Source organism: Pristis pectinata, chromosome 5, assembly GCF_009764475.1.
Source record: "Pristis pectinata isolate sPriPec2 chromosome 5, sPriPec2.1.pri, whole genome shotgun sequence".
NCBI lineage: Eukaryota > Metazoa > Chordata > Chondrichthyes > Rhinopristiformes > Pristidae > Pristis > Pristis pectinata.
The window spans coordinates 92,664,667-92,808,845 of record NC_067409.1 but is presented as its reverse complement, the minus strand read 5'-3'; the positions used below and the strand labels follow the sequence as shown (position 1 = coordinate 92,808,845).

The 144,179-nt window shown below is 39.2% G+C and overlaps 3 protein-coding genes across 6 annotated transcripts in view; all 3 read left to right on the top strand.

Moving 5' to 3' along the window:
• LOC127570311 (regulation of nuclear pre-mRNA domain-containing protein 1B-like) overlaps nucleotides 1–42,359 on the top strand; it is a 63,650-nt gene extending 21,291 nt beyond the window's left edge. The window contains exons 3-8 of one of the 4 annotated variants that reach the window (XR_007956331.1): nucleotides 596–702; nucleotides 801–898; nucleotides 10,381–10,507; nucleotides 10,621–10,796; nucleotides 38,847–41,021; nucleotides 42,239–42,359. Coding sequence is in view for 2 of the 4 variants with exons in the window: in XM_052015738.1 (XP_051871698.1) it covers nucleotides 596–702; nucleotides 801–898; nucleotides 10,381–10,507; nucleotides 10,621–10,796; nucleotides 10,938–11,096 (667 nt within the window). In the remaining 2 variants the exon portion in view is untranslated. Of the gene's footprint in view, nucleotides 1–595; nucleotides 703–800; nucleotides 899–10,380; nucleotides 10,508–10,620; nucleotides 10,797–10,937; nucleotides 11,295–38,846; nucleotides 41,156–42,238 lie in introns of those variants that run through there. The other 3 variants (XR_007956332.1, XM_052015740.1, XM_052015738.1) reach the window with 3 other exon arrangements.
• A 27,839-nt stretch (nucleotides 42,360–70,198) lies between these two features.
• slc6a19a.1 (solute carrier family 6 member 19a, tandem duplicate 1) lies at nucleotides 70,199–103,842 on the top strand. The gene is made up of 12 exons (XM_052015733.1): nucleotides 70,199–70,459; nucleotides 86,704–86,844; nucleotides 88,563–88,700; nucleotides 88,911–89,092; nucleotides 89,488–89,598; nucleotides 90,492–90,604; nucleotides 90,709–90,837; nucleotides 92,347–92,503; nucleotides 93,266–93,470; nucleotides 96,343–96,502; nucleotides 99,456–99,618; nucleotides 101,020–103,842. Exons 1-12 carry the CDS (start codon nucleotides 70,243–70,245, stop codon nucleotides 101,227–101,229), a joined length of 1,926 nt encoding a protein of 641 aa, XP_051871693.1. The 5' UTR covers nucleotides 70,199–70,242; the 3' UTR covers nucleotides 101,230–103,842.
• A 2,804-nt stretch (nucleotides 103,843–106,646) lies between these two features.
• On the top strand, nucleotides 106,647–140,095 carry LOC127570992 (sodium-dependent neutral amino acid transporter B(0)AT3-like). Its single transcript, XM_052016964.1, has 12 exons — nucleotides 106,647–106,818; nucleotides 108,320–108,460; nucleotides 109,752–109,889; nucleotides 114,338–114,522; nucleotides 116,888–116,998; nucleotides 119,105–119,217; nucleotides 122,059–122,187; nucleotides 123,231–123,387; nucleotides 135,859–136,063; nucleotides 136,543–136,702; nucleotides 138,215–138,377; nucleotides 139,839–140,095. Exons 1-12 carry the CDS (start codon nucleotides 106,647–106,649, stop codon nucleotides 140,019–140,021), a joined length of 1,857 nt encoding a protein of 618 aa, XP_051872924.1. The 3' UTR covers nucleotides 140,022–140,095.
• Nucleotides 140,096–144,179: the final 4,084 nt, after the last annotated feature.

Below are 144,179 nucleotides of genomic sequence, written 5' to 3'. Positions count from 1 at the left end.
AATCATTTTTATGTATTGTACATATCTTAATCCTTAGTGCAGGCGATCCCTGCATTATGGCTGATCAGGTAATGGAAATTTGCTCCTACAGAATTCACAAATCACTACCCAACAATTTAAGATACGGAATAAAATTCAGTCTCAAAGAATTTATATGTTAAAAAAATTAATAAATGAACACTTTTTTTTCAACTCACTTTTCTTGACGCGGGCACAGATGACACAGCTTCTCGTTTTGGAAAATTATGATACAGACTGGTTTTTAGAAACACAAACCCACTTCCACCCCGTAATCCAAGGGTCACCTGTATTTTAACTTATGTGTTCTGAATAAACTAATCATTGACATTTTACTATGTTTTCTAATGAAAGCAAAGGAAAATTTTGCTTAATTTAAAATGCTGTGTCTATAAACCTTTTAAACGTGTGATCTTTCCACCATTGACATGACACTATGAGTGTGAGAGTTCCAAATTTGGTCATATCTATTGAAATGGACATGTTGAAGGCCAAAGTATCTTGGTTAACTGGACATAGATATGTGTCCTTGGGATTAAGTTTACTCTAATTCATCATTTCTTTTCTTGCTTGACAGTGAGTCTGATGAAAATTGCAAGAAGCACTTGGAAAGAGTATTAGCAATTTGGCAAGAGAGGATGGTTTATGAGAACAATTTCATTGACCAACTTAAGCAGATTCTTTGTACGTATAAATACATTGCACTTTTACCCAGCAAGATCAACCATGTTTTATTAACTTACTGTTGATTAAATTTAAATTTTCTTTTGCTACCTATTAAGCAACAGATAAAAAGGCCAAGAAACGTACCTTTGATCAAATACAGGAGGAAGAAGATGATGACTATCTTTCTAACAGTACACCTAAAGAACCACCAGAGGTAATACCAGGCATTTTAAGAAAAGAATAAAGTATCCATTATACAAATTACATATAGTTATGCATCCTTGATTTAAAAAAAAGTCCAAAAGTAGGTTTCATCTAAACTCAGGAGAGTTCAAATTAAATGCTATAGTAATTCCTGAATGGCTAAACCAATTTAAATTGAAATAGTTCAGTTGTTACTTTGGAGGTTTTATTGTTTTGAGTTTGTTTCACTGCAACCTGTGGATGCTGGTGAAGGTGCTTTTTGTGTCATTGCAGGATGACTGCCTCGCAGGAGAGGATTGCCAGTTGTGATGTCATGACTAGAGGTTTGTCACAAAATAACTTACAGGTCATTATCAGGAAATTCTGTGTCCAATTTACAATAGTACACAGGCTCAATAAGTAAACTAACTAATATTTATCTGCTGACTAAACGTTTGGGAGATTTTCATTTGAAGGGTGTACTTCTGTATGGCTTAGTTAGACTACAGCTTAGTTACAATTCTAGTAACCTCATTACAGAAAAGATGGGTTTTCACTGCAGAGGATGTAAGAGATTTATGAGGAAGCAGCAAGATTGGAAGTTGTTTAACTATTGGGAAAGATTGGATAGTCTGCAGTTGTTTTCTGTAAGACAAAGGAAACTAAGGGGAATTGTACAAAAGTGAGGGACCTAGCTAGAGTATATAGAGATGATCAATTTTCCTTAGCTGAGGGGCCAAAGACCCAGGGCATAGATTTAATGTAATTGGTAAAATGATTAGAGGGGGGGATTAAGACAAATATTTTCAACCAGAATGATGCAGAGGTCTGGAACTCACTGTGTGAATGAGAGTGTACTTGAAAAGCTGTAATGTGGAGGGTTTTGGACTAAGTTCAGGAAACAGGATGAGGTTAGGTGGCCAAGTGGCACAGGCACAGTAGCTGAATGGCTTCCTGTGTGGTTAAAAAAAGTTGTGATACCTTTAATTTACATACCTACCCTCTTGCCCTTAATAGCACTTACAAAGCGACAGAGATAATAAAGATGACTTGACAGAAGACTGAACTGATTTGCTTTCAAGTATATTTTATGAGTACGGATATCAAAATGAAAGCAACTGTTCTTATTTAAAATTCGAACATTTTTTAGCAGTCTTGAACACTAGTGAAATAAGGTCCCAAAAAGTGGCATCACAAAGAGTTTAAATAATTTAGCCCAAATATAAAATAGAATTGTGTCTGGGATGAGGAGAAGTATTAGACTGCATAGGACTTTTAAATTACTTCATTCAAGAAGCATTGTTCATATTCCTGTAGAGTATTGATCTTTTATGTTGATTTTTTAAAATTTGAATTAGAATACATTCCCAAGATATCCAAATAATTCTAGCTTCACATTCGTCATCAGTATTCAGTAACACCTGGTGATGTGAGAAGGCAAACACCATTTAGCTTGTGAACTGTAAGCACTGACAGAATAAGACTGGAGTGACACCAGATTTGGAGAAGCCTGAAACTTATTTCTAAGACTAACATGGATGGAGTATGGCTAAATGGAGAGCAACCAGTGGCAGCAGAATTGTTGCAGTAGGTGTTGAAATAAATAACCGGCAGAGTTAAAAGATAGTTCCAGGGTATAGACTGGTTAAGTTTTGATGAATTAAAAAAATCTGTTAGAGCTGAAGTCTACGTTGCAGACATTACAGAGCATGGACAGTGTAGGTCCCCTAATCATCTGATCCAGCAATCACACCCTTTAAGTGAGATAGGAGCTTGGATTTGGGTGCTACCCTGGATAAGTCAGGCAAGTATGAAGACCCAGGATATAATGTTGCAAGAATCTCAGCCTTTCCCCTTGTGCAACAGGTGTGACACGCTTTCTGCCTGGCATCTGATTTCTGACTTCTGCATTGCAATGCACAGGCAAGTGCAGAAATCAGAGGTGACCTGCAAGGAGTATCTTCGTGGGCCTGTCAAAGTTAAGAACATTTAGGTCCATAGTGGTAGAAGACAATTAAGTTGGAGGATAGGTATTATTCTCTGCACTTGTAATGGAAAGTTGAGATGAAATCAATGAGATTCCAACTTGGACCATGGACGATAACCTTGGGATTGTCACCTGTGTCACTTGTAAGCATTTGAACCAAAGTGCATGAACCAATGGTTTAAATAGAGACAAATGAGTTTCATCTAATAGCTTTCATAGTGAAGTGGTTGTATGCTGATCAAGGTGGGAAATTAAATATTCCAGGGTACTTGTTTAAAAATTGCAGACAAGATAAAAAAATGTGTTTAGGGAGAGGAATTGTGGGGCAAAGTGATGGTGGTAAATAAGAATGATCTTAGCACTAAGTAGGAAGTGGGGATGAGAAAAATCAATTGGTTGGAATAGTTTACAGGCTCCCTAACAGCAGAATTACAATTTGCAGAGAAAACTAATCAATAAAGCGGAGCCAATAATTATAACGGACTTTAATCTTCATACAAAACTGGGAAAATCAAATTGATGAAAGTAGCTTGGAGGATCAGTTTGTTGTTCATTTGAAGCAATTTTCTGAACAAGATGTCTTAGGGCCAAGTGGGGAACAGGCTCTCTTAGACCTGATCTTGTATAATGAGACAGGATCAATTAGTAATCATCAAGGGATTAGTTAGGTATCTGGGGAAATCTTGTTTCCAACTTGAGTTACACACATTAGTCAAAAACAAAGAGTCTCGAACTTAACTCGTGTCGAGTAACCATAACTCCTTAACAGTTACCGTAGCCTAGGAGCGGGATAGGATCAGATGATATGGGAAAGTATTTAATTGGGGGAGGGCGAATTATGATGCTATCAGGTAGGAACTTGGGAGCGTAGATGTTCTTGGGGAAGTGCACCACGGAAATGTGGAGGTTGTTTCGGAAGTACTCGCTGGGGTTCTGGATAGGTTTTTTCCATTGGGGCAGGGTAAGGCTGGTAAGAGTGAAGAAACCATGGTTGACAAGAGACATAGAAATATTTTGTCAAGAGGGAAGAAAGACGCTTACCTAAGGTTTAGGAAGCAAGGATCAGATAGGACTCTGGAAGAGTTTACAAGGTAGCCAGGAGGGAGCTTAAGAATGGACTTAGGAGAGCTAGAAGGGGCATGAAAAGGCCTTGGCAAGTAGGATTAAGGAAAGCCCCAAGGCGTTCTATATGTATGTGAAGAATAGGAGGATGACTAGAGTGAGGGTAGGACCAATCAGGGATAAAAGAGGAAATGTTCCTGGAGTTGGAAGAGATAAGAGAGGTCCTCAATGAATACTTTGAGTATTCACCAGAGAAAGAGACCTTGACGTTTGTGTACAACAGGCTGATACGCTAGGACATGTCGACGTGAGGAAAAAGGATGTGCTGGAACTTTTGGAAAAACATTAGGGTAGATAAGTCACCGGGGTCAGATGGGATATATCCAGGGTTATTACGGGAAGCGAGGGAAGAGATGACTGCACCTTTGGCAATGATCTTTGCATCCTCACTGGCCACAGGAGTAGTGTCAGATGACTGGAGAGTGACAAGTGTTGGTCCTTTGTTTAAGAAAGCGAATAGGGACAATCCTGAGAATTATAGGCCAGTGAGTCTTACTTCAGTGGTAGACAAATTACTGGAGAAGATTCTTGGAGACAGGACTTATGTGCATTTGGAGAAGCATAGGCTGATTAGGGACAGTCAGCATGGCTTTGTGAGGGGCAGGCCGTGCCTCACAAGCCTGATTGAATTCTTTGAGGATGTGACAAAGCACATTGATGAAGGTCGAGCAGTGGATGTGGTGTACATGGATTTTAGTAAGGCGTTTGATAAGGTTCCTCATGGAAGGCTCATACAGAAAGGCAGGAGGCATGGGATCCAGGGAAACTCAGCTGTGTGGATTCAGAATTGGCTCGCCCATAGAAGACAGAGGGTGGTTGTAGATGGAGCGTATTTTGACTGGAGGTTGGTGACCAGTGGTGTTCCACAGGGATATGTTCTGAGACCCCCTGCACTTTGTGATATTTATACATGACTTGGATGAGGATGTGGAAGGGTGGGTTAGTAATTTTGCAGGTGACACGAAGATTGGTGGTGTTGTGGATAGTGTAGAAGGTTGCTGTAGGTTACAACAGGACATTGATAGGATACAGAGCTGGGCTGAGAAGTCGCAGATGGAGTTCAACCCAGAAAGGTGTGAAGAGATACACTTTGGAAGATTGAATTTGAAGGCAGAATACAAGGTTAATGGCAGGACTCTTAGCAGTGTGGAGGAACAGAGGGATCTTGGGGTTCACGTTCGTAGGCAGTCGATTGGGCTGTTTAGAAGGTGTATGGTGTGTTGGCCTTCATTAGTCATGGTATTAAGTTCAAGAGCCGCGAGGCAATGTTGCAGCTCTATAAAACTGGTTAGACCACTCTTGGAGTATTGTGTTCAGTTCTGGTCGCCTAATTATAGGAAGGATGTGGAAACTTTAGAGAGGGTGCAGAGGAGATTTACTGGGATGCTGTCTGGATTGGAGAGCATGTCTTATGAGGATAGGTTGAGTGAGCTTGGACTTTTCTCTTTGGAGTGGAGGAGGATGAGAGATGACTTAATAGAGGTGTACAAGATGATAAAAGGCATAGATCGAGTGGACAGTCAGAGACTTTTTCCCAGGGCGACAATGGCTAACACGAGGGGGCATAATTTTAAAGTGATTGGAGGAAGGTATGGGGGGATGTCAGAGGTAATTTTTTACACAGAATGATGGGTGCTCGGAACACACTGCCAGCAGAGGCTGTGGAGGCAGATACATTAGGGACATTTAAGAGACTCTTAGATAGCCACATGAATGATAGAAACATGGAGGGCTATGTGGGAGGGAAGGGTTAAATAGATATTAGAGCAGGATAAAATGTCGGCACAACATCGTCAGCCTAAGGGTCTGTACTGTGCTGTAATGTTCTATGTTCTTTTAAATAAAGCCAATTACGTCTGGATGAGGAGTGCATTGGTTAATTACATTACATAAGAAATAGGAACAGGAGTAGATCATTTGGCTCCTTGAGTCTGCTCCGCCATTCATCAGGATCATGGCTGATCTTCAATCTCAGCACCATTTTCCAGGACTATCTTCCTATTCCTTGATTTCCTTGAGGGCCAGAAATGTATCGATCTCTGCTTTGAATGAACACTAACTGAACCTCCTCAGTCTTTAGGTTAGGGAATTCTAAAAGTTCACTATTCCTCTCAGTTCTGCCCCTTATTCTGAAGCTCTACCCCAGGTCCTGGACTCCTCAGTCTGTGGAATTAACCCTCCTCCATCTGGTCCATCCAGCCTGTAAGAATTTTGTAAGTTTCAGTGAGATCTGACAAGTAACAAACAATGTGGCAAACAGGCAGGTGACCCATAATTTCAGAGCAATGGATAATCTGCTCCAATGTAATTAGGCAGAGTCAGTTTGGCTTTAATGAAAGGAAGATCATGTTTGACAAATTTGTTAGCTTTTTGAGGGTTTTGGGAGATTTGCGATAGAACATTTGATGTGGTGTTCACACAAAGTTGTGCGAAGTAAGAGCTTACGTGGTTGGATAGAGTATTGGTTGAAACACAAAGTGTTATAAGAATTAACAATTCTTATTCAGTTTGGCAGATTCTAGGCCATCAACTATTCATATTTATGTCAATAAAGATAGAATGTGAATACATCCAGGCTTGCTGATGAAACAAAGCTAGGTGGTAGAATTAGCTGTGGGAAGGATGCAAAGAGTTGGAAATGAGAAATAGTTAAATGAGTGGGGAAGAATAGTGGCATATGGAATTTTTAAAATTTGAGGATATACATAATGGCAGGAACAAAAAAGAGGAATTTTGGTGTGCTGGTGCATGGGTCCAGCAAGAAGGTTGGAATGTAAAAAGTATGATGGCTCATATTGATCACGGGTTGGAAAGTAAAAGTGTCCTGTTGAGATTGAATGGGGTTTGGTGAGATTTCATTTGGAGTACTTGTGCTATTTTTGTCTCCATATCTAGAAAATATCTGTATCTTGGAGTCATTGTAACATAGATTTACTAGATTGATTCTTTGGTTGATTACTATAAGGACAGATCAAGATTCTTGATATTTACTAGGATATATTGGTGGTAAATTACCAGACCAGACATTAAGTCCTGAGCAAACAATCCAGAGACATGTTCAAAACCCAATCTAGCTGTGGAATTTAAACTCAGATTAATTTAAGAATCTGAAATTGTAAGAAAAAACAAACCACAGTAATGATAATGCAAAAAAAAAACAACCATTTTAAAACCCATGTGGTTTGCTGATGTCCTTCAAGATAGGACATCTGCAGACCTTGCACAATCTGACCTATGTGCAACACAGACTGACAACAAGCCATCTAGTTTCTTCATAACCACTATGTTACTGCAGTGGTTCAAGTAAGTTGCTCACCAGTACCTTCTTGAGGGCAGCAAGGGGTTTTCGGTAGATACTTGCCAGCGACACCCACATCCCAAAAAAATGAGTTAAATAAAACGAAGTTTAGAATAAAAGCTGATCTCATTAAGGCAAAGATGTTTCTCAGAAGGATTGATATCGTAGATGTTGAGAGAATGTTTCCCCTAAATGGAAAGTCTGTAAGCTAGGAATTTAGCTTTGGGATACAAGGTCAACCATTTACGACTAAGATGAAGCAAAATTTCTTTACCCAAAAGATTGTAACTCTTTAGAATTCTCTCAGCAAAATGTTGTCAATGACCTGTCAGTGAGCATATTCAAGGCTGAGATTGTGGACTCCCTGGGAATCAAACGATATAGTTAAAAGGGGGTGTGGTTACGATCAACTTAATGGTGAAGCAAGCACGTGCCTGCCTAGTGCTGTTGTTATGTTCTCCATGGCCCTGCAATATAGCAGAGCTAAATATCCAGGCCTATTGTTCAAGGAAAAAATTGCTTTATACATGGTTTGTTCCTGAAGAATTGCCATGGTAATATTATGAGTTGGCAGATCTTGAAGCTAGCATATACAGGGATGAAGGAGTTGAACTACATGTGACACAAAGATGTCAGTTATGGGAAATTCCCAAGAACCATTGCGCACTATTTCCTTGCTTTGATGAGTTTATTTGGTCTATTTCCAAACATGCTGATGACGTTTGCTTTAAGTAGTTAAATCCTCATTGGTACAGGAAGCTTTATGTAGATGAAGTCCTTTAGTTCGTGCATGATCATCTGTTCTTCAATGGGTGTGGTTTCCTTGCTTGCATTTTGAAAATCACCCATTTTGAGTACACTGCTTGCACAATTTATTTAAAACTATTACAATTATGGCAGCTTTCAGTTGACTGATGAAAAGTTTATAACAAATCCTTGCAAAAAGAAAAGGTGCAGAAAGTTCCTTGATCAAATTTTAGTGTTCTTAGCTTATCTTGGCTGGAACACTGCAAGTTGCTCACAGTATTCTTGACTGGGGCAGAGCAATATTCTCATTGCAGTTTATTTGGCTTCATTGCTCTCTAATGATAGTTTGTATGGAAGATTTCATGGTTCGATGTGAATTGCAGAAGTATGCTTGAGCTCTGGTTGACTGGTGACACATTGGGGAAGCATACCTCAACAGAAAGTGGCAAAGGGTTGAATAAGACAATTAAATTTCAGAACATGATTTTTCACATTGTTTATATATTCAAAAAGCATGAATTGGACATGTTTATAATCATGAAATTCCTAATGTGCTAATGATTTTCTATTTCTAAGCTCCTGCTCAGAAATTTTTTGGGGTTGGTTAACTCCATGCAAAAGCACAATTTATGACAAATATTAACAAACCTACAGTTCCATCAAGTTAATATTTATATAGTTTATGTTGCACATGTATTATCTCTCAGAAGCGTGGAGTTTTCTGTAATTGAAATATCAATTTATTTTTGGTGTATTCTGCAATGTATTTTTTTGCATCAACAGATTTTGAAAGATTTTTTGACAGGCTGAGAATTTCAACTAGAGGTTTCTTCACAATTACTTCCTTGAAGACCAATGTATTCAAAATGAAGTGCATATTGTTATTTATTCACAGATAAATTGATATCAATTTGAAATTGTGTTTATGTATGAAACATTATCTTTGAGACAGTGTTACAAAATGTCCTTAGTTGTTTATTAGAAAATACTTTTGGGACAAGCTTTTTATCCCTGGATTTGTTTCACTCACTTTAACTATTTATTTCAAAGTTTTAAGTATGAGAAAAATTGAATTCTTTGAATGGTTTTCCCATGGGTTGAAGTATTGTGCTGGAATCTTAAAAGTTAAATGTTATATAACAACATGTACTGGCCACAGAATTTCCCAATGGTGTACTGCAAGTTATTTATTGACAACTGATGCTTTATCAATATTATCCTATAAAATTGAGCTGTCATGCATCACAACATAATGGATATTAATACAATCAACTTCTGCATTGTTGAGTTTGCAAATGTGGCCAATACAGAATAAAACGACAGAATACTCTTTGAAGGAATTCCAAAGTCCTAATCGTAACTGAGATTTAGATGATGCTTGAAAGTAAAAACCCAGCTATTTGTAGTCACTGACCATAGAGTAACACGTGATCTTACTTTCCAAATACTCTCAGATGTTCATTATTCCCATCACAGCAATTTTATAACATTTACCTTAGAGAGCTATGCAAGATACTATCTCTTTCTGCTACCTGCATAATAAAATATGTTGAAGATAATTTATACTTAATGTATTAGTTTAATATCTGCATTTTAGATTAAAATAATGTTTTGTATATTATTTGCCAATATTAATCAAATGATGTTAGCAGATTTCCTATTACAGTTTTAAAGATTAATTGCCTGTCAGCATATTTTGTTACCTATTTTATGGCTATTGCCCATTTCTGATATGCCCAGCCAATTAAAACAGTCCTGATCTAATGTATCAAATGTCTTCAAATTGTAAGATTCATCATTGGGCAGTGTTTAGTTTGGCTGACACCATCAAATAAATACCATAATCAGAGAAACTCAGTGAAGGAATGAAAATATTCATTCAAATGTCATGTTTGAATTAAGTTTATTGATGCCACATGGTATTTTTGTTCACTAAATTGATACTTCAGAAGGTATTTCCATTTTCACTGCATGACCCACCTCCCATATGCCCCTTTTCTAATAAAAATCATTGCACTGTAATCTGACAACTGGCAAGTAATTCTAACTTGTTCAGCACTCATGGCTAAGTAAACCCTGAATTTAACCAGTACATTAGTTTGTCTTGTAGAGTTCATACATTCACAGAAAACAACTGGCCATATTGTAAATCTATAACTCAGCTGATAAATAGTCTGATTTTCAGTTTTACATAAGAATAAGTCTACGCCAATCCTGTGAATATTTCTACGAACAAATATAAGCAGGTTTACCATATTCATATTTAGGAAAGGTGCTCTGTTACCAAAAAATGGCGACCTGAGTGATATTCAGGCAAAACCATCCTTCATCTCATTATTGTTTTTGTTTCATGTATCAGACTGAGGATCTCATTAAATCATTACAAGAGCTGGAAAATGCAGCCTCTGGTGATGCAACTGTTCGTCAGAAGATTGCATCATTGCCACCAGAAGTTCAAGATGTTTCTCTATTAGACAAAATAACAGGTAAGCAAATTATAAAGAATATATAAGTGCTTGCTTCATATTCTTTAAATGAAGGACTAGTTGTTCAAATTTCTCATGAATATAATGATATGTGATTTATGCTTCCAATTTAGACAAAGAGTCTGCAGACAGACTTTCAAAAACAGTGGATGAGGCCTGCATGCTCTTGGCAGACTACAATGGCAGACTGGCTGCAGAACTGGAAGATCGCAAGCAGTTGGCACGTATGCTGGCTGATTACATCCGTAGTCAAAACGAAATCCTAGCAGAGAAAGAACGTAAACTGGAAGTGCGTAATTTCTTTTAACTTACTTTTTTTATTTTAAAGCCATCCACATTTTTAGGATGTTGGGGTAAGTACTTAAATATCACTGCCTTTTATTTACCCTTCATAGTTGACCTTATTAACTCTCCATAGCTTCTGTTGCAGATGGTGGGCGTGGATATGCCATTCATTGCTGGCCTTCAGTCTCTTGACAGTCTTCTGATTAAAGAAATAAACAAACCACAAATAAACAGTATGTGTTGTGTTCTCATTTTGAGCAGGATAGCTCAGTACAGACCCCATTGTAATAATAAATACTTTTGAAGCCAAAAGAGAGTTAGAGCCAGGGGAAAATTGACTTTGTAGTTGCAAGGGCCCTTGCATGAAAACTAGTCTCTAAAGAGTTAGGAAAACTTTTACTTGCCCGTAAAAGCTTTACATTGAAAAGGTATCAAATTTAATCTTAATTGTTGCACACAATCTTGTTTTCCCTCAAAATTTCACAGTTATTCTTCAGTAAGGTTGAATAAATCAATTGCATATTTAGGAAACGAGCTTGATAGGTATTTTTTCAGCAAGTGCATTGTTTTAGTGTTGGGGCTGCAGGAGTGGGTTGGAACCAAGTCAGATCAACGGTATTCAGATGCAGATAGGCAATGGTCTAGTAGAATGGCAGAACAGATTTGAAGAACTAAATGGCCTACTCTTGACTGCATGTTTATATTTGCTGTTTCTTCCTTTGTTTTTATATAGAAAATATTGATGTCAGGATTTTCTTAATACAAATAGGAAATCTCAGTGAAGTTTATTGCAGAATTTTTTTGATTACTATTGGTCTTCTGAATCCTGTTCCTGGGTTGTTAATTTGCACTGGCATAGGTGGAATAGTCTGAAAATAATTTTTCTGTGTTATTTATCTATGCCAAAAAAGACCAGAACTTTTCAGTTTTAATGTGACTTGTCTAATGTTAGTCAGGACAGCGACAGGGACCTTTAACCAATCTTGATACCTCTGGGTTAGGCAAGCTACGGTCAGTCAAATTCCTCTTCCTCATTTACTCTCCACCAACTCCTACACATGGACACCGGGTGAGATATTAATTGAGATCGGCAGTGATGCTTTTCTACACTCAGCAAGCCTGTCGACGCCCACCATCCAGGCTCATATGAATAGTGACGATTTGGGTGAGATGCCAGAGGACTGCTAATTGTGGATATTCCAGTAAATGGATCAATGCCTAGAGGAAGGAAAATAATTGAAGAGAAAAGTATAAATCTCCATTGAATGGTCTTGTTATACTATTTCTATAAGTTCAAGAAAACTATGGTAACGCGATGTAACTGCATTATTAACTTGAGAATATGGTTGCATGGTGGTAGATAATTGGTTTTCTTCTGAAAGAATTTCTACTAATATCTTCATTCTGTAAGTCATGCAGTTTCTGAAATCTGTTCTTCCCTTGCAGCAATAGAAATGATGCAGCATGAAAATAGTTTTTTTTTTAATCTGGGTGCTTTTTGTTACTTTTGCTATTGCTTTTAAAGCATTAGAATTATTTCCTGTATATGCACGTTGAGCATTTGTAAGCTCTTGATTGTATAGGAAATCCCTACTGTTTGACATTAAGCTAACATGTTGCCTACCCATTAAATGAGCATTGAAAATCTCATGCATTGTTCAAAGAACAGAAGCTTCCCAATGCCCTGGCTAACATTTCTCCCTCTTTCAGTACCACCAAAATTGATTCCTGGCAAGGTAGTTTGAAGACTTGACCATTTTTCCTCAGAGTAATTTGGTATACGTGAATAAGAGTTTGGAATATCCTAAGTTGTTTCCTGATCTTTTGTTCCATTTGTAATTCTTGAAAACTACCTTCCATTTTCATAGGAGTAGGCAACTGGTATCTTCTTCTCATGCAGTTGTTTTCACGTTGAAGGCAGGATGAAGCAATTTTTTTCTAATGCATATACACACAATAATACTTACAGCTAGTTCATTACTACATCCCAGGTTAAATTCAAGAAGCAGCTGCATAGAATTTTTTGTACATACAATATTCAAAATGTTCATGTATCTTTTTTGGAAAAAAGGTGGTGAGGTAGCAAAATACATATTACTGTGAAACAGCAACATTTGCTTCTCTAGAAGTTAAAGTCCAGATCTTACAAGCATAGCAGTTTTGTTTCTGATTTTAGAAGTCACCATTCAGCTTCAAACTAATCCAAGTCTATTTGCCAGAAAATTTGTGTTTGCAGATTTATTAACATTGCCGAGAGATGAAAAAAAAATCTTATCTCTGCAGTACTTCAGTATGAGTAGACAATGAAAGGGAACATTGTCTATTTCTTGGATTCTGACCTGGATTTGGAAACTTCACATAGCAGTGGGTGGTGGAATTATTGCTACTGTAAAGAAGTTCATCAGCTAGAGGGCATGTACTGGAGATAATTGGCAAAAGAGTATGGGAATTCTGAAAATTTATTTATGCAGCATGACATCATGATCTGGAATGATGAGTGGTGGGAAATTTATTCTTATATTTGACAAATGCTAAAGGGATGATTCTTTCAAAGAATTAGCATGAATCTGATTTGCTGTAATAGTCTGCTGTGTTATATTTTAGAAACCAATCATTGGTTAAGAGAGAAATACTTGGGCAATAATGTAGCCCATGTATTAGTAACCTGATATTTAATTCTTAGTATATAATTTTTTCACACAGTTATGATAGACATAGCTCAGACAGAAGGTTGAGTTCAAGACATCTGTGTGTAACTATCTGGGTTGATTTTCAGTGTATTACTGAGTATGTGCAACATTATGAAGAGTATTCCTTTCAGACAAAATATTAAAACCAATATCCATTAAGACCTCTCAAGTGGATGCAAAATGTCCCATTGCATTATTCAGAGGAGTGGAGGAGTTATGTGTTCTGGACAATATTTATCCTTCCTGTTACTGAAAATTGACTACCTAGTCATAATCATGTAGATATGGAACAGTACAGCACAGAACAGGCCCTTCAGCCCACAATGTTGTGCCAACATATCTATTCCCTCCTACCTACAGAATGCCCATATCCCTTTATTTTCCTCTCATTTGTGTGCTCATCCAAGCCCCTCTTAAATGCCCCCATGAATTTGCCTCCACCACCCTATCAGGCAACACATTCCAGGCATCCACCACTCTATCAGTAAAAAACGTACCCCTCACGTCTGTTCTGAACCAACCCCCTGTCACCTTAAATGCATGCCCTCTTGTATTGGATCTCTCAATAATGGGGAAAAAGATATTACTTCTCCACCCTATATTTGCCCCTCATAATTTTATACACTTCCAACATATCACCCCTCAGCCTCCGCCGCTCCAGAGAGAAAAGACCAAGTTTATCCAGCCTCTCCTGATAGCACATGCCCTCTAATCCAGGCAGCATCCTGGTAAACCTCCTCTGCACCCTCTCTAAAGCCTCGACATCCTTCCTGTAGTGGGGTGACCAGAATTGCACGCAGTACTCTAAATGTGGCCTAACCAGAGTTTTATAGAGATACATCATAACTTCTTGATGCCTGTACTCAATACCCCAATTAATAAGTGAAGTATTCCATAGGCATTCTTAACCACCCTGCCTACCTGAGTGATGGACTTGCACCCCAAGGTCTTTCTGCTCTTCACCACTGTTAAGGGTCTTGCCCTTAAGAGTATACTGCCTCCTGACATTTGTCCTACCAAGGTGCAACACGTCACATTTATCCTGGTTAAACTCCATCTGCCATTTCTCTGCCCACATCTGCAGTTGATCTATATCATGTTGTATCCATCACCAGTCCTTACACTATTCACAACTCCACCAATTTTGGTATCATCTGCAAACTTGCTAACCCATCCATCAACATACTCGTCCAGGTCATTTGTGGACATCACAGACAGCAGAGGTCCCAGCACAGATCCCTGTGGAACACCACTACTCACAGGCCTCCAGCCCGAGTAAGTCCCTTCAACCACCACCCTTTGTCTTCTACAGGCAAGCCAGTTCTGGATCTATGCAGCCAATTTTCCACTGACCCCATGATGTGGAATATGGCTGCACACTTCCCATATTACTACAATGACAACACCTAAAGTCTATAAAGCTTTTGAAAGTTTTGTTGTTGCGGAAGGCATTATATAAACACACTATTCTTAGAACTCTCAGCAGAGTTGTCCTAATCCATATGTTGGAAAGAACACACCACTTTGGCAAGTGTTGGATTTGTTGCTTCTGGCTCATTTGTTTACATCTTCACGCCTCATCTCTTTCTTGGTAGGATTCTATTTCTGCCAACAATTTGCTCCACTCAGTTAACCATTTTCAGCTCTAAACTTAGGTTGCAAATACCAGATGGCTATGCAACTGTGGGAAGAGTCTGACTGAGTACATCCCTTCTCAATTGCCCAACACTTACCAGCGTAGGTGACTGGGTAGCAATCAAGTCTTGGAATCTTTTTACACCACTCCAGCTTAGCCCTTGGACAACATTATATTGTCCAGTGCTTCTTCTGAGACCAGGGATGTTGCTCCAGCACTTACATTTGCCATTTTTTAATATCTGTAAAGTATTATTGAAGTTAAGTGCCCTCCTTTTTGTTCATTTTCTTCCTACTTAGCATTGCTTAGTAATTTGACATTCAAGAAAGCCTGAACATTTATCTTGACAGAATATAGATCTCCCATTTTGTACATGCATTATACCTTCTGATACAGTAAAAGTTCTAATCACATACGTAAACTATCAAATGCATATTGATGATTTTAAATGGCAGCTTTCAGATAGCAATTGATACTCTTCGATGTATAGAATATTTCAGCACATTGCAGGCCCTTCAGCGCATGATGTTGTGCTGACATTTTATCCTGCTCTGAGATTTATCTGACCCTTCCCTCCCACATAGCCCTCTATTTTTCTATCATTCATGTGGCTATCTAAGAGTCTCTTAAATGTCCCTAATGTATCTGCCTCCACAGCCTCTGCCAGCAGTGGGTTCCACACACCCAGCACTCTGTGTAAAAAAAAAACTTGCCTCTGATGTCCCCCCTATACCTTCCTCCAATCACCTTAAAATTACATGCCCTTGTGTTAGCCATTTTTGCCCTGGGAAAATGTCTCTGACTGTCTACTTGATCTATGCCTTTTAACATCTTGCACACCTCTATCAAGTCACTTCTCAGCCTCATTCGCTGAGAAGAGAAAAGCCCAAACTCTCTCAATCTATCCTCATAAGACATGCTCTCCAATCCAGGCAGCATCCTGGTGAATCTCCGCTGCACCCTCTCTAAAGTTTCCACATCCTTCCTGTGACCAAAACTGAACACAATACTCCAGGTGTGGTCTAACCAGAGTTTGATACAGCTGCAACATTACCTCGTGGCTCTTGAACTCAATACCTCACTTAATGAAGCCAACACACCATATGCCTTCTTAACGACCCTATTAACCTGCGCGTCAACCTTGAGGGATCTCTGGACATGGACCCCAAGATCCCTCTGTTCCTCCACACTGCTAAGAGTCCTGCCATTAACCTTGTATTCTGCCTTCAAATTCAATCTTCCAAAGTCTATCTCTTCACACCTTTCTAGGTTGAACTCCATCTGTGACTTCCCAGCCCTGCTCTGCATCCTATCAATGTCCTGTTGTAACCTACAGTAACCTTCTACACTATCCACAACACCACCAACTTTCATGTCATCTGCAAAGTTACTAACCCACCCTTCCACATCCTCATCCAAGTCATTTATAGATATCACAAAGAGCAGGGGTCTCAGAACAGATCCCTGTGGAACACCACTGGTCACTGACCTCCGGGCAGAATACGCTCTATCTACAACCACCTTCTGTCTTCTATGGGCAAGCCAATTCTGAATCCACACAGCTGAGTTTCCCTGGATCCCATGCCTCCTGCCTTTCTGTATGAGCCTTCCATGAGGAACCTTATCAAACGCCTTACTAAAATCCATGTACACCACATCCACTGCTTGACCTTCATCAATATGCTTCATCACGGCCTCAAAGAATTCAATCAGGCTTGTGAGGCACGACCTGCCCCTCACAAAGCCATGCTGACTGTCCCTAATCAGCCTATGCTTCTCAAAATGCCCATAAATCCTGTCTCAAAGAATCTTCTCCAGTAATTTGCCCACTGGCCTGTAATTCCCAGGGTTGTTCCGTACTCCCTTTCTTGAACAAAGGAACAACATTTGCCACCCTCCTATTATTTGGTACTACTCATGTGGCCAGTGAGGGGTTAATAGTATCAGCCTATTATACGCCATCCTCACAAACGTCAAGGTCTCTCTCACTGGTGAATACTGAAGCGAAGTATTCATTAAGGACCTCCCCTACCTCTTCTGACTCTAGGCACGTTTCCTCTTTTATCCCTGAGCAGTCCTACCTTCACTCGAGCCATCCTCCTATTCTTCACATACATGTGGAACACCTTGGGGTTTTCCATAATCCTACTTGCCAAGGTCTTCTCGTGCCCCCTTCTAGTTCTAAGTCCATTCTCAAGCTCCCTGCTTGCTACCTTGTAACTCTTCAGAGCCCTGTCTGATCCTTGCTTTCTAAACCTTGGGTAAGCATCTTCCTTTCTCTTGACAAGATATTCTACGTCTCTTGTCAACCATGGTTCCTTCGATCTGCCATCCTTACCCTGCCTCACTGGGACAAACCTATCCAGAACCCCATGCAAGTACTCCCTAAACAACCTCCACATTTCCGTTGTGCACTTCCCCAAGAACATCTGTTCCCAATTTATGCTCCGAAGCTCCTGCCTCATAGCATCATAATTCCCCCTCCCCCAATTAAATACTTTCCCATATTGTCTGCTCCTATCCCTCTCCAAGGCTATCGTAAAGGTTAAGGAGTTGGGGTCACTGTCTCCAAAATACTCTCCCACTGAGAGATCTGAAACCTGATCAGGCTCATTGCCTAGTACCAGGTCCAGGATGGCCTCTCTAGTCAGCCTGTCCACATACTGTGTCTGGAATCCTTCCTGGACACACCGAACAAACTCTGCTGCATCTATCCCTTTACACTAAGGAGGTTCCAATAAATACTAGGGAAGTTGAAATCACCCATGACAACAACCCTGTTATTTTTGCACCTCTGCTTCCCGATCTGCTCCTCAGTGTCTCTGCTGCTATTTGGGGGTCTGTAAGATATTCCCAATAGAGTGATCACTCCCTTCCTGTTTCTGACTTCCACCCACACTGACACAGTAGACGATCCCTCCAGGACATCCTTTCTACAGCTGTGATACAGTCCCTGATCAGCAAAGCCACTCCCCTACCTCTTTTATATCCGTCCCTTTCCCTTTTGTAACATCTAAACCCTGGAATATCCAGCAGCCATTCCTGCCCTTGTGACAGCCAACTCTCTGTAATGGTTACAACATTGTAGTTCCATGTACTTACCCATGCTCCAAGTTCATCACCCTTGTTCCTGATACTTCACACATTAGAGTGGACATACTTCACCCCATCCAACTGATTGCAATTTTGCCCTTTCAACTGCCTATGCTTCCCAACAGTCTTTCTATATGGTATTGGTATTGGTTTATTATTGAAACTTGTTCCAAGGTACAGTGAAAAACTTGTCTTGCATACCAATTGTACAGATCAATTCATTACACAGTGCAGTTGCATTAGGTTAGTACAGAGTACATTGATGTAGTACAGGTAAAAGCAATAACAGTACAGAGTAAAGTGTCACAGCAACAGAGAAATTGCAGTGCAATAAGGTGCAAGGTCACAACAAGGTAGATCAAGAGGTCATAGTCCATCTCATCGTATAAGGGAACCATTCAATAGTCTTATCACAGTGGGGTAGAAGCTGCCCTTAAGTCTGGTGGCACGTGCCCTCAGGCTCCTGTATCTTCTACCAGATGGAAGAGGAGAGAAGAGAGAATGACCTGGGTGGATGGCTGCATCTACTTGTAAGCTAAATGCACCAACCTCTGACCTATCACTCGGGTTCCCATCCCACTGCCAAACTAGTTTAAACCCTCCCCAACAGTTCTAGCAAACCTGCCCGCAAGAATAGTGGTCCTCCTCCAGTTCAGGTGTAACCTGTCCCTCTTGTACAGGTCATACCTTCCCCAGAAGAGATCACAATGGTCAACAAGTCTGAAACCCTGCCCCCTGCACCAACTCCTCAGCCACGCATTCAACTGCCATATCAACCTATTCTTACTCTCAATAGTGTATGGCACAGGCAGCAATCCAGAGATTACTACCTTTAAGGTCCTGCTTTTCAGCTTCCTACCTAGCTCCCTATATTCCCTCTTCAGGACCTCATCTCTTTTCCTACCCATGTCATTGGTACCAATATGTACCACAACCTCTGGCTATTCACACTCCCCCTTCAGAATGCTGTGGACCCAATCCGAGGCATCCCTGACCTTGGCACCTGAGAGGCAACGTACCATCCAGGAGTCTTTTTCATGTCCACAGAATCTCCTGTCTGCCCCCCTCACTATTGAATCTCCTATCACTACTGCTTTCCTCTCCTCCGCCCTTCCCTTCTGCGCCGCACAACCAGGCTCAGTGCCAGAGATCTGGTCACTGTGGCTTTCCCCTGGCAGGTCCTCCCCCACCAACAGTATCCAAAGTGGTATACCTGTTATTGAGGGGAACGGCCACAGGAGTACTCTGCACTTACTTGCCTATTCTCTTTCCTTTTCCTGACAGTCACCTGGTTACCTGCCTCCTGCAGCTTAGGAGTGACAGCCTCCCTTTAGCTGTTATTTGTGAACTCCTCATTCTTCCATAGGAACCGAAGGTCATCCAGCTGCAGCTCCAGTTCCCTAACATGGTCTGTAAGGAGCTGCAGCTGGATGCACCTTGTGCAGACAGAGCTATCAGGGAGACTGGAGGTCTCCCAGAACTCCCATATAAGATAAGATATCTTTATTAGTCACATGTACATTGAAACACACAGTGAAATGCATCTTTTTGTGCAGACTGTTCTGGGGGCAGCCCGCAAGTGTCGCCACGCTTCTGGCGCCAACGTAGCATGCCCACAACTTCCTAACCTGTATGTCTTTTGGAATGTGGGAGGAAACCCACGCAGACACGGAGAACGTACAAACTCCTTACAGACAGCAGCCGGAATTGAACCCGGGTCGCTGGCGCTGTAAAGCTTTACGCTAACCACTACGCTACCGTGCCTGCCCACAAGATGAACACACCACTGACCCTGGAGCCATTCTAACTGCTCTACCCTGGCACTGAAGGAAAAATCAAAGAAAGAAAAAAAGAAACCTACCAGAGACTTACCTTAGCCTCTGCCTCCTCTCGCAGAAGCCTCTTGAGCCAAAGCCTCAAGTGCTCCATTCTAACACTGGTTCACACCAACAATGGCCACTCCCAAAATGGCTGCTCCACTTAAATACCTACCTTAATTTTATTCACTGCTGTTAATTAGCCTTTCAACTAGTAAGAATTTGCAAATATGTCTCTTTTAGACTCTTGCAAGGTGAAACTCATAAGCACGTGCACAGAGATTCACCTCTTTTCAAAGCTCCCACTCCAAAAAACATCTTGTAACAGCATTAATATGAATTTTTTTATTCCATGTGAATGCTTCCGATGAGTCTGAACTGCAATTCTGTGAGAAGTTATTAGTGCAGCTTAATTCTAGTTCCCAGATTATTTTGGTTCAAAGCAGATTAAAATCAATTTTCTTTGACCATGTAGGTATATTGCTTCACAAATAGAATTGTCTCTCTTAACTACTATGGGATTTGCGTATAACGGTTCTGTCTTGTCATCTTTAACACTCGAAGTGAATGTCACAGTTTCTTCATACTAGTTTTGGTATTGCTGATTAAGTAATAACTATTCTAGTCAGTATTCAGTGCTGGAGAGAAATATGAGGCTGTACCACCATAACAAGCTGGTGTATCTTGGGAAGATCAATTTTTACTGACAATCCACATTATTTTACTTTTTGTTTCCTTTTCTAGAAATAATCCAGAATCATTGACCTGTTGGAGCTTTGCAGGTTTTGCTGAATCTTGAAAAGATCATAGAACACAATACAGCACAGAAACAGGCCCTTCGGTCCATCATATTCATGCCGCCCATTGTACCTACGTACACTAATCCCATATACCAGTGTTAGGTTCGTGGCCTTCTATGCCTTGCTGATTCAAATGCTTGTCTTGATGCTTCTTAAATGTTGTAAGAGTATCTGCCTCCACCACCTCTTCAGACAGCATATTACAGATGCCAACCACCTGCTGTGTGAAAAATTCCCCCTCAGATCCCTTCTAAACATCCTACCTCTCACTTAAAACCTATGCCCTCATATCTTTGACACCTCTGTCATGGGGAAATATTTTACTATCTATCCCCCTCATAATTTTACATGCCTCAATTTGGTCACCCCACAGATAGATTTTGTTTTGCAGTGTGTTAAAGTAGGCAAACAAACAGAGTCCATGGCTCCCAGCTCTTCCAATTCCTTGTCATAGATTACTAAATGATGTCCCACGTGCAGACTTATCAAAGACAACCCTTTACCATGAAGCATAAATCCAAGATCAAAAGCTTGAAGCAATGGTATACTGTAATACCACTTTACAAATAAGGTTTTATCTATTCAAAGTCAAATTATTTTTATGGGACAAAATTCAATTTAGAAACCCATTATATTCTTGAGACAAGTTTGGATCATTACATATTCCTTTATTCTAATTAATTACATTGGAAGTACTACAGCTGTTGTCTTTGGACCACAGAATCCATTCTGTAGTTACTGACCACACCACTCATCGATGTCTGTGGCTTTGTCAGACAATTCATAATTCAACAATGATTTATTTTTCTAGATTTAGCTATTTGCAAAGCTGTGTTGGTTGGCCTTCCACCTATCAACTTTGAAAGCAAACACATCCAAAACTGCTTCCTGCATCATAAAATCCATTTTAGTTACAGCAATTACTTCTCTCTCTCCAGATGTATCACCATCCAGCATTTTAAGCTTTAATTCTGGCATTTTTCAAATAAATAATTTCCTTTATCCAGCCTTTGGTGACCGCATCTTTTGCTACTTAGGCACTGAATTTTGACATTCCCAAACTTTAGTATGTTCTTATCTGCATCTCTTCTAAACTTTGTAAAATCTATTTCTTTGCCCAAGCCTTCTAAGTGGATTTCTGTCTCTTGGGAATGCCAAGAGATAATAGCTACAGGGCAGCACTGCCAAATTTCTTACATTTTCCGCTAAAAGAGGGTGTATGTATTCATCCTGTCGATCAACCTGAGATTAGACACATGATTTTTGTGAAAGATCACTGTGTCACTCCAACCGATACATTTAGTCACTGTTGGTTTTTTCAACAGATGATGAAAGTAATCATTATCAGTTATTTTTCTTTTTGTTGAGTAGCAAAACATTATATAGTTTTTTTCACTTATCTTTCAGGACATATAAAAATGCTTCCTAGACATTGAAGTATATTTCGATGTGTAGTTGTTGTTTTAATGGTGGAAACACAGAAGCCAGGTTGGATGCACAAAGCCTCACAATCTAATCTGATAATGATCAGGTAACCTGTTTTAGAAATGTGATTTAAATGCTAAATACTTAGCTAGGACATAAGTGATAACTGCTGCTCTTTGCAGCTGTGCTGTGGGATCCTTTATTTCCACTTTGAGAGCAACAGGACCTCAGTTTAATATCCAATTTGGGGAAAAAAGGTATCGCCAACAGTGCAGCACTTCCTTAAAACTCCACTGGAGTGGCAGCCTATATTTTTGTGATCAGATCTGTGGAATAAGGTTTGAACCATCTGACCTGCAACAATCCTACCAACTGCGCCACAGCCATACAATCAATGTCCAAGGCATTATTGTGTTGAGTAGGTGGAATAAAGGTCAAATGAAGTTAAAAGCCAATGCAAAACTGGAGGATAGTGAAGAAGATTGTCAGAAAGGACAAGATTGGAAAGAAGAAGAAATAGGGATGAGACAGTTAAAGGAGACAAGCTAATAGGCCTCATATGCATGGGAAAGATGAGGTGAGCTTCCACAGAAATTTAACTATTTGAGCTAAGAATATTATTGAAATTCATCTGACTTCTTGGTTTTCTGAAATAAATCTGGATACAGGGGAAACGCCTTGTATGCTGACTGACTTATCCTAATTAGAAACCTACTGCTCTTTGGGCCTAATGTTGCCTAATACTGCTTGTAACATTGAAAAGGCCTAACACAACTCTTGACGCCTAACCATTATATTTATGCAGTACTAGAATCCAAAATGACCATCTTTGAACCACAATTTAGTGGGTTCTGTGGTGATGGAGTCCACTCTGTGATCTGCAGACTAGCATAGGAGAAGCAGGTGAATGGGTTGATTGGGTTTTGCTTCCTCCTCCTGCTGTTTGCACTTGGCCACCATGCAGTCAGGCATAAAGAATTCAACATGCTTAGTGCCTATCTGGATCTTACCTGCTACTTTATGCAGCCTTATGTCAAAGCCCCATATGTCATTGATGATAGTCAAATTTTTTTAAAGGAAACTTAGAACTTGAAGCATTTCCTCTGTTGTCCTGGAAATTGCTTACAGTGACAGAGTTCAAAATAGAGTGGTTGTTTCAAGAGTTTTGTGTCAGATATGCAGAAGATGTGGCCCACCTATCAAAACTGGTTGAAAATGATTAGAGCCTCCTTCCTTCTCATTGGATGGCTGTGGATATTGGCCTGGGAGAGGATACTGACATTGACTTGCCTGTCTACCCCTGTTGACTGGGAGGATTTTGCAGAGACAGTTTGATAGTGATTCAACAGTGCTGTAAGTTGCCTGTTTCTTTGACACAAACAGGAAAGTGGATCACTTTTACTTAATAGACCACGAGCTTGACGCATGGTTTGAAATTTTGGTCCACAAACACTTCTTCTATTGGCATATTGAAGGCTCTGGGAGATATCCTTGTTGATGTTACCCCTTTGACCAGCATCTCATCATAGATCATGCTTGCTGAGATATAATGATCTGTGAAGGACCATGGTCATTCAGATGTTTAGTGTAAGATGTTAAGTTTGTATGCTTTAATGAAGAAATTGAGAATGGTTTGAAACTTGGCCTCCAGCTGTGCACATAGGCAAGTATTGTCTGCATGCTGCATCTTGGTTCTAGATTGGAGACAAAAAAGTTTGAACAGTATGTTTCTTCCTCTGGATTAACCCCACTTGTTGGTGGTAAAGTTTTGTAGCAACAAAGATTGCGAAAAGGGTTGGTGCAATAACCCAGCCTTGCTTGACTCCAGACTCCAAAAAGTAATGTTGATGATGCTGCCTGTATTTTCTCATAGTGAAGATCGTGTTCATTCTGCCTTCTGATGGGTGAAATCGACATTGCACTTTTGCTTTCGCCACTCATAGGATTTGATTCTTGCAATGATACTTACTGCATTCACTAACAGGAAATCACCTTAGAAATGACTGAACATTACTGTACATTTGCTTTCTTCAAGAAAAACGAGATTACAGTGTTTGAGATCCCCTGATGAAGGAGAGGTCAATAATTAGTGCCAAAACTACTTTTCTGACATGTTTTTTATATTTGAGGGATTTTGTTTTGCTCCAGAAGGTATATTTTTTCAGCTGATGGATGACCTTTTCAGCGCTTTGTCAGAATTGGGTTAACACTGAGGTTGTGACAGAAAAATGCTCTCGATGACAAGAATGCACTTACGAAACACAGAATATTAGTTAAGGAGATCTTTAGTGTCCTTTGCAACTGGCACTGACTGCTTAACTATCCTTGATGAACCCCACCCCCACCAGCCTCTGACTCAGCAGGGTGGATAGTTAGCTGCTGGGGCACAGTCTTGACAGTGCTGAAGAATCCATGCATACTCTGGTTATTGTTGAGATGCTAAATATCCTACAATCATTCCACTCACCACCTGTTCTTCAAGCCTCAAATTATTTTGTTCTACTTTGGCCTTTAGATGCTTACAGTTTTGTCCCCTTGAGTTGTAGTCATTCCAGTCACCAATGCAATCCCTGCCATCTGCACCTTTCCAGAGGTTTGTGTAATTTCAAATTCTGAGGTTGCTCAAATTTAGAGTAGAGTCCCCCTTTGGCCTCCACTGTTGCTTCCAGCATTAGGGTAAATGACCTGATAACTTGAGACCCAAAGCCTAGAATGAGCAAAAAGGTCATGAAACATTTGTGTATCCCCACAGGCTGAGCTGCTGAAATGCTGGTTCATTCCTGGTTGCAAAACCAGGCCTATGATCAACAATCTTCATGGGACTGGCTTTGCAACCAGGAATGAACTAGCATATTTTGTCCTTTAATCTGGCTGTCTCCAGCCCATTGTATCTTGCGTGGACATGGACACTGTTGCCCAAGTATCTTGAATTTCCAGACTGTGATAGCAGAATGACCATCAAGTCTGTCACTTTTGGGATTGTCCATGAGGATCCTGATATCCCAGGTCCTGAACAATTTCAAATAGTGGAAGATGCCTAGGAGGGATTTCTTTTAACTGGGATGGTGGTTGCACACTAGCTATTACGTGGCCTTGATAGAGCAAGGTCATGGTCTGATGGCAATATGGTACAAGATGATTGGAGACCAGACCCTGCTGAATGGACTCAATGTACTCACAGATGCTTGCTCTGGCTCATACAAGCAGATACCCCTGTTCAAATGCATAAACATGGATGCAGAAAACATGGACAAACAAATATGGACACATGAACTGGCACTCTTGCTCATTTCCTCAACCCATCCTCTGCCTTATTCCCTTCCCTCTGACTCCCTCTATCATAGCTCCACTCAATACCTTCCCCATCATCAGGTAACATTGGACGAGCATCTGAGGATATGCCAAGGTTTTCTGAGGGAGTGGGGAGGCTGCAAGTATCAGATGGTGTGGATGCTGGGACTTGGTGGTGTTGAGGTCGAGTATTGGAGGATGATCAGCAATTGGGGAGAGACACTGCAGAGGGTAAATGGCAGCAGTTACATAGAGCACACTCACCCTGGGAGAGACTAAGTGCTGGAAGCTGGAATATGTGGGGAGAGCAGTGGTGGCTGGGGGGATAAGAGGGAGAGTGGAGGATTGCTCAGGGAAAGGAAGAAGGGGGGAGGGCAAATCATTATTACCGGTAACAATTGCTTTGATTGGCAGTTGTGATCGTGTAAATAATTACATTCATGTAAATTCTTTATGACCTCATGATGTCTCGATATACTTAACAGCTATACTGAAGTGCTTTTGGAGCAATTGTAGGAAACACGATGTCCAATTGTGAATAAAGCAAGATCACAAAAATAACAATGTAGTATGACTAGATAAACTATCTGTTGACATTATTTGAGAAATAAACAATGATGTGGAAGTTGGGGAACTTCCCTGTTCTTCAGAATAGTGATCGAGTTTTTTTTGGGCCCATCTAAGAAGACAAGCAGGGTCTTGATTTAACTTCTTAGCTAATCAAGTCTGATTGTAGCACTCCTTTAATACTGCAGTGCAAATGCTGGCAGAGATTATGTGCTCAAGTTTCTTGAATGGGTCTTGAATCCACTTGGAATCCTGCCACTGAAACAATTGAAATATAATGTACCTGTAGATTTTGATAAATAGCTAGTTAATGTCCATTATATTATGACTGTCAAGCAAATTTAGGCACAGCAACCTTAGTAAAAAATTGGTTGATTAGATACTATCAAGGAGGAGATAACAAGGAGAAAGGGAGTTTGAGAGGACATAAAGTTCAGTGGAGATGAGCTGAATGAGAAACATGTTTACCAGGGGGAGGTGTGAAAGGGAATAAAAGACACAAGCAGGGAAATAGCAGGCAAGCTATTGAGAAGAAGGAGGGAGGGATCTCTGGCAAGCCACTCTTTTGCTTTTAAGGGATTGGATATTAGGCTGAAGTTTAGGGAGGCACTTCCTTTCAAATCATTACATCCATAGTTCACTCATTAGTAAAGAGGGTTCAGGTATGTCCACTTCTGTGTCTGAATGTGAGGTTGGGAGTTAGTAGTGAGCAGGTAAAGAAGTATTGAAGCTCAAAGTGGAGGTGGAGAAGGGCAGGGAGGCTGTGCAGGTAATGAAATTCCTCAGTAAAGCAACTGAACTTGAGGTTGAGTTGGGAAATAGAGTCACTATGGAAGAGCATGTGGAAATCTCACTAGTTTACATTGATGACTGTTACAGCTGCAACTTTGTGTAAGAATGGGCTACAGTAGTAGATTTAATCCTAACTGCCATGGTGCCATTGACTGAGGGCTAACAGTTTCTTAAGATATCTTGTAGCACAACTTTGCACTGATTCGTGGGAGGCAATACAGTACCAGTGATGCAAATTAAGTTTCAAGTTTATTAACACAGTTAGCCCCCTATAGCACCACCTACTGGTTTAAATAATACTGCAGGAATACAGGGATATTAAAAGGAATTTCTCTTGGAAATAAAACCTGGCAAGGACTCTCCAAATACTTCATATAGGAATGCTGCAGTCCGTCCAGCAATATTATCTACATTATAGACTTTTCAGGTTTTTACATTAATTTTAGTAATTGCTACTCAACTTTTACTGACCAAAAATCCTGAATTGGAAAACCTAGTGCTTTTTTTGGCCAAAAAAGGCAGTGGCAGTGTATTCCTGCTCAGACGGCACAGATTAAAAATGTGAGACCCAAAATATAACAAGGAGTATAATTATGGGTCCAAGTTCTAGCGTACTACATTGTTTTGAATTGAGGAGTCATACATGTGCATTGTGATGTCAATTCTGTTTCTCTTTCCACAGAATCTGCCTCACCAGATGAGTGTTTTCAGTATTTTTCTGTTTTTATTTCAGATTTCCAGCTTTTTTGAATTTCGTGTGTTAATACCATTCTTGCAAGGTGTATAGAATGACTCAGACCCCATGAGCTGAGTAGTACTCTGCAACATAATTAAACCAGCAGATCAGGCAGCATCTGTGGAAAGGGAAACACAAGTGACATTTCAGATCAAAGATTGCTGAATGTTTTCTCCATTTTCTGTTTTTGATTTCAGACTTCCAGCATCTGCAGCTTTTTGACCTTTATAACTGCCACTTCAATTGTAATTTCCAGATTCTTGTTCTATCATTGCTTTTAAGTTGCGTAAATACTCAGTTTTGGGGTCTTTCCTCGGTTAATGAATTACTTTTGCAATATAGTCTGTTATAAAGTAGTTTATGTACTACAGGGTCCCATTAACAATAACAAGATAAATGTCAAACTAATGTATTTGAGTAATTTTGCTTGAAGATGTGTGAGCTGAGGAACCCATTGAGCCCCTCAATCCTGTTCCACCTCTCAATAAGATAATGTTGATCTATAACCTAACTGTCTTTTCTCCATTTTCTTAAATACCCTTTGTTAACAAAATTCTATCAGTTTCATGCTTTTAATTAACAATTAGCCTAGTATCAATCGCTGTTTTTGGAAGAGATTTGCAAATTACTGCCACCCTCTTCGTGTAGCAGGATTCTAAACATAGATTAAGACTGCCCACATAATGATGACATCTCTCTCAAGATATTCCCAGCAGGTGGAGTAAGAACTTCCTACAAACTTTGCAACAGCTTCTCTCCACAGCCAGGGCTGTCAAATATAAATTGGTGATCAGCCACTAGTGTGGTTACAGAGCACATAGTTAAATGTTAGTAGAGAACAACACCCTGTCTGCATGTGCATGAGACTTCTGATGCATACATATTAGCAAATATGTATGCAATTATCTGTCACTGTTCAGTAAGTAAGGAAGTAAAGCGCTCACATGCTTTTAGTTCCATCATTTTACCATTAATATACCCAAAGTACTTCTGCAGACATTGTACAAATGAGAATACTGAATCTGCCTATACAATGAAGATGTTATTACTCATTTACCAATCAGAAAATCAGTTGGGTACGAATGGGTTCCCAGTTGGCCATTTGTGATTCATGTTCAGCATCTGAAAAACTTTTCTGGAGCTTGCAATATGGCAGCTTCCTTCCCTGTTTTACTTTCCCAACATAAACTGCTGGACTAAGTTATGTCTAGAATGCCCCAGTTAATAAGGAGGAGCAAAATCCTCATATCAAAGTTGTGAATTAAATGGTGGTGTCGGCATTTTTTTGATATAATTTTGTCATTTAGTCTAACTGCAGCATATACCATCTTTCTGTTTTAATTAAAGCTTTAAAACGATGAAAAAAGAAACATTCCTCAATTCTTTTCTCATTGGCAATAAATCATTTTATACATTGCAGTTAAAAAGCTTCATCTGATGTTGCTTGAACTATTTAAAAAAAAATTAAAATAAAATTATTCCTTATTGTCAAATGGGAATGAATTATTTTCATTCTAAACAACCTGCACATTCAGTGTATTCAAGAAAGCCCCACAAAATTAATCAAAAACGTGACTAGCAGTTGCAGCTAAATTATTGACTTAATCAAGGACTTTGGGTAAAGTGTGGATTTTTACACCCATGTTAGCCAGACGTGTGAGCTTGAACCATCAAGTTGGTTGTATTTGTGAATAGTTTCAATTGCGTAGATTAGGAAAAATAATAAATAGCAGCAACATAAAAAAAGTTCAATAATATGACTTAATGAAGGCTATTGTTTACTAACAATGGAAAATTTAAAACAAGGAAGTAGACTTACCTGCACAATTTACCACTAGACTCATTGTTGATTTATCTCACAGGAGAACACTGTTTCAAGACACTGCATTCCAAGTGCATTTTAGTGCCTATCTCCACCACAATTCTGAAATTCTAAAAATTGCGGATGCTGGAAACCTGAAATAAAAACAGAAAATGCTGGAAATACTAGCAGGTCAGGGAACATCTGTGAAAAGCTTTTCGACCTAAAACATTCATTGTTTCTCTTTTCATAGATGCTTTTTGATCTGCTGATTTTTTTTCCCCCAGAACTTACTATTATTGCACCATGCTTTTAATTGCAGGCTGCATTAATGAAAGGACCGGAGGAGAAATAAAAACTCTCAGCATTGATCTATCAGAAATTTTATTGAACGCCTGTAGATTTGTGGTAATCTAAGTTTATTTACAAGACCTTGAAGTTTTTTTAATCCACTAATGGAGTTATTAGCCCTAACATGACAGTCCTCCACCTATGAGATATTTGTAACTATTCTCAACATCAACAGAGGCTATGCAGTTTTATTATGGAGAGATTTGTTGCAGTGTAATGTTGATCACATTGTTATTTTTTGATGATTTTTTAAAATTCTGTCAATGGTTCACTAATTATTAACATTGCCTTTTAACAATCTACTGCTTAAATCACAGTTCCTGATATGATAGTAGGACTAAAAGACAAACTACAAATTTCTATTCCCTCTTGACTGGTAACAGCTGGTCTCCCCTCGCCAATCCTTTTATCATTTTAATTCATTCTAACACATGATTCTATAATCTGTATTCCAGCAAAATAACTATGATCACAATTTAGTTGTGAGGACAAGTAGCAAGTTACCCAGTTATACTCTCTCTCTCTCTCTCTCTCTCTCTCTCTCTCTCTCTCTCTCTCTCTCTCTCTCTCTCTCTCTCTCTCTCGCTCTCTCTCTCTCTCTCTCTCTCTCTCTCTCTCTCTCGCTCTCTCTCTCTCTCTCTCATTTTGTAGCCTGAAACTGTTTCTCTTTCTATAGATGATGCCTGACCTGAGTTTTTCCAGAATTTTCTGTTTTATTTTAGATTTCTAGCACCTGCAGTTCCTTTTCATATTCAAGTTACCCAATCACCCCAATGTGACAGATGATCAGATGTGTTCAGTTAACAAACACATAATCATCACCGTGTAAGAATGCCTTGACTATACTGTTGCTAGTAAGAATATGATCAAACAAACTGATATTCAAAATGATCCTTGAACACTCAGCTCTGACAACCACACATTTAATCTTACTGATAAATAATTTTAACAAGATGTAACCTTCTGCTGCTTTTGTTGTTGTATCAAATTTATGGTAAGCTTTTGTTGAGGTGGTGAAATTAATGATTGTGTGGTTGAACTGTGCAGATATTTTTCAAAGTCTGGAGAAGTTAGGATTGCTTCTTAAAATTCTCTCATACCCTTCTTTGGCAATGCATTCATGCACAAACCAAGTAACCAATTATCTGACAATATATTTCAGAATACAATTTCTATCTATATTGTTGACATGAAGATTCATTTATATAAATTTAGGACAGAAATTGGTTCCTATTTACAAGATTTTTCAATTAACTATATTTTTGTCACAGTTTCAATACCTGTGCAATGCATTTTTGAAGAGACCCCTAAACATGCACCTAAAATATGATATCTTTTCAGACAAAATGCTTTCCCACTTTGTAAGTTGATTGAACTCAGCTGTAAATTCTAGAAATACTTCACTTTGTCTTCAAGATAACTGCTTATTGGGGAACCATGTAATCAAGGGAAGAGAGGGAAATTGAAGAATTAGCATCTGGATTGAATGTTTCCCTGTATTTTTTATGATTTTCTGCCTTTGTGTCAGGTTTTTAAATAAAGATATAAGTTTTATTCAATTAATGAGAGGAAAAATACCTCGCTGGAGCATATAAAATCTATTCTGAATTCATGGAAGTCAACTTGATGGGGGAATGCCTCAGCTGTGCAGATTAAACCAGTTTTGCTTTATGCAAGTTTCCACTGTTAACAGTCTACTATTCACCTGCAAAACAAATACTAAGCAGAAAAAAAAATTGGTAGCTCCCTTGATCTCTGAGGCCTGTGTGGTTCAATGTGTGCTAGGATCCTTAAGTAGATGCTAAACACACCCTCTCCTAAACCAGGTAGTCTGTTTCAAAATGTTAATTAGATTACATTTTAGGTGCAGGACCTAATTGTAATTTCCACATACAAATAAACCTGTAATGTTTTCTGCATGATAGGCAAGGGTTGCCAATCTTGGATTTCCCAGGACTGTCCAGGGACAAATGTTTTGGTAGTTGCTGCTACTAGACACAAAACTTCACCTTTAAGAATTCTTGATGTACCATCAGCCCCCTGCTCTGTGACATTATCAGCTTTTGCTGCAGTTGACCCTTTGCCTTGATGATGTCACAGATAGCTGGCCAAGCTCAGGGGTGACCATCAAAGGTACCAAGTAGGAAAAGAAAAAGATAAGAAAGGAAGAGATCCTATACAGAATTGAATGGTAACCAGGAGCTGGGGTTTGCAGCACAGAGGGGTAGAAAGCAATTGTGAACTGCTGCCAGAAAGAAGATTGGACTAACATCAGAAAATGGTGAAATTGGAAGTTGGGGAAAGAAGGATGGGGCGAGAAAGAAATGAAGTCTCAGAGAATTGGAAGCTTCGAAGGTAATGGAAGGATGAGATCTTGAGGAGACGGAGAGCCATCATAGGAGCTCTGAGGAGAAAAAGAATGAGTTCAAGGATGAAAATCTTTAAGTAAAGAATAGAAGAAAGAGGCTAGAAATTAGAGTCAATCAGTGACAACTCTCAGGCAATGGAGACTGGGATTGGATAACAGTAAAGAAGACATTGAAAGATGAAAACTGAGTGAATGGAGCTTAGATGGAAATAAAGTATTTTGGAAATAAGTATCAGGGTTGAGGAATTAGAGACTGGGGAATAGGAATTGTGCAGTTGAGGCTGGAAGAGGTAAACTGAATGCTGTCTGGGGATGAGAATTCAGAAGGAAAGGGAAACTGAGAATGAATGTCTGACAGCAGGGCTTTTGAGCAAAAAGGATGAGGAAGGTCAAATGGTTGGGCACCTGGAAGAGGGGATTCCGTGTATGGTTTGTTTGGGGGAAAATGGGAGGAGGAAGAAATCTGTGACTGGGGCTCATGGGGTAGGAATACAAAATTGAGGTGGATGGAAGGTCAAGGATTGGGCTTTGGGGGATGAAGAATGAGAGACTGGGAATGCAGTCAACAAATGGGGTGAAAGTGGATGGGAACTAGGGTTAGGATGAGTGCAATGGGGGAGCAGAAGGTGAACAAGATTTAAGATTTGGGGATTAAGGCAGACAGGATAATGGGGGGTTGGAAATAGCTTTAAGAAGGTTTTTGGGAAATAGGTGGCAGGGATTTGGAACTGAGGGGAAGAAGGTGGTAATGAAATGGGATGCAGTGAGTGCATTGTGCAGCATTTCCTGAAAGGGGGAAATGCAACGTGATGCCTTGAGAAAGGGGGAAACAACAACGTGGTGAGTAGGAGTGACATTAAGAGAACCAGAGTCTGTCAAGGGATGAGTAAACCTCGGGACATTTCCTTGGGGAAATGGTGAAACTTGTTTTTCCCAGTGGAGTGAGTGGAGAACCAGGGCCCAGAGACAAATAAACAAGAGAAAAGAGAGAAGTAAGATTTTTGCACTGATGACTGTTTGACCGGGGGACACTTCACCTCAAGTAACGTGAAGAGAAGTCTAGAGCAGCATTTGGAAAAGAACGGGCATTATGAACATTGTGAGAGAAAACAAGTAAAATAAAGAGTGCCAAGCTGTGGGGCCTCTTATGCTGTAATTTTTATCATTCTGTGAAACTCATCTATATTGGCTGTGTGCCCTAGAAGTTGTTTAGAAATGAGTTTCAGACAATGTGTCCTGTGAATAGTGACCAAACACTAAGCCCACTGCCCTTTGTGTAATCCCTTAGGTTGGTTCAGCTTGTTTCATAGAGATTGGCTCTAATGTATGAAAATCAAATACAGTTTGGTTTCTTGTACAGAGTAACAACCAAGTAGTGTAGGAAAGATGTGATTAAGCTCGAGAGGATGCAGAAAAGATTCGCAGGAATGTTGCCTGGACTGGAGGGAATGAGTTATAAGGAGCGATTGGATAGGCTGGAACTATTTTCCCTGGAGCACAGGAGGCTGAGGCGTGACCTTGTAGAGATTTATAAAATTTTGAGGGGCATAGATAGGGTAGATTGTCACAACCTATTTCCCAGGGGAGTCTAAAACTAGAGGGCATAGGTTTAAGGTGAGAGGGGAATGATTTAAAGAGCATCTGAGGGGCAATTTTTCACACAGATGGTGGTAGGTATGGGAAATGAGCTGCCAGAGCAGGTGGTAGAGGCAGGTACAATTACATTGAATAAAAGACATTTGGACAGGTACATGGATAGGAAAGGTTTAGAGGGATATGGGCGAAATGCAGGCAAATGGGATTAGTATAGATAGGAACCTTGGTCGGCATGGATGAGTTGGACCAAAAGGCCGGGTTCCATGCTTGTATAACTGAATTTATGAAAGATAACCTGCACATAAAATCTGAACCCAAGAAATAGGGAGAACGATGGGTTTACTGAAAGCAACAACCGAGGAACCAGCCTGCAAGTGTAGGTGTTCTAAATTCAATGAGTTCCTTCTATCTAGAGATAGAATCAAAACTGCTCCCATCACTAGTTAATCTGCTAATTTTGCTCCTGCCTTTGGTTCTTCTTTTCCTGGAACTCAGTTCCCTCTCTTATTCACCAGTGTCCTGGTTCTCCCATATCAGCTGCTGATATGAGCAAAGGCACTTAGCTATAGAGGAGGCAAATTTTATGTGATAAGTGCAAATGTCATGTGAATATATGAATTTTCTTCTTCAAGTGAATATATTATTTTTCTTCTCAGACTCATAGAATTGTACAGCAGAGAAACAGGACCTTCAGCCTAGTACGTACATGCCAACCTTTTCGCCCAACTACACTAAACCCATTTGTCCCTATTAGGACCATGTTCTTCTATGCTTCACCTATTTAAGTATCTGTCAAAATGCCTCCTAAGTGTACGTAGAGAACATAAAACATTACAGCATAGTACAGGCCCTTTGGCCCACAATGTTGTGCCGACATTTTATCCTGCTCTAAGATCTATCTAACCCTTCCCTCCCACACAGCCCTCCATTTCTCTATCATTCATGTGTCTATCTAAAAGTCTCTCAAATGTTCCTAATGTATCTGTCCCCACAACCTCTGCCAGCAGTGCATTCCATGCACCCACCACTCTGTGTAAAAAAAACTTACCCCTGACATCCCCCTTATATCTTCCTCCAATCACCTTAAAATTATGCCCCTTCGTGTTAGCTATTGTTGCCCTGGGAAAAAGTCTCTGACTGTCCAGTCAGAGTCCAGTGTAGTAGTTATATCTCTCTTTATAACTATCATTGCTCCAATCCAAGCAACTTCCTGGTGAACCTCCTGCGCATCCTCTCTAGTGCAACCACATCCTTCCAATAGTGTGGCGATTAGAACTGTTGGCCTAACTAAAATTGGTTTATTATTGTCACATGTACTGAGGTACAGTGAAAAACTTATCTTGCACACAGATCAATTCATTACAACAGTGCATTGAGGTAGTACAAGGTAAAACAATAACAGAGTGCAGAATATAATGTTACAGTATAGAGAAAGTGCAGTACAGGTAGACAGTAAGATGCAAGGTCACAACGAGGTAGATTGTGACAACGAGGTAGAGGTCACAACGATAAGAGCCCACCTTATCGTACAAGGGAACCATTCAATAGTCTTATAACAGCGGCATAGAAGCTATCATTGAGCCTGGTGGCACATGCTTTCAGGCTTTTGTATCTTCTGCCAGATGGGAGAGAGGAGAAGAGAGAATGTCTGGGGTGGGTGGGGTCTTTGATTATGCAGGCCGCTTTATTGAGGCAGCAAGAAGTATAGACAGAGTCCATAGAGGGGAGGCTGGTTTCCGTGATGTGCTGAGCTGTGTCCACAACTCTTAAGTAGTGTTTTGTAAAGTTGCAACATAAAGTTCTTTTTAGGCAATCCTTAGGGTTGAATATGATTTCCTTCCACATCAGTTCTATGTGTTCTGAGATGGTTGTTGAGGTAAACATGGGATTTATAGGCTCAGCCACCAGCATGGTGAAAGTGCATAATTGGGTGGATGGGTCGTATGGGAGATGGTGCACACCTTCTGCTGTTTTCACTCAGCTTCATCGTGCTTCCAGTAAAGACATTTAAGGTTCTAATACCATCCTTTTAATGCTCTTTCTCCATTTTGAGCAGATAAAAGCCAGGGATTCCCACTGGTTGCTGGGGATGTTGCACTATTCACAGAGCTTTTGAGAACATTCTGAATCACTTTCTCTGTACTCCCGATAGCGCTTCTCCAGATGACCATATGCTGATGTTGGCATTTCCTTCTGGGTTGGAATTACTAGGCAGTGAAAAGTCTAACTCTTAAGGGATGATTGCATGCTGCTCAGAGGAAAATAAATCTTTGACTTTTAAAAAAAATCTTTTATCAAAGCATCAGCAGTCATCAGTAAAAGCCCAGAGCAGGAGACAGGGGATATAGGTTCAAAGGGGGGAGTGGGCAGCAGCCTGCAGCATTGTTTACTATACAAAAGAATCTTGAGCTTACCTCAATGTATAGTTTCCCCAAGGCACATTCATACAAGCATAAAATGTATTTTTCCTTTAGCATCATCCATTGGTCTTATTAACAACTGTAGGTGAGGCCTCTGTCAAACTGCACAAAACACTCAAGGCTTGTGCAGATCAAGTCTTAGTCAATGACTATGTTGGGAGAGAGCTCATATATCAGGTGCTTTATAACATATTCAAGGAGCCTTAAGTTTACAAAAGGCTGATGGCTTACACTTGACTGATCTAAGCTTAGTATTGACTCCATTGTTTTTAATGCAATTTGTAGATACTGTCTCCATTAACTGAACCTTTCTGTTTCTATTTTCCACCCATAAAATAGCTGCAAAGAAGTCCACCTTCCTGCCCTCTGTAATTCCTCTCTGTAATTTTGCAGGCAGATCAGGCATTTCTACAAAAGTGGCTGTTTATTAAGTTACAAATGTGGCTGTTTATTAAGCTTCTAATTTAAATATTAGCCACTTCATTTACTTAGAAATACTGTATATATGCTGAATGGCAGGTAGCATCAATTATTAACACAACAGAATTGTGGAGGAATTTTAAAGAAGTTGTCTCATCTTTTAAAAATTTAATATTTCAGAAAGATACTTCTGTATCTGTGTCACTCATTTATTTCTGTTAATGTGAATATTTTTACATTAACAACAAGTTTTAAGACCATCACAAAAAAACTGGCTGGGGAGTTGGTGTATCTAACAATGGAAGCAATAGGAATTATTGGTGCTGCTGAAATAAGACAGTTGAGCTACCTTGGTTAATGTGATATAAATCTCAAATCCATTTCTTTGCTTTTACAACCTACTGCCTAATGGGTGCTATTGTATCTTGCAAAGGGATCCTCATTTGGACATCCTGGGGTTTCATGCTGCATCAAATTCCACATTTATTTCAGTTTTAAAAACAGACACTTTCCTTTTCAACCCAAATTGTAAGTTAGAAACTGGAGCCCAAATGTCTGCAAGGCCTAGTCCAGTTTCATTAATCAGTAAGTTGGTCGAGATAAATGCTGATCAAAAGATGTGTGTTTAAAGCTGTAATTGATATATGAAGTCCAGTTGGGAAGCAAATACTTTCTCCTTAGAATGGAATCCAGATATTACCTACTACATGGGAGGCACTTCTGTATATGCTTGGACTTTTTCCAATAGATTAGTGCAGTATAAAATGGAAAGAAACCAGATGACTCAATCAGTAGAATTAGGAATCACTTTGCTTATATTCAGATTGTAATAGAAAGTCTAGAAAACAATGTTTCATTCAAAAGTCTACCAAATCATTGGACTATGTTAGGAAAACATAAGCTAATTTTAATGAATTTACATTTAACCTTGTGTACCCAAAATCTTTATTATGTTCTATTTTTAAGGGCGTAATTTGCCCTGTTCCTACCTTCCTGCTCACCAGCCTTCACATTAGGGATTATCCTCAGCCACTGCAGCATATCTGCGCCACTATCTAGCATATCCCTGCCACCTCTCCCCCTCAGCATTACTAAGGAATCATTCTGTCTGCAACACTGGTCCACTCTTCAATTATCCTATCATATACCCCATCCCATGGCAAATAGAGGAGATGGAAACACTTACCTTTTTACGTCCTCTCTTCTCGCTGTACAACGCCCAGAACATTTCTTTGATGTGAAACAGCCATTTATTCGTACCACTTTCATTTTGGTGTGGCATATTTATTGGTCACAAAGCAGTCTCCTTAATATTTGTGAGTCCAAATGCAGATTGGTGTTTTGCTTTCCAGAACACCTCTAAGCATAACCTGTGTACTGGTGAAAGGTCAACAACTTGAAATATTAATTTTTTGTGCACAGATGTTGCCTGACCTGCTGAGTAATTTTCATAATTTTCTTATTTTATGGAAAACATTGCTATTCTTTTGCCTCTGGATCTTGGTTTTATATCAGTCTAAACGGGGGCATCCCTTTACTGTTGGCCAGTAACCTAGATCTGGTGTTGGTATTGCTTGGTAGAAGAGCTTGTGCATCTGAATTAGGATGTTGTTCATGAGAGCCCCACTGCATATCCTGGGCACATAATGTGTGACACTTCAGTGCAGCATGAAGGAGTGCTACTTTGCTGAAGGTGCCATGTTTTAGGAGATATTAAACCAGTATATTAACATAAAATATATAACATTCCATTGCTTTGTTATAGGAAAGAGCGGGGACCTCTTCCAGTATCCTGGCAAGCAGTCATTCTTTAGCAAAGATCACAGAATAGATTAACTGGTCATTTGACTTATTGCTGTGGGTAGCAAAAGAATTGTGACTACAATTCCAAAGTTACCATTGCTCTCACATACCATGGGATGTCCTGCAATGTGATAGTCCCTATGTAGCGTGAGTTCTTTAATCCAATGCATGTAGACTCAATCCCTTACTGCAAGATTTTCTCTAGCTTGGTGCCGGTTGGAGCCAACTTACCATTTTAGTTGAGAAGTTTTTCAACCATACCTGTTAAAGCTAGTGAAAGTGGCCCATTGACATTGCAAGGGATGTTTTGATGGTATGTAGATGCTTACTATGAAATGTTTTATTTTCAATCACTGACCTCTTTGGTTGGTCAGGAAATTCAACTTAACTTTAACTAAATGCAAGTGCTTCCATTGAATGACTATGTGCTACTTTCTGTGTTTCACAGGAGTACAAGCGCAAACTGGCCAAGGTGACTCAAGTGCGAAAGGAGCTCAAGTCCCATATCCAGAGCCTACCAGATCTGTCTCAGCTTCCCAATGTGACAGGTGGCTTGGCCCCATTGCCCTCTGCAGGGGATCTTTTTTCAACTGATTGATACAGATTCTTCTGCTTAAAGACGTTTAAAGAGCATCAAGGAAGGAGTGAGCAATTTTCAGAGCCCCCATATTTTTTCTTGTTTTAAAAGGTCAGAAAATTATTTTGCTGCGGTGATATTTTTGTATGTCTACAGGGTTGTGATGCTAGCAAAAATGTGAATAAAAATAAAGGTATTTAAAAAGAGATCTACTGTTTGATCACAGAGGAGACTGACCATTTACCTGTACACAATTTAAACCTATTTGTGACTGTTTATTTGATAAGTAAATGTAATTGATAAATCCAACAGTATTACAACATTTGAAAGGCTTCATTTTGATTTGGATCATAGGGACCACATTGATAGGCTGGTTAGCATGTAGATACCTTTAAAGCATTATAGCCAGGTTGTTATCAACTCATTTTATACAAAAAGAATCCATCATGTCAAGGAATACATGTTAAGCACCTATAAGGTTATATTTCTGAATGTCTACTCACATTATAGCCTTCACCCAACAACCTTTGTCCCTGCTCCATTACCAAAAAAAGAAAGTCTACATAATTATTGCTGGATTCCAGTAAGTGAAAGCTGAACTAGTGCAGGGGTTGTGCCACCCAAATGCAGAGCAACAAAGTAGACTTCTGTTAGGGACATATACAATGGATTGGATGCAATTTCTATATACCAAACTAATTTAACTTTTGACACTATGGGTCAGCTTGCGTCGCATGCTGCTTCCTAAATTTAGTTGGAATCGGTGGACTTTGCTTCTGTGCTATCTATTTACACCATAACTGATCTTTATTAAGTACATGAAGTAGAGTTTGGATTAACAATGCCAGTTTGCTGTAGGAAGCATTAATTTCCTCCTTCTCAATTATTTAGTTAAGAAAATGTAATGAAGTTGCTTTATTTGCATTTTTAATGTGATTACCATTTGTGAAAAATATTAAAAAGAGAACATGATTAGTGATATTTGAATGCAACATTATGAGTCCTGAAGTATAATTATTGTGAATGTGCGTACACTCTTATTTCTTAGCAGTTTGATTTTTCTATTTTGTTTACGTAAAGTGTAATGACACTGGGCCGGGATATAAATAACTTTTGGTGTAAATTAATTAGCTAGACTATTCAAGAATACCTGAGAGGTAAGGTTACAGTTCTGTTAGTCAGAGGGCAAACCCTTGTTGGATCTCACAGCCAGAATGTAGTTCCTCAAATTATACAATGACTGCCTTTAGATGGGATGAGGGTGAGTGCATAATATCTCACCTGCAAATGTATATTGATACTGAAATTCAAGCCTTTAAGAAACACTTCTGGACTAAAAGGTCACTCAATATGAGGCAAGTACTTTAATCTCGAAGTACCTCTCCATACTTAAATCGGGTCTTCAAATTACACTGTGGGATGGTAATAAACGAATGTTTAAAACGCTTGACTGGAATTTCCTGCTGCTTTTTGTTTTAGGTATTATCCCACTTAATTTAAATATATTAAAATGCATCTGGTTAAATAATGAAAAGAGTAAGTTCAGACAAACATCACAGTGTTTGTGTGCTTTTATCCCATAGTGTACTTTATTGCTCTCTTAAGCTTTCCCATTCAATTACTGTTAGATCTGTAAGATATTTGTATATATTCACTTTAGACCGTAGTTTTTCAAAATCTGGCAACTTTGTGTTACAAACATCTGTTCCAAGTCCTGTAAACATGATGCTTTGATCTTTTGTATGCTGAATTTCTTTTGCATCTCTCAAAATATAGGTATGTTGTGAATTGTAACTCTTCAGACTTTTCTAATGCGATCTATTTCTGATGGAAGCATAAACAAAGTGTGTGAGTGCACCTTTCAGTCAAGAAATGTGTGAGCGAAGAGAATCCTAGCAGCAAAGGAGACAAAAGCGCATAAAAGAATTGTTTTGGTAACAAAATCAGCTTCCAGAAACAATGTTGCTACAGTCCAAATGGCTTGTCCAGGGCAAGAAGGAGGAACCTAAGAGTGACCGATGGATAGGCTGGGCCACTTGCTTTCCGGTATATAGCCACTCACGTTTTATTAAGATTTATTTACTAGTGCATTTCCATGCATTTCAAACTGTTCTGCAATGTATATTATTTATAGAGTAGTAGAACTACAGATGATTTTATTTATAGTATTCTATGAATAAACTTTTAAAATAAAAGATTATCTTACATGGTAAACTCTGTAAATGTATGACTGATTTTAATGCAATACTTTGTTTATAGAGAAACACACATTTAAGGCTGTAGTCCAAAAACTTATATTTGGAAAGTTTCAGTTTCTCCTTGTACATGAATTGAAAAAGCTTCGTGTGAAAATATCATGCTTTTCAAGAGTAAATTTGAAGCAATTAATGGAGGCTTTGGGACAGGATTAGGGAGGATGGGGCAGTAGAGTTAGCTATGCCCCCTTTATCCAATTTAAACTGTATTGGGCATGTGCCAGATCTTGTGCCTTCTTCTCTCATCCTTTCCCCCTCCCAAAACCTAAATTCCCCCAAGGCTCTCTGTGCTGAATTTTTGAACACAGTATTCTCTCCAGCATCTCCATTATCATGAAATAAAACCAGAAAATGCTGAAAATACTCAACTGGTCAGGCAGAATCTGTGGAGAAAGAAATAAGTTTATATACAGGGCTTTCATCAAATGCACTTTCACTTGATGTGATGAAAGATCATCGACCTGAAACATTAACTCTGTTCCTCTTTCCACAGGTGTTGCCTGATCTCATTTCATGTTCTCCCTTATATGGGAGACCATTTCCTGCACTCTTTACCTTATTCCCAAGTAAACTATTTTTGCCTAGTTCCCACATGATCCTGATACCTTCTCATTTCCTGTTCCCTACTCTGACAAATCTGCTGTCATCACTGTTCTCAAAGAGTGGCTTCAACTTACTGTTCCTGCTCTTCTGCCCCAATGAAAATGTCCTTTTCTTCACCAGTGAAGTTGGCATTTCCACAAATCCATGTTTGAATCCCTCCAGTAGGTTTCCCTTCCATTCTTCTTCCCATGATCCTTCAACAACATCATCAGCAAAGTGGACCTCAACATTGATGCCACCACAATGGGCAGTAAATGATCGATGCAGTTAGTGGCAGAGTTAGAAATCTGAACCCCACACCACAATTTTTTACAGATTTGCACATCAGGGTGGTCAGGTGCTCTTGCATGGTATTGGGAGAGTATTTTGGCAAAGTTACAATGGGTTCTTCCTTTTTCTCCTTAGATGGTTGCTCAGGATCAAGGACGACTTACTTTCACTCCAGTTTTGAGGGTTCTGAGGTGCTTAATAATGCCAATGTGGGAGCTGCAAACTCATCCACAGATGGAGCAAGAGGTGGTTGATAGGGCGAGTGGATGGGTAATTTGTGAGGTGGTTCACACCCTCTATTACTTACATAGAGCCTCATGGTTCTCCACACTTCACAGTCTTAGGGTTCACAACAACATCCCAATGCTCTGTCGTCATTTTGAGTGGTCTTGGGCCAGAGGTTCCTAATCTCTCACCATTTAGATAATATGTGTTTTTTATATAGAATCATAGAACTGTATAGCACAGAAATCAGCCCTTTCAGCCAACCATCCTGCCTTTCTACACTAATCCCATTTGTCTGCATTAGGCCCATATCACTCTATACCTTTCCTTTCCAAGTACCTGTCCAAATGCCTTTTAAATGTTGTAATTGCTTCTGTCTCCACCACCTCCTGTGACAGCTGTTTCCAGGTAACCACCATCCTCTGTGTGAAAAACATAACCCTCACCTTAAACTTCTCCCCTCTTGCCTTCAACCTGTGCCCTCTAGTTCTAGACTGCGCCACCCTGGGAAAAAGACTCGGTGATTATCTACCCCTTCATAATTTTATAAACCTCTAAAAGGTCACCCCTTGGCCTCCTATGTTTCAGTGAGAATAAAACTAGCCTATCCAATATCTCCTCATAACAACAGACCACCATTCCAGGCAAGGTCCTGGTGAATCTCTTTTGTAATCTCACTGTTATTACCACATCCTTCCTGCAGTGTGGTGACCAGGACTGTACACAATACAAAGTGCAGTCTACCCATTTTTTTCTACAGCTGCAACATGACGTCCCAACTCTTATACTCAATGCCTCTGCCTATGAAGGCAAAAACATACCAAATGCCTTCCTCCCTACCCTACCTATCTCCATTGCCACTTTCAAGGAGCTATGGACTTGCATCCCAGGGTCTCTCTGTTCATCAATGCTCTTAAGCTCCCTGCCATTTAACTTATATGTCCTATGAGAATTTGACTTCCTGAAGTGTTTTACCTTGCACTTGGAGACACAAGAGACTGCAGATGCTGGAATCTGGAGCAACACACAAAAAGCTGGAGGAACTCAGCAGGTCAAGCAGCATCTATGGAGGGAAATAGACAGTCGACATTTCAATTTGAGACCCTTCATCCTTCCAGCCAATCTTCTCTTCACATCACTATCTTACACCACAAGCATTTGATGTGGCACATTATCAAATGCCTTATGGAAATCTAAGTATTGTACAAACTCCATTTTCCCTTTATCTACAACACAATTATTTCAAAGAGCACAAATAAATTGGTCATATATGATTTCCCTTTCACAAGAGTATGTTGACTTTAACTGGTTGTCTTGAATTTTTGTAAAGTGCCCTGCTATAACATCTTTAATAATGGCTTCTAACATTTTCCCTATACCAGATTAATTAAGTAATTTGCCTGTAATTTTCTGCTTTAAATTTCCCTTTTTGAATAAAGAATTTACATTCACTATTTTGTAATTGAATGTAACCTTCAAATCTAAGTCATTTTAAAAAATTAGATTCATCATGGCAGCTTTCTCACTAGCCATTAGTGACAGCCATTTCCACTGGTCTGTCAAGGCCTGGAGACATGCCAGCCCAGATATCCAACAATTTGCTCAGTACCACTTTCCTGGTTATTCCAATTCTCCTGGGTTCTTCCCTTCCCTTCCAATTCCCAAGTAACATATATTTCTAGGGTCCATAGTGAAGTCTGACACAAAAGCAGGATATCAAGACTGCTGAGATCAGAGGCTTACTCCAGCTGCAGGGTGTAATTGAATTCTTTTATACATTGGCAAATGTGAAGCTCACTGGCAAGACCATCATTTATTGTCAATCCCGGAGTGCCTCTGATAAGCTAATGGGATGTCTGCCCTTTCTACCTTAGATTCACATGAGCAGCTGTGGCAGTGTTTCATCAAGGCCTTGCTCAGAATTCCCACGTAAATAACAATTTTTCTGGCGATCCTTGCATTTCATGCTTACCACCAATAAAGCATAAGGAAAGAAATATGGAAGTAAGAACAGTATAGTTATCATGACTCTGTAAAATGGAATGATCCTTTCTAATCCTGTTAATCATTTTATTGCTTAAGGTATAATGTCCCCTTGGACCCTTATTGCCCTCTCAAACTCTTCATGTTGATTTACTTCCTTGATTATATTGCCTTCTAAGTTCTTCCAACTTTTTTTAACTTCCCTTATACCAAGTGAAAATATTAGTCTTGAATGTCCTGATACAAAAGATGGCTTACAGTGACATCTGAAAATTCTTTTAACTCATTGTAAGCTGATTACACAGATTGCTTTCTCAGGAAGGTCTGATTCAGTGACAGCAAAGAAATGGTAAGGTCTTTCTTATTCAGGGTGTTGTGTGACATGGAGAGAATCCTACAGGTAGTGCTGTTCCCATGCATCCGCTGCCCTTGTTCTTCCAGGTGGAAGAGTCCCAGGTTTGCAAGGCTTTGTCTCAGAATTCTATGCATATTTTGTGGAAGGCACATCCCCTGGGCACAGTGTACTGAGGGTGGAGAGAATGAATGTTTGAGGTGGTGGATGGGGCATCGACCAAATGTGTTGCATTATTCAGATGCTATTGATCTTGTTCAGTGTTGGAGCTGTGATTTTGATGTTCAGTATTGGAGTTATACATATCCAAGCCAGTGGGGAATATTCAGTCATGCTCTTGACTGGTTCCTTGCAGATTTTGGAAAGCCTTTGGGAAGCTTTCCCTTCACTTTAGTTCCCCATAATCTTTTGAACCCAGATCAAAGTTTAGGCCAAACTTTATACCCTTGAACATGTGACTCATGACATCTGTAAGTATCCTGTGCATAGCTGCAGGGGAGCAATATAATCTAAGCTACATGAGCAAACCACTAGCACCATGAAGCAAGTTGCATGAATCACTGTGCAATATATACCTGTGATTCTACAAATTCTCATTAATATGCTCGTAGCACCACAAATTTTCTGTTCAAAGGGGCCACTCCTTAGAACCATCTATGATGGAAGATGTGGTGGGGCTGTGTGGGGTTCTGCAGGTACAACAGCTGGAGGTTGAACAGGAGTAATGTTCCGCCTTCCCTTCCAGCTTCCAGTACCTATGACCACTTTGGTCGTGTAATCCTTTCACCACCAGTCCATTTTACTATTACACCTAGTCCAGCCAGATAACTGTTTGTCAGCATGGACATTTGAATCATATTGAATGGCAAGCCAACAAAACAAAGACACCAGTTGCAAGAATTTGCTGACAGCTCTCTGTATCTCCTTTTATTGGTTGTAAATTGGTTCCCTATATTTACACAAAACACCTTGGTGAGGGAGCCTTCAACAAAGCACAGTGCTCTGCCACATTAATGACAGGGAAACATTCTCTTTTACTCTGTTGCTGACTCATTTATTTTATATGACACCTACATTATGTGATAAATGATTGTCATCACTGTCTAAATTTAGCCTTTGTTCTTGATCTGAATTGATATTTCTTCATTAAAATATGTTGAGAAAATACAAACGCAGCTTTTATTGTAGTAATTTTCTTCCTGGCACATGAATAGGCTGTTGTTTAAATTTCACTATAGGTAAAGTGGTTCAGCTAATTCCCACCCTAAATTTAAGTTTGCAGCTCCAAGCTGTGTTCCTTCACAAAATCCATAAACTATGAAAAATATGCTGAAGCTCATTCTGCTAATATATCTCAAAGAGACCAGCAGACCACAGAGGAATACCACTCTATTCATTAGTCCACACATTCACCACTACATTCTACCCTCTGTCCTGAAGACAATTTCAGATCCATGTTCCTACTGCCCCTTTAATTGAATGGGGTCCACTTTTGCTAACGTCTAATATATGGTGCTTTATATTGTGCACTACATCAGAACTTTCAGTGTGTTCATCTATATACATTACATCAATCATACTGTTCTTTGTAATCATCTCCATTACATAATCAAAGATCTCAAACAAGATTTATAGCACAATTTGCCTTTAGCAAATTTATGCTGAACCTCATTTATTAACTCATGCAAATAATTATTAACATTCTTTCAGATTATTGTTGCTGAAAGTTAAGATGACTTGCCTCTCCCCTTTATCAAAGGGTATAACATTTATTACACCCTTGTTTTCCAAAGAGGGTTGACTGCCAGAGCCACTTTTACTTCCATCCTTGCCTCCTCAGCTTGCTAAGATGTATCTCATTGAAACTAGATGGCTTCACATTGTGTATTATCAGCCTTATACGTATGTGTCTCCTCAATTTTTATCCTATCTAATGTCTCAACTGTTGCCTCCTTTTCTATGGCAGTGACAGCACCTGCTTTGTGAAATTTGATGCAAATAATTTAATACTTCAGCTTCTACAACCATGTCTTATTTTATATCCAAATCAGTTCCGCTTCTTCTTGGACATCTCTTTCACTCTTTGTATATTTATAAAAGATATCAGTATTTCTTTCTATGTCCCATACTTATCTTTTCTCACACACAATCAATGCCCCATTTCTTTTTTTATTGACATCTATACTTTCTGTATTCTACATAGCTCTGTAATGTATTATGAAGATAACAATTATCAAGAGCTTCCTTTTTCCATTTATTCTTCCTCTTTAGATTTTTGGACATCCAGGAATCTCTAGCTTTGATTGATGCTCCTTTCTCTGTTCTGAAATGTGACTCGTATGAAAGCCCTCATTACTTATTTATTGTTCTGCTGCCCATCTTTAATACCAACCATCCAGGTAAAAGTCCCTTTACAACTCATAGGAATTAGCTCTTTCCTAGTTAATACCTTTATTCCTGTTTGTTCCTGGCTCTTTTACAAAATTTCTCACAGCCCAAAGCATTCAAAAAACCTTGCTGCTTTCACACAGATATTCTTGCAGTAGCTCTATCTAGCAGGTTGTTATTGAAAGGTGGGATGAAGACAACATGATATCAAGGAATAAACAACTCCCCTTATTGTGATCTTCGCCTGCCATAAATGCAGAGTTAAAATCCAGGTCAAGCCTTTTTAATTTGCACTGGTGCTCCCATTGGTGCCCTCGATCTATTTAGCCCATTTAGTTGATCGAAACTCTTAATTATTTTAAAATAATTACACTATAATCTATAGTTTGCCAAAATAAAATGTTTCTGTCCTGTAAGTCTGTACTAATAACTAAGGAGACAAATTAGATATCAAATGAACAGCCTCTCCTGGACTGTGCAACAAGACGAGAGAAGAAAGGAAAGCATCTTCACTATCTGATGTGCTGTATGGTAATCATCAGATAATCTTGGTGACTGAGAAACATTGTAGAATATTCACATCCATTATGTTTATCAAAGCTTCTTCCCTCCAGTGGAGACTTCATGTCTTCAAGCACACAAAGCACCTTAATGATTTGGAGGCACAAGATACTGCAGGTGCTGGAATCTGGAGCAAATTATTTTAATAATTTTGTTGGTTTCTAAAGTAAGCAACAGGTAAGGTTTTGTTTCCTATTGACCCCTCTGGCTCAAACTATCTACATGGCATAATGTTCTTTGCTGCTAACAATAGTCCTGTCTCACATGATAATAATGGGCCAAATTGGTCCAATTTGACTAATATCTTCTGTCAGATGGACAGATGGGTGCCAAAAGTACTCTTACATCTACCTGTCATGTGCAACAGCCCCTGTTTGAGTATTTGAAAAGACTGCTCTTCAAGTTCTGGTGTAGTTCAGCACCACGATCCTGATCATTGGGTATCTGGTGTGGACGGGAGAGCTGGGGAAGGATGAGGAGGTGACAGATTGATCATAGGACCTCTTCGTTGGTCTGCTCCTGAGCCTGGTCAGTGTTATTATGTCCATGTCTGAGTATCCATGGAAAGGGAGCATGTGGTTTCCACTGGCTCACTGGAGGTCTTCCAGGGCCAGTGGGCACCCCAGAGACCAGAGTGCATCCTGAACAGTGGGGAATCACATTTTAATCTAAAATTGATGTAAATAATGAACAAAGATATTGTTTTAAAATAAACTGTAAGAACTCTATTAGTTTCAAGGCTCTCCTGCCATTCCACACAATTAAAATTTGTGTTGAAACCCCATGGACTATTTACTTCTAGGTTAGATTAGATTAGATTAGATTAGATTAGATTAGATTAGATTAGATTAGATTAGATTAGATTAGATTATTATCATTTAAACCAGGGTGCAATGAAATTCCTTGTTCGCTCAGAGTAAAAAGTATACATGGTAATAATCAATCCAACAATAAATACAGCAACAAACATACAACAGCAGAATGGTATAAAGACTGCAGTGCAGTCTGAAGTAGTGCCAAAAGAAATGTTAAGTGACACCAATAGAATAACCGAGAGAGGTAGAATGAAGAGTACGAGAATGTGGCAGCACCTCAATTTTCCAGAAAATACCGAGACTGGTAACCCTACGGAATTCTTCTCTAATCTTTTGGTCGACGTTTTTGGTTCCGCAATGTTCCCTCGACAGCCCATTTTGGATAGGGCTCACAGAGCATTAAGATCTAAACCTGCTCTGGATCAAAAACCTCAGCCAGTAATACTGAGATTCCATTTTGTCAGCGTCAAGGAGCTCCTGATTCGTACTGCTCATAGACGTGGAATGATTCAATTTAAACAATGGAAGTTTCGAATAGTTGAAGATTACACCCCAGAAGTTATGAAAGAAAGGCTGACCTACAAACCAATTATGACTCGTCTTTATCAAAGCAATTATCATCCTGCATTATTATTCCCAGCAAGGCTGCGAATTACACTGTCTGATAAATCTCGTAAATGGTTTAAATATATTCAAGAAACCGAGAATTTTCTTTTGAATTAACTTTTAATTTTAGAAGCTAAGAAATTGCGGAAGAGACACAGTGTTTTTCCTTTGATTTACTACCTACTTGTTTTATTATCTAATTAATTTTTAGATTTAAACCTTTCTTTTTTCCTCCTTTAATATTTTTAATGTCTTGTTTTAATAACAATTAAGAATTTAACAAAATAACTGATCATTTGCTTTCTTTTTGAAATAATTATTAAACCATATTTTTTAACTGCTGGCTGTTAACGCCCTTTGGCTCTGTTTCAATCTCACAACTATGTTGTGAGTTCATTATCTCTGTTTGTATTATGTTGTTCATTTTAAGACAAAACATGGGTGGTTTATATATTTTTTCAATTTGGAATATTGCCACCAATAGAACAGGGGATAGTTCAATTAGAGGCTAGCGTACTGGCTGCCTATTGGCCAATTTTCGGGCTGTTGGGGGAGGGGGGTGGGGTTGTTTTTACGTTTTTTTTTCTTCTGGGCTAAACTACAAATTTTTCTAAATTGTCGTCACATCCGTTTCCTCTTTGAATATTTTTTTACTTCTTCCTGTTGGTAAGACTTGGAAATATTAAGATTAACCCTTTACATACCATATTTTTTTTAAATCTGTTAAAATGGATAAGACTATTAATTTTATTTCATGGAATGTTAATGGCTTAAATAATCCACTTAGACGTAAGAAGATTTTTAAAGTTTTTCATAGACTAAATGCTCCGATTATTTTAGTTCAGGAGACTCACATCAGGAAGAAAGATAATCAACGTTTTTTTAGATTTTGGAGGGATCAACAGTTCCATTCGAATTCACAAGCAAAGGTGAAAGGAGCTTCTATTTTTATAGACTCCTCAATTTCGTTTGTTCATCATGAGACACTATCAGACCCAAATGGTAGATTTTTAGTAATCACTGGTCTGCTTCATAATGAAAAAGTTGTTATGGTTAATGTTTATGCACCCAATGTAGATCACCCTGAATTTTTTAAACACCTATTTGCATTTTTTCCTAATTTAAATGAATACACTTTGATTATGGGTGGAGATTTTAACTGTTGTCTCCCTCCCATGGACAGATCTGTATCAAATCCTGCACTTCCAAACAAATCCGCTGTCTTTATTAATTCCTTTTTAGTTGAATCTGGAATTTTAGATGCTTGGAGATTTCTACATCCATATGATAAAGAATTTTCATTCTTATGTTTACCATAACTACTCGCGGATTGATTATTTTTTTATTGATGCTAGATTAGCTCCACTTACTATGGACTGTAAATACGATGCAATTGCCATCTCTGATCATGCACCATTGATTTTATCAATTAAATTACCAGATGTATCCTTTAATGTCAGACAATGGCGATTTAATCCTTCTCTATTACAAAACTCATATTTCATCCAATTTATCAAAGAACAGATTTCATTTTTCCTTTTAACTAATTTTACTGAAGAAATTTCCAGTGGATAATATGGGATACTTTTAAAGCATATATCCGTGGTCAAATTATTTCATATTCCGCTGGCTTGAAAAAACGAACTAATATGAAATACATATATTGGTTGATAAGATCAAAGAAATCGATAAAAAATATTCTGATACTCCGAATTTGGAGCTTTTTAAAAAGAGAACAGAACTCCAATTACAACATAGTTTATTATTAACATCTTCAATTGAGAATCTACTACTTAAAAACAAAAGTCAATTTTATATACATGGTGACAAATCCGGTAAATTATTGGCCAACCAATTGAAAGCTACTTTATCTAAACGTCAGATTAATAAACTTTGTAAACCAAATGGTACTTACACGATAGATCCTGTTCAAATTAACAAATCCTTTCAAGAATTTTATTCTTCTTTATACCAATCAGGATCCCCTGAGGATCCTACATCAATGTATGAATTTTTAAGAGATCTGAAGATTCCCCAACTATCTTTAAATGAACGTTCTACATTAGATGCTCCTATTTCGGAGGAAGAAATAAAGAAAGTAATATTTTCAATGAACTCGTGTAAAGCACCCGGCCCTGACGGATATACAGCCGAATTTTTTAAATCCTTTTCTGATATTCTTGTTCCCTGGTTAGCCAAAATTTTTAAAGATGCCCTATCAGTGGGTAAACTACCACAATCTTTCTATGAAGCAACTATTTCTTTAATTCTTAAAAAGGATAAAGATCCCACTGACTGTGCATCTTATAGACCTATTTCTTTATTAAATGTAGATTCAAAAATATTTTCCAAAATATTGGCCTGTAGACTGGAAAAGGTTCTCCCACAAATTATCTCTGAAGACCAGACAGGATTTATTCAGAATCGTTATTTACATTTTAATATCAGGAGATTAATGAATATTATATATACTCCTTCATCCCAAATTCCAGAATGTGTTGTTTCACTAGATGCCGAAAAGGCGTTTGACAGAGTCGAATGGGAATATCTATTCACTACACTTCAAAAATTTAATTTTAGCCCTAAATTTACATCTGCGATTAAAATGATTTATTATACACCTATGGCTTCAATACTTACTAATAATCAAAGATCTCCTTTGTTTAGGCTTTTTCGAGGTACTAGACAAGGTTGCCTGTTAAGCCCTTTATTATTTGATATTGCTTTAGAACCCTTGGCTATTGCACTTCGGGACTCTTCAAATGTATGTGGTATTACTCGTGAACAGATGATTCGTAAGATATCTCTCTACGCCGATGACCTGTTACTTTATATTTCTAATCCGGATGAATCTATCCCCGCAGTACTATCACTACTAGATCAGTTTAGTGTTTTTTCTGGCTATAGATTAAATCTTAATAAGACCGAACTTTTTCTATTGAATATGCAAACCCCAATTTATAGCCAATTACCTTTGAGATTGGTAACTGACTATTTTATGTATTTAGGTGTTAAAATTACCAAGAAACATAAGGACTTATTTAAAGCTAATCTATTGCCTTTAATTGACCATGTTAAACAATTATTTACTAAGTGGTCTCCACTGTCTTTATCATTGGTAGGCCGAATTAATGCAATTAAGATGAATATTTTACCAAAATTTTTATATTTATTTCAAGCGATTCCAACTTCTGTCCCGAAATCTTTTTTTGACACTATTGATTCTAAAATTCTTTCATATATTTGGCAGAATAAAAACCCAAGATTAAGTAAGAAATAGTTACAAAAATTAAAAAAGGATGGTAGTTTGGCCTTGCCTAACTGTAGATTATACTATTGGGCAATTAATATTAGATATTTAATTTTTTGGATACAAGATTCTGATGTAATTCAATGCCCTAAATGAGTATGCCTTGAGCACCAATCAGTTCCTGACTTTTCATTAGTTTCTATTTTAGGTGCTTTTCTCCCTTTTGCAATTACCAAGTTAAGTAAACATACGACTAACCCAATTGTTAAACATACAATACGAATATGGTTTCAATTTTGTAAATTTTTTGGATTGAATAAATTTAATTTGTCAAGTCCCATTCAATCTAATTTTTTCTTTCATCCATCTAGAGCTGACTCAGCTTTTTCCATATGGAAAAGGAAGGGAATAGTATGTTTTCGGGATCTATTCATTGATAACTGTTTTTCACCTTTTGAACAATTGTCTAATAAATATAATTTGCCTAGATCACACTTTTTTCGATATTTGCAGATTAGAAATTTTTTAAAAACTACTATACCCTCGTTTCCGACACCTTATAAAATTGAAACTACGGAAAAAATTTTAGGTCTTAACCCTTATTAGAAGGGCTTGATAGCGATAATTTATGATTTAATTATGAAAATACTTCTAGAATCATTAGACAAAATTAAGAATGAATGGGAAAGTGAACTTCAGACATCTATACCTATAGAGACTTGGAAGAAAATTCTTCATTTAGTTAATACATCTTCAATGTGTGCCAGACACTCATTGATACAGTTTAAGGTAGTCCACAGGACCCATATGTCCAAAGATAAGTTAGCTCGTTTCTATAACCATATAAATCCTATATGTGATAGATGTAAATCGAATGTGGCTTCTTTGACACATATGTTTTGGTCCTGTCCTCTTCTGGAAAAATATTGGAAAGACATTTTTAACATTATTTCAAACGTATTGAAGATTGATATACAACCTCACCCTATCACTGCAATTTTTGGATTACCAAGGATAGAGTCTGGCCATTTATCTCCTTCTGCTAACCGTATGATTGCTTTTGTTACATTAATGGCCAAACGATCCATTTTGTTTAAATGGAAGGATCCAATACCCCCTACTACTTTTCAATGGTTTTCTCAAACTATATCATGTTTAAACTTGGAAAAAAATTAGGAGTGGTACTGTTGATCCTTCGCTTAAATTTGAAGATATTTGGAGTCCATTTATTCACTATTTTCACATGATGTAGATCCCCTTTCAATAATTTTCAAACTTGGAGGAACGGACTTGACGACATAATATTGCTCTGTTTCTACTGAGAAATTTTAGCCCAGTTTTTTTTTTCTTTTTTTTTGTTGTTTGTTTTTCTTTTAAAAAGTTTTTTTTGTTTAGTTTATATTGTTTATAATTTTGTTTTATTGATTTGGGTTTTCTTTTAAATTTATATAATAAATCTTTTTCTTTCCTCTATTTTATATTATATTCATTTACTGAGAGATCGTTGGATCTACAGATTTTTTTTATATATTTTATTGTTCTTTATGATTATATGCTATGATTGTTATCCTGATCTCTTTGTATTACATGTACAAATATTGATGCTATGTATCAATCTGTATTAATTTGAAAACTAATAAAAAGATTGAAAAAGAGAATGTGGCAGCACCACCAGTGGGGAAGAAGCTGTACTTGAGTCTGGACATCCAGGCTTTCAATCTACTGTATCTTCCCCCATAAGGTAGAAGAGAGACAAGGGAATGGCCAAGGTGGCAGGCATCCTTGACGATACTACTAGCCTTCCTGAAGCAAAGCACTGTGAAGATGGACTGGAATACAGCAAGTGACGAGCCTGTGATGCACTGGACTGTGTTTACCACTCTCTGCAGGTTTAGTCGGTCAAATGCAGAACAGTTGCCATACCAGGCTGAGATGCAACCCGTTAGAATACTTTCTATAGCGCATCTGTGGAAGTTCGAGAGAATCCTCGTGCACATGCCGAATCTTCTCAGAGGCCTAAGAAAGTGAATACACTTTGTCGATAGAAGATAATAAATGAGGTGTTGATGTTAAGTGATGTTATAACATTAATTGCTATGAAAATGTTGATTTGAATGTTCTATATTTATATAGATTATTTTATGAATAAAATATATTTTGAAATAAAAAGGTACCTCACCAAAAGTATTAGCAAGTGTGCACTTGAGGGCACTTTTAAGCACTATCCTAGCAAAAATGATTCTTTGTGTTAAAGTTACCTTATAAGTGTTGATGTTTACTTCTGATTATCACAAAATATTGAGGATAGTTTTCTGCTCAAAGCTCACCTCAGTGTTATGTTGCCTCACATTGATGCATTCAGGAAAAATGCATAATGGCTACTGTTAGCAAGTGCACCACAGACTTATGCCCATGATTTCCCACAGAGAATCATGCTCATGAATGCCAAGTTCTGGACTGATTTAAATGGTGTCTCTGCTTCTGTAAGGAAACCACTTTATAGAGAATTACTGATAGTCTGCAAATTACTGCAAGAGAACAGTACATTCAACAACTTTAGAGACCATGTCCAAATTCATTTTTTCTAACTATATCTCCTCAAATATTGCGATGGACAGCATTTAAACAGACTAGTTCTATCTTTTCTGCCACAATGTCATTTTAATATTGGACTAAAGCACTTACCCTGTATTGTGGGAACATAGCTAATGAACTTCTGTCATTAAAACTTCATTGTACCTTCAGTAATATTAGGATACCAAATTTTCATCACAGCATCCAGACAAAAGTCTGCCAACCCTGAATGCTGTCGCTCAGTGCAGGTACATTAATTGCTTAAAGTTCATGGTGTATGTGAAATATCCGATTCATAGCTCATCTCCAATAACCAATTGAGAGGAATTAAATGAATGCAGTTCTTTTAATGATTAGTTCATATGAAATTAGTCAAGCCTTTGTTGTAGCTAATTAAATCATTAATAAATTTAACTGAATATCTGTTAAATTAATATTTCAGCATGCCAACTAGAAGACTGAAATGAGTTTAGCAAACTGAACAGTGAATATGAGATCTTTTTAAGTACTGGCATGCCATATAATGTTAAGAATGTTTATTTGAAGAAGTTCCATTACCTGATAAGTGAAATAATAACTAAATGGGACCATTTAGCTCAGTAGCAAATGATAACACTGAATCTTGTGAAATAAAATGGTACTGAAATTCCAAGACATAGCCAATCATATAACTGATTGAAAACTAACCCCATTTTATCATGAGTCTACAATTTGTTGATCACATTAATGATATATAGCACATGATGATTTAGTTATATCCTATATCTCTGTTGTTAACCCTCAAAGTGTTAAGCTGAGCCAGGTAAAATTCCAGAGGTTCTTATCTTAATGATTTTCTTCTTCCTACAAAATATGAATAATCTTCAAAGGAATCAAGGCTATACAGACTCCACATAGCTTATTAGATATAATGAGTTCAATGTCTTGAACAGTTATCTCTATCAAGGAGATATCCTATTCTTTACTGTTGGATTTTACTAGCTTAGATGTTGTTATGGACTGTACCAATGAGATCATTAAATGTGAAAAAGAAAGTAAACTATTAATGCAAAAACTTAGCAAACATCTGATTCTGAAGGATGTAAAATTTTCTTCCTTTATTGTTAGCATACGATTTGCTGTGACATCATGAGGTTAAAGAATGTTTTATATATGAGTACATTTTATTTTTTTTCATTTTTCAAGTGTGGGGTCAGGGGCAGGAATTAGAAGCTCATTTTCCATTTAGTCATAGGGACTGTGGTGTTCATTGTACAGCAGGAAATCAGGACTATTCCTGGCCACACACAATAATAATAGAAGACTCACCTCTTGTAAACTATCCATCTGTAGTAGAAAGAAGACTAGTCACAGAGTTAATGGCACATGCTCCAAACAATCCTAAAATGACCAATGGGCAGCAACAATCAAGGCTTGGAAGAAACTGAGGAGAGGCAAGCATCAGCTGGAGTAAGTCCATGATGTTATACTGAGGCCAGGAATGGTTGGAGTGTTTCTCCTGGATCCAAAGAAACAGGCTCTTTGGCCCACCATATACATGCCACTTGTTGTATCTATTTATACTAATACCATTTACCCACATTAGGTCCGTAGCATTCTATACCTTGGAATTCAAGTACTTATCTAGGTGCTTTTTAAATGTCATGGGAGTATCTGTCTCCACCACCCCTTCAGGCAGCACCTTCCAGATTTCTACATCCCGGTGTGAAAAAATTCCTCCTCAAATCCCCTCTAGACCTCCTATCTCTCACCCTAAACCTCTACACTCTTGTCTTTGACACGCACACCGTGGGAAAAATATTCTAATTATCTATCTATGCCTCTCATAATGTTATATACCTCCATCAGGTCACCCCGCAGCCTCCTCTGCTCCAAGGAAAACAAATTCAGCCTCTCCAATCTCTCCTGATAACTACCATGCTCCATCTAGGCAACTTCCTGGTGAATCTCCTCTGCTCCCTTTCCAGTGCATTTACATCTGTTCTATAGTGTGGTGCCAGAACTGCATACAGTGCTCCAGGTGTGAACTAACCAATATTTCATACAGATGGATAAATTTTGAGTATGCCCATCAATGGTCTTTAAAAAGACCATTATTGGACCACTCAACACTCAGGCATGGTGGAGGAATGCATTCAGTATCACTAAAAGCTGCAATTGGGGGCCCAGCTTCTTCTAGGTAAGTAGACAAAAGGCTACCATAAAAAGGCTACTTTGCATATTCAGGGTGCCCACCACTTGAACAAATGGGTGCTTCAGTTGCTCAAGGAAAGCTTCTACAGAAATGATGTCAAAAATTTAGCATTAATAGACCCTTTTGCCTTGTTAATGTTAATATAGCCAGGTGATAATCAGCCCCTTCTCCATAAGGTCACATATTGTTCAATGCTATTAGCAGCTGATCCAAATATAAATTCTCTTCATCTCCTACATATGCTCTATATATACATATGTGAAATGATACGCCCTGAGTTTGGTTGCTTTATGTAAACAGCGTAGATCCTGTTTGTTATTGTACATATTCTCATCCAGTGACATACTAAGTAGAAGATAGAACCTGGACCTGACTGTGCCTGTTGTGTCTACTTACCTGGAAGAAGCTGGTTAGGAACTGGCCACACTTAAAAAGTGAGCTTTAGGACTTTTAATTTTAATATACAAATGATCAGGAGGCTGATAAATACATATTTAAGTCTTATCATTAAATATACCTAACTTGGTTCTCAGTCTAAACCTGGGTTTCTTAGTTAAAAACATGTTCCATTTCCCCACTTCTTATTGTTCAATCCGCATACCCTTGCAGGAAGATAGACCATAGGCTGTTTTTTGTTCCAACTGGGTACTGCACTTAACTCTAAGAGCAAATTGTAAGTTGAAAAATAAAAATTGCAAAACTGGGACATTGGGATTAAAGATCCCAAAATGGGGTAAGACCAATTTTACTAGACTGAGATGTTATTTAGCAAAAGTGGACTTGAAACAATTACTTGATGGTAAATTATTGTCAGAGCAATGGAAGATGATTAAGATGAAGATACAAGGGGTTCAGCTAAATGTGTTCCTCCAAAGAAAAGGGATGAGATTATGAAATCTAGAGTTCCCCATACGATAAAGTGCTTAGAGGATAGCTTATGTCAGATACTTAAGGCTTGATGCATCAAAAAGCCTGGAAAAATATGAATGAAAATAGAAGGTAAATTAGGAAAGTGAAGTGAGGGAATGAAAAATTATTGGCAATTAAAATCAAAGAAAATCCAAAGATGTTTTAGAAGGAGATAAAGAACTAGTCATTGAGTCATACAGCCCTTCAGCCCACCATGCCCACACTGAATATTACACCCATTTATACTTTTCCTTCTTTTATTCCTTTTCCAAAGAAGGTTTATTTGGTTATTACAGAATCACATTATTACAGTATTCCATGATTCACACTGTTTACAGTTTCAAACTATAACACAATCATCTCTATCCAGAACGCACTTGAGCCACTGTGGTGGTCACTGGTCCTGGAAATCCCCCATTGTACCTATGGATACCACGTGCACCCATTTGCTCTAATCCCATTTGCCCGCATGACATCCGTAGACTTCTTCAAGAAAGTCAGTAAGGAATGTTCTGTTTGGGACCAAAAGCACAACCAATACGTGGAGGGGGAGGATGTGGGTAAGACTCTAAATGAATAATTTGCAATTATCTTTATAAAAGAGAACGGCCATAATTTGTTGCAGTTCAGATAGATGAATGTGAAATATTGGATGGAATAAGCATAGTAAAAGAGGAAGTATTAAGTGGTTATCATCTTTGAAAATGAATAAACTGCCAGACCTGTATGAAGTGTACCTCAGGTTGCTAAAAAAAACATAGCAGGAAACTGCAGAGACTCTGACCACAACTTCCAATCCTTCTAGGCTACACAGGGAGTGCCAGAGGATTAGAGAATTGCTAAAGTTGTGCTGTTGTTTGAAATGGGTGCTAATTACATATAAATTATTTTAAGTTCAGTCGTGGGCAAATTATTGGAATCCATACTAAGAAACAATATGAACCTTAATTTAGAATGGTCCCTATTAACCAAAGACAGTTGACATGGATTTGTTAAGGGAAAATAATTGTTGGAACAATGAGAGTGTCAAGGATTCACTGCCTGAAATGGTGGCAGAATCAGGCAGTACTTGGATCTGCACTTGCAGAGTCGTGACCTGCAGGGCTACGGGCCAAGTGTTGGAAGGTAGGATTAGGTTGGGCAGCTCTTGTTCAACTGGTACAATCATGATGGGCTGAATGGCATCCTTTGCAGTTGTAAGTTCTCTTGGATTCTCTGGTGTCTTCAAGAAATTGTTGTCATGGTTTTTCCCCCTTTAGTAGCCTTACAACAGTGTCTGTGCGATACACAGACACTGCTCCTTCCTGAAAGAGCAGATGCCACATCGCTTTTTAAAGAGATCTCTTCATGGCCGCTTCTGGCTGCTGTGGAGATGGAGGGTAAGGGGAGGAAATCATAAACAGGGGAGAGGGAAACTGGGATTGAGAGGAGTAAAGCAGTAGGTGGGCGCCCCAAGCGAGATCCTTTGACTCTGGAGTAGGCTGATCATGGTCCTTTGTCACAGGTGTTCCATGTCTCCATGTTCAGCAGCAGACATCAGATGCAGAGGGTGAGAGCGTGTGGGCTCTAACTGCCAATTCACAAACCCCCTCAACCTTTACAAGTGGCTGCCATCTCCTCTCTAATCCTTCTATCAACTACCTTCTCTTAACAAATCCAGCACCAATATTTTTTAAACAGGATGCTTTTTAACATATGAAAACAATGTCTCAGGGAAGATTCACTTTAATTGCTGCATAGTTCACTACCTTTGATGTCACACTGTGATTAGTTTATGAATGTTGATCCAATTTTTGTTAAGTAATTAAAACGAGTTGCAGACGTCGATGAAATTATCATGTGTGGAAATGCAATGTGGAAAGGATGTTAGCATTAGTGATTACTGTGACAGGAAATAACCAGTTAAGAAAATAAGAATGCAAGAAAAAGGGAAATAGGAGCAAGAGTAGACCATTCAGCCCCTCAGGTCTGTGCCACCATTCAATGATCTATGCTGGCCTCAGCTCCTCTTCTGTGGCAGTTTGCCATAACCCTCAATTCCTCAATCTTTCAAATAATTATCTATCTTCACCTTAAATATATCTAATGATTTGGCCTCCACCACCCTTGGAGACAGAATATTCAGAGATTCAGTACCCTCTGAGAGAGAAAAAAATTCTCTGGACCTCAGTTATAAATGACTGGCCCCTTATATTGTAGTTATGTCCCCTTGTTGATGACTCTCCCATGGGTGGAAACTTTTTAACATCTGCCCTGTTAAGCCCCCTTAGGATCTTATATGTTCAAATAAGGTCACTCCTCATTCTCCTAAACAAGCCATACAGACCCAAATTGTCAAGCATCCACTGATAGGACACCCTCTCATCCCAGGAATTAGCCTGGTAAACCTCCTTTGGACTGCCTCCAAAGCTACTATATCCTTTATTAGGTAAGGGGACCAAAACTGTGTGCAGTATTCTAGGTGTGGTCTCACCAACACCCTGTGCAACTGTAACAAAACTTCCCTATTCTTAATCTCCAACCCCTTTTCAATAAAGGCCAACATGCCACCTGCCATCTTAACTACTTGTTGGACCTATCTGCTAACTTTTTTGTGATTCCTGCACTGGAACACCTAGAACCCTTCTGACATTTGCAGTTTCTCTTCATACAGATAATAATCCACCTTTTGATTCCTCTTACCAAAGTGCATGACCTTACACCTCCCCACATTAGACTCCTGTTGCCAGATTTTTACCCAGTTACTCAATGTACCTGTCCCGTGGCAGAATCACAATGTCCTCATCACAACATGCCCTTCCATCTATTTTTGTATCATTGGCAAAATTGGAAACCTTAAATTTTGTTCCCTCCTCCAAGTCATTAATACAAATAGTAAATAAGTGAGGCCAAGAATCGATTCCAGGAATACTCCACTAGTTTCATCCCTCCATTTATTCCAACTCTCTGTTTTCTATGTGACAGCCAGTTGACAGCCAGTTTTCAATTCTATGTGACAGTTTTCAATCCATTTTCTCAAAGGTCACAACTTCACCAGAAAATGGACACAAATAAAAAGATGCAAAATATTCTTTCTGGATGGTATATGCATAAAAAAAAACATGCACAATGGGATCTAATTTCTCATTTTTAAATCCATATCACTTTATTATATTTATATCTGTTATAGAGTCATAGAGTCATGCAGTACAGAAATAGGCCCCACGGTCGCATGCCAACCAAGATGCCCATCTAAGACCCATTTCCCCGTGTTTGGCCCGTATCCTTCTGTATCTTTTCTGTCCATGTACCGCTCCAAGTGCCTTTTAAATGGTGTTAGTGTACCTGCCTCAACCACTTCCTCAGGCAGCTCATTCCACATACTAACTACTCTCTGAGTGAAAAAGTTGCCCCTCAGGTTCCTACTAAATCTCTCCCCTTTCACCTTAAGCCTATGCCCTCTAGTTCTTGATTCTACGGCTCTAGGAAAAAAACTGTGTGCATTCACCTTATCTATGCCCCTCATGATTTTATGCACGTCTATAAGATCACTCCTCATTCTCCTACTCTCCACCGAATAAAGACCTAGCCTGCTCAACCTCTCTCCCTTGAGTTCTGGCAACATCCTTGTAAAGTTTTTCTGCACTCTTTCTAGCTTAATGGCATCTCTCCTATAGCAGGGAGACCAAAACTGAACGCAACATCCCAAATGCAGGCTGTTGTATCTCATTTTATCAGGAATGGCCATTACAATGTTGTTGGTCGCTTATGCAATCTATCAGTGCTGTGAGTACATTCATGCCATTACTTCTCATACATTTTGCAAGCTAAGAGACTTATGGTGCCTTGTCAATTAGTTGTTGCTTATGTTTACAGAACTACGCACTGTGACCTTTATACCAGATGTATTGGTTACATTATACAACAAACAATAGAAGGTAAGCAATGAAAACTGAGTCAAAATGCAAAGATAGGCAATTTAACCGGCACGAAAATAATTTACCAGAGAGATAGTGCACATGATTACTTCTCAGAGCAATAAATTAATTATGATAATAATCTTCTTCTAAATCAGTGGATGGATTGGATCTGACTTGCTGACTAGCATTAGTTGCAGTTTTAAGAGGCACACCTAATCTGGCTCTGGAGCAAAAAGTTAAATTGCTGTCACAACTAAACACAGTTTCAGCACGCAATTAGTGTTTATGCAGTTTGGGTTTGAAATCAAATTGCATAATTATGCAGCAGTTGCTATGCAATTACCAAAGGTCATCAGGTAAAGTAAGAGAATTCTAGTCAGTTAACGAATCATAAAAGGTTAGGAGGTAGGTGCAGCAGGTAGTTAGGAAGGCACGTGGCATATTAGACTTTATTGCAAGAGGATTGGAGTTTAGAATTTAGGAAGAATTGTTACAATTATATCGGGTGTTGGTGAGGCCACACCTGGAGTATTAAAGTCATAGAGATGTACAGCACAGAAGGGGGCCCTTTTGCCTACCACATCCATGCCGACCCTTTTGCCCATCTGTGCATAGTTTTGGCCCCCTTATCTAAGAAAAGATATTATGGCATTGGAGGCAGCGCAAAAGAGATTCACTAGACTAATTCCTGGGATGACAGGGTTGTCCCATTGTGAGCAGCTGAAGAAATTCGATCTATATTCTTTGGAGTTCAGAAGAATGAGGGGTTATCTTAATGAAACATATAACTCCTTAGGGGGCATTACAGGGTAGATGTCAAGATGTTTCCACTAATGGGAGAATCTTAAATGAGGGGGGGGGCAGTCTTTTAAAACTGAGGTGGGTAGGAACTTCTCGCAGAGTGTGGTGAATCTCTGGAATTCTCTATCCTAGTAGTTTGTGGAGGCCAAATCATTGGGGATATTCAAAGAGGAACTACATAAGTTATTGAAGTTCAGGGAATTGAGGAATATGTGGTGCTAGAGAGAAGCAGCCATAATCAGAAAGTATAGAGCATAAGACATAGTAGTCATTAATACAAGTAGCTATTAATATAGTAGCCATTAAAACACACAAGAACCAATTTTCAAAGTAAACTGTGCACATGTAAATTATAAGCAGTAATCAAACAGACACCATTGTGTGAAAAGTATGCAAGCTACTGGCTTACAGCAGGAGATCATTTCAGAGAAATGCTTTGGAAACAGTCTCTTCTGTGGACACATGAAAAAAGATACTTATTAATAATGTAATACCCATTAATACTTTGAGGACACTGACACCAGCCGTTAGACATGGGTCATCCTGAGCTTTGCACCACTGTAAATCACACAGGGACAACCAGAGTTGAATGTTTATGTGAATCAGACTGCATTGAGATAAACAGGATGAGATCATGGAGAGGGTTAAGTTAAAAACATTTATGTTCTGTTAATCTCTGTTTGAGGTGTTTGTGTATCTGGAGAGCCATCCCTCAATACATTGGTTAAAGCAGGGTTTTTCTGGGGTCTGGATTCAAAACAAATTGAGGTGTTTTTGTCAGTTGAGATGTGCTCTCATTGTAAATATCCAATTCTACAGAGCCACTTGTATACATCCAAAATGTTGAAGTAAACCACATGATTGTAGTTATTACAACTGTTTGTTATCTTTGTGCTTAAGGAATGTTAATCCTTGATGTACTTCGAGTTCTGAGAAATCCTTCTGAGAGATCCTTCCACGAGGTCCTCTCCTGAATGTTTACTTGTGCTGAATAAAGATGATTTGTGTCCACAGCTGTGATCTCAATTTTTCCAAGATTCTTACCTCCGTCTTACCTCAGCTCAACTGGTACTGAAACCTTCATCCTGGCCTTTGTTGTCCCTGGCCTTGATCACTCCAATCCACTTCATTGGCTTCCTTCATTCCATTCTCTAGGGACTTGAGCTCATCTGTAACTCTGCTGCTTATACCCTAACAGATTCCAAATTCTTGTGTTCATTGAGTTAAACTGACTCTCAGTTAAGCAGCAACTTGTTTTTAAAGTTCCTATGTTTGTTTTCAATACATCCATAGGCTTGCACCCACCATGCTTGCAATCTTCTTCAGGCCTACATTCCAACAAAGTATCTGCACTCCTCCCTCTGGTTTATAACTTTTTATTTGCTCTGCCAATGACAGTGGAGCAATCAGCAACAGAGCTCAAAGATATGGTTTTCCCCCAAGCTCTTTTTTCCTCTCTTTTCATATCTCTCTCTTTCTCTCTCTGTCTCTCTCTCTCTCTCTCAGTCATTGGTAGGTGACATTACCTTCAACAATTTGCCATTTCCCCTGTTGTGACTGGATCTTGAAGGGCAAGCCACCCCTCTTGTAATTGTGATTTGTTCAAAATCAGTACATTTCAGGTGGCTATAAAAGCCATCTTCACTGTTAACTGATTCCTTTCAACCGACATCATTAATCACTGGTGTGTAGGAGAGAGTCACTCAAGTAATTGCACTTCCATTGGAAATAAGGAGTTTAACAGATTGCCCAAGGTACTCCATGCATTAAAGAACTGGTATCCACGGAATTGATTTCTCAGATGGTGGAAAATGGTTATGCTTAACCACATATCATAGATGGGCACCAACCACAAGCACAGCCTGCATAAGGAGTGGGAATTGTATTTGAAACTGATGCTACAAATCTCTGCATGATCAGCTGATAGCCATCTCTTGCACCAGCTGTTTTATGCTTTGATCATTTTAAAGCATCCTTTGAATTCATCATTCAAGTATCTGAAAATGACTGGATGGGCTCAGGTATAAGGGATTATTGTAATGTTTTACAAAAGTAAAGATTACCCATTCCTGTCAATGTTTTACAGAACGTCGTTAGCACAGTTTAACAAGCTTACCACATGCTAGAGAGGATTTAAATTAATTTATGAGCCAACCTTAAGAAGCACAGTCCCAAGTAACTGCAGAGATACTGGAAAGCATTTTCTTATATGATCTGGTTTACCTCTTGAAATAATCAAAACATGTTTATGATGTTATGTTTAACTTTCCAAAATAAGCCCTGTATGCAAATAAGAACATGCCATGGTTGCAATTGTACTGTAAAGTAGAAGTCAGGCAGGTGAGTACAGGTGAGCCACAAGGCTCCGTGACAATGTCACCGAGAAGTTTAGGCCTTTTGAAGATTCAGTTTCATTTTAACATCAATGTGGCTATAAGGAAACAGGCTTAAATGAAGTCTCTGGGATTAAAGGTCCAGGAGAAATGTGGATATGAAATTTGTCAAGTAACAGAAAGCATAGGTTGGTGGAGAATGTTTCTTCTTCAGAATGGACAGCAAGGTACATTGGTCCCACTGCACCTGAGTGAAAGCACACTGTGCTCCTCCCTATACAGAGATATTATGCAGCTTGGAGTTGTTCAATGTAAGAAGTGCAATCAACAATGTGCAATCAGGGAATATCCCCACTTCAGTATCAAGGGAGGGCCATTCATGAAGCAGCTGAAAGTGGACAGATTAGGACACATCTCCAAGGAAATCTTCAACCAATGGTCTATGGCTCAGATGAAAGGAGTGTACAGCCACTACGTTCTTCCTAAGTACTTACAATAGTTGCAGATATTGTAGTTAATCGACATTTTGTACTCTGTTTATGTGTAAATATGCTTTGATCCTGTTAGGAAGGGACTCATGTGGTGTGAGAAACCGATAACGTTTCAGGTCTGGGACGCTTTAACTAACAAAGAATACCAGACTTGAAGCATTAACTATTTCTCTTGCCACAGACACTGCCTGACCTGCTGAGTGTTTCCAGCAGTTTCTATTTTTATTTCAGCTTTCCAGCAGCTAAATTTTGTGATTTTCTTTGACTCATGTCATGTACCTGTTTGTAATAATGTAACAATTGCAATGCCTGAGACAAGTAGTTTGTAGCAGGATCTTGAAGACTCAAGATGTGTATAGGTAAAGTGTTCTTATAAGTACATTACAAGGTGATCATGACAACAGAATCTCAGTTTTACTCAAAGATATTGAAGGACATTGATAACTCTTGCTTGTGACACTAATATTGATTATCTTCAATAATTTGTATAGAATCTTATTTGTCAAAGGTCCCTGTGTTTACAGCAAAAGGAGAGTAATTTATTGTTGGGCTATCAAATAGAGCAATTTTAGCTAAGTCACTATTGAAAGGTTATATTGGCAACTTCAGTGTGGGTGACCAAGTCTGAGTTTCGGAGAAGGAGCCAGAAGCAGGGTGAAACAATTAACAAGTACTAAAGAACCTATCTGTGCAGGTAAGTGGGAAAGAACAAAAGGCATGTTGATAGGCATGTGAACATCAATAGGTTAAAGGGGTGAGACTGATTGGCTCTGCGAGGAGCTGACATGGACCGGATCAGCTTAATGGTTTCTTTCTGCACTGTAAGTAAGAAGGGCTGTTTGACCTATTGCCATGGGATGCTGTGGTATCCAGAATAAACATGATGGACTCTCAGATACATTCCCATCCACATGTAAGCTACTCTGAGACTGTCTTGCCTGTGGACAGGCAATACCAATGGATCATAAAAGAGATATCTGGGATGTTGCCTGAAAGGCATATGAATGAAGCTATGTCATAATGTAGCTTGATTAGTCTGTGGGACAATGCTACGAAATTAGGCCTGAGGAGGGCTTTGCAGAGTTAACAGAGCAGCCTGTGTCAGAATCCAGTGCTGAGTGTGAAGCCTGGTAGTCTAATTGACTTTATTCCTGTAAGTTTTATCATAGCAGTTTGTTGCAGGTGAATTTCTTGCAAGACAAATTCAGAGGATTGTTTGCATCTTACTGTGGGTCTGAAGTCACATTTAGATCAGACAAGGTAAGAGACGCATATTTCATTCCCCAAAGAAACATCAATAAACCAGATGGTTTGTTATGACAATCTATAGGTTTCAGGTTCCAATGCTGAGGATACTTACATTTTATTTCAAATACACAGGTGCCTTGGTGGAATTTGAAACCACATTTCCTAATTATTAATTCAAATCTCTGGATAGACTCTTGCAAATCTCTACAGTGGAGAGCATTCTGACTGGTTGCATCACCATCTGGTATGAATGCTCCAATGTGCAGGATCGAAAGAGGCTGCAGAGGGTTGTAGACTCAGCCAGCTCCATCACGGGCACGACCCTCCCCGCTACTGAGGACATCTTCAAGAGGCGGTGCCTCAAGAAGGCAGTGCCCCAAGAAGGCAGCATCCATTATTAAGGACCCTCACCATCCTAGACATGCCCTCTTCTCATTACTACCATCAGGGAGGAGGTACAGGAGCCTGAAGACCCACACTCAACATTATAGGAACAGCTTCTTCCCCTCCGCCATCAGATTTCTGAAATGTCCATGAACCCATGAACAGAAGCAGAATCAGGTTTATTATCACTGACATATGTTGTGAAATTTGTTGTTTTGCGGCAACAGTACAGTGCAAGACATAAAGACATAAAAATTACTATAAGTTACAAAAATAAATGAATTGTGCAAAAGAGGAATAACGAGGTAGTGTTCAAGGGTTCATGGACCATTCAGAAATCTGATGGCGGAGGGGAAGAAGCTGTTACTGAAACATTGAGTGTGGGTCTTCAGGCTCCTGTACCTCCTCCCCGATGATAGTAACATGAAGAGGGCATGTGCTGGGTGGTGAGGGTCCTTAATGATGGATGCCGCCTTCTTGAGGGACAGCCTCTTGAAGCTGTCCTCGATGGCGGGGAGGGTTATGCCTGTGATGGAGCTGGCTGAGTCTACAGCCCTCTGCAGCCTCTTTTGATCCTGTGCATTGGAGCCTCCATACCAAGCACTGATGCAACCAGTCAGAATGTTCTCCACCGTACATCTATAGAAATTTGCAGGAGTCTTTGGTGACATACCAAGTCTCCTCAAACTCCTAATGAAGTAGAGCTGCTGGCATGTCTTCTTCCTGATTGCATCAATGTGTTTGGCCCAAGATAGATCCTCTGAGTTGCTGACTCCCAGGACCTTGAAGCTGGTCACCCATTCCACCGCTGACCCCTCAATGAAGACTCAATGATGTGTTCTCCCAACTTCCCCTTCTTGAAGTCCACAATGAATTCCTTGGTCTTGCTGACATTGAATGCAAGGTTGTTGTTGCGGCACCACTCAACCAGCTGATCTATCTCACTCCTCTATGCCTCCTCATTGCCATCTGAGATTCTGCCAACAACAGTGGTGACATCGGCAAATTTATAGATGGCATTTGAGCTGTGCTTAGCCACACAGTCATGAATGTAGAGAGAGTAGAGCAGTGGACAAAGCATGCGTCCTTGAGGTGCACCTGTCTTGATTGTCAGCGAGGAGGAGATGTTACTACCGATACGCATTGACTGTGATCTCCCGATAAGGAAGTCGAGGATCCAGTTGCAGAGGGAGGTACAGATGCCCAGGTTTTGAAGCTCGTTGATTAGTACTGAGGGGACAATGGTGTTGAATGCCGAGCTGTAATTGATAAACAGCAGCCTGATGTATGTTTTGCTGTTTTCTGGGTGCTCCAAAGCCGAGTGGAGAGCCAGTGAGATTGCGTCCACTGTAGACCTGTTGTGGTGGTAGGCAAATTACAGCGGGTCCAGGTCCTTGCTCAGGCAGGAGTCAATTCCAGCCATGACCAAGCTCTCAAAGCACATCATCACGGTAGATGTGAGTGCTACCAGGCAATTCTTGTAACTGGTATGATTGATGCCCTTTTGAAGCAGGTGGGGACCTCTGACTGCAGCAGTGAGAGGTTGAAGATGTCCTTGAACACTCCAGCCAGTTGGTCGACACAGATTTTCAGTGCCCTGCCAAGTACACTGTTGGGGCCTGACACCTTGCAAGGTTTCACCCTCTTGAAGGCTGTTCTGACATCGGCCTCTGAGACAGCACTCACAGGATCCCCAGATGCTGTAAGGATTCACACAGGTGTAGTGTTATTCTCCCTTTCAAAGCATGCATAAAAGTCGTTGAGCTCATTAGGGAGTGAAGCATCACTGCCATTTATGCTGTTAGGTTTCACCTTATAGGAAATAATGGCATGCAAACCCTGCCACAGCTGTTGTGCATCCGATTGTGTCTCTAACTTCACATGGAATTGCCTTTTCGCTCTCATGATGGCCTTCCGTAGGTCGTACCTGGACTTCTTGTAGGGTTCTGGATCGCAGGTCATGAACACCACAGGTCTAGCCCTCAGCAGACTGCAAATCTCCTGGTTCATCCAGGGCTTCTGGTTTGGGAAAATTCAGTATGTTCTCAACAGCACACACTCAGTTGTGCCATTGAGATACTCACCCACGCAGGTCTTGATGAAGTCGGTGATGGCCGTGGCATATTCATTCAGATCCGAAGATGAATCCCTGAATATGGTGCAGTCCACTGCTTCAAAGCAGTCCTGTAAACGCTCCTCTGCCTCCCTTGACCATACCTTTGCGGTCCTCACCAATGGTGCTGTGGTCTTCAGTCTCTGCCTATACGTCAGGAGTAGAAGTACAGCCAGGTGATCGGACTTGCCAAAGTGCAGGGGCGATATGGCACAGTAAGTGTTCTTGATAGAGGTGTAACAGTGATCGGGTGTATTGGCTCCTCTGGTTCGACAGGTAATATGTTGGTGGTAGTTTGTCAGAGACTTCTTCAAGCTGGCCTGGTTGAAATCCCCCGTGATGAATTCTACCTTGTTATTCCTCTTTTGCAGTATTTATTTATTTTTGTAACTTAAAGTAATTTTTATATCTTGCACTGTACTGCTGCTGCAAAACAACAAATTTCACGACATATGTCAGCGATAATAAACCTGATTCTGATTCTGATTCTGATAAGCTGTGAAATTCTGCAATTGAAAAACACACCTAGACTTAAGCATACCAAAGTAATCAGATGATAACAATTATTCCTACTTTCTATTTATTTATTGTATTTATTGAGATGTCTGATCTGCTGATACAAATTAAATAAAAAAGTGCTGATTTTTATTCTTGCAGTAAAAAAGTGGACTATAAAATGTAAACAAGGAAGGGAACTTGGATGGTTTGCAATCTTTCCCTAACAGAATCAAATAAATCTAAATGGAGAAGTCTTCTGATACAAAACCTGCAATTGTATTTCAGAACTGTAAACTTCCAAGTGATAAAGTGCATTAATAATTATCAAATTTTACTAGAATGGTTGAACATTCTGCTAACACATCAATTTTCAGCAGATACACCTACAGTTGATGGTGCTAAAGGTTCAGTATAAAAGCACATTGTTAACAATAGCACCTTCCACTTTATTCAGACCCCCTTCTGCCACTCTGCTCCTAGTGTGAGACAGTGTGAGCTTGTGTCTCCAAACCATAATGCCAAGTCTCCGTTTGCCATCATTCACTTTGCCAAATCCTGGCTTGGAAGATAGAATTCCTTCTTATGATGAGCTCGAGAAGAGAGAAATAGAAGAGGTGGATGATCGACCCAAATGGGACAACAAAGCTCAGTACTTGTTAACATGTGTTGGTTTTTGCGTGGGATTAGGAAATGTGTGGCGTTTCCCCTATCTCTGTCAAAGCCATGGAGGAGGTATGTAATAAAACAGTTCAATATTAGTCAGCAAGTGATATAAAGAAGCAAAACATATTTCTATGATTTACTACTTTTTCTACAATTCTTATTGTAAAAGTGTATTATTAGATGGAACTTATAGTATGATATTTATCTTAAAGAATGGGTACAAGGATAAGTGAATGCAAAACAGAGTAGTTCTAAGAAGTGTGAAGAACAATAACTTGTCTGAATAAACATGATTCTTCATTGGAATTTATTAATAATAGCATAAACATCTGGTAGCTTGCGGATTTCAATAATGATAGGACATATTTCAATGGAAATTCAATTAGATAGAAGGAAAATATCCATTTGGATTGCAATTGTAGAAATAACTTTAAGGAGCTCCATATAATTTGATCATTTTCAAATGCAATCATTTTCACTTATTTTCCTTCAGTGTTTAAATATTGCCACCAGTAGCCTGGTTTTGGCAAAGTGCAATTTGATTACAAGTAGAGAATGAATCTAAGCTAGCACCCTTGTATCCTGCTATATGGTTCTTAGTAAAAGATAATTGACTTTCAAAATAAGAAATACTGTAGCAAACCAACGTTTTTTTTTAATTGTCTGAAATGAAACTTAGAAGATTGTGTATTTCTATTTAAGGAATTGACAATTATCAGGCTAATGTTCTAACCATGTAATTCTCCAATCCTGATTAAAATTTTAACTAATTCAGATAATGTTCAGTTTCAATATGAACACTCTGGCTTTTTTACCAGGTGGAGATTAGAACGTTTCAAATTTTGATTTCTAAAAATGGAATAGAATTTAATCTTTTTTTGTTTGCACTTTATGTATAAAATAGTTTTCATGTTGAACTCTGTGAAATTTAGTTTCATTATGTTACAATGAATTTCAGAAATGAAGTTCAATGTGTGTGCATTTGGCTGGATCACGCTGATTTTTACACTGCAGTTTTACAGGGAATAGCCAGATAGCTACAGTGCCTGTGTCAGCACAGCAGGTGAGCCCCACTCCCCCTCTGGGCTCCCAACTGAGTTTAACAATAGTCCCATAACTTATTGAGTGAGGGCTAAATATACTTATTTGTCCCTTCTCGTCCTTCAGCTTTTTGCCAGCCATAGCTTGCACATCCAGTGTGGACCCATTTGAAGGGGGTCACTGAACTTCAAAAAACATAATGTTTTTCATATTTTTAAATAAAAATTTATGTTTCTTTAACTATGAGGTAAAGTTATTTTAATTAAGTTTATTTGCTTTTTTTTTTGTTTTTGAAATTACTTAGATGTATTTCAACTGGGCAGCGAGTGGTACTGTATGTTGTGCTGCTGCTTCATGAATGCGGTGAGCTAGGTTTGATTCTGACCTCCTGTACTGACCAGGTGGAGTCTACATGTTCTCCCTGTGACTGTGGGAATTTCCCCTGATGCTCCAGTTTCCTCTCACATCCCAGTAATCGGTTGAATGGTTTCCTTGTATGTCATTTGCAAATATGATAAGTCTAAAATAAGATAACTGTATCTAAATGCCTCTGATCATTTAGAAAGAGTGTAAAGAACCTGTAATAACGTGAGCTGTCAGAAGATCATCAGAATAGTTTACAGCCACCTGACATTTGATGTCCCAAAGTGCAATACGTCACACTTGTCTGGATTAAACTCCATATGCCATTTCTCTACCCATATTTCCAACTGATTTATATCCTGCTGTATCCTTTAATAACCTTCCTCACTATCCACAACTCCACCAACTTTTGTGTTGTCTGCCAAATTACTGAACAGCGCACCTGCATTTTTGTCCAAATCATTTGTATATATCACAAACATCAGAGTACTGATCCCTGTGGAACAGCACTGGGCACAGACCTCCAGTCACAGAAACATCCCTCCCCCACTACCCCCTGTCTTCTTTGACCAAGCGAATTTTGAATCCGATTTATCAAGTCACCGTGGATCCCATGTGCCTTAATCTTTTGGATTAGCCTATCACAAAGGACCTGGTCAAATGCTTCACTAAAGCCACATAGACAACGTCCACTGCTCTACCCTCATCAATCATCTTTGTCACCTCCTCAAAAAACTCAACAGTTTCATAAGGCATAACCTCTCCTGCACAAAGCCATGCTGACTGTCCCTAATAAATCCATGCTTTTCCAAATGTGAGTAAATTCTATCCCTAAAAATCTTCTCCAATAATTTCCTTGGATGGAAGGCTCACTGACATATAATTTGCTAGGTTATCCCTATTGTCCTTCTTAAACAAAGTAACAGTATTGGCAATTCTCCAGTTGTCTGGGACCTCATCTGTGACTAAAGAGGATGTGAAGAAAACATAAATTAAGGATTAGAGGGTTGCGGATGTTGTTCCCTTATTCAAGAAAGGGAGTAGAGATAGCCCAGGAAATTATAGACCGGTGGGTCTTACTTCAGTGGTTGGTAAGCTGATGGAGAAGATCCTGAGAGACAGGATTTATGAACATTTGGAAAGGTATAATATGATTAGGAACAGTCAGCATGGCTTTGTCAAGGGCAGGTCTTGCCTTATGAGACTGATTGAATTTTTTGAGGAAGTGACTAAACACATTGATGAAGGAAGAGCAGTAGATGTAGTGTATGTGGATTTCAGCAAAGCATTTGATTAGGTACCCCATGCAAGGCTTATTGAGAAAGTAAGGAGGCATGGGATCCAAGGGGACATTTTGTGCTGTAGGTTTTCTAAGATCTATGCCAAGGCCCCAGCAATCTCCTCGCTTGTCTCCCTCAATAACGGGAGAGATCCCATCAGGCCCTGGGGCTTAGCAACATTAATGTTCTTCAAGACACCCAACACCTCATTTTTGATATCAATGTGCACTGGAATATCAACATACCCCTCTCTAATCTCATTATTCTCCATGTCCTTAAGTTGACAAGTGGAATTCCTAATCAAGTCTAGTCTTCTTCCATCCAATGTACATATACTTACATTTGTCAGCAGGGAACACTAGAAACAGAATCGCAGAAAGGTAAGTTGGCCATTCAGCCCTGTGAGCTTCCTCTGCTATTCAATGTGATCATGGCAGACCCTTTACCTCAATACCATATTCCCAATCTCTCTCCACACCTCTTGATTCCTTTCACGTCGAGAAAACTATCTACTTAAATCTATTCAATGACCTGGCCCCATACCCTCCTTTGTGACCCCTGGTTCTATACACCGCAGCCAGGGGAAACATTCTCACTGTATCAAGTTTGTCAATCCCTGGTAGAATTTCAATGAGAAGAACATTAGATTAGTTGACCCTATCTCTCTTCATATGACTATCCCACCGTCCCAGGAATCAGTCTGGTGAACCCCTAGTATGTAGGTGAGTGGTAGAATCAGAGCAGAAATGACAAGAGTGTGAGGAGAATAAAAAAAAATGGGATTAATGTAGGAGTAGTGTAAGTGGTTGCTCACAGAAAGAGAGTTCATGCTAAATTTCTGGTCAAGTTACAGTGGTCAAGGGGAGTAGCTGCTGGATATATCTCATTTTGAGGGTCGAGGATGGGAGCATTAAATTCAACAATATCTTTGCTGGCTCGAGAGGGTGCATGGTGTATTTTTCATTTCTATGTTTTCCTGTGTTTAAAGCACTAATTCTGAAAATTTACATATTATTTGGTGCAATATAGCACATAATTTGTACTGACTATTCGACACACAATGAGAACCTTTGAAACTGTAAATAACCTTTATAAATTGGCATCTGTCATCTAACACAAACATTGAGATATTGTAGAATAAGGCAGTACAGAAGATTAAAAACTGCAACTGTGCAACATAAATGGAACAACAAATTCTCCTTTGCATCAGTAATGCTGAATGATGATAAAGTAGTGTCTGTAGCAAAACTCAATATATCTGAAATGGGATATAGCACACTGCCACTGTTGTGTGATGTCTTTAGCCCTAATGACCTGAGGACAAAGCTCTCACCCTTATTGGTAGAGAGAAGCTGGAATTCCTCTATTTAGAGAAAGTTTGTGGAGATGCTCAGAATCTAGGCTACTAATATAGTAATATTCATAATCATAGAATCATAGAATATAATCATAGAATCAAAACCATCATACGCAGGAGGGTGTTCTGCCCATCAAACTTGTACAGGCTCCAACTAACACAGTCCTATCAATTTCTTTCCCTATAGCTTTGTAAATTATTCTGCTTCAACAGATAACTCAGAACAAGTCAGTTACCAACACTGTCAGTAATCAGATGGATAGGAAGGTAGGGAATAGAAAATAACTTGAAAATGAGAGAAATGTATTCCCAAATCAAACAGGGAAATATAAAGAACTCAGAACAAAATTTTGTCTTTGAATGAAAAGCACATTGCAATTTAATGCATCTTCAGGTAAGAGATATTTATACTGACCAATTTATGGGTGATCTCTCTGGGATAAATAAAGATTCTCGTAGAATCTAGCTATTGCTTTCTTCCTTGTTTTAAACTGTTGCAAATAATGACATTGTACTGAATGCATTTTCAGTGCAGGGCTTATATGTTACTTCTGAGGTAAAAAGAAATAGACATGCTGCTATGAATTGTAACTAAATTCATCTCCATAAAGAATTACTAACAAAATGTCAATGGATATATTATAAAGAGCCTGTCAAATCAGGAGGTGCTGAACATTAAGAAAAATCCATGCAGCATTTTAGACATGGCAGATGCATGCACGCGCATGTGTGTATGTGTATGTGTCTGTCAGTCTGTCTGCGTGCAAGCTCGTGTGTGGGTGTGTTGGGGAGCAGGGTTCTTTCTTAATACCTGTTTTTATAGAAATAGATGTATGTTAACTTGGGATTAGTTGCTCATGTTCAAAATACATAACCATTAAGCCAAAAAATATTACTTAAGATCCTGCAAACAGGATCTGATGGTTCTATAGATTAAACATATTAGTTCTTCTATTTGTATTTCCAGCCGTTTTTCTGGTTGGCTTAAAAGCAAAATTACCTTAAAGAGAGCTCATTTTGTGAATAACTAATTGACATCACATCCTTTCAAGATTTCCCCTTCTCCTCCTGAAATGCCACACTCAGATTAGGTTTTAAAAGCATAACAGATTTTTTTGGAGAGCTATTTGCCTTATTGAGTTTTTCTCAGTAAATTATTAACTCACCTGATCATAAAACTGTTCCAAGCAACATTATATCATGTATTAGTGTGTTGTAAACAGCTCCCATCTGTCTCAATATTGTCACAACTGCAATTTCAAATGATTTCAAGAGAGTTACATTTTAGGCAATGTGCAGCAAACACGTCCTACACACATTGATAATCTTAGGAGCTAATATTTCTCACAAAGAGTAACAAAACAAGTTGGGATTAGGAGGAGAGAGCCATCTTATCCACCTCCAGGATTCCACTATTCTGTCCATTTTTTTTGTGAGAAAAATATTGTACATGTAAAATATCATTTGCCTAAAACAAATCAATGCTGGCTGCCCTTAGCTATCCATACATTTCTAAGTTCTTGCTAATTTATTCTGTTTTCATTTATTAATTCATGGGATATGGCCACCACTGACAAAACCAGAATTTATTGTCCATCCTTAGCCATCCTTGGGAAAATCATTCAGAGTATGAAGGTTGAACTAGGAACATATAATGATTTTTTTTCCTTTTGTTTCAGCTTTTCAAAGGGAATACTGCTTTGTTGTTATATAAAATTTAAGACCATAGACCATAAGATATAGGAGCAGAATTAGGCCATTCGATCCATCAAGTCTGCTCCGCCATTCAATCAATCACAGCTGATCATTTTCTCTCAACCCCATTCTCCTTCCTTCTCCCCATAACCCTTAACCCCCTTGCCAGTCAAGAACCTGTCAATTTCTGCCTTAAATACGCCCATTAACTTGGCCTCCATGACCCTTCATGGCAATGAATTCAGCAGAATCACCATTCTCTGGCTGAAGAAATTTCTCATCTTAATTCTAAAGGAATGTCCCTTTATTCTGAGGCTGTGCCCTTGTATCCTAGACTGTCCTACTAATGGAAATATCCTCTCTACATCCATCCTATCCAGGCCTTTCAGTGGTCCTATTAATATACATTTATTTCATTTTTTTTAAGAAAAGATATTACTCAGTAACATAAATTTTCTAGTGAATCCAGTCGCTTTCAAGGGAGCACAGGAACCGAGCATTGACTAAGATCATGGCTCATTTTTGTTTTAAACTCAGCACAACATTCCTCTACTTACCCCATTCTAGCGTAGCAGATAGCGCGACGCTATTACAGCGCCAGTGATCGGGGTTCGATTCCTGTCGCTGTCTGTAAGGAGTTTGCGCGTTCTCCCATGTCTGCGTGGGTTTCCTCCGGGTGCTCCGGTTTCCTCCCACATTCTAAAGATGTACAGGTAGGTTAATTTGGGGGTTTAAAATGGGCGGCGCAGACTCGTTGGGCCGGAAGGGCCTGTTACCACGCTGTAAAAAATTTTTTAAAAAATAATTAATTTAAAAAAAATTCAAGGCAGTTTTTAACCAGGCTGTGAGATAGGTTTTTAAAACACCTTCTGTGTTGTTGCTGGGCTGTAAGAAAGAATAAAGACAAAGGCTGTTTAATCTTGCACATGCTGTTGGTGCAGCCTGGGACATTAACCAAGATATTTCTATCTGTTTCTTATCTAAGCGAATTGCATTGAGTAGCTTACACAACTTGATAAACCTATGATGGCTTGTTCCTGTCAACTCAAACTCTGGCATTTTATTGGATTTTTGACTCTGGCATTTTATTGGGTTTTTGTTAAAGTCTGTTATGACTTAAGAGAGCAGTAGAACAAGGTCAAGGCAAGGACTGATATTAAGAAAACTAATTCACTGTTCAGCCACCAACTTTAGGATTATTAAAGAAGTGCAAACGCTCAAAACTGGAAACTAAGACTAGAAAATGGTGGAACTGCAAAGCAACTAAAAAGAGGAAAAAGCAATATTCAGCAGCATTTTGGTATATCTTTCTCAGAGACAGTCTGTTACATTGAGGCTGAGAGGGAATCCTTGAGTATGAGCCAGGATTTTTGATTCTAATAGCTGTGCAGCAGTCTCTGGTCAAAGAGTGCACACTTGAGTGCTTTTAGGAAGGATAGTAACAAATGCCCAGAAATTAGATTCCAGGCAATTCTGGTGTGCTAAGTGGGTGCTGCATACCATGCTAATAGGGAATCAGAATTCACAGAAAGAGATGTGAAATTGAGAGATTCTTGCTGTAAGAAATAGTTATTGTAGTTTACTCTCTTTAAGAGATGTTAAAGACACTGCTGCTTGTTGGGCTCTAGGCAGCAAAGGCATTCACACACCAACCTATGGGAAATGGATGTTAAAGAGACCTCTCCAACAGCAGTCTAAAGGGGTATGGAAAATGGAACGAGAGAGGGCAGATCGGGGAGACGGAGGGATGGGAATAAGAAACAGGTACAAACAGCAATTCATCCCTCCGAGCTTTGGAGCAATTCAACCAAGTCCAGGGTTAAGTCTCACAGTCAGTCCAGGGATGACCTGCTGCTGTGATCAGGCTGGGGGGCTGTGATCAAACAGGATGAGCTGGGGATGTGACCAGGATGGGAGTGGGAGGGGGATGTGACCGGGATGAGGGTGGGATGGGGCTGTGACCGGGATGGGGGTGGGACGGGGATGTGACCTGGATTGGGAGTGGGATGGGGCTGTGACTGGGATGGGGGTGGGATGGGGGTGGGCTGGGGATGTGACGGCGATGGGGATGGGATGAGATATGGTCCGAATGGGAATGGAATGAGGCAGTGACCAGGATGGGGCTGTGACCGGGATGGGGATGGGATGGGGACGTGACTGGGATGGGGATGGGATGGGATGTGGTCAGGATGGGGATGGGCTGGGGCTGTGACCAAGATTGGGCTGGGGCTGTGAACAGGATGGGGATGAGCTAGAGCCATGACAGAGATCCTTTATACAATAAAACCCACAGAAGGACAGTAGGTGATTTATAATTACAACAGGGACATCACAAAGGATTCGCCCCTCATTTCATTGTAAGCAACTTATTAAGTTGTAGGTTATGAATTTTTCATCCAAGTTCTGTCGAGCGGCACTGATTGATGACGCCATCGTATGTGGGAATTACAATGGGGAAACGAAACCTGCATTAGGGTGAAATATGGGAGAAAGTACCCCAATCCAATTTATCAGAGGGCGCACCTTCTGCTGGTGTAAAGACATAAAAACAGGTAAAATTTGCTTCTTTATGAGCAATTTACACAGGCACAAAGGGGTCCAATTTCATGGAAGAAGTAGCTTTGTTACTTGGCTAGTAATCTAGAGGTCTGCATTAATGAACAAGAGACATGAGTTCAACTCTCATCACGGATAGCCAAGGAACTTAAATTCGGATAACTCATGACATAAGTCTGGAATTGAAGAACTAACGATACTGTCCACAGCAGTATTGGATTTTTGTGAAACTCACCTGGTTCACTGATGTCATTTAGGAAAATAACGTGCCATGCTTGTCCAGCCTTTCCTATTTATGACTCCAGTTCTTTGAACAGCCCTCTGAAAAGGGCCCAGTAATTCTCTCAGTTTTAAAGTAGTTTAGGACAGGCAGTGAAGCCCACATCCTATGAAAGAATATACTATCCAAAGAATACGTCAGTAGAAGAAACCATATTCAGCAAAGTGAGCAATTGGAAACCTTGAAAGCCCCTTTATACTTCATGTGGCAGAATCTAACTTACATGTGAATGATTTCAGCTAGTTCTCTTTTTCTGTACTAAATGGTAGTCTGTTCTGCAAATGAGAGGTTCTTTGGTCCAAAGCAGATACTCTAATACTTTAGAAAATATTTTGAGGTGTCACTTTCTTTAATTCCAGTGATATCCTCTCACTGTTTTAGTCTCCATTAAGAGGTATAATTTCCCCACATGAACACAAAGTTCCCTTAAGTCTTACAAAACAATGTCCATGAAAAAGCCAGAAGTCTTCCATTAAGATATGCAGAAGTGAAGTCTGTATAAATACTGTTCACTTTCCTGGTGTCCACTTTAAATTACTAAGCTCTTTCTTTAAGACAAATATTTCATTTAACTGAGAATTGCAGAGCAAAAAAATGGCTTTCTGGTGCACTTTGGAGTGCTGGTGACCTTTGAAACTCTGCAAGGAATGAATACATTATCCATTCAAATGGACATGCTTTGGATATTTTAGAAATACTCATTGTCCATTAATGTAAACAAAAGGATTTAATGAGCTACTGTGATGGTGCTTGATGCCAGATTTTAGCGTTCTCATGAACAAAATGTATGTAACTGATTAATTTAATGAATTATTGAGTCAATTCTGCAAATTTCATCCTGAGAGATCCGTAGATCTGAGGTACATCTAACTGGATTTTGTTGTGAACACTTCTCTGTGACCTTCAATGGGTTTTGATAATATTGGCTCACCTAAATACCACGGCACACTACTGTGCATCTGGACCCCTGGGTAACAGGACAAATAACACTGTATATACTTAACAAAATCAGATTGAAGAATTATTAATGGGACAAGCAGAGTCTGAATGCAGATGTTTAAGCTAGAATAATGAATTCAATGTCAAATGAGGTACAGAAAGTGAAAAATAAGGAGAGGGGAAAATTTGGTTTAAGAAAGAAAGGTGAAAAAGAGAGAAAGAAAAATAAAGAAAAAAATCAAAAAGTCTTCAGCAATAATTGAAAATGTGTTTCTTTTCAGCAAGGTAAATTGGAATTAAAATGGAACATATAGTCCTGTGATGCTCTTTCTCTCTGTATTTCAGCCTTTACCAATCTCCTCTGGACCAGTTTTCCCCACACAATCAGAACATCACTTTTAGTCAGGTAGTAGCTTCTTTCAATATGCAACTGGCAGATTTGTGAACATCACAGGATAATGGTTAACACTTTAAGCCAGCACTGTGCAGAGAACATGTTGTATCCTCTGCCCTGGATCAGCTGCTGGTTCTTGGATATGTTTTTTGCTGGTTTATTGTATTACAATTTATAGGTTCCACAAAATCAGCCTTCCACAAAAAGTACCTTCCCTCTAGACACCAGACTTTTCCCATCAGTGCCAGTTCAGCCAATATTACAATTTCCTGGGGCAGACAGAGTGCCTCAGACCACTAATTTTCCATCTCCACCTCACTCCCATTATGTTAAAGAGGATATGCCCTCAAGATGGGCTTGGCAGTGATTATGAAGTGACTAGAAATCCGTCTCCCAGCTGACCGATCAAAGTCCACACCAGCTTTGGACCAGATGAAGGGTCTTGACCCAAAACATCGACTGTCCATTTCCCTCCATAGATGCTACCTGACCTGCTGAGTTCCGCCAGCATCTTGTGTGCTAGTAGAGACAGGTGTTTTCATTTGTCACAGGTGTGGGCTATGAACATACTCAGCAAACATGGGAATGGACTGTGCTTTTGAAAGGTTCATAGCACAGGACTGCAAGTAGATACAGGAGCTACTCACACTTCAGAGTGCACTGGCCCTGTCTGAGAGGCCATTCTTCAGATTGACTTGGCTGGACCCAATGACCTTCAGCTAGCAGTCACTGCCAGCTGGGGATACAGGCTGAGGCTCAAGTGAGATAGCTGGAGAAAAGGTAGTTTAATGGTTACTGTGCAACTCCCTGGGACAGTGCGCTAAAACACAGTGTAGCATGAGAGTGCAGTGCATAAAGGCAACTCTCTTCATGAGGGCAGGTGTTGTGACCATGGTACAAATGGTGATGCATCAATACACTTCCAGATGGAATTTGACAGCAGTACATCTGATGAGGAATATGAAAGTTGGGCAAAAAAAGATCCAAGTAGTTAAACACACAACATTCCTCGGAGGAGATATGACAGTGGTTTGGTTCAAGCATACAGATGTTGAACACTGAAAAAAATCTAAAGAAATTTGTGCTACGTGGATCTAATGGCTGTGGTGAATTAGACCAGGGTGAAGTGCCCCAGAGGAAACAACGTTGTGAGTCCAGGATCAGCGGAAGACGTTCCATCATGAGTCAACTGTAGCTTACGCTAAAGACTTAAGTGAATGAGGTCATGGTTGAATTGACAGTTGTATATTGATATAAATAGCAAAACAATGTGCTTTCTCTTGCATACAAATGGTTGATGATTTGTACGAGTTTATTTCTTTCTCAATGGGAGAAGTAAATGCATATAAGTATATCTTTAAGACCTGAATGTTCCATGTAATATAACTTAGATAAATTTTTATACCAGGCACTCCTGTTCACTTAAGAATTATCACTTTCAATGAAGGATATTCAGTTTATAGTTCAGCTCTATTTGCTTTAGCACAAAGAAACCCACAGATACTACTCAAACAGCACAGCAGAATTAATTTATTGTGGCATCCATGTCACTGTAAACATGCATGGGTTTCAAATTGGTACTCATAGCCTATGCATCCTAGAATTATCCATTGCCATTACTGCTTCATTATGTCTGCTTTGGATGTAGTTCATGGAATCACAAGATCACAAGATCACAAGACAAGGGAGCAGAAGCAGGCCATTCGGCCCATCGAGTCTGCTCCAAGGAAAGGGAAATAGAAATGAGAAATGGGGAATGGGGGAAGAAGGGAAAAAAAAACTATTCTAATCCCAATTTCCGGCCTTATCCCCATATCCCTTGATATCCTGACTATTTAGATATCTATCTATCTCCTCCTTGAACGCCCCCACTGATCTGGCCTCCACTGCTGTACGTGGCAAGGAGTTCCACAAATTCACCACCCTCTGGCTAAAGAAATTTTTCCTCATCTCTGTTTTGAAACTGTACCCTCTAATTCTAAGATTGTGCCCTCTGGTCCTGGACTCACCCACCAAGGGAAACAGCCTAGCCACATTTACTCTGTCCTTTCCTACCAATATTTTAAATGTCGCTATGAGGTCCCCTCTCATTCTTCTGTACTCCAGCGAGTACAGTCCAAGAGCCGACAAACGCTCCTCATACTTAAGCCCTTTCATTCCTGGAATCATCCTCGTAAATCTCCTCTGAACCCTCTCCAACGTCAACACATCCCTCCTAAGATGTGGGGCCCAAAACAGCGCACAATATTCCAAATGAGGCCTCACTAGTGCCCCGTAGAGCCTCATCAACACTTCCTTACTTTTATACACTATACCTCTTGAAATGAATGCCAACATAGCATTCGCTTTCTTTACCACCGATCCGACCTGGTGGTTAACCTTTAAGGTATCCTGCACAAGTACCCCCAAGTCCCTTTGTACTTACGTGCTTTGGATTTTCTCTCCTCCTAGATAATAATCTGCCCGCTTATTTCTGCTTCCAAAGTGTACAACTGCACATTTCCCTACATTGAATCTCATCTGCCATTTCCTTGCCCATTCTCCTAAACTGTCTAGGTCCCTCTGCAACCTTCCTATCTCTTCAATACTCCCTACTCCTCCCCCTATCTTGGTGTCATCCGCAAACTTAGCCACAAAACCATTTATTCCATCATCCAAATCGTTAATGTACAAGGTAAAAAGGAGCGGTCCCAACACCGACCCCTGCGGCACACCACTAGTAACCGGTAACCAGCCAGAACGAGATCCTTTTATTTCCACTCTTTGCTTCCTGTCAACCAGCCAATGCTCCACCCATTCTGTTATCCTACCCATAATTCCATGACCTCTCATCTTATTAATCAGTCTCTTGTGAGGCACCTTATCAAAGGCCTTTTGAAAGTCTAAATACACAACATCTACCGCCTCTCCCTTATCCACCTTGCCTGTGATTTCTTCAAAAAACTCCAATAGGTTGGTCAGGCAGGATCTTCCCTTCACAAAACCATGTTGGCTAGGACCTATCCTGCCCTGCGCCTCTAGGTATTCCGTAACCCCGTCTTTGAGGATAGATTCCAATAACTTTCCCACCACTGACGTCAGACTAATAGGTCTGTAATTTCCTTTATGCTGCCTCCCTCCTTTCTTATACAATGGAACTACATTTGCGACCCTCCAGTCCTCCAGAACCACGCCTGAATCTATCAATTTCTGGAAAATAATCGCCAATGCCTCCGCTATCTCTAAAGCCACCTCCTTCAGAACCCAGGGATGCACCTCATCCGGTCCGGGAGACTTATCAGTCTTTAGTCCATTTAGTTTTCCTAGCACCTTCTCCCTAGTAATCTTAACTGAACTCAATTCCATTTCGTGAGACTCCTAACTAACCGGCACATTGCTGATGTCCTCCACGGTGAAGACCGATGCAAAATATTCATTCAATTCCTCTGCCATCTCTCTATCGTTCATTATAATAGCTCCTGCACCGTTATCAATTGGTCCTATATCAACCCGTGTCTCTCTTTTACACCTTATGTATTTAAAAAAACTCTTAGTATCATTTCAAATGTTATCCGCCAGCTTCCTTTCATAATTCATCTTTTCTTTCCTAATGACCTTCTTAGTTTCTCTCTGCAGGTTTTTAAAAGCTTCCCAGTCCTCCGTTTTGCCACTAATTTTTGCTTCTTTGTACGCCGCCCCTTTTGCTTTTATTTTAGCCTTCACCTCTCTCGTTATCCACATTTGTGCCTTTTTTCCATTAAAAACCTTCTTTTTTCTTGGAATATATCTATCCTGTAATTTCCTTATTTCCTGTAGAAATTCCTTCCATTTCTTCTCTGCCGTCCCTCCAGCCAGTTTACTCTTCCAATCAATTAGGGCCAACTCCTCTCTCATACCATTGTAATTTCCTTTGTTCCACTGAAATATCGATACACCAGTTACCAATTTCTCCTTCTCAAACTTGAAACTGAACTCAATCATATTGTGATCACTGGTTCCCAGTGGTTCCTTTACCTTTAGTTCCCTAATCACCTCCGGTTCATTACACAGCACCCAATCCAAAACAGCTGATCCCCTGGTGGGCTCTTCAACAAGTTGCTCTAGAAAAACGTCCCTTAGACATTCCACAAACTCCCTCTCCTGAGTACTACCGCCATTCTGGATTTCCCAGTCCACCTTCATGTTAAAATCCCCCATAATTATCTTCATATTGTCACTCTGGCATGCTTTTTCTGTCTCAAACTGCAACTTATCGTCCACTTGCTGACTGCTATTAGGGAGCCTATATATGACCGCTACCATTGTCCTTTTACCCTTGCTATTCCTTAGCTCCACCCACAAAGATTCCACCTCCTCTGACCCAATATCCTTCCTTTCTATCGATTTTATATCACTACTAACCATCATGGCCACACCTCCCCCTCTGCCTACCCGCCATGCAGCACATTACCACATTTTGGGTGGTCATTAGCAAGACCGACCTGCCATCTCACCAGTTTGTAAAACCTTCCCCCTGCCATTTGGTTCACCAGCACCATGCAATGTCTCCCACTTGATATTTCATGTTAATTTGCTGATTGACACAGCCACCAAAACTGCATTGCCAAAAGATGGAATAAGCTTTTGGTAATTTAATGCAAAGAGGTTTTGTTCCAAGAGTAAGCATGAAATAAATGAAAAATAAAGAATAATAATACTATAAAGGATAAATTTATGTTAAAAATTATTGACCAAAGGAGAACTGATATGAGCAGCAGATCTATTGGGCATGCACCACCTGTCCATACTCTGATGTCTGTGCATCTTTCACTTCTTCATCTAGACACTTTAATGTGCAAATTGGAAATGTGTTGGAGGTTCAACACCCATGTATATAAAATCCATCTCTGCAACTGGACACAACACTGAATCTAGTGGTGGTTCCAGATTAAATTGAGTGAGGGTGAGATCTATTTTGTTTCTGGCTCCCCATGTCTGGAGTACAAGCAGTGATCACCAATCTTTAATATAAAGATAAGTTCAGGTTAAGTTCTTTTGTTTATATTTCTTTATTTCACAACAGTTTAAAGCACTTTTAACTCAATTCATTATATTATTAGGTATTTTAAGTAATTTTACATTTTAATTATTGAAATCTAAATATCAGCATTGTGTAAAAATAATGAAAACGTCTTTAACCAGAAATTTGTCAAAGGATATGAAGCTGCTAATGGGAATCAGGTCCTCTAGTTGTGCTGCTTGAGGACAGGTGCCATGCACAGGCTGCTCCAACACATGGAAGGCCCAAGGAGTGGATGCCTTCAGCACAGCCCCTCCCACAGTTTCTGGCTGTGGGATTAGCACAAGGGCCAAGTGTGGTGCTGGGTGAATCGAGAATGGTCCCATTCAATTTTGTTCAGTCTTTTTATCTTGCCAGTCGTTAGTTGCTTGATTGTCTATTTACAAAGTATTCTATTTTTATTTATTTGTGAGGTGTGTGCATCATTGGCAAATTCAAAGAGGTATTTTCTTCAACTGCTGTAATCTGTGAAGGTAATCCCACAGAGTGACAACAAAACAGCAATATATTCCAAGATGTTGTGTAATTTAGAGAGTGCTTGAATGCAGCTGGCACTCTTGCCCTTCCCAATAGTAAGTTTTAAAGACTATGGTCAAAGAAGCCTTGACAAATTGCTGCAGTGAATATGGAAAGTATATACAGTTTTTGAGTGCTAACTGACCTCTGGAAGTAATATCTTCTGTAATTGGAGATGGTCTAGAGACAATTATGCATTATATTTGCACACTAAGTCAAGCAGCCTTTTGTCTTCTCTTCAAGTTTGCAACAAAATGTAAGACAAAGTTTCTACTGATATTGTTGATCAATATGTAAACAGATGAAGAATAAAAATGGAAACTGCAAACCAATCTATATTCCATGGTTGTAAATTTGAGTAACACTTTGGTATTTGAAAAAAGTTGGGCACTGATAGCATGGTGGATTATATGCTGACCTCTCAACTGTGAGATTTTGGACTAAGCTCAGGCTACATTTATATATTCGATGTCTTCTGTGTAGGCAGTGAGGATCCATGTGTAAGCTATTTGGGGAGTCTCCATCCAGTCAATGAAAATGTGGGCCTTCGGTATTAAACAGCACAAAATTTGCCTCCTCTCAACCATTTTCTTGCATAGGAAGATTTATGTGGAACATGGATAAAATATTACATTAATGAACTAATGGGTTTTCTTTTCAGGGTAAAGTCAAAGCAAATTTTTGGAGAATTAAATTCTCTGTCTCTGATGTGGAAGTTCATAACCCTGGATGTCTGAAATGAAAACTTTTCCATTCCCTGCCCCCAAATATTCTTAATGAGCACAGTATTAAGGAGGGTGGATGTAAACATACATGTTCCATTATTGCATCTGTACATTTTTCTTCTTTGCCAGGTGCATTCATGATTCCATTCCTCATTCTCTTGGTGCTCGAGGGTATCCCACTGTTGCATCTGGAGTTTGCCATTGGTCAGCGAATGCGGAAGGGCAGTGTGGGGGCCTGGAGTTCTATCCATCCTTACTTGAAAGGAGTCGGTAAGTTATTAGCATTCCAATTTTCAATGCAGTAATCTGTATAGGTTCTATAGATTTTCTGCAGGATTTGATTGTCATTCTATGGCTTCCTTTTGCACATAATACATGTAAAAGCCAAAAAAAAAGAAACAAGAATGTTCACTAGGAATTAAAAATAAAGAAAGAAGTACTCAGCAGATCAGGCAGCATCTGTAAGGAGAGAAATGGAGTTCACACTTCAGGTTAATGAACTTTCATCAGCTGGGAATAATTAGAAATGAAACAAGTTAAAAGTTGCAGGAAAGGTGAGGGAGGAGCAGATAGAACCAAAGGAAAGATCAGTAATAGGGTGTGGACCAGGAGAGACTGAACGACACAAGTGGTGGTCATGCCAAGGTGAAAGAAGATGGTGAAGGCTGGTGGATAACAAAAACTCTGCCTGAAGGAGATGTAAATTGGAGGCAGACAACATAATCAAAGACCCCTTCCACTCCAGACATTCCCTCTTCTCCTCCCTCCCAATGGGCAGAAGATATAAAAGCCTGAAACCAGGTACCACCAGGCTCAAGGACAGCTTCTATCCCACTGTTATAAGGCTATTGAATGGACCCCTTGTACGATAAGGTGGACTCTTGCCCTCACAATCTATCTCGTCATGTCCTTGCACCTTATTATCTGCCTGCATTGCACTTTCTCTGTAACTGTAACACTATATTCTGCATTCTGTTATTGCTTTTCCCTTATACTATCTCAATGTTCTGATATGATGAAATTATCTGTATGGATGGAATGCAAAACAAAGTTTTTCACTGTACCTCGGTATATGTAACAATAATGAACCAATTTACCATATATGAAATAACGGAAAAAAGAAGATTGTTAGAGTATGAGATACAAGTCCAGAATGGCTGATTATTCAAAATTATTGAATTCAGTGTTGAATTCTGAAGGCTGTAATGTGCCAAGTTTGAAGATGCTGTTCCTTGAACTTGCAATAAACTTTGTTGGAACAATGTAAAAGGCCAAAGGCCAAAATCGTAAGAGAGATTAGAGAAGGAGTGGGATGGAGAATTAAAGTGATAGGCAATTTCAGATGAATACTTATCTGAAAACATTTATCTTATAAGAGTAAGCATTTATATTACAGATGCATATAAGGAGAACCCCCACATTATGATGGGGGGGGGGGTGGGGGTTGCATTGCAACAATACAGATAGTAGACTCTGTATTGCAATTTTCCATAACACAAAGCCACACCAACTGTGCATGCATCAAGAAATGCAGGTTGGAAAAAAAATTATCTTTGATTATTTACTTGTTTTCACTTAAATTTGTAAGTCCGAATTCTTATCCTCCAGTACAGACTTTTTGGTAATGATTTGTGAATTCCATGAGAGTAAATTTCTGTTACTCGAGCAGCCACAACTTGAGGATTGCCTGTATTCCCCAACAGTTACCTGGAATCATCAGAAAATACAGCTTTCGAAAATTGAATTACTAATCACTGAACACAATATCAATCAAACAATCCTGTTCACTTTAACTGCTAATGTTTCACTGTAAATAGTTTCTAAATGTGCCAGCACATAATTCATCAATTATAATAATAATTTGTTAGAGCAATTATACCCTCAATTCTTTGAATTAAATTTTATGTCGATGTAAAAATATATTATTGGCATTTGTTGGCTTTGCAGTATACATATCATTTACATTATATTATATCTTGTTTTCTTAGGTATAGCATCAATGCTGGTTTCATTCTTGGTGGGCTTATATTACAACAGCATAATTGCATTGGTTCTATGGTATATCTTTAACTCATTCCAAGAGCCATTACCTTGGAGCGACTGCCCGCTAACACCCAACGGAACAGGTATAGATGAATTTTACAAAATGACTTATATTCCCAACAGCAAGACATTATCCATATTCAACCACAACAAAACTTGCTTGCAGTTTGATATAAATTGCACCAAGGAAACAATCTGCTTGCTTGATTTTTAGGACAGACAAGAATATTATTGCAGTACTCTGATTTCAGGAATAGTATTGTTCTCTACTACTTTTATTCCTGTGTTGATAGGATATGTGGATGAATGTGCCAAGAGCTCTCCAGTAGATTATTACTGGTACAGAGAAACATTAAACATTTCTACCAGTGTCAATGATTCGGGTACTATCCAGTGGTGGCTACTACTTAGTCTTATCTGTGCTTGGTCTGTGCTGTATGTATGCACAATCAGAGGCATTGAAACAACTGGCAAGGTATTGTACTAATTCATTTTACCTATATTGTACAATTTTCAATGTGGAATTAAACAGTCCTCAGGAGGCAATATAAATTTCCTCACACTCAGAATTATCGTTCGGAATATTTATTAACGGAGTGCTGTATCTGACAATTATATTTAATGACATGTTTTTTCAGGTCAAATGGTATTATCAACCGCATTTAAATGGATTTAAATTATTTAAAAGTAATAAATGTACATAAGAACATTTTGTGCTGTAGATTGATTACAATAACCGCAGCTTAAAAATGTGGTATGAGCAATACATGGTTTCAATGTATAATAGAAATTACATGATATTATAGAGAATGTGTAAATTGACTTGTTTGCTCTGATACAATAGATTTAATCTTCTCCCTTTTCCTGCAGGCTGTATACATTACTTCTACTATGCCTTATCTGATACTTACAATCTTCCTGATACGAGGCCTGACATTGAAAGGATCTGTTGATGGAATAATATTTCTCTTTACACCAGATGTAAATATTTATTGCTTTTTCTCTCATTTTTGTGTGATTTTGTTGTCAGTAATTTCTATTATGATCCTGCTTACCAAAAAGAAAAATGGAGATGGGACAGTAATTTTAACGCTCAAGGATGCATTGTTTGAGGTTGGGATGCAAGATAATGTTTAAAAATTCTCAAAGCTAACCCCAACAAAGATAATGGTTAAGAGGCAGATGTGGCACCAGAATCACATATGAGTCAAAATATCAAGTTTCCTTTCCGGGAAGGATTAGTGAACCAGCTAGGATTTTTGTGACAATCCAATAGCTTCGAGGTCGCCATTTTTTAGCTGGTAACTTTTTTTAATTTCCATGTTAAATTGTATTTGAATTCATATTTTTATACAGTGAATTCAGATTACTATTAGTCCTATAACATGATCTTTACATGACTGTAATGTGGATTTAGATTATTATTAGTCCAGTAATATAACCTTACATTAACTGGATGTGAATTTAGGTTATTATTTGTCCAGCAACATAACCTTTATACCATCACTTCCTGGACTCCCATTTACAGCAAGTGGCATATTGCTGCACACTCTTCAAAATATTTCCATTGGTTGTCTGACCTTGTCTTTGATTTCCTTCCAAAATGTATTGCTTTCCATCTGTGCATCCTACTAAAACTATCTGCATTATTTTCTGTCCTTATTGCTCAAAAGACTCCCACGTTTGTGACATTTATACAGTTCCAGAAAGTGATCCCAATATCAACAAAGCCATATCAAAAATAAGTTTCGTAAGAAATGAAGTTTTGGTATCTATTTTTGCCTAGTCATTTTGCCTATTACAAATCCAAAAGTTACTGTTGTTAAATTCCCCTTTGATGAAAATAATTAGGCAACTCTTTCTTTGATTTCAAGGTGAAAGAGTTGTCGGATCCAACCACCTGGTTGGATGCTGGAGCCCAAGTATTTTATTCCTTCTCCTTAGCTTTTGGAGGACTTATATCCTTCTCCAGTTACAATTCCGTTCAGTAAGTAGCATCTGATGTGAGTTCCTAAGTGATAAGGAAACTGCAATCTATTTGTATTAAAATAATGAATATTGAATGACTGACTGTATAACTCTTTTCCTCAGCAACAACTGTGAGCGAGATGCTGTGCTAATCTCCATCATCAATGGTTTCACATCAGTGTATGCAGCCACAGTAATCTATTCCATAATTGGCTTCCGAGCAACAGAGCAATTTGATACCTGTTTTGATAAGTAAGTTGTCTGGGAATAGCACTGACTTTTTGCACTAAATACTAATTTTGCAATATTACATCACAATTCAAATTATTGAGTAATTCAAATATTTTATATTTAAAAACTTTGAATTGACCGACTGTATTTGAAAAGAAATATGTCATAATTTCAAACATTTATTGTATAATGTTACATGAGGCTGTGCAAATCAGCGTTGATGTTTTTATTGGGTCTTTCTTTTCCACTGTGTATTTTTCATCCTCGGAGGATGATAGTTCATCCTGGTAGGATTTGCAGGGCAAAGGTTGTCACCCATCCCTTTTGCCTTTGGGAAGGTATTGGTGAGCCCTTTTCATGAATCACAGCTGTCTGTCTGGTGAAAGTTTTAATCACTAGTGATTTCCAGGAGTTTGACCCAAGAACTGTGAAGGACCAGCCATCATGTCTAAATCTGGAAGGTGTGAAACCTGGAGAGGAACTTGGAGGGTATGGTGTTCCTATGCACCTGTTGCTCTTGTCCTTCTATTTGGTGAGGGTGCCAATGACGATCTCATCCCAGGAATAAAAATAATCATAACACGGAAGTGGAAAATGCAATCATGTTTTCAATGTATTCTTCAGTAAATTCACAAAGTGGATTTTTGGTCTAAGGAAACACGGAAATTTGCTGCAGTGCATCTTGAGTATAAGACATATTGTAGCCACAGTGCATTTTTGTTTGAAGAAGTGGATGTTTAATGAAGCAAATTAACTGCTGATTAAGCAGGTTTCTTTGTCCTTGCTCTTGAACTTCTTGAATGATGTTACATCTGCACTCAACCATTGCACCCCAGAGCATTCCATTGCACCCCTGAGTTATACCTTGTCGGTGTTGGTGAAGCCTTGGGGAGATGGGTAGTGAACTACTTGGGAGTTGGGTGGTGAACTCCCAACTATTCTCCTGCTACAATGTCAATAGTAATTATCTGGCTTGTCTTACTGAGTTTGTGACCATTGGTAATCTAAGGATGCCTATGTTAGGAGATTCAGTAATAGTAATGCCAGGGAATCTTGTTGGGAGTGGTTAGAACCCTCTCTTGTTGGAAGCAGTCATTGTGTGTCATGACTGTTCCTTCCCAATTACACCCTCCCCTCTTTACTCTCCTCTTTGTCCCTTTCCTCTTCCTTTTTCTCCCTTTCCTTTTGATGCGAAGAGAGAATACTTACAGCACTGATTTGATTCCTAGAGGGCCATGTACAAATGACGAGACAGCTGTAAGCTCAGCAAGCAGTTGCTAACTGTGAAGCTGCAGGTCAAATTCTACTGATTGCAAACAGGAGAGAACCACAGAAACAAGGTCTCAATTTCACAATCATTTATTTGTTGATCCACAACTTGGCATGCAAGCAAAACACAGCACCAATTTCATCAAGTTTGGTGAACTTGAACTTGATTTCTGGGATGCTGTGCATAGCAAAAGAATTGTGTAACATTGCTTACTGACTAAAGTATTCATTTTTGTGCCTTTTTTTCTTATCTTTTTGCAGTAATATCATGAGTTTGACCAATACATTTGATCTAACTGAACTAGAATTGACGCGAGCAAACTATACAGAAGTACTTCAGAACTTAAACAGTAGTTTCCCGCAAAAGATAGCTGAGTTGGATTTGAAAGACTGTGACCTGCAGGCATTGCTGCGCCAGGTACATCTCCTGCCATTCAACCGTGCTTGTTTAAACTGCCTTAGCAGTGAATCAATTAATGTCCTCCATCCCATCCCAGAGTGTGCCCCTGACCGACAGGTGGGCCCGGAGTCACTGTGGGAAGGTTTGCCACTCACACATCAGGTTCTACCATGCCACCATCAGGCACCATTGGCTGCACACCATGATAGGGTCTCCTTTCATCCGTCAGCATGCCAGATGGCCCTGCTATCATTGTCTTCCCAATAGAACCTGTATTAAAAAATATAGCATGCATTTATAGGTTCATATCCACATGCAGTTCTAAGTGTTCATGAACTATTAGCCATCCCTAATTAATTAGAGAGCATTATTGTCATAACAGATTCAGCTCTAAGCTAACAATGTTATTGGGAATTAATGTAATCAACTCAACAGTTTCTCAAATTCCCCATCTTTTAGTTAATTTCTAAATGAAGCAAAGGCAGAACATAAAGCTAAACCTCAGAGGTTCTTTCTGTGTTTATATGGCTCTATTGGTGGTTCTCAATTGACCCACATTAATTCTGTAACCTGCACAGGAAGCAACATTTGTGCACTCACAAAATGTATATCAGACCACTCCATAATGGAGATTCAGCTACTATTATCACTGGTCAATATTTGGCTGTGGAACATTGTGCTGGAGTGTCTAACCCCAACCCTATGTCCAACCCAATTGATGGATTATTGTGTCCTTTGCTTTGAAACCTATTGAGCTATTTCCAATCTCCTTTTATGCAGGGGGTTGAAGGCACTGGATTGGCCTTCATTGTCTTTACAGAAGCTATTACGAAAATGCCTGCCTCTTTTATATGGTCCATCGCTTTCTTTTTTATGTTATTCTGTCTTGGACTTTCTTCAATGTTTGGGAATATAGAAGGTGTGTTGGTTCCACTGGATGACTTAAAGATCTTGCCAAAAAAGTGTCCCAAGGAACTTGTAACTGGTAAGCACTTACTCAGTTATCAATATACTTACTGTTAGCCTGTGTTGTAAAAAAACCTTATTAACTATTTTTAGATATGTTCACCAAAGAATCTTCTAATTTAACTTATTCCTTAAAAATAAAAGAAACCTTTGTTTTAATTTCTAATTGAAAATTTCACAGTCTAACTGCATCAAATTTATTCTGCATGGGTCTACATACCTAAGGCAAGAAATGTAGAGCTGCTGCTACTTTCATAACCGCTAAAACTGTGTAACCAGCAATAACTAAAATTCTGCCACAAAACTGGGGCATTAAAGCACAGTTTTGAGCAAATTCACACCTCAAGACTTCTCAAAAAGCGTATGGGTGTGGGCTCTACCATTTGATTACTGGACCAGATTCGATCGCACTGATCCTCTGGTTCCCTGATAGGTGCTTTCTGCTTTACCAGCAACACTGATCACAAATAAATGTATGTGGGAGCTTTCCATGTTTACAGCTATAGAATCAAAAGGTCATGCAGCTTAGAAACAGGCCCTTTGGCCCACCATGTCCATGTCATCCATCTATACTTTATTCCATTTACACTTGGTCCTCAAAAACGATCCCTTTTAGGACCATTTTTGAGTCTACACCCAAATTAAGGAGTTCAAGGCATAGCTTGTCAAATTTCTCTGGAGTAGGCTTGTTCTGTGCCTTGGGATTGAAGTGCTCATCTAAATATTCCTTAAAGACCTACCTCCACCAGGTAGTGGTTTCTAGATTCAACTGTCCTCTGGGTGAAAAAGTTCTTCTTCAGATCCACTCCAAACCTCTTATTCCTTATCCTAAACCCATGCCTTCCTGCTATCTTCTCTATTTATGTTCTCCATAATGTTGTTTACCCCCTCCATTCCAGGGAAATCAAACCCAGCCTATCTACCTTCTCCTCATAACTAGGTAACATGGTGGTGAATCTCCTCCATACCCTTTGCAATCATGTCCTTTCTATAGTGCGGTGGCCATAATTGTGAACAATACTCTGGCTATGGCCTAACCAATATTTTATAAGTTTGTACTATAAACTCCCTGTTCTTATACACTGTGACCTGGCTAATGAAGACAAGTATCTTATATGCCTTCTTCACCACTTTCTCTGCCTGCAGAGATCCTTGGACTTGTAGACGGAGATCCCTCTGTTCCTCAATATCCTCTCAGCCCCTACCATTCATTGTCTATGTCCTGCCCTTATTAGTTCCCCCAAGTGCATCACATCACATCACATTTATTTGGTTTAAATTCCATCTGCCATTGCTTTGCCCATCTTATCAACTATTCAATATCATCCTGTGGTCTATGACTATCTTCCTCACTATCAACAAGATGACTAATTTTTGTGTAAATGTGCAAACTACTAACGAGAACACTTACACTCATATCCTAACCATTAATAAGTAAGGCTTCCAGCACCGATCCCTGTGGAACTGCACTGGTCACAGGGCTTTAATCACAAAAACAACCCTTGACCAATACCTACTGCCTCCTTTATTTCCAAGCCAGTTTTGAATTCACTTTGAAACATGCCCTGTATCCCACAGGCTCTAACCTTTTAGACCAGTTTCCCATGTGGGACCTTGTCTAAGGCCTTACAGAAGATTACATCAACTGCACTATCCTCATCAATACAATTTGTTACCTCTGAAAAATTCAATCAAAATGATCAGACAGGATCTCCCTGTAGCCTCTGTAGAAATGACCTGGTCTCCAGGCACTTCACTGTGAATTCTGGCTCTCTGCACTCCAGCCTGCTCATAGGTACATTACCCTTGATACCCAATATCTGGCACATGTGTGGGCATCTGATTTAAGGTTTGCATTTGGGCACCCTATTTCAAGTCTCCTTGTGGGTAGACAACCTTGGGTCTGCATGCGGACACCCAACCTTGGGCCTTCAGGCTTAGGGTCCCAGCTTTTAATTGGACAGTATGAGCCTGACTTTGCATACCGCATTTGGAGAGTTGAAAAGTCTAAGGGTCAGCTTACTGGAAAGGTTCCCAGGATTAAAATGGGGATGATGAACGTAGGTTATACTTACACAGTAAATCAAAATATATATATTATACAGCATTAGAGAAATGATAAACTGAAACCTTTTGCTTGTTCACATGGAATGGAAAATATTCCTTCAACAAAATATTATCAACTCCATGGAAGTATTGTATGAGATTTGCTACAACACAATGATCAGGGAAAGTGGGTGGAGCATTTAATTAGATACTGATGCTTGGCCTGCGAGGCCAGAGTTCAAGCTGATTGGGTGGAAGTCTCCTCTACTTGTTAACTGCAAGAAACCTGTGTGAAATAAAATTCTTTTTTATGCCCTTATTCGTTATGCTCTTTTTCTATAAGGGCATAAAGTTGCAGCACAATACTTTCCCCCATTGACAATCTCACTCAAAAAGGCAGTAGGATGGTTGGTGCAGAAAAGAAGCCACCAATTTCCAGTAAGGTGCTCCTCCAGATAAAGTGTGTTGTGGGACGGAGCTTTACACTGCACCTGACTGCATTATATCTAACTGGCATTCATAATGAAATTCTTAAGTGTACCGACAGATTAGGGGAAGAAATAATCATCCCTGTTTAATAATGATAAACAACCTTGATCAAACCTGATCAAAAAAATCCCTTGAGGTCCAAAACATGAAACTAATTTAAGTAAAAATCCCAGCTTATCCGAGTGCAGGTTGTCGCTGCTTGCCATATGATTAGAGAAAGGAATGCTGGCGAGGGATCATAACTACTGAACCTAGATTTTATTTATTCATGAGTTTCCTTACATTTTTCTAGTGAGACTTCTGTCTGTCTGTTCTGCTAATTTGAGCAAAACAAATGTGTTTGTTTTCTTTTACAGGCCTCATTTGTCTGGTGTGCTTTCTAATTGCTTTCATCTTTATCTTAAACTCTGGTAATTATTGGCTGGCTTTGTTTGATGCCTACGCTGGCTCCATCCCTCTACTGATCATTGCCTTCTGTGAGATGGTGGGTGTTGTCTACATCTATGGCATTGACAGGTAATGACTTTCACTCTTTGAATTTTTTTTTACAGAAACAGTAATTCTGTGTTGAATGGGAGTGCCCTCTGATATAGAGTCTTGGTTCCTTTCTTTAATCTCAGCATCCCCTTCCTATGTTCACCATTTCATGAAGAGGAATGGACTAAAGCCTCTCTTTGGCCCACCATGTCAATGCCATCTGTTGTACCTATCTACAGTAACTGATCCTCATTAGATCTGTAGCATTCTATTCCCTGGTGATAAAACTCATCCAGATGCTTCCTCATCTACCTCCATCACCTCTTCAGGCAGCACATTCCAGATTCCAACCACCCTTTGTGTGAAAGAATTGCCCCTCAGGTCCCCTCCTACCTCTCACCTTAAACCTCTGCCCTTTTGTCTTGGACATCCCCAACATGGGAAAAAGATTTTTATTATTGATCCTATCTATCCCCTTCATAATTTTACATAGCTCTATCAGGTCACCCCTCAGCCTCCTCTGCTCCAGGAAAAAAAGCAACCCAACCTATCCAGCCTCTCCATATAACTTGAGATGCTCCAATGCAGGCAACATCCTGGTGAATTTCCTCTGCACCAACTCCAGCACAATTGCATCCTTCCTCTAGTGTAATGACCAGATCTGCACACAATACTCCTAACCAATGCTTTATAAAGTAGTAGCACAATATCCCAGCTCTTATATTCTATGCCACAGCCAATGAAGGCAAGAATCCCATGTACCTTCTTCACTACCTGATCCATCTCTGCTGCCACGTTCAGGGTATCCCAAGGTCCTGCTGTTCATCATATCTATCTTGAAAGTTACAGAATTATGATCACTACTACCAAAATGCTCTCCTACTGACACTTCCACCAGGTGTCCAGCTTCACTCCGCAAGATTAAGTCTAGTTGAGCCACTTCTCTGGTAGGACTATCTATCTTGTGGCTCAAAAAACTCTCCTGGATGTACTTCACAAACTCCTTCCCATCTAAGTCCCTCATACTAAGGCAATCCCAGTCAATATTAGAGAAGTTATAATCCCCAAGTACTATAACCCTATTGCACTTACACCTTTCTGTGATTTGTCTATATATCTGCTTCTCTATCTGCTACTGACAACTGGGGGACCTGTAGCATAACCCTAATAAAGTGATTGTCCCCTTTATTATTTTGTTCTACTCATACAGTCTCATTGAAAGAGCCTTCCAAGACATCCTCCCTGAGAACTGCCGTGATGTTCTCTCTAATTAATATTGCAGTGCCCCCTCCTCTCTGATTTCTTTTGGTTTAACAGGATTCTTTAAATAATGTTGGTTTGGGCGATACAATTAGGGTTACCAGTTCTGGTGAACCACAGTCCAGGAGCTTACTTCACAGGACTTTCCACTTCACCCAGTCCTGCACAGTCAGGCAGCTACTTAAATATTTCCATGTTCCACATTCAAAGAATATGAAAAAAAACTTCCATTTGTCATGTTCCATTGACTTTTCTCCTGGGTTGCTTCTAAAGTTTTCCAAGGGGATTAATCTTCATTTTTTGGACACTCCAGGGCATTCCACGGGAAGTGGTAACTCTCCAGATTTGAAGAAGGATGTGCTTACATTGGAGACAGTGCAGGGAAACTTCATTCGGTTGCTTCCTGGGATGAGGGAATTGATGGATAAAGAGAGGTTGTGCAGGATGTGTTATGCTTATTAAGGTTTAGTAGAATGTGAGCTAATCTTATTGAAAGATATCAGATTCTCAGCGGGATTGTCAAGGTGGATGCTGAGAGGATGTTTCTATGGTGGGGTAATCTAGAACTAGGGTTTGGGAAGAAATAATTGCTCATTTAAGATGGAGGTGATGAGGAATTTCTTCTCACAGAGGGTTAGGAACATTTGGAATTTTCCACCTTGGAGAGCTGTGGAGGCGGAGTCATTGACTATAGTCAAGGCAAAGATTGACAGACATTTGAACCACATGGGAGTCAAAGGATATGTGGAGAGAATGGGAAAATGGTGCTAAAGTCAAGATTGTATCAGCCAGAATCTCATTGAAAGATGGAGCAGGCTTGAGGGGCCTACTCTTGCACTTGTTTCCTGTGTTCTTACATTCATGAAATGCCATGGCACTAATGGGATTTGCAACAATGACCAGAGGATCACGATTAAATTGGCATTATTGGGATACACAATTGAGGAAGATTAGAGTCACGCTGGAATAACCTGGGATAAATTCTGTATTTGTATCAATATTTATCTTACTGCAACTTTAGGACCAGGTGATATATCTTATTGAGAAGTCATTGGTGGCTTTGGAATTATTGATGTATAAATGGATTTGTGATATTTATATGTGGTTAACATTGGGGAAATAATTTGATATTGATCAGATTTGTTTAGAGATTGATAGGTTCTCTGTCTCTTCAACCCTGAGGAGTAATATTCAAGTATGTTCAAGAGGGAAGGAAATTCATCAGCCACCTTTGGAATGTGCCCATTAACTTCCATCAATGAACTCCTTTGAAATACCCCGGTCCATGAACAGAAAGATATCTTACTATACAAGATTACAGTGCATGAGCAACTAAATGTGCGACATGCATTGGGGTCTACTTTAAACCCTGCCCTGCAGAAATGATGCATAGGAAAGGTTAAAAGTGAATGAGTGGACTGATATCAGCTCACTTTTGGCTGACACCATTTTACTTTAGCCATCTTCCCAGGCTGCTAAATCTCTTGTATCTCTCATGATGTAAATCTGATCCCATCATGAAAGGTTAATCAACAAATGCTGGACTTGGCAGCCAATCTGCTGTTAAACTGTGATGCATTGGAACAAAAAAAACAATAATTTATGCACATATGGAAAAGAACACAGTGATCATAAAGTTTACTAGCTATGGCTCTCTTGCTAGATATTGTTAAACAACCTCTTTGTATATATGCAGCTGCGTACCTGCATAATTTTATCCTCTACTTCACAGATTCAACAATGATATTGAATGGATGATTGGTCACAAGCCAAATATCTTCTGGCAACTTACCTGGAGATATATTAGCCCCCTCATAATGCTGGTTATATTCATCTTTTATTTTGTAATAAAAGTGACTACCAATCTGACATACATCACTTGGGACCCATCTTATGTAAGTAAGCTATTAAATAGATATTGAACAATGTTTCTTAATAGCTTGTCCTACTCCTTGCTCTCCTGTAAAATGGCCCTAGACACTTGATTTCATATGTACTGACCACTCAGTGTTTTAATATATCTGCTGCTTTTTAACCTTCTCAATACTTTTTATTTGAGTTTGTGATACTATTTGACCCACTGAGTTCCTCCAGCAGTCTGTTGTTTGTTAGCTCTCTACTTGGCACGTCACTTAGAAATCCTGCCACACCTCAAAAAGCAGCACTATGTGTGTTTTCTGAACCCTCTTCCTCCCACCACCCCCACCACTGCAATCATATTGTAGCTCATGGGTGACCCACTGCAGAGCTGTCACGGGGAAATAGACAAATAGAGGGTCGAAGGTCACTGATCATGAAAGGCATGAATGAGAGACTTGGAGAGGATCCTAAAGGAGAGAGGTCAGGTAAAGATCACGACTTTTCAGAAGGAAGCCCAGAACTTCTTGCTCAGTGTATAGTCGGGTAACGGATGTAGTGTGAGGGTTCTGTTGGCAAAACACAGGATGGATCTAATCTGTGTTACTGCTGTGATTTTAACAGAGAATATGTGCAGCGTAGAGACATCCTTAAGTATATGGTGCTTTGTAGGAACAGGACCTTGCCGTCTCCCTTGTCCCTTAAAGAAGTTCAACTTTATGATTCACAACAAGATAGATGATTCAGTCCCTTTAACTAAATAACTTCATGAAAGTTGCAAGTTGTATCTCCAATAAATACAGTTCCCACTACTGCAAAACAGTTACACTAGTTCCATATCACTTAGATTATTCCACTCACAGATCCCCCGACTTAGCTGGTAGTTATTGTATACGATCACTCCTCAGAGAGTCAGCTTAGGACAAATGTGCTTTCTCAAATCAGCTGATTGAATTGACCCCTCCTCCAGCTACAGTGCTGACACTCATACCTCCCTTTCTTTATCCTCATTGTTCACTGATGCAGGACCAGGGCTTGGCTGCTGTGAAAGATTTTTTCTTTGATAAATCCATGGGCCCTGCTTTATAGGTCTAAACTGTCTTTCATCGATCAGCAATATTGCTTCTTAACATAACACAAAATATTTAAGGCTCTTGCTGGGTAACTTTCCACAGCTGTACATTTAGTCTGACAGTTTTTACTTTTCCATTTAATTACTGTTTCCAGGAGATTAATTGCTTAGAGAATTCATCACCGGTGTGCTTTGGAACTTCCTCTGTCCAGAATGGGTTACTTTTTTAATAGCATTAGATAATATTTACTAATGTGACCTGTCAGTCTTCAGAATGTTAGTAGAATCTTTCTGAAATATTGGACACTGTAAGAGCTAGGATTGTATCCTTTGTCTAACAGATGTATCTTTCTCCAACCCTGAACAGAAATACTTCCCTCAGCTTTCTGAGCAGCATTATCCTGGTTGGGTGACAGTGATCATTGTAATTCTAGCTGGAGTGCCCAGTTTATGCATACCCGGTATAGCCATCTGCATGTTCATCAGAAACAAATGCAGGAAGAAGGATGACAAGAAAGCCCTGGTCCAGGCAACATCTATGGCCTCAGTGAATGGAATAGCGAATAATGATGTGTAACAGAACTCTGCTGAGCCACGGTGGCAACTTGCACTGCTCATTTTGGGCAAACATTCACTTCAAACAAACAAAGCACAGGACGATGCTGGAATATCTAAATTTGTTCTAATTTCTTATTTTGATAAACATTGGTGTGTTGTTTATACATTGCAAAGGTTTGGTGTTGACGCAGTGATTATATTACTACAGACTATCGATCCAGAAGTTAGGACTACCTGTCCTGTGTTCTGAGTGCAAATCCCACCACATCAGCTGTGGAATTTAAATTTAGTTTATAATCTGGAATGATGATCACAAACCTTTTGGATTTTCATAAAGACTTACCTGCTTCACAATTATTCTTTAGGGAGGAAATCTTCCAGTTCTTATCTGGTCTTACAAGTCAATCCAGTGTGGCTGACTCTTAAATGAAGTGCCCAGCAAGACACTCAAATGTAATGCATTTTGGGATGGGCAATGCATAGTAGCCTGAAAATAAGAATAAATAATAAAAAAGGCACACAGCTAATACATAGTTTAAAATAATGTTCATTGTTTATGTATGGCTTAAAGGGGAATTATGTCAGAATCTGAACATAGAACATAGGAGATAGAACATTACAGCACAGTACAGGCCCTTTGGCCCACGATGTTGTGCCGACATTTTATCCTGCTCTAAGATCTATCTAACCCTTCCCTCCCACATAGCCTCCATTTTTCTATCATTCATGTGGCTATCTAAGATTCTCTTAAATGTCCCTCATGCCGGCAGCTGTGCTGGCAGTGCGTTCCACACACCCACCAATCTCTGGGTAAAAAATTATCTTTGACATTCCCCTTATACCTTCCTCCAATCACCTTAAAATTATGCCCCCTTGTATGAGCAATTTTCGCACTGGGAAAGATTCTCTGACTGTCCACTCAATTTATGCCTCTTATCATCTTTTACACCTCTATCAAGTCACCTCTCATCCTCATTCACTCCAAAGAGGAAAGCCCTAGCTCACTCAACCTATTCTCATAAGACATGCTCTCCAATCCAGGCAGCATCCTAGTAAATCTCCTCTGCACCCTCTCTAAAGCTTCCACATCCTTCCTATAATGAGGTGACCAGAACTAAAAACAATACTCCAAGAGTGGTCTAACTAGAGTTTTATAGAGCTACAACATTACCTGGCGGCTCTTGAACTCAATACCCCAACTAATGAAGGCCAACACACCATACACCTTCTTAACAACCCTATCAACCTGTGCGTCAACTTTGGGGGATTTATGGATGTAGACCCCAAGGTTACCTTGTTCCTCCACGCTGCAAAGAGTCCTGCCACAAGTTTTTGAAGTCCTGAAGTTAAATGCTCTGAAGGGTTTTGTTATGCCATTCATGAAATAGATACCTATATTGTCATTTAAAATCCACAGACAGTCACTTTATGCTTGAAGTAGTTACTTTACACCATCATCTGTATTTTTTTGGGTTTCAACATCTACTGGCTATAAATTCAGTGTTAATAAATAAACATTGTTTAAAATTTTTGCTGCTTCCAAGGTCACCGTGGAGATCATTCCTGTCTTACAATGACAATTAATAGAGGTAAAGATGTTACCTATTTCTGTACCTCTCCAGATCCATTGCTTTCAGGGGAAATAATTTTCAATACGAGTAAAAATAATTATGTTCACTGTTTAATTTCCTGTTCCCTCATTCTACTAACTTGATATGAGGCGATGAGAAGTTTTTTTGGTAATCAGCTCAGTCAAACATCTGTGAGGGTAGACAGTTGTTTAAGATATATTGTAAGTGATCAGTAAAAGTGATATTATGTCACAAAAACCAAATTCTGCAGTTGATGGTAATCATCTGTAGGCAGAGAGACAGAATTAAAGTTTCAAGTCGACGAACTTTCACTGCTGATAATTTTGTGATTTTATGTCAGCTACCCTGAGCAACAGTGATTTGCCATTAATTTAATGAGACAATGTTAAGTACCAATATAGTGCCTCAGCTTAATATTAAATCACATAACATAATCTACACTAGAAGAGTACCACCTTATTTCTGAAAATGCTGTACTCTTCTCACAGTCCAGCGATACGGATCTGTTTTTATCATTGGGCACTTAAATCTATTCGTTTTCATAGAAAACAGCAGATATGGAGACACAGCATGATATTTTTGTAACTCTATGTCACAACCTTTTGTAAGTGGGTACACGAAAAGACAATTTTAAAGGCTATCTTTTAAGGCTATAAGAATTGATTGATTCAATACTTCTCCTGCCAAACCAGAGAAAGTTTCTTCAAAATATCTCAATCAACCTCAAGAAAAAATAACTTATTCTTCATTGATTTGCAAATACAACAGTCAGTTTCAAATGTGTACACTTTTTCTTTTATGCTTGCTGGTTGGTGAGTAATAATGTGGATCATGAAAGTCATTTCTGGTGAAATATAAAACATGAAAGCAAAGGCAAAAAATAGTTTGAAATTGTTTTAAAACTGCCACTTCATAACTATTAAAAATTATGAAATAACTTTTTCTGCATGAAAGACTGCAGAAATTTGCACATGTATTTCTTTCATGTTTCACAAAGGTTGAGAAGAAAATATTGGGACTATGTATGTAAGGAACTGTGCTGAAAATAATATCTTTCCCTTTGGAAAACAAAAATGCAATCAAAGAAAGTTGTATTGATCTTACTTTACCTAGAAATTAAATGATATCCTCCAAACAGTTCCATGCACACAGCTTACTGGTAACTCACATATAGTTTTTGAAATGTTGTATTAAAGAAAAATCATAATCTAAGGTTTTGTCTGGGTAGTTTGATAACCCCTTGCACCTTACAGTCAGGGAACAGAACACCACAGAATCTATTTTGGGAGGCTGTATTTCTCAATTTAGTTTAATAGCCATAGAGGTGTTTATTTTCCAGTTAGTAGAGTGGCATATATACAGTGGCATGGAGTTATAACTAATGATCTGAGTAAATTTCAAAGTTATCAATACAGTCTACTGATTAACTCATCCAAAATGGCATGAGATAGTAGAGATATCTCTCTCCTTCCCATTTCTGATAAAGGGTCTTTGACCTCAAACCATGTACTCTGTTTCTCCTCCCACAGATGCAGCCTGACCTGCTGAGTATTTCTAGCACTTACTGTTTTTATTTTATATTTCCACTATCTGCAGTCTTTTTTGTTATTTTCATTATTACGGTGGAGATATCGCCATGGGATTGAAATGGCTGATCATAAACAGCATGTCAATCCACCATTAGCCAAATACTCCCTATGAGAAACATTAATGTCAATAAAAGTCCATGGTAAAAATCATGGTTGTTAGCTAAATGGCTAAAAGTTAAACTCAAATATAATAGACTTGCAGGAAATAAATCTTCCAGGGAATATTGCAGGGAGGGCTCGATCCATTCTATGTTCTTTCCATGGAAATTAATAGAAATAAAATCCAATGGCTCCTGTAAAGAGCATTTGATACTTCCTACCTGATTCTTCATCTCCCATTTCTCCACTTTATGGTAAAGTGGTACTGATGGTAACCTAGCTAAATATGAACATAAGGACATACAAACATAATAGGAACAGGAGTAAACCACCTGGACCTTCAAGTGTGTCCATCATTCAGTATGATCATGGTTGATCTGCCCCAGGCCTCACCTCCTCTTCTACATGAGTTCCCTATAGCTCTCAATTCCCTGATCTATCAAACATGTATCTACTTTTTCTTTAAATTCCCCCAGTGATTTACTCCACAATCCTACTGGGTAGAGAATTCCAGAAATTTTCCCACCCTCTGTGAAAAGAACATAAGAAACAATAGAAGGTGTAAGACATTTGGTCCCTTTTGTCTCTGATCTCGTCTCTTTATGTTTAAAAACCTACCAACCTCAGTCATGAATGAACTCTCTGACAGAGTATCCACAGTCCAACGGGAAAGAGAATTCTGAAAACTGACAAACCTTGAGTGAAGAATTTTATCCCCATCTGCTTAACTTTTATTCCAAGGCTGACACACTTAATTCAAGACCCCAAATCCACCTTGCATCAAGCTTGTTGAACTGAAGAATTTTGTTTCAATGAGATTAACTTCCCTTCTTCCAAATTCTGAAGATTATGTAGATTGAGACTACTTAGCTTCTCTTCATCCAAATGTGATACAAAAATCTAATAGAATTTAAAACAAATTGTAAGTTTGGTATGTTTTGGAGTCTCATTTCGAGAACACATTATAAACAATATGAATCTGTGATTCTGGATTTTAGCCCTGAATTTAGATTGTGACACCAAGTCTATGCATTAAGAAGGCATCTTAATTTGCAAGCAAGTTACTCTAGCCTTGCATTGGTTTTCTAATGGTGTCCCCCATCAAAATCTTTCAAAGCTTTGACTGTAATGGTATTAAAATAAATTCTGTCAAATGAATATTCATACATAAACATATTTTATGTGACATATTATTGTTAGAAATTTTAAACAATGCCAACATTACTGGGTGAACTTCCTCAGACATGGTACTGTGACTGAATCTGAATGCTACAGAGACAACAAATATTGAACAGGAAGTTCAGTGAAGAACACTGGGTCAACAACCACTAAACTTGGGCTTCAGTAACTCTCCTCAGCTCACTCCCCCTCTGTGTTCTGCTCACATTGAAATCAGCAAAAACAAGGCAACTAATCCGCCTTGAGCCCTTCCCCAAGAGCTCCACTGGCAAATGCACTGCCACGTGCTGTAATGAGCTGTAAAGATTTGCATCAAGAGCTCACCAGGTGTGATCTCTGAATCAATTAAACTCTGCTGAGTTGATGATGAGGGTGATCCAATTTGTTTCAATGTCCCTAGACCAAGAATGGGAAGAATCAGTCATGGGTTTCTGTTCACTGAACAGTGACACCTGTGACAGTACCATGCTTGTGGGTGGAAGGTAAGGATCAAGTCAGTCGTGTATACCACGTCCACTCCACTTGAAAAAGTATGCTTGCTAACACTTCTTGTTCAGTTTCACCCAATGACCGGTTGGTTGAGTGGGATAAGGATGAGCTGCCAGCACCTTTGGATCGATATTGTAACAATACTCACTATATTAAAGAGAGGGTTAGGAAATCTGGAGAAAAATTCTATGTATAAACACAAACAGATTATTTGATTTTTTTTTAAAGACACAGACAATGCTAGTGACATTTTAAGTGTTAGTTCTTGAAGGAATCCAGGAAGCTATGAATAACTTTCCATCTTCATTAAATATTGTCCACATTGTGTATAATTTCAGTTGCAGAATTACTTTAAATTCCTGTTGCCTTATTATCGATTGACAAACTCAGTGAAGTTAATATATAACACATTAATTGAAAGTATTATTGAAATGACAGGAAAGTTGAGAAACTGAACACTTCCCTCCATCTAGTCCCAGTTAAATGACATGGCAGCAGACAGAGTGAATGATTGTGTCGTGGGTAACGATACTGAAAGCCAGAAGGAAGAGAGGGCAAAGTGGGACAATAAGTTACAGTATATCCTGAGCTGCACTGGATTTGCAGTTGGTCTGGGAAATGTGTGGAGATTCCCATACCTCTGTCAGACCTACGGAGGTGGTGAGTAAACTTCACAGATAAATCCCATACATATGCCTGTGGTTTACCTTCACAAGTTTCTCTGCAGTCTGCAATTTCCTAAGTTTGAAAGTCACTGTGCTACTAGACAATGAGCTTTAAATATATAAAACAATATACACACAGCAGAGGATGGAAATGTTTGAAATAAGTAGTTCAATGCCAGCGTGGAAATAATTCATCAAAAAATATCAATAGAACATTTTCCATCTCTGTCCCCGTCACTTACAGTTATCTGTGAGTGTAAGGGATTTTATTAATTGGTTGATTGGTGAAATGATCAAAAACTAAAATTAATCCTTTCTTTTTCTATCTAAAGAAACACCTACTATTATTGGAATAGGAGAACGTGATTCAGTTACTTTAGTCAATGACTTATAATTTCCTCAATTATATTCTAATTTGGTCAGACACTAATATACGACACTAAGGCATGGAGTCATAGAGCACAGAAACAGGTCTTCTCAGGGAAAAATATTTGACATTTGTAAAATTTGTCTCTCAGGTCCAGAGAGATTGTTCAGCAGAAGTTATGTATTAGCAGGTTTTAAAATCCCAGAAACATAATATTGAACAATGCTTAACATTTTCGGTGATTTTGTTACAACAGTGTTACTTAATATGAAAAAGTTCACATCAATTTATTGATTCAGGGTTGATCATTGAAATGGCCACTGTGCACTGACAGCAGCATTCTTTGTAAAACTGCGCATGTGCAATTACTGAAGTTGTTATCAGTTTCAGGGTGAACCAATGTGAAGACTGTCAGTTTCACCTTCATTGTGTAAAATAAAACCAGAAAATGCTGGAAGTAATCAGCAAGTCAGCCTGCATCTGTGGGAAGAGAAACAAAGTTAATGTTTCAGCATTTAATGCTGCAGTCTGTCTCGCAAGATATACATCAGAATAAAGATAAAGAGGGGAACAGTGTGATACTTTTCTTAAAAAAGATGTTATAGCATTTAATTTTATGTTTTCCATATTTGGGTATCTCAGGGCTGTGATGTCCCATTCCATCTTTTGCCTAAGGATTCACTTTCATGGTTGCCCCATCTTTGCACCATTCCCACCACACCAGACACAAAACAATAGGCAAAGCCCAGGGTTTTTCAACACTTATGAAGACTTCCACCTGAAGAGGTGTAGAAGCAACAAGTTGCTCAGATTTCACCTGCACAATGTCCCACATAGCTCATCCTCCACATTTCATTTAATCTCCCTCTTTCTGCTCAGTAACAGTGCAAGTCATGTCAATATATTGGACCAAAATCTACAGTTTTTCTGACAGTGAAACTATTAGTTACTCACTGCAATTAATCTCAGGAGCATACATCATTTTCAGCGTTACCCATCGGGAATTAAATTCCAGGCAATGAAGTGCAAAGTGGTGAAGAACTGCAGGGAGGAAAGAAAGGCACTCGACTGCAAATAAAAATGAATTTTGCTGAAGCTCCTTCTTTATTCTTTCAATTTATGACCACAGGAGCCTTTTTAATTCCTTATTTTATTGCACTAACCATTGAGGGAATTCCACTGCTTCACCTTGAGTTAGCGATCGGTCAGCGACTCCGGAGAGGTAGTATTGATGTCTGGAGATCTATTTCTCCCTATCTGGGAGGTGTGGGTAAGTTCTCACTTCTGAGATTTAAGAAATATATTGTGTTTTGATTTAGAAAATGGGCATCATTAATGTCCTTGAATAGACTGTATTTATAATTTGCAGATCCTCTAATATTAATGTTTACAATGAGAGGCTGTGTTGTAGAATAGAAACTGACCTTTCGATTAATATGAGCCTATTTGACATGAGGTTGACTGTTGATATTAACAAAGATTTTTAATTGGGGAGAGGGAATTTATTATTATAGTAATATTAACAAGGTGCCAAGCATGCAAACTAATATAGAAGTCTAAAATCAATTTACATTTTAATCATAAGAAATATAATCACCAAGTAAAGTTGTCTACATGCTTTTCTGGTGTAGTCCTTACTGATACATTGCAGCTCCCTGGGAAACAATAGTCATCCAATAATTTATGACATTCTACTATCTCTTCCCACTACAAGTTGCTGGGTTTTCAACACAGTAATAGCTTGCAGCAGCTGTTATTTTTTAAAAATTATTTGTGGCCCATAATTTGAAAATATTAAAATGACCACTGTGAGAGGAGGCAGGAGCTGGTTGACTTTTCTTCTTCCAAACTTGCCTGATGACAATGATACGGATAATGCCAGGTAGCTTCTTTTCACCATCATAGCAGTGACAACCTGATCTGCCTTTCAGATTGACACCAACCTCAACAATCATGGATGCTTGTGCTCTCTGTCTACTTGGTTTAATTTTCGAACACCATGTGCTTGACTGTCTCAAGGATAGGTGCCATAGCACCCACGCTATCTACCTTTCCTTTCCTCAAGTACAATGGACCCCTCTATAAACATCAACATATTTTCATCTGACCTTCTTAAAGGTGCAATCTCAGTGATTTCAACTAGTCTCCAATTATTCCAGTTTCATAGCAAAATTAGTAAATGTTTTCTATAAATGAATAGATTCCAGTTTTAACTCTGGTACCCTGAAAATTAGCAAGATGTGAACCCATTCCAAAATATACTGTACATATATCTGGTGTATACTTGTGTGTATGGACCTCTTACAACAATAATGAGACAGATAAATAGATATTCATTGCTCATTAGTTGATATATTATACAATCAAGTAGCCATTAAAGGCATGTAGAAGACCATTGTTTCATATCTGCTAATGTAAGTAGTAATTACTAATTCAGTACGCTTATATTTGTAGATTTGTCAATTCCAACATAAAGTATTTTGTAACTTAATTACTTTATGTTGCAAACCATTAAATAAACTCTTGCAATTTTGATCAATATCTTCTTTGTTTTGTCGCAGGCATTGCCTCCATGCTGACATCCTTCCTGCAGGGGCTGTTCTATAACACCCTCCTTGCATGGACACTCTGGTACTTTTTTCATTCATTTGAGGAACCACTACCATGGAAAAATTGTCCCTTAAACAACAATCATACAGGTTAATAATAAAGAAGAGTTTAATTGTCTTCTGATGAAAGGTCAATGGCCTACATTGCTAACGATACTTCCTTCTCACCAGATGCAAGCTGACCGGTTTATCATTTCCGTCTTTTCTGCTTTTATTTCCAGTTTTCAGTATCCACTGCATTTTACTTTTGTTCTGTACTCCCTTGGTTTAGCTGCTCAATGAAGGACGGTTCTAGGAAAGATTAGTAGCATCTGGGCAAATGTGGTCACATAATCAAAACTTGCTCTTGATCACTGTGCTCTCTTTATCTTTCAGCACAATGGTTAGGCAGAGATTCACTGTAATGTTCCTTATTTAGACAGTTGGCTCAAATGCTATTGAAAAATGGGAACTCCACCAACAACAGCAGGTAATGGGAGGTTTGCTACCTGTCCCTGGGTGGATGTTAAGATTCAGTGGGAGTCTCAAGCATACCTAGAGGGTGGTCTGACCTGACTATCATACCTCTGATTGTTCTTTCCACTGCAAATACACCACCTCAAGACTCACTATCAAGCCCTCCACTTCCAATAAAGGGGCCTTGTGGTTATATAAATATTTAAATTCACTGAGGGTCATGAAACACTCACTGCTAACTGAAAACACAAGCTGAAAGAAGCTCAAAATTGCCAAATGTACTCCCTTTGAACAATTCTGAGATCCTTTTAAATCCTCCTCAACTGGTCCATGTCTTGTTCTCATCAGGTTCCATACAGGTGATAATGACTGCCACCTTACATGTGAATGAGACTAAAAGCAATGTATAGCCTTCCCCTGTCCCCTTCTTAATATTTTAATGTTCTACTGGTGAGCTTCATAAACCTAGCTCGGGTTTGACCTGAATAAGAAGAATAACTCCAACTCAATATGAATCCAGTAGAACTAAATCCCACTGAAAGTATTTCCTTTTGTTCTGATTACCACCTGAAACTAGCAGATGCTCGACGAAAGTTGAATCTAGTACATATGTTGACACAAGACATTCTGCAGGTGCTGGGATCTGGAGCAACACATACAAAATGCTGGAGGAACTCAGCAGGTCAGGCAGCGCCTATGGAGGGAAATAAACAGTCAACGTTTCGGGTCGTGACCCTTCATCAGGACTCGATGAAGGGTCTCGACCTGAAATGTCAACTGTTTATTTCCTTACATTTTAGTGTTGCTAATACATAGATTGTTGTCTTATAAGTGTGATTTTGTTTGGAGCTGAATTGTAGGTGATGTCATGTGAGGAACACGGAAAAGAGTTGGGTGTGACTAACCATTTCACAACAAGCCTTCAAAGTTCCTGTAAGGGGGGGAACATTTTTGGAGTTTGAGCTGGATCTCAAAGATTAAAGAGAAGTCTGGTTAACCAATGTCCAGCCAATACTTTATGAGAAGTGAATATTTAACAGAATCATTGCTTAGTTGGTATTTTGTTTGTAATGTGGAATTTTAACATGAATACCTGCCTGCATTCTCCAGAAAGCTGAAACTATTCCCTATTTATCACAATAAAATCATTGTGGAGTCATTTATGGAATGTATATTTCAGCAAATGTTGTGGGAAATGTGATCACATCTGCTTACACTGTACAATTCCACTGTTTACAACTTTCTGTGAAAGTTGCCTAACACAGCAATAATTTCCTCTGCTTGGTAACAGCAGAATCAGGGTAGAGAAAGCAGCAATGGCCTGTCTTATATTAACTTAGAAGCTGTCCACAGAAATTGAGATTGTCTCCTATATCTCTCCCACTCTGGCTGAACCTCCTACTCTAGACGGCCATTGAGGCTCTGATGCTGATATTCCTGGGGAATTTGCTGCTTCTGTTACTGCCCAGCTGGCTTCTGCTGATGATTACCTGTTGGCTACAGGCTGGCCGGTTGGGTGGATAACTCCTGCTTCTGACTTGTTGGATGATCATCGCACAGCTGATTGGGTAGCCAAAGGATTACAGAACTGTGGTGGCTCCCCATAGATTTCTAGAAAGTAACAGCTGGTATATTTTGCCTGAATTGCATTAATTCTGCTCTATACCATTACTCAATTTGATAAGAGGCTTTGGGGTAATCTAATAGTAACAAAGTCATGAATATGCCCAAGCTGACAATCTATTATTTTAAAGAAAAAGAGAAATACTGTCAAGTTCTACCATTTATTTCATGCCCTCATGTCATTCCAAAGCACAGTATACCCAATGAAATCTTGTTGAACTGTTCTAACATAAATTGAGCATCACCACCAGTGGAAGTGTGACTTTATTCACTAAATGCAGCACAGGCTAGGTTGTAACACACACAACACGCTGGAGGAAAACAGCAGGTCAAGCAGCATCCATGTAGAGAATTAAACAGTCGACGTTTTGGGTCAAGACCCTTCATCAGGACTGGTAGAGGAGGAAAACTTCTTTAGAGTAGGCACATTTCGAAGAAACTTCGCCGTGGAGCACCAAAATGGAGGCACAAGAGATTCTGGAGCAACACACACAAAATGCTGGAGGAACTCAGCAGGTCAGTCAGTATCCTGATGAAGGGTCTCGACCTGAAATGTCGACTGTTTATGTCTCTCCATGGATGCTGACTGACCTGCTGAGTTCCTCCAGCATCTTGTGTGTGTTGCTCCAGATACCAGCATCTGCAGAATCCTTTGTGTCTTCACAGGCTAGGTTGTGACACGATCAAATGTTTCTGTGAGATGTCTATCCAAGATCATTAATGCCATCTTAATCAATTTTTCTAAAGCCACTTACAAATCATTTGCACTTTCTTTTTCTCCAAACTGCACAAAACAATGACAGAAGTGCATTTTAAATATACTTCCTGAAAGTAGACAACATTTTAATACAAATGCTAAAAATATGCACAGAACCTCTGTTTTTATCTGACTCTTCATACAATTTTTAAGTCCCATAATGTCATAAAAATAAACTCAAAAAGATAAGTTCCTCATATATTTCATTAGTTAAATGTGTCTAATATATCACCACAGCATTCTTTGAATATTATGTCAGAAATGATGATTCTAGGGCAATTCTAAGACAACATTAAAGTGTACAGTTCAGATTGTTCACGTGACTTAATGTGTCAATTTTCGGCTTTATTCACATTAATCTGGTCTTCTGAGCAGATGGCAATGATACCACCCTGAAACTGGCAGATCAGTGTCTGACAATATCATGAGGCCTCGTGTAATTCTAACTGGTGACCTGAATAGGTACTGGCTTTTCACTTTAGGGTAGCAATAAAGTGAAACTGGTCAGAAGAGGCCTCAAAAAAAAGTCTTTTTCCTTCTTTGCCTTCCTTTGTGAGGTCAGGAGGATCAGGAGCATTCCTCACAAGGAAGGTTGAGTTACTCCTGCCCCAGGATCAGTCCCCCACTCCTGGATTGCAATGTCCGTCTGTAACTTTCTGCTGGAGAATTTCCTGAGGGCCAGGTGTCACTGCTGCTGCCCAAAGTTAGACTCCCAACCACCAACCAACAGCTACTTCATAATATTTTGGGAGGTTAATTGACAGAGGTCATAAAGGTTAGGCCGAAAGAGTAAAAGTCTCCCAGGCCTCGTGCTACCAAGATCAGGGTAGTTTGATGCTTGTAACCTCCTGCCTGTTGGATTCCCCACACACATAAGTAAGACACAGAGAATTCAGTGTTTAAACAGAAGAAAGATGGGATCTGACCAATGTATCTCAAATAATAAATAGCTTATGTAATATAGATTTAAGCAGATTATTTAATTCAGTCTATATTTGCAAAACTGGAGGATAAGTACAAATCTGGGAAGCTTTTAGAAAAAATGGCAATTAGAATATTTTCTAGGGGTGCCACAATAAGTGGTTTAATATTGTGATTTTCTTTAGTGAAAAAGCACTGTGTATGTTTTAATTTAAAAGCTATAAGGATGAAGTTAGAAATGGATGATGAATTGCTCTACAAAATCAAATAGTTCCTTGTGGTTGTGATCAAGAAAACATTTTTGTAGGTAACAGTTATGCGGTGTAGATGAAGGGCTACATTAATATTTGGGGTTTCTTCATTTCCCTTGGTGGGAGGGCATATTACAGAGGTTTGTTTCCTTGAGGCTGCGTTGACTGTTCGCTTCGCTCATGGATGTGAACAGACAGGGAAGGCATGGAATCAATTAACTGGTAAATAGTTTATGAAGGGAATTATCTTGATAGAGTGAACAGTCCCTTTTTGTTCCATTCTTTTTTAAGTAATTGAATTTAATGTTTCACTAGTTTGGCCAACATACAGAATTCATTTATACTTCTTTGAGTTCCAGGATTATTCACACCAGAAGACCTGTATTCTTGAAGTTGCTGGTACATTATCACTTCTAATGGTTGTGCATATTAATGTCTACTTCGTTCCACATCTAACTTCATTTATTAAGTAATATTTTTGACACCTTGCCTTTGGGAAATTCTACTCACTATCTTTCATTTTTTTGTAGGGTTTATTAAAGAGTGTGAACAGAGTACTTCAGTGGATTACTTCTGGTACAGAGAGACATTAAATATCAGTCCTGATATTAACATGAATGGAGGTGGCCTGCAGTGGTGGCTGGTTTTGTGCCTCATTGCTGCTTGTTTGGTTGTGTATACTTGCGTTATAAGAGGGATTGAAAGCTTTGGAAAGGCAAGCTTTAAATAAAACTTATTTGGCATTTTAAATTCAATAATAATTTAAGGATATTTAAAGCTCACCAGCACCTCTACTTCCTTAGGAGTCTAAAGAAATTTGACATGTCCCCTTTGACCCTCACCAATTTTTATCGATGCACCATAGAAAGCATCCTATCCGGATGCATCACGGCTTGGAATGACAACTGCTCTGTCCAAGACCACAAGAAACTGCAGAGAGTTATGGATACAGCTCAGCACATCACGGAAACCAGACCCCCCTCTGTCTACACTTCTCACTGCCTCTGTAAAGCAGCCAACATAATCAAAGGCCCCAGCCACCGCAGACATTCTCTCTTCTCCCCCCTCCCATCAGGCAGAAGGTACAAAAGCCTGAAAGTATGTACCACCAGGCTCAAGGACAGCTTCTATTCTGCTGTTATTAGACTATTGAACAGACCCCTACTACGATAAGATGAACTCTTTACCTCACAATCTACTTCATTATGGCCTTGCACCTTATTGTCTGCCTGCACTGCACTTTCTCTGTAATGGTAACACTTTATTCTGCATTCTGTTATTGTTTTCCCTTGTACTACCTCAATGCACTATTGTAATGAAACGATCTGTATGGATGGTATGCAAACCAAAGTTTTTCACTGTGCCCCAGTACATGTGACAACAATAAACCAATTTTATTGGCTCAAATCCCATGCTGGAAATTTAAATATATAATCCAAACTAGGGCTTCCATGCTGTTTTGAGAGAGTGCTGTACTGCCTGGAGGTGCTGTTATTTGGATGAGACGTTTATCTGAGAAGCTGTTTGCCCTTTCAGGTGGATGCAAAAATAAGGAGGAACTCTCTCCAATGTCCTAATCGATACTTAACTCTCCAGTCAAATTAATTAAAACTGATTGTCATGGTATTGATGTGGAGAATGGATTATACAAATTGGCTGCTGTGTTACTTACGCTACATAATGCTTTGACACATTGTGAAAGCTGCTGCATTAATGCTTTCCTTTCACCTGGTTTTCCAAGGTTGTATCAGCAGGATTATTATCTTCCATTGGCAGGCTTTAAATCCTCTTTGAAACACGAGGGGCTGAATCGGATCTCAGCCTCTGCCACCTCAACTCCAGTTCCACACCAGGCTATTTGAGTTAAAATTCAAAGTTCTGCAGAAAGCTTTCCATAAAACTATAACCCATTGTTTACTTACATATAGCAACTGGAAAGCTTCCAATTATAAATGCAACACACCACATTTTTCTATTAACCAACTGGGGATTGAAGTTCCTCTGGAGTTCCTATGGACTTGCTATAGATCTAACGCAGGAGACTGATATGACCCCAGTTAGTCCTTCCATCCAGGGAAAGAGCAGAGATCCTTACATAGCAAATAGCAATCTCCCAGATGGAACCTGCTATGTGGATCTCCTAAACTGCACCATATTGCTCTTGGTCCTGGTCCTGAAAGGAGTCTCAGCTTCACAGTGATGCTGGTGCGGCTCGTATGCACAGACATATTAGCATCCACAAAAGTGTAAGTGGATCCCAACAGTGGAGTGCAAGCCAGGTCTGAACCCTTAAAGTTATGCTAGTTTAAATATAATATCATGGATGTTACATTGCTCAGGGGATATTCAAAATAAGCTTTCCTTCTCCAGATTCTGTTACAAGGGACACAGAGAACACAAATTAGCATTTGCACCTGCTTGTTATATACCTGCCTAATGAACCCAGAACATCAAAGGTATCAGTCCTAAAGGACATAGTTAGGGTCATGGAGTCATACAGAGCAGGATCGGGCCTTTTGGCTCACGATGTCAATGCCGACCTTTTTGTCCCTCTCCACTAATCCCATTTGCCCACATAAGGTCCATGTCCTTATAAACCATGCCTTTTAGGTGACTGTCTAAAAGTCTCTTAAACATATGATTGTATCTGACTTCACTGCCTCCTCTGGCAGCACATTCCAGATATCAACCACTGTCTGTGTATTTAAAAAAATCTTTCCCCTCAAAGTCCCTTTAAAACTCCTTCCTCTTACCTTAAACCTATGCCCACTTGTTTTTGGCACGCATACCATGGGGGAAAAGATTTTGACTATCTACCTTGTTTGTGCCTCTCATAATTTTATATACCTCTGGCAGGTTACCCCATTACCTCCTTCCAGGGAAGATAAGTCCAGCTACCCAATCTCTCCTCATAACTAAAGTCCTCCAATCCAGGCAACATCCTGATAAATCTCCTCTGCACCTTCTCCAGCATAATTGTTGGTCACGATTGTCCATGGTCAACAATTAAGCAATTTCAGATTTCAAACGGGGGAAGAACATTATTAATTGTTTAAAAATCTGCTCATTTTGTATTGCAGGCCATTTACTTCACTGCAACTTTCCCTTACCTTGTACTACTCATTCTCCTTGTACGAGGATTAACGCTGCCTGGGGCTGTTGATGGTTTAATCTACCTAATTACTCCAGAAGTAAGTAAGCACACTTAATTGTATGTCAATAACACACATAAAGAAGTTTTTGTATTTTTTCACATGATCAGACATTGTTGGCAAGGACAGTGTGAGTTGCCAAGCCCTAATTGATCTCTGAGCTGACATTATTTATGACAGCAATTAAGAGTCAACACCCTGGTGGGTCAGATCAGACCACCTTATGACAGTACCTTTTCTGCCCTGAAGGACATTTGTCAACAGGATGGGATTTTACAGCAATTACTAATTTGTGACACTTATTATTGCTGATGCTAACTTTTTATGCCAGATTGAAGTCAAACTCATCTCTGAATCAATGGTCTAGACTTTTTGTGTACTAGTGCAATAACCCAACTACAATGCCTCCATTCCATCTAATTTATCTCTCTAGATATATCAGTAATATATTGCTTTCTGTATCAATAGGTATAGTAATTTCTTCTCCTAGGCAGTCCTCAGGACTGAGGATAACTTTCTTCTAAGGTACATTAACCATGAAGGTAGGCACAGTGCTGCAAAATCTCTCACATGGGCAAGTGCAGAAGTGTTTTTGCTGACACTATCATGTACTAATACACCATTTAATTTTATTTTGCTTTGTTGATTGTATAGTGGCACTGGGACTCAACACTTCAATGGGCCAATTGTACTACTAAATTCCCCTCTACAGTCCAGCTGGTTCCCTGAGATATGTGGAACCAATGAAAGCTATTTGAAAACTTTATCAGATGGCCATGCAGGATTAAAGAAGATATGCAAAATTTCTAGTGGGAAAAAAAATCACGAGGAAGTAATGCTACATTAATACAAAGAAAAATCAGAGAGCAGATAACATTGATACATTGAAGGGGAAGCTTGATATCTACATGAGGGAAGGGAAAAGAGAGATGCCAGAGAGAGATGAAAAAATTAATTCAAATAGACAAGAAAATACCAGCACCAACCTATTGGCCAAATGGTTTGCTTCCGAGCTATAAATACTATTGAAGGACAAGTGTTGATGTAGCATTGACAATTCCAATTGCTCTGGAGCTGAAGTGGTCCGTTAACATTGATTTGTTAATATAGTGCACTATCACTAGTCAGACCTTGCATGAGGAGATGTTGGTATGAACCAATTATACATCAAGTAGCATCGGCAGTTAAATTCTGAAAGGTTCAGTAAGGATGGAGGTGGAGGGGTGGAGTAGTGAGACGAGGGTCTGGATGAAGTGTTCTAAAGTCAACAGGATAATCTTGAACCTGTCCTGAGACTGTGGCAAGGATTTAGTTTTTTACATGGAGACCTCACAAGGGAGACCTCAGTGATCCCATAGACAATAGAGGAATCACAATATTTGGAGGGCTTTGTGTTATTCAGTGGGTTTTGCAACCATCTGGTGCTGCATGCAGGCAACAACATAGTCAGAAAGGAATAGCTTGAATGGAGTTCTTGAAGGAAAGGTTGTGGTTTTATTGGAGACTGACACACTCTTGAATATACTTAATGACACAGATGTCTGGGATGGAAAGTTCCAAAGATTCAGGACTTCAAAGAGAAGGATTTCCAAGACATCTCCTTCTTAACTGGCCAATATCATATCCTGAGGCAACACTCCTACATACCCACTACTAGATTCCTCTCCCAGCCTCATGTTTCAATGAGTTTCTCTCTTATTCTTCTAAACTCCAGAGAGTACAGGTCTGTTCTGCTTAATCTTTCCTCTTAAAACATCCTGGGAATCAATCTAGGGGACATTTACTGTACTGCATCTAAACTACATCCTTCCTTTAATAAGTAAACTAAAATTGTATGATGTAATCAAGATGTGGTCTCTCCAGAGACTGCACAGTTGCTTGCACCTGGGGATTATGGATCTTGGTTTTGTCAATTTGTGACTCAGCTCTCTGGATTTAGGAAAAAGGGTGGAAGTTCTATAGTGAGATTGTGCATTTCACATCAGGCATTGTACATATCTCAGTGCCTTGGTTTGATGGGTTTCTACATGCATCAGCCACTCAGCTATCAACAAAGAAAATCACAGTTAAAATTAAAGCTAATATAAATGGTGATTATTTTCCGTAAGTGCATTTCTTCTCTGATTTAATTTCATTTTCTTTCAGTTGACTGCTTTGAGCCAACCAAGAGTGTGGTTAGATGCAGTGACCCAAATCTTTTTCTCATTGTCTTTGGGTTTTGGAGGACTAATTGCATTCTCCAGCTATAACTCACTGAAGTAAGAATGTTACTTTCTGTTATAGCCTTCACAAGTACAGAAAAGAAACAAATGAAGGAAATGAGGAATGTAATAAGAATTTATAAAGACATAATATTAGATTTTATTATGAGATAATTAATATCACCAATGTACTTCCAACAATGTGGCATACATTATTCATATATTATTCTTTTTTGCTACATTAACAGAGCTGCTAACCAAGTATACAGAAGAGCATCCATTAAAACTGAGTGTAAAATAATTACATATAAATGTGTTAAGTATCCATATGCTAATGTCCTACAAAAGCTTTCATTAAGGTGGTATGTGAGGGATTGTCTATGAAACAGTGGAAATATGAGCAGGAGCAGCCATTTGGTTGTTCAGGCCTACTCCACTGTTCGATATGGCCGATCATCTGCTCCAGTATCCTGTTTCCACTTCTCCCCATATTCCTTGATCCCTTTAACATTAAGAAATATATCTATCTCTTTCTTAAATATATTTAATGACTTGGCCCCACTGGCTTCAGTATAGAGAATTTGACAAGTTCACTACATTCTTAGTGAAGAAATTTCTCCTGATTTGGTTCTAAATGTCATTCTGTCTATGACCCCTGGTTCTGGATTCCCCAGTCATCAGGAACATCCTAATCTGTCTAGTCCTGTTAGAATTTTATAGGCTTCTATGAAATCCCCTCTTATTCTTCTATACTCCAGTGACTAATTGACCCAATCTTACCTCATAAATCAATGCATTTCAGGAATCAGTGAAGTAAACATTCATTGCACTCCCTCCATGGCAAGAACATCATTTCCCAGATAAAGAGAACAAAACTGTACACAAAACTCCAGGTGCGGTTTTACCAAGGCCCTAGGTAGCAGTAGCACGTCATCTTTGGCTGCTCCTGAAATTTCCACCATCATTGAAGCCCCTGTTTAGCCAATCTGAATCACTCCAAGTTGTCATCAAGAAGCAGCTGAGAGCACTCGATACAGCAAAGGTTAAGGGACCAGCAGCACCCCAGCTGCAGTACTGAAGATCTGCACTCCAAAACTAGTTGTGCTCTAGCTGAGCCATTCCAGAGCAGTTATAATACTGGTAACTACCTAACAGTGTTCTGTTCTGTTCACAAAAAGCAGGTCCAATCCAATCCAGCTAATTACCACCTAATCAGTCTTTTTTCAACCATCAGCAAAGTGATGGAGCATGTCATTAACAATGTTGTCAAGTGGCACTTACACAGAAATAACCCACCTACCAATGCCCAGACTGGATGTCACCAGGACCGCTCAGCTCCAGTCCTCATCACAGCTTTAGTCCAAACATGGACCACAGAGCTGAATTCCAGAGTTGAAATGAGAGTGACTGCCCTCGACATCAAGGCAACATTTGACAAAGTATGGCATTCAGGGTGCCTGGCAAAACTGATGTCCTTGGGTGTCAGAGGGAAAACACTCCAGCGGATGGAATCATACCTTGCATATAGGAATATGGCTGTGGTTGTCAGGGGTTAATCATCCCAGTCCCAAAAGATCATTGCAGGGGATCCTCAGGGCAATGTCCGAAGGCCCAACCATCCTCAGCTGCTTCATCAATGAGCTTTCTTCCATTTTATGCTCAGAAATGGGGATAATCACTGATGATTGCATAACATTTACTTTCATTTGCAAGTCCACAGCAAATGAAGCAGTCTTGCCTGCATGAAGCAAGAGCTAGACAACAGGGGCTTATAGGTGGCAAGGAATACTTGCACCATAAAAAAAACAGACAATGACCACCTCCAAACAAAAGACATTCAATGACATTATCATTGCTTGAGTCCCACACTATTAATATCCTTGGGGTCGCCATTAACCAGAAACTCAGTTGGACCAACCACATAGTGTAACTACAAGGGCAGATAAGAGGCTAGGTATTTTGTGATAAGTGACTTACCTCCTGATACCACGAAGCTTTTCCACCATCTCCAAGTCACAAGTCAGGAGCACGGTGGAATACTCCCCATTTGCCTGGATGAACGCAGTGCCAATAACTCTTAAAAGCTCCACACCACGCAGGACAAAGCAGCCTGCTTGATTGGCACACTATTAACCACTTATTTAAAGGTGCACCACCTACAGGTTCCTCTGCAAGTCACACACCATCCTGACTTTGAGATCTATCACTGGCCCTTCACTGGGTGTAAATCCTGGAACTCCCCACCCAACAGCACTGTGAGTGTGTACCTTCATTAGAAGGACTGCAGCGAGTCAAGAAGGCAGCTCGTTACCACCCTCTCAAGGGCAATTAAGGATGGGCAATAAATGCTGGCTTTGCCTGCAAAGTCCAGATCCTGAAAATGAATTAATAAAAAACCTTTATTTGAAATGAGACTTGAACACACAAAAATCTGACTCAGACGTGAGGGTCCAATCTTTTATTCCCATATTGGTTAAGATAAGGGAAGTATCCCCAAAATTAGATAAAGGCCTTCAATGCAAAATGTTGGCAATTCTGAACTAAGTTTTATTTAATTAGGGAACAGAATAATAAACAGGTGCACTGAGATAAATGAATAGATAGATAACTTCTTTGCTATTATTATTTGAACAGAAAACCCAAATCATTCTCCGGTAGAATCATAAGGAGCGAATCATAGATATAAACAGAAATCATCAAACTGGTAGAACCATAGTTTGCAATTCTTGCTCAGGACATAATCAAGAACTCCAAACACAGTGACTTCAATTACTGAATTAGATAACTAAGCTCAATACTCACCAGCTTACCTTCCCAGCTAACAGTTTTAGTTTTCCTTGGCTGGTATAAATCAACTGCCTGATATAAATTTAACAAAAAGTTCTTCTGCTTTTTAAGGAATGACTGTGAGGTGGACGCTGTGATGGTAGCTGTTATTAACAGCTTTACTTCTATCTTTGCTTCCATCCCCACCTTCTCCATACTTGGATTTAAGGCAACTATGGCTAATTGGGATTGCTTGAACGAGTAAGTGGAGTTCCATAAGCTACCCTGTTCATTATAATCTATGCTAGTTTATTCAAAAATGTACTACTTCAAAACCTTGGATGTTTACAATTAAATATGTCACTACATGCTAATAAATTTTTGCTATGCACCTCTGAGGAACCACAGCATAATTTCCACACCAAATGCCTTTTTTGCACTTTAAGGATCAAACTAATTTAGAGTTTGAACTTTCCTTAGAAGTTTTGAAAGAGGCTGATTATATTTTTGGTGAAAGATTGATTTCGAAGAACTGTCCATGACTGAGGTTAAGCACAATGACATGAGGGTGCTGGAGTTGCTATAGGGAAGTGCTTCCCATTACAGAGGGAATGTGATGGTTCTATACAGCAAAGGAGAAATGCTTAAGGAGGATGGAATGAAATCTGGCATCGAGAAGAGTCATTGGCCGTTAGTGAGGAGTTGTTGCAGGCCAAAACCAAACTGAAGGGATTCAAAGATGAATGAGCAGGAAGAGGTGGGTATCAAGCTGGGTGTGGATGACATGCTGATCAATTTTGAAAGTTGGAAGAGGTTGAAAAAGAGAGAGAGTGTTTCTGAGGAGAAGAGAAAAGACCCCAGTATTGGAAGAGGTGTCTAAACACACAGAGTCAAAATTCATTGGACTGGGTAATAATTGTTGTGCAGTGAGATGTGGTGAGTCAGGAAGGGATCAGAAGACTGGGAGGTGTGTCCTTTGGAAGAACTGAGGTTGGGAGTAGCACAGAGGCAGGGGAATTATGAGAACTTAGGGACATAGAGGACAGGGAACAAAGGCAGCTGAGAGGCAGTGAAACATCCACAAATTCTGTACACACTGACAATGAGTTTTCTCCTATATCCCAGCCACAATTAGCCCTTCTACTCACTGCTGCATGTGAGCAGAAGACATCAGTATAAGATATATTTTTTGTTTCATGCCATTGCATGCTTGTAAACAAATGGGGAAAAGGGGCTTGTGAACTAATCTTTCACAAAGTCTGAAAGTCCTTAATCATTCTATTTGCATTAACTTCTCTTAACAGGAATATATTACTCATATCAAATGAATTTGATATTCAGGATGGAAACATTACAAAAGAAAATTATGTTAGTTGGGTAAATGATCTGAATGCTACCCATCCTGACAGAATCTTGTTTCTGGGTTTGAAGAACTGTGATCTTCGGAACTTTCTTGATCAGGTATTTCAATTTAATTCCCATTAGTGACAACCTTGTTTATTTTAGGTGAATTATATGAAATCAGAATCCCTTGCACTGGAGGATACAACGGGTTGTTATGTTTCCGTTGCATTTCAGCCTGTCTTTTCAATCATCCAATCACATTTGCCGACCTTATGAAAGAGCTGCCCAATTTACCTAAAGTCCTGCTCTGTCCCAATAGAGCCAATTTGTTTCCACTGCTTATTCATCTAATTCTCATTTTAAAATCATAATTGAATCTGTTTCCACCACTCCTTTTTCCTGGTGATTCCAGATCATAACTCACTGCATTTTTTTCCAATTAATGTCTTTAACTATTCTAATTAACCCTTTAGTATCCAATCAATGAAGGCTCCAATAACCTTTATAAAGTATGATACCCAGAAGTGAGAATAATATTCCAGCGAGAACACAAATAATATTTTATAAAGGTTTAGATAGCTTCATTCCTTTCATGTGCTATTCATCCCTGCTGAATCTTTTAGTATAGATTTCTGCACTTGTCTTGGCACCTTCAAAGACTTGTGTCCATGTATTCTCCTGCCTCAGTCTACACATAGCTTTTATTCAGATCATATTACAGTTTGTATTGTCTCTCCATATTTTTCATATCAAAATGATTCACTGCAGACTTCTTTCTATTACATTGAATCTGCTATTTCTACTGTGCCTTCCTGAAATCTGTTACTGTCCTCCTGAAATCTATCCTGTGCTTATTACAATTCCGAATTTTGGGCTACCTGTAAGCTTTCAAATATGCCACATGTAGCTGAATCTAGCTGTATATCTAAAAAGAACAATGATCACTGTGCTTCCAACCAATGTAAAAAGCAATTGACCCTCACTAAGCTAATAAGTTGAAATTTACTGTTTGTAAATCAATTATATTTAGTTCTATGTGCTGTAATTTTTCAATTATTTAACAAACTCTTCTCAACAGTCTATAAACAGAGCATCAATTACACTTATTCCAGCAACATTCTTCAGTACTTCATCACTCACTGTTTTGAAGCAGTGCTCAGACTTGTGGTGAGATTTTGCTCACATCTTCATGGCTGCAAGGAATCTGTTAAACAGCAATCTCAACCTAATTCAGTGCAGTAAATGGCCAGTGACTGTTCTGGAAGCAACAATTATGGGTGATGTGAGATGGAAGTGACACATGAATGCAGAACCTGGGAGTGAAGCTATATATTTAGTGCAGAGTGCAAGAGATTTCCACCCACATAAAAATTGAGAATGTGTTCCATTTCCCAGCTTTACCATTTTTCCTCATCCCAAACATTTCACTTGACATCTATGCATTCAGAACCATATAGAATAGTGAGCGCATTCAAACACTTTTTGCAATCAAACTGAATAAAAGAACTTGAATGGTTAAGAAACAGGAAATAGCAATGCAATGTGATCAACTATGAGCAATGGTCCAATGATATAAATTATCTTGGCTAACCAATTAATTTACAACATTATTACATTGCTTTATATCTCAATGACCTTGACTGTGCATATACTATCGCAGTAAAACAATAAGTGCTGATCGTTAGAAATATTCCTGACTCATACGTAGAAAGTGTATGTTATCGGTCTATTCAAAATAAAGGTTTATTTATAGAAGGAGGTAAAAACTTGGTGCCTGATAATACAAAAAACAAGAGGCAAAGAATAAATGAGAAAAAGTTGAAATTGCATTTGATATTTCAGTTTTCATGTTAGGAGGAAGATAAGGTTGGCTCAGTGTAATAATCTAAAGAAGGTCACAGATTCAAATGAGCAGGGTAAGCTGCCTCAATGACTATCACCCAGTAGCGCTCACATCTACTGTGATGAAGTGCTTTGAGAGATTGGTCATGGCAAGAATTAACTCCTGCCTGAGCAAGGACCTGGACCTGCTGCAATTTGCCTACCGCCACAACAGGTCCATGGTACACACAATCTCACTGGCTCTCCACCCTGCTCTGGAGCACCTAGACAACAGCAAAACATACGTCAGGCTGTTATCAATTACAGCTCAGCGTTCAACACCATCATCCCCTCAGTATTAATCAACATGCTTCAAATCCTGCGCCTCTGTACCTCCCTCTGCAACTGGATCCTTGACTTCCTTACCGGGAGACCACAGTCAGTGCGGATCGGTAGTAACATCTCCTCCTCGCTGACAATCAACACAGGTGCACCTCAAGGATATATGCTTAGCCCACTGCTCTACTCTCTCTATACTCATGACTGTGTGGCTAAGTACAGCTCAAACACCACCTATAAATTCGCCGATGACATCACTGTTGTTGCTAGAACCTCCGATGCAGACAAGGAGGCGTACAGGAGTGAGATAGATCAGCTGGTTGCGTGGTGTTGCAAAAACAACCTCGCACTCAACATCAGCAAGACCAAGGAATTGATTGTGGACTTCAGGAAGGGGAAGTCGGGAGAACACACACCAGTCCTCATTGAGAGGTCAGCAGTGGAAAAGGTGAGCAGCTTTAAGTTCCTGGGCATCAGCACTTCGGAGGATCCATCCTGGGCCCAAAACATTAATGCAATCACAAAGAAGGCACACCATTAGCTCTACTTTGTTAGGAGTTTGAGGAGATTTGGTATGTCAACAAAGACTCTTGCAAATTTCAAAAGAGACAATGCAAGTTCTCCTTGTGACCTACTTAATATGACTTTAACCATTAAAATACGTTGTTCTCTTGACACGTTGTTGACTATGTCTACTTCCGAATGCTTCTCCAGTAAGGACCCATTGATCCATTGACTTACTAGAAGCTGAATGGAAGAAATCCAGGTCTGCAATAGGTTACATCAGTGAACTGGCCAGAATGATCAACATGAACAATGAATCTATTCATTTCACAAGGACATAAGAAAACAAGAACAGGAATAGGCCACCAGGACCCTCAAACCTGCCCCACCATTCAACATGATTATGGCTGAGCTATGCTGGCCTCAACTCCTCTTCTGTGTCAGTTCCTCACAACCCTCAAAATCTACCTCCACCTTAAATATGTTTGATGTTTTAGCTTCCACGACCCTCAGAGGCAGAAAATTCCAGAGATTCACTATCCTCTGAGAGAAGAAGTTTATATGCACCTAAGTGTTAAAGTACTGGCCCTTTATTTTGTAGCTATGCCCCCTTGTTTATGACTCTCCCACAAATGAGAATATCTCAACATCTACTCCGTCAAGACCCCAAGTATCTTGTATGTTTGAATGAGATCATCCCTCATTCTTCTAAACTTCAAGGAATACAGGTCTAAACTGTCTTGCCTCTCTTGATAGGACAACCCTCTCATCCCAGGAATTAGCCTGGTAAATCTCCTTCGGACTACCTCCAACGGTACTATATCTTTTTTTTGGACCAAAACTATGCCCAGTGTTCCAGGTGTGGTTTCACCAGTGGTTTCAACAGTAATAAAACTTCCCTATTCTCAACCTGCCTGTTAACTGTTTGTGATTCATGTGCTAGAACACCTAGATCCCTCTGAACTTCACTCATTTGTAGTCTCTTCCATTTAGATAATAATCCAACTTTTCATTCCTCTGAAGGCAGTGCATGAGCTTGCGCTTCCCCATACTAAACTCCATTTGCCAGGCTTTTGCCCAATCACACACTCTATCTATATCCTATTGCAGAATCACAATGTCCTCATCACAACATGCCCTTCCACCTATTTTTGTATCAATTCAAATATCTGATCAATAAATCTGTCACTCTGGTTAACAATTCTAATCATCTGTTGCTGGGAGAGTCACATAAGAGCTGGTCCTTACCAAAGTATAATTTTCCTCATTCCAATTCCTCAAATATACAGTAATTGTCTCATCTGAATGACTGCCTGCAGTAACCATTTAACATTCACCTGAATTGGCAAAAGTGCAGTTTAAAAAAAACACCACATAATGGGCCAGAACATCCTAAGCTTTAGATAGGAAGAAACTTTGGCTAACATGGTGTGTGGGAGTGCATACTCCTGCCTACTGTGCTTGCGCACTGCAAAACAGAAATCACTGTCACGAACCAGCAACAAAAGAAACACACTGAGCATGATTCAGTGTTAAAAACTATTTTATTAATCACTACTTATGATAATACGTAAAATAAAAGTTAAAAAAAATGTTAGTATGTTAGAATTCAAGAATGTTAAACCTCGAACGTTAACCCCAAAACTAAACTCTTCGTGTGTGTGTGTGACAAAGTCCAAAACTCCCAGTTCCTGAATGGTTCTTAAAGTTCAGTTCCGCAAGCCATAAGGTGAAACATGAGCAAGGGCTTCTTCAACAACCACCGTTGTCTGAAGATAAGATGTAGATGTAGAAAAACATAGAGAGAGTACATACGAAATCCAAATGTTCCACGATGGAACCCAAACGACACTTCAGTGTTTACTCGGTAGTGACTTCCTCACCCCGAAAAGCATCCGAACCGTGGTCGTCCACACACAAATACCTGTTTCCTTCTACAGGTCAGCAACAAAGTGAACTCCACCGGATTACTTCCAACTTCCATACATGGATTTCAGTAGCAAACACAGTTATTGTTTCTCATCCATCGATAGAGAAAACAAGCAGGCTGGTGTCTCTCTCCCTTCTCTCTCTCTCTTCTTCTTCTTCTTCAACAACGTCATTACGTCCTTTATCTTCTATTGACGTAAGCACGCCCCACACACACATACACACACACTCTCTATCTTAAAGGGACTTTCACTGAGTCCGTAACACCTCCCACCTAAAAAAAAAAATTTCCAAGAAAATTTTAACCGCGCATACAGTTAGTAATGTTAATAATTATCATGCTACACAACTACAGACTATCAGATTAGTACAGATACATGTTTCCCATTTAACATCGGGAAAGACAATCAGCAATCACATTATCTTTGCCTTTAATGTGAGTTATCATGAGATCAAACTCTTGCAAAATTAAACTCCAGTTTAACAGCCTTCTGTTCTTGTTTTTGACTCGGCTCAGAAACACCAATGGGTTATGATCTGTATACACAGTCAATGGTTTCTGAGCGGTGCAAACATATACACTGAAATGTTGCAAGGCTAAAACAAGCGACAGTAATTCTTTCTCTATGGTGGAATAATTCTTTTGATGCTCATTAAATTTCTTTGAAAAGTAAGCTACAGGATGGTCAATATCATCAAGGTCACCCTTCTGCAACAACACAGCTCCTGCAGCTTCATCACTGGCATCTACTGCTAATGAAAATGGCTTTTCAAAGTCAGGTGTTCTGAGCACAGGATGGTAGCATAAAATGGCTTTCAGCTTCTCAAATGCTTCTTGACAAGAATCTGTCCAAACAAACTTTACTCCCTTCTTCAGAAGATTAGTTAGGGGAAGAGCAATATCAGCAAAACTTTTACAAAATTTTCGATAATATCCAACCATTCCCAAAAATCTTCTAACAGTCCTCGTACCTGTGGGAATAGGGAACTCAGATATTGCTTGAACTTTTGCCTGAACAGGAGCTTGCTTGCCTTGACCTACAACATAACCAAGATACGTCACAGTGGCATGGCCAAATTCACTTTTAGCCAAGTTAACTGTAAGGTTAGCCTTGGAAAGTCTTTCAAACAACCTTTCTAACGCAGAGATGTGATCCTCCCATGTATCATTCCCAGTCACTAAGTCGTCAATGTAGGCATCTGTATGTTTTAACCCATGAATCACTGAATTAATCATTCTTTGAAATGTTGCCGGAGCATTTTTCATTCCAAATGGCAAAACATTGTATTCATACAATCCAGAAGGGGTTACAAAGGCTGAAATTTCCCTTCCTCTATCTGTTAATGGAACACACCAGTACCCTTTTAATAGGTCAATCTTTGTAAGAAATTTTGCCTTTCCCACTCTGTCTATGCAATCATCCACCCTAGGAATAGGGTAAGCATCTGACTTTGTTACAGCATTCACTTTCCTGTAATCTGTGCAAAATCTAACAGTTCCATCAGGTTTAGGTACAATAACACAGGGCGAACTCCAATTTGAACTAGAATGTCTAATAATATCATTTTCCAACATGTATTTTATTTCCTGATCAACAAGTTTACTTTTTTCCACATTCATTCGATATGGGTGTTGTTTGATTGGTTTTGCATCCCCAACATCAACATCATGGGTAATTATCGATGTTCTGTTTGGAACATCTGGGAACAGATTTTTAAATTTTAAAATTAATTCTCTCATCTGTTGTTTTTGTGAAACTTGTAAATGGTCCAACTTCGTTTCAAGGTTCTCCAGGATATTTTGGTTTTTTAGTTTCGATGGAACAATATTTGGTCTAAATTGGCCTTCCTCAACATCAACATCAGGCATTCTAGAAACAACCTTTTCACCATCCACCAAGGCCACAACTGAATCCCTCTCATAATAAGGTTTTAGCATGTTTACATGACAGAGTTGTGTTTTCTTGCGTCTATCTGGTGTTTTGATTATATATGTTAGATCAGTCACTCGAGATTCAATAACATAGGGTCCAGAAAAACGAGCTTGCAAGGGATTATTTTGGCTAGGGAAAAATACCAATACCTTTTGCCCCACTGCGAATGTCCTAGGCCGAGCACGTCTATCAAAATATGTCTTCATTCTTATCTGGCTTGTTTTCAGATTCTCTCTCGCTAGCTGGCAGACTCTCTCCAACCGAGTTTTAAATTTTTGGACATAGTCCAACAGACTCAAGTGCACTTCCTCATTAACCCATTGCTCTCTTAACAACTCCAAAGGTCCTCTCACCCTATGTCCAAACACAAGCTCAAACGGACTAAATCCTATTGACTCCTGGATCGATTCTCTAACGGCAAACAAAAGTAAATGGATACCTTCGTCCCAATCCTTGGTGTTTTCAAAGCAATAAGTCTTCAGCATATTTTTGAGAGTAGAATGAAATCTCTCCAGAGCTCCTTGAGATTCTGGGTGATATGCAGATGATACAATCTGCTTTGCTCCCAGCTCATAGACTATTTGTTGAAAAATTTTTGACATAAAATTACTACCTTGATCAGATTGGATTTCTTTTGGCAAACCAAACAAGGTAAAAAATTTTACAAGAGCCTTTGACACCGTCTTGGCCTTAATATTTCTAAGGGGTATTGCCTCTGGAAATCTAGAAGTGGCACACATGATGGTTAACAAATACTGATTTCCAGTCTTAGACTTTGGTAAGGGGCCAACACAGTCCACAATCACCTTCGAAAAGGGTTCACCAAAAGCAGGAATTGGTTTCAAAGGAGCCACAGGGGGTTTTTGATTTGGTTTACCTACCATCTGACATGTGTGGCAGGTTCGACAAAACATCACCACATCTTTTCTCAAACCAGGCCAATAGAATTGTTTCAAGATCTTCCCTACAGTTTTATTCACACCAAAATGACCACCCAAAGGCATACTATGGGCCAGGTTTAAAATCTCATCCCTATAAACTTTTGGAACAACAACCTGATGAATAACTTCCCATTCCTCAGTAACAGGAACATGAGGAGGTCTCCATTTCCTCATTAACACTCCATTTTTGACATAGTATCCAGTTGGCACCTTTTCAATCTCCTCACATGAGAGAGCTTTTTCTTTCAATTCTGTCAACTCAGGGTCCTTTGTCTGTTCCACCATAAAATCCTTCCTCGACAAAGACAAATCTTTAAATTCAGGCTCACTGTAAGGATGTTGATCCTCCAGTGAAGACAGAAAAGTCTCAGATAAGGCATTAAAATTTTCTTCCTGTTTAGGACTGTCACAAGGAACTACATCAGACTGCACCGGACTGTCTGTCTTGGCTAATTCTTTAGCTCTAGCTCGAGTCACCGCACATGATGGGTAAACATCTGGATCATCCTCAGACTCATCAATCCTTGGTTTGGTTGTTAACCGTACCACAGGATCACTTTCTCCATTTGCAAGGTCATTTCCCAATAACAAAGAAACTCCTTCCACTGGCAAACTAGGTCTTATCCCTATCTCGACTGGTCCTTCTACGAACTTTGACTTTAAAATCACCCTGTGAAAAGGGACAGACATGGTCTCACCTGTAATGCCTCGTACTAGATTTACTTCACCAGTGTCACTTTCTTCACCAAAATTTAAAACACTGTCCAGCAAGAGAGATTGACTAGCCCCAGTATCTCTAAGAATTTTCACTGGCACCTGGGGTGACTCATCATTCAGTGAAACAAAACCCTCTGATACATACGAACGGAATTCTTTTCTCACCTCCTCCAACTTTTCCGCTTTTCCCTCTTGCAAGGACTGATCTTTAACAGCATCTCCTGAACCTTTTTGATTTTTAATTGCCTGAAAGCAAGCATTGGGCCCAGCTTCCTTCTTTTTCTTCAAAAGGGCACAATTAGATATCACGTGGCCAGGTTTCCTACAGTAATAACAAGTACGCTCAACAGGTTTCTCCAGCCCTGGCTTCTTTTCATCCTTTCCTTTTTGATTACCTCCCAATTTAATCTCCGGTTTACCTGGATTGTCTTTGTAACTCTTTTGAAAGGTTTTAGGTTGTCCCCATTTGGATTTATGGGTTAAAGCATAATCATCTGCCAACCTAGCAGTTTCTTGTAAAGTTTCCACTGCCTTTTCATTTAAATATGTTGTTAATTCAGCTGGAACACATCTTTTAAAGTCTTCCACCAGTATCAATTCTGTCAATTTATCGTAATCCCCATCTACATCTTTAGCCAGGCACCATCGTTCAAAACATATTCTCTTTCCATTGGCAAATTCCATATAAGTCTGATCTGCAGATTTCCTCAAGTCTCTGAATTTTTGTCTATAAGCCTCAGGGACCAATTCATAGGCCTTCAATATAGCTTGTTTTACCTTGGTATAATCAGCTGCATCCTCAACAGACAAAGCAGAATAAGCTTTTTGAGCTTTACCTTTAATCACACTCTGTACCATAAGAGCCCATCCTTTCCTTGGCCAGTTTGAACTCACAGCAACCTTTTCAAAATGTTGGAAATACTGATCAACCTGATTTTCTTCAAATGGAGGGACTAATCGAACCTCCCTGCTGGCTGAAAAACCATCATCAGAATCAGATTCCGAACTCCTACGCTTCATTTGTAACTCATGCTGCCTCTGTTTCTCCTTCTCCTCACTATCCAGCTCCATCCTCTTCAATTCCATCTGCTTCATTGCTAGATCAGCCTCTATCTTCATCTGAGTTAGCTTTTGTTCAGTCTCTAATTTCTTTTGTTCGGCCTCTAATCTCTTTTCCTCTCGTTCGGCCTCTAATTTATTTTGTTCTCGTTCGGCCTCTAATCTCTTTTGCTCTCGTTCAGCCTCTATCTTTAACTGGGTTTGCTCTCGTTCAGCCTCTATCTTTAACTGGGTTTGTTCTCGTTCAGCTTCTATCTTTGCCAGCTGCACCTGTGCCTCAGAAATTGCTATTTCACTGCCAGGAAACTGTTTTAACACTTCCTTCTCAAACACCTTCTTTTCCACATAATGGCCAGCTATCAATCTCTGAATATCTGCCTTTCTCATAGACTGCTTTACTTCTGTAAGGTTTAGCCTTGTAGCAATCTTTATCAAATCATCCTTTTTCGCCACCTCCAATCCCTTTTGGGTTGGTGACTCCAAAAATGCCTTAATATCCATTGCTGCTGGTTTCCACACACACAAGCCAATTAAAAAAAGAATTTATCAGACCTCCCTCAAAAATCTTTGGATTGAATCTCGAACAAATCTCGTCAATCTGGGGTACAATCCCAGACGACACTCGTTAACCTTGGGAACTATCCCGGACGAGCCCCCAATTTTGTCACGAACCAGCAACAAAAGAAACACACTGAGCATGATTCAGTGTTAAAAACTATTTTATTAATCACTACTTATGATAATACGTAAAATAAAAGTTAAAAAAAATGTTAGTATGTTAGAATTCAAGAATGTTAAACCTCGAACGTTAACCCCAAAACTAAACTCTTCGTGTGTGTGTGTGACAAAGTCCAAAACTCCCAGTTCCTGAATGGTTCTTAAAGTTCAGTTCCACAAGCCATAAGGTGAAACATGAGCAAGGGCTTCTTCAACAACCACCGTTGTCTGAAGATAAGATGTAGATGTAGAAAAACATAGAGAGAGTACATACGAAATCCAAATGTTCCACGATGGAACCCAAACGACACTTCAGTGTTTACTCGGTAGTGACTTCCTCACCCCGAAAAGCATCCGAACCGTGGTCGTCCACACACAAATACCTGTTTCCTTCTACAGGTCCGCAACAAAGTGAACTCCACCGGATTACTTCCAACTTCCATACATGGATTTCAGTAGCAAACACAGTTATTGTTTCTCATCCATCGATAGAGAAAACAAGCAGGCTGGTGTCTCTCTCCCTTCTCTCTCTCTCTTCTTCTTCTTCTTCTTCAACAACGTCATTACGTCCTTTATCTTCTATTGACGTAAGCACGCCCCACACACACATACACACACACTCTCTATCTTAAAGGGACTTTCACTGAGTCCGTAACATCACGAGTGAGCCACTAGTTGAATATCAGTGTATCTGATATACTGTCCCGTTGCTGGACTCGGCATTGAGTTGAGGTCAAAGCAAAAATACCCTGAGCTAAGTTGTCAAATGTAAAGTACCAGAGATGACAGATGAATGCAGTATGACCTCATTCGTAATTGCAGGTGAGTGTTTTGAGTTTTTTCTTTGTTTTACTTAATTCTAATGTTTTAATTAAATGTCTACTTGAAGGTACTTTTAAAGTATTTTTGATGTTTTGAATTCTACTTAAACATCTCTAGTAATCCAAAGACATTTTAAAATTAAACACACTTCAAAGTCCTTTGAATGTAGCGAGCTGTCAAATGGCCATCGGGACTGCTAGAATGGGGCTTCAAGATCTGCGGCCTGAGAGCTAGTTGCTGCACATAACCTGCCTTGTTTTGCAGAAAGGTTGTGGGAGAGAAACCTCCACTTCAACAGGATTTGCAGGACCACAAAATGTAACAATGGCCAGGGGAAAACATGGCAGAGAACACAGTGGCACTGATCATCAATATCTTATTAAAAGAGCAGTACCAAAACACTAAAATCTTCTGCAGAATTTGCATGGAAAATTATTTAAAACACCTAAGCTGAGACTTGAATAATTTGTATAATTAGTGTTTTTAGAAATGTTCTGTGTAATAATTAGCTGCATCCTAACTTTCCAACCTTCACTCCACTTCTATGCCATTGAAATATTTTGGGCCATATTGGTGTTATCAAGAGGTGCTTTATAACACAAATTGTTTTCCTTCCTCCTGATAAAAAGATGAGGACAAAGTTTGATCCCATAGAAAACAAGGCTAGGGAGAAAGAACAAAATGAGCAACATTAAACAATGTCTGATAGGCATAGATGGAAGTCAATATCAATAAGTATAAAATAGTGCATTTTGCTTTAAATGATGTAGCGTTTAACAGCACAGGAAAAGGCCCTTCAGCCTAGTAGATCCATGTTATCTGTGTCGTCCATCTACACAAGTCCCATAATTCTATATCCTTTTATACCTTGCCTCTCCGTGCCTATCTGTCTCTTAAACGTAATGATTGTATCTGATTCCACTGCCTCCTCTGGCAACGTGTTCCAGATATCAACCATCCACTGTGTATTTTTTTTTAAAAATTCCCCTCAAATCCCCTTTAAAACTCCTTCCTCTCACCTTAACCCTATGCCCTCTTGTTTTTGATACCCCTACCATGGGGAAAAGGATTCTGACTATCCACCCTATCTGTGCCTCTCGCAAGTTTATATACCTCTATCAGGTTATCCCATTACCTCCTTCCAGGGAAAATAAGTCCAGCTATCCGATCTCTCTGCATAACTAAAGTCCTCCAATCCAGGCAGCATCCTGGTGAATCTCCTCTGCACTCTGTCTGGTGACCAGAACTGCATACAACACTCCAGGTTTGGCCTAACCAGTGTTTTGTAAGGTTGCAACGTAACGTCCACACTTTTATATTCTGTGCCCTGAATCATAAAGCTAAGCATGCTATCTTCCTTCTTCGTCACCCTATCTACCTCTAATGCCACTATTAGGAAACTATAGATTTGAACCCCAATGACCCTCTGTTCATCAACATTCCTTAGCGCCCTATCATTCACTGTATATGTCCTACCACATTAATGGCAATTATATGGTTTTAATTAAAATGCCAGAATCTAGATTTTGTCCAGATCTGTGAGCTCAACCAGTAGATAATGTTATTGAGGATAGCGAGTCAATTCACGAGAATGCTGCCTGATAGGAGGACATATAAATCCAAGGAAAGACTTGGTTTCTATTTGTTAGAAAAGAAATATGGTTGTCTGGTATTTCTTTTAAACTTCAATTGACACACATTGGGAGACAGGGAAGAAGTATTGCTTGTGTCCATATATATTTTTACTAATTTTCCCTTGAAAAAGGCAAATGTTTAATCTTTCCTTTTTATTTTCTCCTGCTCAGGGTACCTCGGGCACTGGACTGGCATTTATTGCTTTCACTGAAGCCATTGTCCGAATGCCTTTCCCTCAGATTTGGGCCATCCTGCTCTTCATCATGCTCTTCACTCTGGGTCTGTCGTCAATGTTTGGCAACGTAGAGGGCATTCTTACTCCTTTGATAGATCTGAAGGTGTTTCCAAAGTGTGTTCCTAAAGAGATGATTACAGGTACGTGGTCACTGCCATTGTGCAACTCATTGAGTATCATTGTATTGCAACAAGAGAGGCTGGCTTTGCACTGAATGATACCTGTTGAATATCAGCAACTCTTTGCTGCTCCTCCATTGAAATCAATAGGAATGAATTTCAGAAATGGAGTCTAACAAGAAACACCATTTTTTCAAAAGAGACATTTCTTTTCCTCATAATGTCAGTGATAAGGATTATTACCACCATAACATGGAGTAGTAGGGAGCATTTCCAATGAAAGGACAATTATCCACGGGAGTTTTCCTGATCAGTCATGAAAACTGTTTTTTTTCCTTTTTCCTGTGATCTTCTTGAGGTTCAGCAATTGAGAGAATACTCACAGAAGTTCAAGTCCGAATTTTTTTTAGGATTTATGTTTTTTTTTCTGCTACTCCAGAGATAATTGCTAAGAAAAATGTTTTGCCAAAATGTACTAATTATTTTTATCTTTCCTTTAGCCATAATATGCCTGGTGTCCTTTCTGATTGCACTTATTTTCACAACAGCATCTGGAAATTACTGGCTGGCAATTTTTGACAAATATGGAACTGCTTTGCCTCTTCTGATGATAGCTTTCTTTGAGCTCATTGGAGTTGTTTATGTATATGGTATTAATAAGTAAGTAAAAAAACTCTGGATTAACTATTTGCCATTTCACTTAAGATAGTGGATTCCCAGAGCAAGAACTACATTTGTTTCTACCCTATATTGGAAACTATTTTTACTAATCTAGCAGGCCTTTATTTCTTCCAGGACAAATGTCAGAATATTGGCTCAGGGTTATTGATGAAGTGTCATCCTCAAGATAATCTAGCAACGTTTGTACTGAGAACCATCTTTCCCAAAGATCCTGCCATCAGGTGGTGGAAAAGGGGATTCCTGATATCCAACAGCTATTAAGTGGCTGAGCCGCCAATAACATCAAAATGGGAAGCTTTTATCCATTAGAGTGCTAAATAAAAAAAAAGTGGATCATACACAAATGATTAAAGTACAAGTTAAGATTTAAGTTTTAAAAATATAAATTTCTTTAGATTCAAGTCAGAAAATTATAACACATGGATAAAAACAGTTTTTCAGTTCTGCATGGTTTGCTAAGAAAGAAATATAGTTTCTGCAGCATTCAGCATATTTTATGGGGTACTCTTTATTTTAAAGCTTCAATTCTGTTCTAGTGATTTCCATTTGACAGGAGTAAAGAAGTCTACAGATAAACACCCCACAAAGATGCAGGTAATCCCTGTCAGAAATTCTGAGATCTCCACATTAAGTTAGACAGCCTGAAGTTGCTAACATAAAAACAGAGAATGGTGGAAATACTCAGCAGGACAGGCCACATCTGTGGGAAGAGAAACAGAGTTAACAGATCCTTTGTCAGAACTCCTGAAGATGCTGTCATGTTCTCAGATTATTAATTGTGAATGTTGCTGTCTTTACTGAAGGTACCACTTCAAAGTTTGGACAAATATTTCACCTTCAGTTACCTTTTTTCACTGCAGAGCCCTTTAATGTTCTTTGTCTGAGAAAGAATGCAGGAAACCTCTCATTACCCCCAGATTGTCCTTGATCTGTCCAGGAGTAGGGACTACAGAATATCTTAATCTGACTTCTCCTCCTTGAGAAAAACAATCAGGATTTCACCTTAATAAAACTGGCAGTTTCAAAACCTAATGACAGTGATCTAAAAGAAATATTGAATCTACTAGAAATGCAAATCCAGAATGGGCTTAACATGTTACTGCAATTCCTTTGTAGAACACTGACTCAGAAGAGAAATATTAACCCACCGGTTGTCTGATATCCAGTGCAACAAAACAAAAATTCTTTTACTGCTTGATTCATCCAGTTTCCATATATTACACAATCTCCATTTTATTACACCTTGGACAGATGATCCCTTACTTTAAAGAACTTAAATTAAATTTCTCTCCTGATCATGTTGGTAGCCTGCATATTTTTCTTGACCATGCAGTGATCTGTATAAACAAGCATCCCACCTCTAGTACTTAATTGTGTTATGCCATTAAATGTGCTGAAGGATTTAATAGGACAATATTCATTTTCAGTATTAACTTACATTAAAGCCTCATCTTGAAAATCTGATGGAAAAGTAGATTTCCTTCTTCTCAGCTTCTGTGATGATTTGGAATTTATGACTGGACGACGACCCAATCTTTACTGGCATGTGACCTGGAGGTTTATTAGCCCTTTACTGTTGTTTACCATCTTTGTGGTATATGCCGTTATTGAAATGCAGCATCAATTATCCTATGGGGCATGGAACCCTGACTACGTAAGTACCTTTTATGTTGAAATACCCAGTGCATTTGACAGCAGCTCTTGGGCCCTATTTTATCTTTCCATGAAATAATCCATTTAATGGCTAACATGAGGGGAAATAATTTTAAGGTGATTGGAGGAAGGTATAAGGGGGATGTCAGAGGTAAGTTATTTAAACAGAGTGGTGGGTGCATGGAACGAACTGCCTGCAGAGGTTGTGGGGGCAGATACATTACAGACATTTAAGAGACTGTTAGATAGACATATGAATGATAGAAAAATAGGGGGCTATGTGGGAGGGAAGGGTTAGCTAGATCTTAGAGCAGGATAAAATATCGGCACAACATTGTGGGCTGAAGGGCCTGTACTGTGCTGTAGTGTTCTATGTTCTAATTTGCTCAAATAATAGTTCACCATTATTTCCTCAATTTTATCTGCCACAAAAAAAAATTGATACCAATTTAGCTTTAAAAAACACAGAACTAATGGGATTTCTATTGAGATTCCAGTGGGAGGTCCCCAGTTTTCCATTATCCAGTGCATATTTCAGCAGCCCTGATTACGTGGTTAGCAATAATTTGTATCAGAAGAACGTCTTATTTTTCTTAGTTTAAGTGCTTTCCCGTAGCTGTTACTTTAACTTCAATCATTTGTCACGGCAGGTACTAGTGCCCCTCCCCTTCATCAAAACACTTTCCAATCCTTCAGTCCCCTTCCCATTTAAATCCTTGACCATCCTTCTGTTATCTCATATTGTTAATGCTTCAGTTTGATTTGCCACCAACCACCTCCTTTACAAAACTAAATAAACATTCCATTCTATAATCTTCCACCATCTTCTCATCTTTTCCCTCTCCTTCCCCTATTGTGGCCTGTCACCCATATCTCCATTTCAATCTGGTCCGACTTCCCATAGCCTGAAACTACTTCGCTAAAGTCACGAATACCACTTTCTGTGGCCAACTACAATGAATAATCCCATTCTGTCTGTCTGATCCTCCACACAGCATCTAATATGGTCAATCACACCATCACCCTATATCAATGGAGGTGGGGGTTCCAGAGAGTTTTTCTGTGGTGGCTGAAGACTGTGCAGAAGTATTGGGGCACATAGTGGGGGAGTGGGAGTGGTGCTAATGTTGGAGGATATTAAAGCTAGGTTCTGATGTCAGAAAAAGGTTAACTTGGTAGTTCAAAAAGCAATCAAAAGAAGATTAATGGGATGCTAGGTTTCATCACAAGGAATATGGAATAGAAACCAACCATTTATGGCCATAGTGTTCATTTGTAAACTGAAGATTATCAAAGGTGTGGAGAAAGGCCATAAACTGCATTTAAAAACAATCTCCAAGACTACCAAACGGCAGAGTGGGTCAAGTGTCCTACTGCCATTTCTGGACTGTGATTGAATTATCCAAACTAAATGCAAAGGTTGAACACAGAATCTCTCTTACCATTTATTTTACTTCAATAGGCAGAGTTCCCTGAAAAAGAGGAGAAGAAGTATGCACACTGGGTAATCTTCATGTGTGTCTTCCTGGTCACATTGCCGACAATTTTTATTCCACTTACTGCTTTGTATCAGTTTATCAGATCTAAATTTGGAGTTTGTCGAATAGGAAGGAATTCGACTGGCAATCCAGCTTTTGAACTATAAAGAATTCCATGTACTACAGAAACTTCAATTTGCATTTATCTTTAGCCCTATATTGAAGTTGCTATTTTGTCAAGTAATAAACCATCCTTCATTTAATAGTTGTTATTCAATTAATTTATTGTGGCCTATTTCCCACCAAATAGGTTAGATTAATATACGATGCATCTGTTCACTGTCCACAGTTAAATGTTAGATTTTAACTTACTCCAGTTAAACCCATCATCTTTAAGGGGACAAACGCATGCTGGTGGTTATTTCAAATGGTTCAGCTTTTTCTTTACATGATGCTTTTACCACAATAAGCATTATAATTCTTTTGTTGGCTATGTAACCAAATTGGTTTACAATGGTTAAAATATTTTTTAAATTAATTTCACCATTTTATGACACTTTTCATTACAAAATTGATTTTTAGAAATAGTATCCAACAATTTTAAGTCTTAAGTATACTGCACATTTTCATGTCAGGATTGAGAGAGATTTCAGGGTATTGTGGAACACAAATTCAGGAGTTCTGACTAATGGCAAGATCTGAAGAAAATATTAATAGCTTTCTAAATAATGATTTGCAAAAAGAAAATCCTTGTTGCAATGCTTGGCAACAGAAACAAATAATTTTTAGTGTTTTGTGTGCAAAATATACAAATATCTGGGGTGCATTTGCTGAACATTTGTAGACTTTGGAACTGTTTGCACAATCATTTCCAAAGTTGCATTTGCATCATAGTGAAAAGGCCTGGAGTCTCTAAATTGTTTGGTGTCTGATCATGAACAAGGTACTAATGGGGCCATAATACCCACACCTGAACCAAAAGGCCTTCAACGTTGAGCAATGTTCATACTGCCACAGGTTTTGTCCTGTTTGTCCCAAGAAGTCTCCCTTTCTCCCAGAAGACTCTGGTGGCACTTCTGCAGAGCACTGACTGGAGCTGGGTAATTACTGATTCGATACCGCAGAGCAGGGAAAACACCTCTGCTCCTTGTTCTAAGTAATAATCAAAAGCAATTTTTATTGAAGCATACAAGTTCAGAAATTTAACTACTCTTGCATGCACAAGGCACTCACTAATAACTCACACTGAACTCTGATATTTGGTTCCATTGAAGTATTTACACAAGTGGAATTCATCACACTCCTTTCTGTTTTTAGCATTTACAAGGTATGGATTCCTACCCCTATTAAAAATGGTAAAATACAAGGGGGTGGAGTTACAAAACCACATCAGCCAATCTTGGTTCTTTTGCCAACATCCCCACAGAGCACAGGCGAAGTCGCTTCTTTTAAATGAGGTAAGGTTAATGTTGGAAATTTGACAGAGGAAAAGGATGGTGTCCAGAATAACAGTACTCCCAGAAAGATCATATAAATGTCCCAATTTTAAGGGTGAAGGGATCAAGATTGAAAAAACAACCTCAAGTGACTCTGTTGATCTAGAACATAGAACAGTACAGCACAGTACTGGCCCTTCGGCCCATAATGTTGTGCCAACCTATATAAACCTACTCTATGATCAATCCCTTCCCTCCTACACAGCCCATAACCCTCCATATGCCTAAGGGTCTTTCAATTGTCCCTATTGTATCACCCTCTACCACCACCCCTGATAGTGCATTCCAGGCACCCACCCCTCTCTGTGTAAAAACATACCTACCTCCGACATCTCCCGTAAACTTTTCTCCTCTGACCTTAAACTGATGTCCTCTAGTATTGGCCATTGCCATCCTGGAGAAAAGGTGCTGGCTGCTCCTTATAATCTTATACGCCTCTATCAAGTCGCCTCTCATCCTGCATCACTCCAAAGAGAAAACTCCTGGTTTGCTCAACCTTTCCTCATAAGACATGTTCTCTAATCCAGGCAGCATCCTGGTAAACCTCCTCCGCACCCTCTCTAAAGCTTCCACATCCTTCCTATAATGAAGTGACCAGAACTGAACACGATACTCTAAGTGTGGTCTAACCAGGGTTCTGCAGACCTGTAATATTACCTTGCAGCTCTTGAACTCAACGCCTTCTTAACCACCCGATCAAATTGCACGGCAACTTTGAGGGATCTATGGACTTGGACCCCAAGATCCCTCTGTTCCTCCACACTGCTAAGAATCTTGCCATTAACCTTGTACTCTGCCTTCAAAATGTAAACACTCGATAACTGCTGCTGTTAACTGATCCTGATATCTAGGCTCTGATTTGCAGCCAACGCATTAAGTAGGCTGTTGCAGGCCCCTTTGCCACTATTAAAAACTATCTATTCTAACAGGCCACCAGCAGGTGCCAAAATAATCCTGACAAACCTGCATGTGAAAAGGGTCAAACGATCGTGGAAAGCAACCAATATCTTAGGGCTGAAATCAAACGGCACAAGGAAGGAGATTTATGCTCCTGCAATGCTGCTCAACCTCTGGCTCAGAAGGGGAACAAGTTAAACTACAGAATCTCACATATACAGGAGTTAACTGACATTTAAAAATAAAATGTTAAACATTTCAAATATCTCATTTTTTCCTCACTTTTTAGTTCTTCCTCTTAATCCACATTTTGCTCCTTCATCTCATGACTCCAATTCATCCTATTTTCATTGCTCATTCACACATGGAATTAGACACCAAGTTGCCATTAGTTTCCAGCAATTTACAAGCCAACTTATTTTTATTTGAGAGAGAGCAGAAAATTCTGGCAGTAACCAAAAGGTAGGCAGCATAGGTGGAGAGAGAAACAGTCAACATTTCAAGCCAATGAACTAATGTCCAACTGGGCATGCTGCAAGATGCCCTGTGACAACAAAACCAGGGAAATGTTTCATCGAATAACACAGCATGGAAACAGGCCCTTCAGCCCAACTCATCCATGCCAAGGTGCTTTGCCAAACTAGCTCCATATGGCCTATATCCCTCTGAACCTTTCCCATTCATGTACCTGTCCAAATGTCTTTTAAACATTGTAATTTTACCCACCTTCAACACCTCCTCTGGCAGTTCGCTCCACATACCGTCTGTGTGAAAAACATAACTCTCAGGTTCCCTTTAAATTTTTCCCCTCTCACCTTAATCAATGCCTTCTCGTTTTAGGTTCCCCTACCCTGGGAAAAATACTGTGACCATCCACCTTATCTACACCTCTCCATCATTTTGTAAACCTCTACAAGGTCACTCCTTTGTCTCCAATGCTCCAGGGAAAACAGTCCCAGTTTATCCAGTCTCTCCTCACAACTCAAACCCTCCTGTCCCAGGCAACATCCTTGTGAATCTTTTCTGCACTCTCTAGCTTAATCACATCCTTCCTATAGTATGGTGACCAGAACTTCACACAATATTCCATGTGCAGTCTCATCAACATCCTACACAGCTGTAACATGATGTCCCAACTCTTGTACTCAATGCCTGTCCAATGAAGGCAAGCATGCCATGTGCCTTCTTTAGGTGTAAATCCATCTTCGCCACGAGAAGAGGACTGACAGCATAAAATCACACAGTCTCTAATAGGGAGTAGTGAGTCAAATTAATGCAAAATATCTTATCCTTTACATAATCTTTAATTCTACACATCAGAAATCTTTGGGGGAAACTTTCCACTTTTCTCTCCTCTGCACCTGTTAATATCAACTCTGTTGTCTCGATATTCATTGTTGCCCAATTCCTCTTCTGTGTAAAGACTTGTGACATTTTGTATGTCCATTCAAATAAAACAGAACAATTAATATCCATGTAACACACAATGCTATAATTGCATTTAATTCTTTTATTCAGTGACAAGAAAACACAACAATTTTACGAAGTCATTTAAAGGCTGCATCATCAATTTTGGAAAGGGGAATTAAATCTTGCTCCAATTTGTTAGAATCAAAGATGAAACAAAATTCTTGATCAGCAGATGGTTGAAAAGTTTCAAAGAAAAAATGCAGAGTTCATGCTGAAAAATTTCATACATCAATCTGTTCCATAAAATGCTTAGCACAATGCTTACAGCCAAAAACAATCAAGGATCACATTTATTTCCATTGCAGTTATAGATAAATTTCTAGCATAGCAGATATGATACATAATGAAAAGTTCAAAAATGGAAAATAAACACATTCTGTGGTCGAAGCATGAGTGAGCTACTCATACATGGAACACAATCAAGTCAAATTATCTAATAAAAATCAATAACTAATTGCAGTT

Coding starts and splice junctions, on each gene's coding strand:
- slc6a19a.1 (XM_052015733.1), top strand. CDS start 70,243: ATGCCAAGTCTCCGTTTGCCATCATTCACTTTGCCAAATCCTGGCTTG. Junction 93,471..96,342: donor TCCCAAGGAACTTGTAACTG/GTAAGCACTTAC, acceptor TTTCTTTTACAG/GCCTCATTTGTCTGGTGTGC. Junction 99,619..101,019: donor TCACTTGGGACCCATCTTAT/GTAAGTAAGCTA, acceptor AACCCTGAACAG/AAATACTTCCCTCAGCTTTC.
- LOC127570992 (XM_052016964.1), top strand. CDS start 106,647: ATGGCAGCAGACAGAGTGAATGATTGTGTCGTGGGTAACGATACTGAA. Junction 119,218..122,058: donor TCCAGCTATAACTCACTGAA/GTAAGAATGTTA, acceptor CTGCTTTTTAAG/GAATGACTGTGAGGTGGACG. Junction 138,378..139,838: donor GGGCATGGAACCCTGACTAC/GTAAGTACCTTT, acceptor TTACTTCAATAG/GCAGAGTTCCCTGAAAAAGA.